This window comes from Lipotes vexillifer, unplaced genomic scaffold (genome assembly GCF_000442215.2).
Source record: "Lipotes vexillifer unplaced genomic scaffold, Lipotes_vexillifer_v1.1 scaffold1083, whole genome shotgun sequence".
Taxonomy (NCBI): domain Eukaryota; kingdom Metazoa; phylum Chordata; class Mammalia; order Artiodactyla; family Lipotidae; genus Lipotes; species Lipotes vexillifer.
The window spans coordinates 100,768-207,547 of NW_006774513.1; the positions used below are offsets into that span (position 1 = coordinate 100,768).

The 106,780-nt window shown below is 38.3% G+C and overlaps 1 protein-coding gene across 1 annotated transcript; it reads right to left on the reverse strand.

The window, feature by feature from the left end:
* Positions 1-18,392: 18,392 nt before the first annotated feature.
* On the reverse strand, positions 18,393-76,999 carry ARL15 (ARF like GTPase 15; the record flags this gene model as incomplete). Its single annotated transcript, XM_007449172.1, has 5 exons — positions 76,893-76,999; positions 75,717-75,879; positions 75,373-75,517; positions 59,408-59,467; positions 18,393-18,601 (listed from the first exon to the last, which is right to left on the reverse strand). Coding segments are annotated over exons 1-5 (684 nt in total), but the record flags the coding sequence as incomplete, so codon positions are not given.
* Between the last annotated feature and the right edge of the window lie 29,781 nt (positions 77,000-106,780).

The following is a 106,780-nucleotide window of genomic DNA, read 5'->3' on the forward strand; positions in this document are numbered from 1 at the left end:
TTCCCTAATAAAGAGCTGGGATTTACTGTAGGGGATGTTCTGATTCTCATAAACCAAAGACCAAAAGTGTGTGTGAAGGTCTCTAGTACAACATGCTTCCTGCACATCCTCTACCCTTTAAAAGACTCATTTGAGGGATTTCCCTGGCGGTCCAGTGGTTAGAACTCTGTGCTTCCCCTGCTGGGGGCCCAGGTTTGATCCCTGGTCGGGGAACTAAGATCCCACAAGCCGTGTGGCACAGCCAAAAAATAAATTAAATTACATTAGATTAAAGACTGATTTGGGTTATCCAACCTCTTCTGAAATAGGAAAGTGATTTCTGGAAATGTGCAAAAATGACTTAGTCTTTTAAGTATCAATATTACACAGCTAAGTGACTTCTCTATTGGAGGGAAGTTGGAAATATACCCTGAGGAACATAAAGAGTCTGCTATAAAGACAGATTATTTTAAATATCAATTTACCATGGACACATATACACATACATTAAAAAAAATCTTCATCCTTAAGTGCAGATGTGTTTTCAGTGTGGTCTTAGAGGGGAGGTTTCTACACAGGGTTTAGTCTGTGAAACAATTAGTGAAACAGATGAAAGGCATTTCAGGTGATTACCCCAGCAACACAATGCTTCTTTAAGACTTGGTGCATATATGCCATACAGGGCGAGCAGATACTTTTTTGACATTTACCACTTGCCTTAGCAAATGTCATATCAGTTAATCTTGATGTTCACCAAATTTCTGAGTTCCACCATGACTGGTCTTGTAAGGTTTCTATTCAAAGCTCCTGAATAATTGCCACGTTTCTCCACTACATTAAACATACTTCCAATTCTTCAAGGGTAGAGAAGAAAAAAACAATTCTACTAAATCAATTTCGTCAGAAATATCTGAGTTATGTTTTAACATGACAATATTAAGCATTTTTAATTCAGGAATAAAACACTGAAATTCCCAGCAAATAAAATAACAGTAACAAACCAAAAAAAAAAAAAAAAAAGTACCTGGGCACATAATTCAGATGAGTATTTTAAATAACAATTCCCATTTTCTCTTAAATATCCTAATAAAAATTGTCAAGCATTTTTAGGAATGCTGCATTATAATCATTTTTTTTTACCATCATCTAAATCTCTCATTTTATCCATCTCTAAAAGTGATTTACTGTCACTACACTATAAAGAAAACAGTTTTGAAAACTGCCCACTTGGAACACTACACAATGTCAGGGATTTGGTCTGTATATTGATCACTATACAGTTTAGCCTATTATAGGCACTGAATAAATTTGTTTATCTGACAATATTTATAGCACCTACTATGTTTGAAGGAGGTGTTCTAGGCACCCACAGATACATCAGTAATCAAAACAGATTCCTTCTCCCAGGGAATATCTGCTGACTCAATAAAAGGTAGCTTAGCAAGTTTCTTAACAAGAACATCAATGATTTCTGTAATAGAGATAGGGTGCAATGATATTATTCAAAGAAGACAACAGTGGTATAAAATTAAAACTCAGAATTCTTTTGAGAGCTAAGAAATATTTTCTAATGTGTTGTATCCTTCAGTGGGCCCAAAGCATTTTACAGGATAGAGAGAATTTAGGAATCTACTGCCACTTTGAGATCAGATGAGTTGATCTAAAATCCCAGCCTGTCTTTCCTCCATCACACGTCACCTGTGCAGTAGAAGTATTTAATAGGAGGTACCAAAAAAGGGAAGTATTACCTAATGCAAACCTTTTTAACTCTTTTAGATGGTTATTTCTCATCTAAGCATATGAAGGGTTTCATTTAGAAAATGTATTGATCTCTCTAGGACAGTTAACGATTCCCAAAACATAACATGTTTTTATATTTCCACTCCTTTTCTTAACTTGTTTCTTCTGCTCCCAAAGACCCTTTTTGATCCTCCCTTCTCCTTCTTGTCTCTCATTTATAAAACTGAGGAATATAAACACATGAATGACTGAAAGCTGCTAGAGGTGGGTTACAGCCAGGAAAGCTTAGGGAGGAGGATGGGTGTTTGCAGAAATTGCTTTCAGTGTCATTTGTTCTCTAATGCAGTCTTGTGTTATTTCTACAAACAAAGATGGACTGGACAGTAAGTTAAGCCCAAATCAGCAGGCTTTCTCCCCCAAGTACTGGAATACAATAGTCACTTTGTTTCACAAATATATAAAAACATACTTGGCTTAGTTTCTTCAATATATTACTCTCATTTCAACTGAGCTCATTTGTAAAAAGGGCCCATCTGCAAATTGGCAGCTGGGGCCTATCCAAATAGCAAGAAACGTTCAAGAGAAAAAGTTGATTCAAGACTTCAAAGTGAAAAAAAGAAAATTAAGCTATATCTTAAAAATCAAATAAAATGTTTCTGTTTTTCATAAATTCAATGACAAGAGATTGTTGTGGTGAAGTGAAAAGAGCAGATAAGTTGAAGTCCAAAGACTTGGGTTCAGGTCCCAAGCTGGATCTTGGGTAATTTATCATTTCATTTCTGGAACCCTCATTTATAAAATGGGTAAGGAAGTAATATAACACCAGGCTTCCCCGGGACAGTTGAGAGAATTACCTGAGATAATGTATGTGAAACATACCTTGTACTACACACATGTTATTTCAAATGATTTCAGTCTCTCTTCTGTGATCCCATAATACTCCTTACATATTTCCATTGGCTCTTACCATGATATTGTAATGATTTGTTATATGTAGGTGACTTGAGGGAGGGGACCATATTTTATTCATTTTTGTATCTCCTTGGACAGTATTTGGCCACACAGCAAGTGTGCAAAAAATACTGGTTGAGAGAATGAATACATTGTTGTTTTGTTAAATGACTAATGACATTTTAAAAAACTAAAATATGCTTCAAATTCTGAACAAAGATAGCTTTCATTTTTGGAAAATTTCCTTTTGCCAATTGTAGTTTCTACACATAGGTCTTCATATGCTGCTCACAATGTTAGGCTTAAATTTGGTCTATCTAATGTACCTTTTAACTGTATTTTGGGGGGTAATATACCAATTCCAAAGTCCTTTTGAATATGAAGGGAAATATTAAAAATTCAGAAAGATCACTTTTGGTTTCCTATAATAACATTTAAGCTGGCAACATGTTCCAGGAACTTGGTTATTTTTTGATAAGTCATCTATTTTCTTTCATAAACAACAGTAAGCTGCAAAATATACCGGTTTAAGCTTGAGGTGGAGGAAAGAGAAACGTTGAAACCTAATTTAGCTTTCTCAATTAACAATGACTGTACTCTACGGGGAGGACACACAAGCACGTGGACGCTTACACGCACAGATGCACATCCGAGTAGACATGCAGGGACAAATTTCAGAGCTTCGTCCTGCTGTCAGGATGGGAATTCACCAAGGCACTCTTGCAGCATCTCCAAATGAAATGGATGGGCACATCAGTAAGGGTCAAACATAGGGCATAAAAAGTGCAACGACTTGCTCTTCATTTGGCTTCTCTTTTACATCCAAGCTCATTGCACAAAGGTCCAACCATGACAGGGTGCTGAAAACTGGCAGCATTAAAAAAGAACCCAGAGTCACAGAATTATTTCATAAATATATGTAAGAATGAAGGAATGTGTGATGCTCCCCTGTTTGGTGCATCTCAAAGGTGGGTTAAAACCAACTTTCGAATGAATAGCTCTCAGAGATCTGAAAGCTTTCTAATACTGGGATTTTCAACTTTGTGATTTAACGACAACCCTGCTGTTGGCCTTTCCTGACCTGTTGTGAAGTCAATCAGGCAAACTAATGTGGGCTAACAAGTCTTTTTCACACTGTTCGATCACCCTGCCTCTCCTTTTCTCCGCAGACATGGCCTTTCTCCCACTCTGTCTGGCCATCCTCCTCAAAGCGCACAAAATGGCCACTGTAACCCTGCATTACTGTCATTAGATCACAGGTTAGTCAAGTGGAACTGGCTGGCCTTCCCAAAGGAGAGCTCTACTTCAAAAATCTGTCCATGTCAAATGAAGAAAAAACCCCCTGAGCATGGGGTCACCCAGATCAATGATCAAAAGAAATGGAGAATGAAGGGGGGTGAAGCACACCCTCCTTTCTGTTAAACACACACACAGGTCTGATTTATTATAAGGAATACAGAGATAACGATGAGGTTTTCTCCTCATACACCCTGTTTTCATTTTTTTTATTAAGTAACTTGTTTCCATCAGGCCCTCCTGGTTGGTAAATTTGGGGCTTTGGGAAAGTCCACAAGGAATCCATAAAATTTCCCCCAAAAGAAAACACACTCCAGGAAATCCCGTTTTTAGGAGGGCTCTTAAACAGGTCCCAAAACACTGAAAAGCCATAAGAGTAATGCAAAGTAATCCACCTTTAAGGCTTAAGAAGATTCTATTTAAATCTGAAAGTAAGAATTGGTGCGACGAACACTCTAAAATAATCCGAGTAACCTCTTGGGCCTTCAAAGAGAGGAAACAACAAGCCTGTCAATCACATCCTGGGAACACACCAAGTGACACACTATAAAAAGCAGATTTCTGGGCTTCTGTGGTGCCTGCCAGAAACCTAGAGATCTGCAGGTAGGTCCACAGCTAGTGCAAGCAACTCCCTTATTTTTATGCTTTGGCAAAGTATAACATTTTACATTTGCTTTTGTATTTTTTTTGTTTTAAAGACAAAGCTACTAACTTAACAGTACTGCCAAACTGACACATTAAAAAATTAAGGCAGAATGATCTATCTGGAACATCATCAAGAACAAGCTTTAGTATCAAATTGTGCAAGGGAAAATCACCGAAAGATCTGATCTTTCTGGTTTCATCCCAACAAAAGAGGAAAGGATGTTTTATTAGCTTAACAATTTAAAAAAAAAGCAGTTTCTGACAAGAACTCTGTATATATGAAAGTAAAATAAATTAACTGCTTATAACTAATCTAACAAAAACTGTAAGGGTTGTATAAGGTCCTCATTGCTTCTTTGTTTTCCTTTCAGGTTTTGTTTTTGTTTTGTTTTGTTTTTTGTATTTGTAATTTATTCTTTGAGTACCCTCAAAAAGCATATAAATATTTGTGCCTAGATGGACTGTTTTTTGTCTCATTTTTGTGTATCTGATGATCATTGACGGGCCACTGTACCAGACACAGTTATAAATGCCATTTAATCCTCATAACATCGCCATCCGGACGAGGGGAAGGAGCATCGATTAATACTGACTGAGCACTCTCTATGGGCTCAGTCTTCATTTAATCCTCACTGCTCGCTATGAGGTAAGTTCTAGGATTATCCCCATTTTACAGATGAGGAAACAGACTTAAAAGTATTGAGTATTTGCCCAATATGACTCAGCTGGTCAACAGTAAGCAGGCCTTAAATCCAGATTCTGACCTCAGAGTCTTACTGTTTGTCATCTCCAAACCCAAAATGCCAAGTTAAATACACCTCAAGTTAAACATGTGTATGTCCTCTGACCCAGTAATTCCAATTTTACATTATATACATGAGAAATGCTTGCAAAAATACAAAAGGAAACACATACAAAGATAATCATCAACAACTTTGTTTTTAATCTCAAAAATCTAGAAACAACCTAAAAGTTTATCAATAAGAGAATGAATGAATAAAAACTACGGCACAGTCATGCCCTGGAACATAGACTCACTTCTGAAGAACTGAGGGCAAAGGCCTTTAAATGCATCTTTAATGATTTGTTTCTTTAAAGAAAAGCTCTGAAACAAATATGTTAAAAATATTAATATTTGCTAAATCTGGGTGTTGGGTGGATGAATTTTTCTGTTATATTATTTTCTGTACTTATCTGTATGTTTGAAATTTTCTTTTTCTTTTTTTTAATTTGTGGCTGCGTTGGGTCTTCATTGCTGTGCGCGGGCTTTCTCTAGTTGCGGTGAGTGGGGGCTACTCTTCATTGTGGTGTGCGGGCTTCTCATTGCAGTGGCTTCTCTTTTTGTGGACACGGGCTCTAGGCATGCGGTCTTCAGTAGTTGTGGCACACGGGCTCAGTAGTTGTGGCGCGTGGGCTTAGATGTTCCGCAGCATGTGGGATCTTCCCAGACCAGGGATCGAACCCATGTCCCCTGCATTGGCAGGTGGATTCTTAACCACTGCGCCACCAGGGAAGTCCCTGTTTGAAATTTTCATAATTTAAATAATTTGAGTATGACTCCTTGGATACATATCCTCATACAATCAAATATATCATTCTCGTGTAATCAGAATTGGAGTTTTGCTAATTTGACTTAATAAACTGCTTAAAACTCATAGTAATAATCTAGAGAATGAACTACTAAAATTAATTTTCTTGAAATAATTGTAACATTTTACTGCTATTATATTAGAAGTACTAGCTTTAATATAATTATGTTCATTAATGTATAGTTCATTATGTTAAGCAAAATGCATTAGGTTGGTGTTTCTAACCTTTTGATATTCAAAGTTTTATAATAATGTAGGCTGGCTGAAGGCCGAGAGTTATAGATTAGAGTGGAACAGGGCTCATGAGGAGTAAAGAGAATACTTTTCACTGTATACTTTTTTGTACCCTCTTAAAAGTATACTATGTGGTTTTATTAATTATTCAGATTATTGATTAAAATGGATTTTTAAAGATTATGTAATATTCCATGGAGATCCAAGTGAAAATGATAGACATACATTTTCTATAGGACGTTAGTCATATAATCTTTTTTTTATATATATAATCTTAATTGACAGAGAATGGGTCAAGTAATCTTAACTACAATTCCTTATAAACTTGTCCATATTCGTGTTCAGACTGAGCCAGAGAAGAGCTGTTGTTCTAAAAATAATTTCAGTGAAAGTAAATCCAGGAATTACAGCCATATCTCTTGCTTAAACATCTTAAAGATATGACATTTTTAATAGCACACATTTTTCAGTTCAGCTTTACTACGGCTAAAGAACCATATGACAAAATCTTGACTAACTAGAATCCAAACAAGAACAAGTAAACAAGTACTAAAGGAATTACAATTTTTATATTCCCTTTTTAACAGATGAAACTACAAAAACACAGATTTGTATCTAGTGTTTTACCAAAAAAAGCAATGTCTAGAGCCTCATATGGAGTTAGTGCAGATTCGACAAAATATTCTATACTTTGTGCATCAACACTGCTAGAACTAATGTTCTAAATAATTAAAGGGCATTGCACATTGAGAATCACTACAGAAAGATGGTATTTCCCTAGGGCAGAAAACTGTGCTGATGAAGTTTAAAAGATAGAAAAAAAAAAAGACAGAGAGAACTTTTTGTAAAGTGTAAAAGAGATAGCTATATTAATAAAAATGTTCTGTTAACTATAACAGGCTCAAGCAATCTAGTGATCTCATGTTAAAAGTCTGTTTTCCCTTTTCACCTAAAAAAAAAAATGAGCTTGTTTGCGCATTAATATAAAAATCATTAAAAGCTATTATTAAGAAAAAACAGAAAGATATCAAGACTTGAGCTTTAAAGAAAAAAACATCGGATCAAGATAAAAATATGGAAATTCAGTATCATTTTTTATTGCTCCAAACCTGCAGAAACATGCATTTTTACACTTATCAATCTCTACCTACACATTTAAATAATTCAAATATTTACACTTCACTTTCCAATAAGTTTGACAAGTACCATTTTAAATGAAACGACATTAGAACTGAGTAAAATGTAAATCTCTATATATAACAAGAAAGAAAGGTGTTCTTTCTTAAGAATTTATGTTTTTATGTTTTGGAAAGTCGCGGCATTTGTCTGGGCATATGATCTGCTTTTGCATAACAGTAATAACAATAACAACAGTATCAATGATACTACTTACTGCATATTGATTATACCTCTATCTCAAGATCTTTTTTGGTTTATTTTTTCAGGATCCCTCTAATGATTACTCAATCTTCTCCTCAACGCAATGTGCTAGATAATGATGACAGAATATCTTTCTTTTATAGCACTGTTAACAATTGCAATCTTCAACCAGCTGTTCTCTAAGGATTCCCCTGCCAAGCTCTTATTTTCATTTCATTATTTCTTTGTTCTCCTGTCTAAGCTACACACAAGTTACCCAGATTTTCCACTCTGGCCCCTTTCAGTAAAGACTTGTTTTGGCTTGACAAATTATCAGTCATAACTACAGTCTAAAAATAAATAATATGTTACAAATTCTCCATGTTAAAATTATATCATTCTATGCAACATCCAAATTATTTCACAGTTCATGCATAGAACCTTCTTCCCATAAGGCTCAACTGATTTTACTTATCATTTATGAAAACAATTCCAGTTATTTTATGGAGCTATTTACTGTCAAAACATTCTTTACAAGCATTCTTTTCAAGCTCCATAATCTTATTTCAGGTGTGGAATGAACTAAACTCAGTCGGTCTATACACACACTAATGAGTTCAGACACTTGAATATGTTTAATTGTAAGCCTAAATAAAACAAAATGAAATTCTACTTGAATCTTTTCCTTTACATATGAGTAGAAAACTTGTAAATGTTCTTTTTAAAAAATTTTTGGTCGAAGATTTATATTCAATTTGGATTTCAGAATTTCTAGTAAAGAAGTTAAAGACCTTAATAGGCCCAGTCTGAAAGGAACTATGCGGTGCCTGCAAACTGAGATGCTATTTTTATTCATTCAACTCTTGTAAGAACACCTTCTTGTTTGTACTGAAAGCCTGCACCGTACCTGCATTCGAACCACTAGATACCCCTCTTCTCAAGAAACGAATACTCAAAGTGGGTATGTGAATATTTAAATAAGAGAGTTGTGGCTGCATATGGAATTCTACATAAAGAGATATTACTAAAGAAAGAAAAAGAATGAGTCTAGACACCAGTGAACAAAAGATAGAAGAGGTTCTATAGACAAATTACTCAGGTGCGTATGAGTTCATTTCTACCAGAGCCCAGGCTCATTGGAAGAGTGGCCACTACTAAGCACCATTCAGTCTATTGTCTGTACCATTGCCCACGTCTAGTTCATTGTTTTCGTCAAAGGCACATGCAATTCATAGGTAAACAAAAAAACTAAAGTGGCAAGGAGAAAATGCCTGTTTCTGAGCAGCAGAGTAGTCTATTCATCTCAACAGATGAAAGCAGGTATCTTTCATTACGTGTTTTTGTTCTTACAGGAGGAAGTCTAAAAATACATGATTTTCATATTTGTGCTACCACAGCCGAGCTTTTCAAAGTCACTGCCAGAAATGGACTGGTTTTCTTACCTGCTTTTTCCATGTTTTAAATTAAGGATGTCTGCCTCATTATAAACCTTGCTGCTTCCCTAGACTTTCTGTAGTCTGGCTTCGCTGTGATTACTGGTCGAAACCTTTAATTACAGTATATAGTTTGTGCAGCTGCCTGGAAATTGGTCTCAGGGTCAGTGGCTCTTCCCGTTCCCCTCTTTCCATTCTTTTGAAGCAATATTGCTGAACTGGAGGCATTGTTCCAGCTTTTGGCTGTGCTCTGTCTGCTGCACACTATGAATAGCTTTGCAATCACTCTAGCAATTGGTTCTTCAAGTGCCTTTAGGTTGTCAACTGTAATTCATTGGCTCCAGGCACCTTTTCTCTTTTCATTCTCTTGAGGTCTTTTCTTATTTAATTTGCAATAATATTAGGGAATGTCTTCTTCAGACATGTCACTAATGTCTTTCTGATTATGAGGCTTGCTATACATGTGACTCTCATACATCTGCCTGTTAAAATGTTTCACTACTTCCCTTATGTCTGATATGGGATGAGAATCTTTGCAGTATCTTGCAACGAATTTAGCTTAATCTTGAAGTCTTCTTTATAAAGAATAACCTAAAGAATCCGCTGTAAAATACTCTCACTGGAGTTAATTTATGTAATTAGTTGTTATTTTTGTAACTTCCCAAAGGCGTAATTTTTCATTTTTGTAATAAGAATTAAGCTCTCATATTTTCTTCCTAGAATCGTGCTCTATTTTTTCAGTACATAAAAATTATAAATTTGAGCTCTTATACAACTGAGAAATAGTTAAGAAATAAAGGGTTCTGACTATTTAGAAATCAATGCCTATGGTTTTAGACCCTTTTCAGAAAACCTGTCCTCAGACACCTCTTGAGAGATTATATAAAGAAAATATTCAAACTATTCAAAATGAGTTCTGATGGTTCTGCACTAGGGAAGTTTATTTTTCTTTAGAGAAGAGAATAAACAAACATATCTCTTGATCTATTTAGGAAACAAACAAACAAAAAACCTTTAGGGTATTAAGTCTCAAATCCTTAGTTCTGGATAAGACCCAGTAGATTAACCCCTCTCATTAGTTGTAGCCATCCCAGAGTAACCAAAGGTATTTTAAAGCAGACACTATGTAATAATAATAATGATAATAATTATCATAATGATAATAACTAACATTTATTGTGCTTTTTTATCTTCAAAGCACCTTACTGGCAGTAAGTATGAGTCTATTTTCAAATAAATTTAACTCGACAAATGTTTTATTAACTTTGTAAGCTATGGAATGTGTAGTAACTGAGTTTCTTTGCAAATGAAATAAATAAATAAAACTAAGAACCAAGGAAATGATTCTGGAAACTTTTGCCTCAGAATCATTTGTTGCCTTTGCTGAATGAGAGTTAATCAAATACTTATTTTTACAAACTACAAAATTGAAATACAGATATAAAGGGTGAAGTTCACCAGTACAACCAATCAAATACATATTGCTTCAAATAACGAAGAAGTAAAATAATATTGTTTGGATAAAATCAAACTCTAACTGTATTAGTTATGGTTCATTATTGTAAAATATTTAAATAGTTATAGGAAGAAAAACTGTTAAATGTAAGAATTTTAAAAATCCTTCTAAGTTTCACAAATGTAATAAATACTTTTATTAATTTACACAGCTAAATTTGTTTTTATTAACTTGAATACATTACTTTAAAATCATCTCAATTATGTTCCCATAGAGTTTCACCATGTACCATACCAGTCTCCACATGAGAAATATAAACAGCAAAAGATAGTTTGTGATGCTAGCAAGTGAAATAAGCTCTATATGGTTAAAAGATAGGCAAATAATAAAAACATATTAAAATAATATTATTCAGGCAGGATGCCCTCACTTTTTATGAGGGACTTGGGAAGAAAATAGTAACCTGTTGTAAGCAAAGTCCTCAAGTGAACAAATATAAGTACACAAAAAGACATTAAAACAAACTTTTGTAAATATGGTAGTTAACAGATCGAAGCTTTTAAACACTATTAACATGGTTGGAGTGGTGAGGTTTCATAGGAGATGTGGTTTGTGAGCAATATTCAAAGGTCAGGGTTTGATGCAGAGGAAAAGGAAAATTTTTATATTCAAGGATGGAAATAGATGACTCATACTGAGTAAAAGGAGAGTAGGGAAATCTAGACAAAGCTGATGGCATTAAGCCAACAGGGAAGCACATACTGAAAGACTCAGAGGTAGTACTCATTCAAACAACATATAGTGAGCACAGAGACATAAACCAACAAGAACTCCTGTCCTGCAAGTAGCTTGCAATCTTAAAGGGTAGACAGAAAAGTTAATAGGCAATTAATTCTAATCTTTATGATTAGGATAAGACCAGGATGCCTTGGGAAGTCACAAGGAAGGCATCTATCTCAGTCATTGGTATCCAGGAAAACTTCTTGCGACACATAAGCTTTAGGTGGTTTTCCTACGGCAACAGGAATAGTGAGTAGTAGATGAAATGACAGAGAAAAGAAAAGGGAATTCAATTCTCAAGCACATTAACCTGTTAAATCTGTGGTGTTTCATTTGATTCTAGAAGGAATTAGAAGATAACAGTGATTTTTAATATGGGTATTGTGAAAAACAGAAAGGAAGTCTGTTCTTTCTGGTCTGTGTTGGGGGACAGGAAGGAAGGGAGGAAGGGAGGAGATGTGGGGATGTAAACAACCAGGGAATTCTGAAAAGTACTACAGGTGAGAGAGCTGGGCACTAAACTGTCTGGAGGAGGAAAGTAAGAATTGGAAGAAGTTCCAAAACTTGCCAGCTTTACATAAAACGAAGATATGCATGTGACTGAATAAAGGAAGCAAGTGGAAAGAAATGGGGGTTTTATAAAAGAACATAATGAATTTGTTTTGCGTATACACTTTATATTTTCAAATGTATTACTCTGTTATCCCACCTAAACAATTTTCTTGATAGAAGGGACCTTTCTTATGTAACATATTTGTTAATGGGAATTTCTTTAGTTTTCAGTGGGCAGGGCATATTCTCATCATATTGCCTGGTGGGTGCAAGAAACACAGGTATACAGGGTTCCCTAGAATGGTGAGATCAAGATGGCTAGATTTAGAATCAATGAAATCAAATATACAAATTAAATTTTTTTCAAGGAATGCATATAAAAGGAAAAAACACATCAAAATACAATAAAGGGGGCTTCCCTGGTGGCGCAGTGCTTGAGAGTCCGCCTGCCGATGCAGGAGACGCGGGTTCGTGCCCCGTTTCGGGAGGATCCCACGTGCCGCGGAGCGGCTGGGCCCGTGAGCCATGGCCGCTGAGCCTGCGCGTCCGGAGCCTGTGCTCCGCAAATGGGAGAGGCCACAACAGTGAGAGGCCCGCATAACGCAAGGAAAAAAAAAAAAAAAATACAATAAAGGGACTTCCTGGTGGCACAGTGGTTAAGAATCTGCCTGCCAATGCAGGAGACATGGGTTCGAGCCCTGGTCCAGGAAGATCCCACATGCCGCACAGCAACTAAGCCCATTCGTCACAACTACCGAGCCTGCACTCTAGGGCCCACGAGCCACAACTACTGAGCCCGCGTGCCACAACTACTGAAGCCCACGCACCTAGAGCCCGTGCTCCGCAACGAGATGCCACTGCAATGAGAAGCCCGCGCACCACAATGAAGAGTAGTCCCCGCTCACTGCAACTAGAGAAAGCCAGCGCGTAGCAACAAAGACCCAACGCAGCCATAAATAAATAAACAAACAAATAAGTAAGTAAGTAAATAAATAAATTTATTTTTTTTAAGTACAATAAATAAAATATTCTGGCTGTTTCAAGTAGTCTCTAAAAGTTGCTCTATAATAATGACACTTTTGTAATTAACTATTGAAATGATTGCGATTTCAGCTTCTCTTGCAAGTGAGTAAACAGTTTCAAGAGATCACTGAGTCATTCAATGGAAAACTAACTTCCAAACGCTCTCATTGTTTCCCCAAGATTAAACTGTAACAGAATGGAGTACATCTGTAAGGAATGGAAAAAAATAAGTTGTATCTCTTATATCACTTTAGGATAAGTGTACATCCTATAAGAGAGTTTTCAAACTGCTCACACAATAGTTATGTACACTGTTCATACCTATTTCAATACTGAAATCGAATCAGTATTCTAAAATGCTGCCAAGAAGCAGGTCAAGATGTTTGGAAGACTCTTAAGATTTAAAGTATATGACACTTTACAATGACTATACCACACACGCACACAAACACACACATTTCTCTCCATATACAGAAAGTAATATTAAATTACGCTGAGATTTTACGTGATTTAAACACTGCTTTGCACTTCTAATAAAAGATTTGTCATGTAAAATCAGAGATGATATTCATTACCTCATAGAACTACCAGAAAAGAACAGCTCTCCTGTCAAGCAGTGTAAATACAGAAATTTTAAACTAGTGTATTATTTACAGACAAACAGTGTCCAAAAATTTCAATCTTGCAAAACTCTCTCTGACCCTTTGTAGGAAATCAGAAAAGTACATGATGTAGAAATAATTATCTATAAACAAGAAGGAATTATATTTAGATATACTAGTTAAACAACATAAAATATACATTAGCACTCTCTTCCAGAAAATGTCTAGACTAAAAAGTGAGAACTAGATAAACTATTCATGACATGGTGAATACTGAAAGTACTATTCAAAAAACATGAATATTGATAAAACAAAACGTGGTCTAAAAAAGTAATGTTTATATCATTACAGAAATACAAGTACTCTTCTATTCTTCTCAAATAGAACACCACATTCTATGTACATCACAATAACGAACTAAATTACAATTGAGCAAAAACTGAGAAATGCCTGATTACAAATCTCAACTTTAATGCTGACATCCTAATTTACAAGCTGGATTTTCCTATGCTACAATTAATGAGGCATGGAACCAAACAGTGTCATCTGACCTTATAATTCTACTTCAAAATTCTGTTTCACAGTTTTCATCCTTTTTTACCTTTCTTAAATCGAAGTACAGTTGATTTACAATGTTGTGTTAGCTTTCATATTTCTTAATATTGGCTTTAATATAAAATATTCAAGTTAACTCAGTATTTTTGATGTATTATTTCTGAAAAAGTTAAATACTTTTGGATTAAGGAGATGAATGAATATCAACTCAGATTCGATTGCTGAAAGGATAAACTATTTCTTTCATGTTGACAAAATGTGTTATTTTATAAGACATGGTAATGCCCAATAAAATGTGAATAAGATTTGAAAAAGCTAGGAGGTAAAAGGATCACAATCAGCAACTGTGTCGAGGGAAAACAGGATTACTTTTATTGGCTACTCTATCAACTTAACTTCTCATAAAATCCTCCTGATCTATTAAATAACTTCAGAACTGAAGTATGCTCTCCTATGGGAGCTGTAAAACAAATTAGGTACAATTACAATTCAATACAAATAAAAAACCAACCTATTTACCCTTAAGATGATTCTTGTTTTAGAAAGCTTTATCATTTATATTAGACCAGAATTTTCCCAAATGAATCAAGTGGGTCACTTGACATAATTACAGATTTTTATATTATGTATTCTACAGAGGAAAACAGTTGATATGAGTAAATTCTGGAAAACTGTGGTAACTACACCTCCCTAAAGTGAATACAACAAACATCTGCTGCAAGAACTGCTTGGCTTTCAGACAGTATGTAAAGGGTGTTCTTTTTCCCAGTGTTTTGTTATTACAAAAAAAAAAAAAAAGCTTATTTGTTAAAAAACATGTTTCTACTATTGAGTCTCAAAGCATAAAATCTTAAAATTCTGGTAAGTTAAACATAGGTCATTGCCAGGTAGGTATATCACAGAAAGGGAAACTATGCAATGCACAAGACTCCACTTGCTTTCTAAAAGGGCAACAAAATAATTGGGCATGTTGCCCTCTGTCAGTGGGTTACATAGTAATTTTAACCATTGTTCCTATCTTAACTTACTTCTCAACACAAACCTAGCAAAACTCACATCATAGAGGAGGGAACTAAATACATAACTTCCTGATGATTTTCATCCTCTGTTGGAATCCAAGTGATAATTCAGCTTTCTCCTTTGGATTTCACCGGCTCCTACCAGCTCCTAAGCTCAGTGGTAACCTGATATCCTCATTAAATGATAAATGAATTCTTAAAGTTTTACTCCAGTGACAGGATAAATAATTGCAACATTTTTGCATAATGCATTAAGCACAAAATGTAATAATTTCAATGGGAGGAGGGGAAGAATCAAGGAGCCTCTATGGCTCGTCTTTTCTTAACTGCATCAAAGAATTGTTCTGTGCTTCTTGGTAAACTGAATGCATTTCCCCTGATTCTGAAAGAACAGAATTAACCTACGATTCACAGGTATTCTTCAGAGTAAAACACCATCTTTTTAGTATTTGGAAATTCCACAAAGTGCACACAAATGAGCAGGTACAAATGAATAAAAATGTTTATAAGCAACAGAGCAGCGCACAGCACGTAATAATACCTTTAGGATCAGGTAAGAAAGTAATAAACAGTTGACGACTTCTCAACATATTTCAAGTAACACGTAACTTTGCTCACTTCTCAATCTTCTATCTCCTCTTCTACTCGTGCCTACTCCCAACCATTCTGAGGTTACTATTTATAAAGAAGTTTAAGATTCCATTTTTAGGCTAACAATAAGGTATAAACATTCCTAGGAGTACTGCAGCAAAGCATCATAATAACTACACTGAGAAACCTCTGCTGTTCAAGGAATGGGGAAAATAGGAAGCTTCCATGTCTTTCTCTCCCAAATCCAAAGTAAGTTTAAGCACTTCATTATGTTTCGATAAGTTCAAGATCTACAATGGAATTTGTTCATGGATTCAATTAGGGCAGTCTAAAATGTTAACATGCACCTGGCATAGTACGTGTTTATATAATCATAGGGAAAATGCTTTACATAGAGCAGTCCTCAAAATGGTATTTGCAAATTCCATCACAAGTCAAAATTTTGAGGAAAGTTCATTTAAAATGGATATGAGTAAAAAGGAAAAGTCAAAGTCACATATGTTCCAGTATATACAAGTTTAGAATAATTTTCAAAGTCTATCTATGATTACTCTACATTCACAACTTCTTACTAAAAGATGAATCACAAAAAGATAGCTGCCCTTTTCCTAGGAGAGACAGCCAGCCAACACCCACATGGCATACTCCAAAGCAATCAATTGTTAAAAGCTTCCTTTATTCAACGTAGCAGTCTTTAATTCCTATGGAGGATTACCGTGAGTCATATATTAGGTTTAAAGAACACATTAGTTTCTTTTTTTGATGTCTATGGAAACATATAAACAGTTTCTTAAATTAAAAAGCAAAAAAAAAAAAAATTATATTTTCCACAATGAATCTCAGAATACTAATGCATTTTCAGCAAAGCATCTTATAAACATAAACTAATCTAACATTCATAACTACCCATCAGTATACACTATTATATCCACTTTACAGACAGAAAAACTGGTGCTAAGAAGTTAAAAGATGTACCTGAGGTCTTAAGAACAGATCAGGAAGGCACCCAATTACAATGCTGAAGATCTGCACATTGATGACTGTCTAAATAGATTTATATTACTCTTTTTATCTTAATCACTGAATGTTATCCATAAGGTATTTCACAAAATCTAAAAAGGAAAAAGGTGCTAACTATTTAATTGAGTGAGGCAACTAAATATACACATAAGCTCTAAAGCTCTATTTAATGAGAAATCCTTGCCTTCTTTACTACTTTTCTAAAATAAATGACAATTCTCTAGATACAGTACCTCCTACACTTCAAATTAATCCCACTCACTTCTCATTTTTAAAAAATCACATTATTCCCATTTTACAGGTGAGAAGACAGGCACAGGGACAAAGCTATTTGCCCATGGGTCCCACACAAAGTGGGAGAGAGTCTGGAGTTAGAACATGTTATGTCCTGGGCTCCTCATCCATTTTCAGACTAAAGGGCAATGTGGTTCCTATTATTCCGAAGTCACTAAAAGAAGCACACAAGCTATCTACCTTACGTTTGGTAGTGTATATATGTCCACACCTCTCTTGCTTTGTCACAGCTTTGTCACTACCAAACGTAAGGTAGATAGCTAGTGGGAAGCAGCCGCATAGCACAGGGGATCAGCTCGGTGCTCTGTGACCACCTAGAGGAGTGGGATAGGGAGGGTGGGGGGGGGGGGGATGCAAGGGGGAAGAGATATGGGAACATATGTATATGTATAACTGATTCACTTTGTTATAAAGCAGAAACTAACACACCATTGTAAAGCAATTATACTCCAATAAAGATAAAAAAAAAAAAAGAAGCACACAATTTTTGAAGGGGGGGCGTGGGGGAAGTAATGAAACATATCCTGAAAGTTACAGGTGTAAAGGAATACATCAAAAGTTTTGATTTCACTATTCTTAAGGTTACAATTCACTATAATTTAAGTTTTGAAAGCTATTCACATATCTTATTACTTTAGTACCATGAATCAGAAACTCTGCTGACACTGATTATCTGCCCAGAATTAGTCTCATGCTTTTATAGGAAAGATACAAGCTAAGAAATGAAATTAAGTATGGAAGATAAAGAATGGGTCCATACTAAAAGGTATTTGCTGGCATGGAACTTGCAAGATAAGACATCACTTTTCAGCCTGGCTGATTACAGAATAGGACCCATTGCTTCTCGTCCACAGTGAGCATTTCAGAGGGACAAGAACATGACATTTGAGGGCAAGTGATGCATGGTAATACGCACGATGCAATCCTTGAAAAGAAGAATGAACTAAGTAAGCTGTCGAGGTAAAAAAAAAAAAATGTTAAATGACCAGGCCTTTAGCCCTTTAAAATAGATGAGAAATACATTCCTATAAATCCTTTAACTTTTGCTAAACAGTTAAAAAAAAATCTATGGTCTCCAAGTGGGGTTATGGGTGTGAATAATAATTTTTATCAGATTGATATAGGCTTTCTGTTTTCTAAAAAAACTTAGGTTTCATGTTGCAAAACAGTATAACGAGCATATCTCCAATTACAGGAATCTTTTCAGACTCCAACATGGCAGCAAAAGTCAACAAACAAGAGAGACAAAGAGCTGTTGCCTTAATGAGACATACCTCTTGTACTGATCGAGCAGCTGGCTTGTCTTGATGATTGGCCAATATTAAAAACGGTAAAGTGCATAACTGTGGGTGCTGAAGAGCTGAGTGCAGTTCATTTCTAGCAGTCTCTAAATCATCTTCTGAAGAGGCACTGTCTAATACAAATATTACCCCTTGAGATCCTTGGTAGTAGCGGCTCCAGTATTTCCGGATATTATCAGCCCCTGTCAAAAACAAAACAAATTCTCTTTTTAAAAACAGCTTTCAGCAACTGAAAAAAGTTCCCAACAGTAATTTCCTATTGGAAACCAATGCGGCTTTAAAAATTAAGTGCGGGGCTTCCCTGGTGGCGCAGTGGTTGAGAGTCCGCCTGCCGATGCAGGGGACACAGGTTCGTGCCCCAGTCCGGGAAGATCCCACATGCCGCGGAGCGGCAGGGCCCGTGAGCCATGGCCGCTGAACCTGCGCGTCCGGAGCCTGTGCTCCGCAACGAGAGAGGCCACAACAGTGAGAGGCCCGCGTACCGCAAAAACAAAAACGAAAACAAAACAAAAACAAACAAATTAAGTGCGGAGATCACAGATGATGAGAACAAAGGCATTAGAGCCAATGGGTGGATATGGCCTTGAAGGAGAATACTAAAGTTTAAGAGTCATTCTTCATGCTTTTCTTATCAAAATATGGAAGAAAGAATCAGCATAAGTACTTCTTAGACTTAAACACAAAAGAATGTTTTCAGATTTTGCTTAACAGTCCTGAAAAAACTACCCTCTCTACAGACTGAATTAGAGCCTAACTCAGAGAGCAGAATAACCAAGCTGTTCACCAAGGGTTCTCTCCATACCATTATCCTGTTGACATTTTCTGAGAACTGTTTACACTGATCAGGACAGCCTTGTTTAATTTATCCAGAAAGTTAAAACTATTAGCACAATACCTTTATGTGTCAAAGTGCTAAAGTTTGTAATGATGTGAAATCTTGGCCTTTGGTACATCTGCATAACACCGTCTGGCAATGAGCACACTCATGGCCTCAGTCTGATGGGATGTTCATAGAAAAAGATATTGAGATGCTCTTCAGCCAGGGCCAAGTCTTATTCCTTGTCATATTTCCAATATCTAGCATAATGTACAACTCAAAGTTTGATACAGGAATGAGGAAAATGAGGGAAGGAGGAAATGAAATTATACACTAATTAGGCTTCCAACTCTGAGGAAACTGGGGCCAAGAGAGGTGAAGTGACTTATCTCCATTCATGTGTATAGCAAATCACAAACTTGAGATCTGTGTCTGAGTTAGTAGGCAACTTGCCCAGGGAGGGCATGGGTATTTCCCATTACATCATGATGAATATTTCTTTTTCTCTGATTCATGAATAGCATGGGCAATTTTTGTACATATGTGTGTATTGCAGTGGGGGGGACTTACATAACCAATACAAGTTATTGGTTACATAACAAAAATTAGGTATCAAGGAATTTCACCAATTTAGGGCATATAATCAAGTTCTGACCACTCAGTAACTATATTTTAGGTAACTCTTGAACATCTAGCTCCTGTGGTGGATATACTGTGCTGAGTGTTAGGGATTCAGAGTAGAGACTGGAGTTGGTGTGCCAATTGTGTGTCTCTTCCCAACACTGTTCAGTGACATCATTTTGGTAGCTTGAAAATGGACAGGGTAGGAGTATTTTTCACCAAGAAAAATCAGCAAAAGCTATCTGTCAGGTCTTTTCTTCCCCTGGAGAGCCAATATACCACTAGATGACACTGAGAAGCTCATATTTTTCTGGGAGAAATAGAATAAAAAACAAAGATTATAATAAAGAGTAATAAAGCACTGTGATAAAGGAACTTATTAGGGTTCTCTGGGAACAAGGGATGAGACATCTTATCCAGACTGGGCAAATCTCTTACAAAAGTAACATAAACCAAACAACTACCATTTATTAAGAACTTCTACATTCCAGGCACAGAGCTAAGTATTTAAAAAAAAAAAAAAATAGCTCATACAATTCTTACAACAATCCTAAGAGGAAGGTGTAACTGACTCAGGCTTTGAAACTTATTTTGAGATGCTAAAATCTGGGGTATTCATCAAAATACTATGAGAAATAACCAGGGATATAATAAGAACAAGGGCATTTGATGTTGAGCAACCTAAAATATGTAAAGACAGGGGATATGAGCGGGGTTAATGCCTATCAGGCAGCGTCCAACCAAGAAAGCAAAACAAAGAGAGGAAATTTAAGCCAGAGATTATTTAATATAGGGAATTAGTTGCATAAGTGATGGTGGAACTAAGAAAACAATAGGGGCACTGAAATTAGCAACATCTTAGGTCAGGTACCCTACATGCAGAGCCTGAGACGGCATTTCTTAAACACCTGAGCATAGACAGAGTGCTGTCAGGAGAAACAAGAGTGAAAGAAGCAAGCCAGAATGGGGGAAGGAGCTACACAAAGATATGGTTTCAGAAATCTAGCCTCAGTCTGATCCAATGAGCAGTTCTAGAACGTGGACTGAACCACGGAATTTGCCCCATCCAAAAGGCAAGGGGGCTGGGCTGTTACACCCCTGAACAGTCATTGGCTCTGAGCCACCCCTGGGGAACAGGAGAGGGGGCTGGGGCATGATCTCATAATCTCCCCAACATACTTGGTTGAGGCAATTACTGTCAGCCAAGGGCAGGCCTCTGGAGAAGGGTACAGGTGTGAGTCATTAGCAGCCAATACCCGCAGCAGCTGGGAGATGGATGCACTGGCCCAGTAAAGGAGATCTGGGTAGGGTACCAACAACATCTGCTACAGGCTACATCCAGACATTATCCATATGGGAGAGAAACATCCATAAGCTTGAAGAACAAAAGTAGGGACAGTGTTACCTGGTGGTAAATGTTTAAAATAACAAAAATGCTGTGCGCACACGTATCCATACACAAGCTTTTTATACATTTTACCTACATAAAGGACGTGTAGCACACAATTTTCATATAATAAGAATATATGCAACATGCTTTATCATAAATTCTATAGACCTCATTAGTGCTCACAGAATGCTTTCATTGATTTCGCCAAACTTTTGTATCCATAGCCAACCAGCAGTTGAGGTTGACCAACTCCAGTTCTGAAATAAATGTTGGTTGTGCTAAGTGTTTACATGTAGTAAGTCACTGGCCCATGACAGTCTTATGAAGTAGGTACTTTTATCACTCTCATTTTAACAATAAGGAAATCAAGACACAAAACAATTACATAATGTGTCCAAGGCTAAGCAACTAGGAATATATTTAGGTCTACTGTGATTGAAATACAAGGATCATCGAACAGAAAGGTGACAAAGCTAAATAAAGAACTCTACTACCACATAAGCCAAGAGGGGGAAAAAGGGAACCTGTTAGAATAAAAGGTACCTAAGTGCTTATATATATTAATGCTTAGAGTGGGAACCTGCCCAAGAACATTTCCCAACCAATTAATTCAATGAATAGTATTACTCTCTATTCTATACAAGTCACTGAGCTAGGACCAACAAGAAGTATTTAGAAAGCCATTATTCTTCTTAGCTCAAACCCTCAAAGCCTGTAAAGTAATGCTGATTACAATGAGGTCTGCAAATGTATGAAAGGAAAAAAACATGGCCATAGCATTGGAGGGTATCCAGGGAGTCAAGTATAGGAGAAGAATACTAGATGTATGATTTAATGGAACTTGTTCACTGGAAATATGTGGGAATACTGGAAATCCAACTTGTGAAGTCGTCTTTCAACAAGAAACTATTTTCACCTGTCACATTTAGGAGCCCATAAGGAACCTAGTGAGATGAAATGACAGTCCCAGGACTGTGTTGGTGGATGAAACAAACCCAAATACCATAACTTTTTAAAATGCCCTGTATACGACATAATATATGAATGTTATTAATATTGCAAAGACCCTTTCCTGCTACACAGTCATCTGCCCAATCTTAGCATTTCTGACTTTCATCACAAGCAGTGAGCTTGGAATTGTAAGTTTCAGTTCAGCCTCCCACACAACAGCTTTAGTGAGTAGCAGCCTCAACCCAGATCAGGGCCAAGGACACCAGGAACAGGGTGGTGGTGGGGGGATACAGCTGTTCAGTCCAGCTGAGTGGGCCTTAAGTTCACTCACCAACTTCAAATGAGAAATGGATGTGTCATCCACCCAGCTGCCAGGTGCTTTGAGAAGTGAGCCTAACTGGGGAAATTTGGAACACCTGTTTGATTGCCCACATCCCAGCATTCCTAACCTACAAACCAAATCCACACGGGGTAACACACACAGGACAGCATATCTAGCAGCAGTCTGAGCCTGCTCTTGTTCTAATGACTGGCAATTGTGTGCTCTGTGTCCCTGAAATTACAATTGTTACATAAAAAGGATAAATACCAAACTCAAACCTGATCTATACTTTGTTCATTTAGATTAAAAATCAAAGGGGTTGTCTAAACAGTAGAGAGCTTGGGTGGAAGGTTCTGCCGAATGTCTTCATTACCCAAGATCTGAGATCTCCTTACTGAGGGTTGTAAGGAAGTCTTGGGAATCTAAGAGTTCATTCTGAGAGCCAATCAATTAGGATAGCCTGGTTCAAGGTACCACAACAAGAGCAGTGATAGAAGACAGGGGCATAATGTCCTCATTGGGCAGGTTCATTTCTATGGCACACCATGTACTTGTTAATTCATTAATTCATTCCTTTAATGGATATCTACTGAGCACCAGGCATCGTCTTAGGTGCTGGGATACAGAAGTAAACAAAACAAGACCAAACTTTCAGTCTTCATAAGGCTTACATTCTTTACCAGCAGAGCCAGTCTACCATTATAGAGGTTAAAAATGCCAGGTACTTGTATTCCCAGCCTCTGTCTCCTGCAGCATGGACATCTGATTCAGTTCTGGCGAAACAGGACTCGACAAAAGTCTGCTGGGAGCTTTTGGAAAAGATTTTGCTCCTCATTAAAAAGATAGATGCCCAAAGAGAGCCGCCTCTTTCTTCTACTGTTTAGATTTCATTAGGTGATCAGGTGATGCTTTGAACAGTGTTAGCCTCCTAGCAACCTTAAAGGAGACATACCAACATATTGAGGACATCAGAATAGAAAGACAGAAAGAACCTGGGTCCTTGAGAACAGTGCTGAGCAGCAGAACTTATCCCCAGTTCTGTATTATAAGAACTCATTCTGTGAGCACAGTACATGTCAATTATTCAAGCCAATTTTAGAAGACTATTTTGTTATTTGCAGTCAAAAAGATGCTTAGTTCCCTCATGGTAAATTAATATGCTATGAATAAGTTCATTAAAAGAGTTGCTCTTTGAAAGGTGGACCCAATGAGCTAAAACACAAACAAACAAACAAGGAATATGCAGGAGTCAGCTACAACAATAAAACAGTTGCTCCAAGTTTTCCCTATGGAAAATCTGATCTCTAGACCAGTGATGTCCTACTGACCTTTTATGATGGGGGAAAAAAAAAAAATTCTACATCTATGCTTTCCAACATGGTAGCCACTAGCCACACATGGCAACTGAGTCCTTGAAATGTGGTCAGTGCAACCGAAGAACTGAAGTTTTAATTTTATTTAAATTTACTTGGTTTTGCCCAAGGCACTCAGCAGCCAGAGAACGCTCCCAGACAAAGAATTCCAAGAGGTTTAAGTTGTTGAAGGTCAGTCTGGTGCTCATGGAAATGGGGTTATGGGGGACACCAACAAAGCCTCCCTCAGCTACCCCCCCAAAATAGCATATAAATGTCAATTTAGGCCATGTGACTAGCTGTTGGCTCATGAGCAGAAAACACACACACACAAAAAATATTATGTGTAAATAAATATCCAAGACTTTGTTTACGCAATTATCCATATACTTTCGGGCAGAAGTAGCCATTCTCAAAGAGTGTTCTTCAAGACTCTTTCTGGAAACCCAGGAATCAACACTGTTTTTATAATTAGAATAAGACGTTATTTGCTATTTTCACCACCCTGACATTTTTGCTAATGGTGCAAAACAAAGGTGAATAAATTTGCGGGTAACCTAACATGATCAGAAGTGCTGGCTTCAAACTAGTAGTCACTGTATCCTTGACCACCATGTATTTGCCAGGGCGGGGAGCAAGTTCCACCTAAGAATGAACTTAATAAAGCAGTGAAAAGTCTTAGTTTTATCAAATTAACTCTTAAACATGTTTTTTTAAGAAAACTAAATGAGAAGCAGGCAAAAAGCATTTTTGCTACACACCAAAGCACATGGTTGTTTGGAGGTTAAGCAACTGAGTTGTGAGCTAAACTAGTCGTTTTTATTTTGCTGGAATCCCATTTTTACTTGAAATTTCAACTGACAAACTATGATTATATTCAGTCTTGAGTATTTGATAGACATTTTCTCAAAAATGATTACGTAAGCCTGTAGCTTCAAGGAAAACAACTGAAAGTATTTGTTGTCAGTGGTAAAATTTGTTTTCAAGCCAAAACTAGAATTTTGGGAAAATGTTTGCATCACTGAGATCTTGACAGCTTCTCAATGATGAGACTGGTGATGATATTAATAGATATTATAAAATGTTTCAACATTTGGAAGATCTACCTAACTTAATGAATCAATATTTACCAAATGACCAATGCATTATGGTACAAAACCATGCATAGATTAAAAAAAAAACACACTCGAAGCACAAGACTGATCATTGGATGTTACGTAACTGAATACAAAAAGTGCATGGATGTGGTTTTCAGACTCCACATCGCAAATGACCTTTAAAAACTACCACTTGTTAAAGAATTCCAGTGTTGTATGAAAGAAGATGATCAGCAATCATCCGAACAGGCTATTAAGGTACGTCTTCCTTTTTGAATTTATCTGTGTGAGGCTAGAATTTTTTCACTCCAACCCAAATAACACATAGCAACAGACTAAATGTCGAAGCTGCTGTGAGAATCCGGTCCTCTTCTACTAAGCCAGACATTAAGGAGATTCGCCAGTGTTCTCAAATATTTTTGTTTGTTTTGGAAACTGTTAATTTACATTAAAACATTTTTTTAATATTGATGTGTAATGGGTTTATTGTTACTTTTAAAGGAATTGAAGAATTTTTAAAAAATTTATCAGCTTTAATTCCTAACATGGCAAATATTGATACATATCAATATCGACACATACATATAAGCTACATAAACAAAAACCCTCTGAGGTCTCAATAATTTAAGAGAATAAAGGACCTGAGATCCCACAGAAGTTTTAAGGATTGTAGATACTAATTATCTTTAATATGCAAAAGAAACTTAATGGTCTCTTTAAGATCTACTAAAATTTGGCATAAATTCAGAGCTGTTTTCCAATAGAAATAGAGATGTTACACTGAATTATCTTTACTCTCCCCTGACTGTCTCCTGTCCAAAGATAGGCCAGCCAGAGCTGGGAGCATAATCTCAAAATTAAGAGGCCCATATAGGAGTCATACTAATCCCCTTGGTCTCATTGTGTTGGAATTCTAACCCAGTGGTCACATGCTTCCACGCTTAGAAAGATTCTCATAAAGTGAGCAGCCCAGGAGATTCTGAGGCAGGTTGTCCTCAGCTTATCTTTGGCAAAACAAAGTTTTAAACGCTATACAAGCTGATACACCAACTGCTCTCTTTTCTCCTTATCCTCAACAAGCATCCTGGATGCCTGTCTGTATTACTCTAAACACAGTTTTACATCATTACCTTCAAAGTCAAGTCCTAACAACTGTACTTGAGGACTATTATGCCTGCTATCCGATAGCTGCCCTGCTCCTATGTTCTCACTCTGGTTCACACTCTCATGACTTTCTGTCTGGATCATCAGAATGGCATTCTAACTGGTCTCCTCACTTCTGTCCTGGCAGTGATCCAATGAAATTACTAATACTGGTCCAGAAAACTAGCTCAGATTATATCATCATTCTGCTCAAAAATATTTAATGCCTATAACTTGCAATTCCCAAACTCCTTGATTTAGCATTTACAGTTCTCCATGATGTAGCTCCAACTGGCCATTCCTACCTCATTTCTCCATTACACTCCTGTACACTCCACAAATGCAACTTTTGCTCTCCTGGACCAGATTCAGGCTTTTCACCTTCACCTTGATTGTGTTATCTCCTCTGCCTGGAGTTTCTAACCATGTCAGTTCTCCCCTCAGCTCTTGTTCATTTAAATTGCTAGATGCCCTTCAAGGGCCAGATCAAACATCACCTATTCCACCAAGCCTTATGTAATCTTCCACCTGGAAATAACTTCTCCGAAAGTTTTAGGTTACTTCTCTTGTTTCTGTTCATAACCCTTCCCACCCTGTAGCATTTATTGTTAGCTGAATGCATATTTCATCTTCCTGGTTAGACTGAAAGAGCCATATGGGAGTTTTGCGCATTTATGTGTCTCATTAACTCCATACTTTGAATGAATCCAACATGAAGTCTTCCACATACTGGGCACTCAATCAGTACTATTTAAATGAACTGAGTAACCTTTTATAAAACATTTATTCAGATTTCTCAAATGCAGAATGCAGAATTTACCTAAAAAATCACTCCATGATAAAGAAATAATTTATCTTTTTGGTTGACGGTGGTAGTTTGTTGGTTTACAGTTATTAGCATGTAATTTTTATGTTTATGGCACATACCAAGTTCTGCAAGAAATTTCTCAGCCAACATCTGATACTAAAAACTTTTTAAAAAACACATACACAACAGAACTTCACTCTACTTATTGCTTAGCCATTCTCCGAGTTCTGTTTTAGTGTTTGGAAATGTGCATCCATGATGCAGCATGTGCTAAGCCCCGTACTAGAAAGTAAGAGCATTACCCTATGCTCAGTGTGATCCTTTTTGATCCTATCCTATTTGTGATCCCTTACCCTGTCCTGGTGCCCAACAGAACCAGCAGCCATGAGAAACTGAAAGCATGGAAAGAAAACACTGTGAGAAGAGCTCTGGGAAAATATTCCCTTCTGTGCTCCTGTAAAAGCCAAGGGCTGACTCCCTAGAAGATCCACAAACCCCAGGGTGATCACGATTTGCATGGCTCCAAATAGAAAACAGCAAATTCCTGAGCTATTGGCATAACACAAAAAGTAAAGCACATTTGTAGTATTCTGGTAACTCTGGTGGCTGGAGTAGAAAAGCTAGTATGGGAACAATTTTGTTGAAATTGCCATTGACCAAAGCAACCAACTGGGGAAAGCCAAATAGGAATTTTCTGGCTGAAGTAGAGGATGTTTGTTACATACTCAGGGTGAAATAAGATCTTTTAATACTGTGGAAATGCTATTGCATTCTAGCACAGCTTGCCATTTCTCCCTTAGTAATATTCCTTTTTATTGCAGACTTTAACTTACCAACTATATGACAAAATTGACAGAGGTAACATGAGGTTCCAGATTAACACAAATTCACAGCCCACAGAAAAAAGCTTAAAACTATCTAATGGCTCATCCTATATAACAATAAAGAATAATTAGAGTAACAGATTATAAGCCTTGGCACTCGAAGATAGATGTCAGTTTCTCACTCTAAAGGTAACTTCTCTGTGATTAATTTGACCCCAAACAAGTTATTACTATATAACCTACTCATGTAATAAAACCTTAAGAGAATTCTGCCTGGTCTACAATACTTATTTGAGCCCACCCACATCTACCCTTTCTTGACACTCCCTGTCATTCTTAATGGAAATGCTTACTAAAGGGACAATGAAGTTCTCCTTTGTGGACTATCCCGGTGGTTCTATTAGTTGTCACCCTATTGATTCCAGAAATATAGCCAAGATCCATGTTTAGGCTTAAGCATAAAATACTGAATGGCAAGGGAACAGTCTAGACTTTCTGGGCAGTGTTTAATAATGTACAAAAGCTAACATGCAGATGGTCCTCAACTTACTATGGTTAAGCTTACAATTTTTCAACTTTACAATGTTGCGACAGTGATATACATTCAGTAGAAATCATACCTTAATTTTTTTTTTTTTTTACATCTTTGTTGGAGTATAATTGCTTTACAATGGTGTGTTAGTTTCTGCTTTATAACAAAGTGAATCGTTATACATATACATATGTTCCCGTATCTCTTCCCTCTTGCGTCTCCCTCCCTCTCACCCTCCCTATCCCACCCCTCTGGGTGCTCACAAAGCACCGAGCTGATCTCCCTGTGCTATGTGGCTGCTTCCCACTAGCTATCTACCTTACGTTTGGTAGTGTGTATATGTCCATGCCTCTCTCTCGCTTTGTCCATACCTTAATTTTTAATTTTCATCTGTTCCCGGGCTGGTGACATGCCCTATGATACTTTCTTCTTGATGCTGGGCAGCAGTAATGAGCCTTGGCTAACAGTCAGCCACGTGATCACGAGGGTAAACAACGGATACACTTACAACCATTCTGTACCCAGATAAGCATTCTGCTTTTCACTTTCAGTACAGTATTCAATAAGTTACATGAGATGTTCCGTTCTTTATTATAAAATAGGCTTTCTGTTGGCTGATTTTGCCCAACTGCAGGCTAACGTATGTGTTCTAAGCACATTTAAGATAAGCTAGGCTTAGCCGTGCTGTTTGGTAGGTGTATTAAACACATTTTTGACAAAATTATTTTCAATTTACAATGGGTATATTGGGACATAACCCTATCGTAAATCGAGGAAGATCTGTACATTATAATTTGAATTATGTAATTGGACAAATCAATGTACTTTACAAATCACAAATAAATATGGACAGCTGTCATCTTAGGGATCAGATATGTTCCAAAACTTTCAGAAGGTTCCAATTTTTTCAGATTTTTGGTACACAATTTTCCTTGAAAACAAGGCAATGCACTGGTGTTAGGGTCAGTCCTGACAGGCAGGCCAGCTCTGACAGAGAATACGACAGTAGAATGACAAACAGCACGGACGCTGAAGTCACTGGGTTCGAAATCCAGTTCTGCCACATGTCATCATAGTGACCTTGGATAATCAGCTTAATTGTTCTAAGCCTGGGCTTCCCTTTCAATGAAAGGGAGAAAATAATACTTAGGTACCTCATAGGATTCTAGAGATTAAATGAGATAACTTATTTGACATAGTGCTTGGAATATAACAAATGTTCACTAAGTGTTAACTATTATATTCTTATTATTGTTACTATTATTATTTGGCCACCATTTAAGCCTATAACTTATTGGACTACGGAACTAACCTGAGTTCTAAGATCTGGTAGTAAAAGTGCTGAAAGAAACAGGCAAAGAAGGATAATAGATTCCTCTGCAATTTCCAATATACCCAATTTTATAAAAATAAACCAAGTTTTTATTGGGGGTGGATACTTTCCTCTTTTCTAGTAACTTTATTCTATATCCGACCCCTCCTGCAGCCCCTAGTACTTTATATTCCTCAATTTCTTCCTCCCCTATGGCTGTCCAGATTTCTTCTCCCCAACACCAAAACAAGAGGTTTCTCCTGTTCAGATGAAAGTGCACATTCCTTCAGTTAGATTTTCAGCACAACAGTGTGATTAATCAACTTAACATTAAGGTGACACTTTCATATATTTTATATGAAAAACCCCAAATTAATCACTAATACAAAGTGAGCTCGTGTATGAGAGCTGATGTTGTCTACAAGGCTGATGTATGGAATACACACACACGCACACACACGCACGCACGCGCACACACACACACAGAAAGCTATTACTACCCTGTACATGTCCCTCCCTTTTGCTATAAAGGCGGAGATGATCACATATCACTGCACTTCAGTGATACTTCCAGTGGCTCATGTGGCTACACTCGTGAGAGCTCAGGAAGTACGCAGGAGTTAAGGGAGGGGCTGCCATTTGCAGGCAAGTGCTCTTTCTGTCTTTTACTCTGAACAGGACTCCCTTTAAATAAAATGTAGTTGGATTATGAATAGGAAAAAGGCAAACAAATCTCAGCACAAAATGGGCTCTTTTCCTCAGGCATTCTTACAACTGTTTATCACCCACTTTCTCACAGTTTTTCCGTTGCTTTTACAAAATGACACCATTTTCACAAGGTACTATGTACATAGCTCTACAAATCAACTTTGCTAAAAATCCCCAAGCTCTTCCTCGCTAGGCAGGTTCACCACTGTGCCTCCGGGGGTCTGGGCAGACTCTGGCACCAGGCATGTGCTCAGGATTTGTTGATTAAGTCAATTAATAAGTGGATACAAGAATGAATATGTAGGCTATTTGCCCATAGATGTGAATATAAGCAGTCTCATATTTTAATACAGTTTAAAATATAGTAACAATTACTATATATTAAAACAAGACTAGCCTACCATGTCATATATACTATTAAACAGATTTCTTCACATGTAACTATATTACTAAATCAATAATTGCCAACCTTCTGTCTTTCATGCTATGGGATGTCTCCAATTATCTCGAGAGGCAAGTGGAGCTCTCAAAATGAAATTAATTTTAATTAACTTTTAAAATGTAAGCGTGTATGGGAACAGAGGGTTACACAAAATAGTGTCACAGCATAAAAAGATTAGGAATTAGTGCACTAGCCAAAGAGAAGACAAAAGAGTTTGAAACATTGCCTGAGGTCAAGCATTTCACTTCTAAATAGTTTCCCATGAAGAACACACTCAAAAGAAAAGAGACAGTAGAATTTAAATGATCCTAAGCCTACTACTGTTTTATTTAGATGGGGATAGTTAAAGACTATATTTGCCTGAGGACAGAGAACAGACTACATGAAAAGAAATATTTCTTAGGTATCCAGTACAGTCCCACCATGCTGAATTTTCTTAAAGCTCTGACATTAGCTTGGGACTTATATTCATAGCTGACTAATGAGGACACATCACTCCTTTCATGCCCTTCTTATTCGAGATAAGTGAAAACAATTAAAGGGTAGACATGCATAATAGTATGCCGATCTGACACAGGATCAAGGTCCTTAAAAAAAAAATTATCTTCAACACATTTATCATAGACTTGTTGCTATTCTGAATAATGTCTCCTATAAGAAAATGGCTAGGCCATTTTTCTTTTAAACTTAGGAAAGAAAAACATAGTATCCCTTCCACCTTGATTCTTTGGTTTGTATCCTTCAAGATTTCTCTCTCCCTTAATTAGAAAAATAATGCTCTTGCTATAAACCTCAAGAATCAGGTCATTTCATCAAACAGGCACACATACACATGCACGAACACAGTCTCTTACCGCACAAATCAATCTAAGGTCATACATCCTTGTAAATAATGAATGTCTAAGCAACTGTAGGAAGCATTAAGAGAAATGACCCATATTTTGCATTGCCATAAAGCCAGACACCACATTTTCTCTTTCTTTATACTTGCCATAATGAAGTCAAAGATACTCAATACATGATGTTTGGATTTACATGAAGAGGGTTCCATCAGGAACAGCATACGGTTGTCCCTACATAAACAGCCAAAGCCTCACAGAAACATTAAGGGTAACCCCTTAACGTTTGTGGCAGGCAGGCTCCAAGATGGCCTGCAAGATCCCCACCTTCTGGTATTGTCACCTTTGTGTAATCTCTGCTCTTGGACTATGGGCTGGTCTAGTGCTTCACTTCTAATTTACAGAATGTGGCAAAGATGATAGGATGTCACCTCCATGATTAGGTTACAAAAGATTATAGTTTCTGTCTTAATAGCAGATTAGCCTTCTTGGTTTGGACACTTCAGTGAAACAAACTGCCATGTTGGAGAGGCCCATGTGACAAGGAACTGAGGACATCCTCTGGCCAAAAGCTGGCCAGGAACCAACGCCCTCAGACTAACCACATCCCCCAGGAATTGAAATCTGCAAACAAAAACTCTAGCTTAGAAGAGGATCCTTTTATGGCTAATATTCCATTATATTGATATACCACATTCTGTTTATCCATTCATCTGCTGTTGGATATTTTGGTGGTTCCTAACTTCTAGCTACTGTGAACAGAGCTGCTATGAATACTGATGTACAAGTTTTTGTTTGAACACCTGTTTTCAGTTCCTTTGAGTATATACCTAGGAGTGGAATTGCTGGGTCATATGATAATCTTAAGTTTAACTTATTGAGGAAAAAGTGTGTTTTTTTTAAAAGTCTCTAAGTTATAGTAAACTGCTACACAGTAATAGGTAACTAATGTGAAGTTAAAAATGAATTTGTAGCCAGGCAGAAAATTCCAAAATGTGGACTAATGAACTAAAGGGGAAAAACTTACCTTAGGTCTTACTTGCAAGTCATTATTGCTTTAGTAAACAGCATCTACTACATTCTCAAAATGCTTCTTTCACAGGCAAGATTTAAAAATAACACCAACAACAACAACTGTTCTGAAAGCTTATGGCTTGCCATGTGCTGTGCTGCACCATACTCTGCCCAGACAAGGAAATGAAACTCCCCAGAATTCTTTCTTCTCACTTTCCACATCCTTCTTTGGAACATCTTCAGTCACATAGTTTCAGCTACCTCTAATACCCTGAAAACCATCGGTTCAACTGCTCTCATCTAATTTTCTCCTAAGCACCAATACCCGTATTTCTTACAGTCTATCATATATTCCCTTCTAGATGTTTCCCAGGTATTTTAAACTCAACTGTCTCCCAATGAACTCATTCTTACCATGCATTCTTTTCCAAACCAGTCTCCTGGATTCCCTGTTTGGGGACTGGCGGCCAGCCAAACTAAGAATCTGAAGAGTCATTCTTAACGCCTTACCCCTTATTCCTAATAATCAATCATCAATCACCCACATTTACCCCCCATCCCCATCCCAGTGTAACTGCCAAGCTCTTGGACGCTTTGAAATGCCACCATGCATTTTTCCTCTGGCTGTTTTTCCTCTGCTCCACCTATGGCATATCTAGAAAAACCCAATGTATATTTCAAGTCTAAACCCAAACATCATCTCATTGTGAGGGCTTCTTTCATTTCATTTTAACAAAATTGCTTTCTCCATCCTTTGTGATCCTAGAGCAACCTGTATATCCCTTTGATGTTAGGACACTTGTAACAATGCTTGTGTATTTAACATGTTCAATTTTTTATGACTGCTCTGTGCGGATACCTCTCTGTACTTAACGTTTTGAGACCAATTCTTCCGGATATTTCAGTGAGCTAGCACTGGAACAGGCATATAATCTTCACTCAATTCATGTCCGCTGAATTAAAAATAGTCGTCTGATTTATACTGCTCATTCACTCAATCAACTATCAAATATTTACTGAGTGACTTCCATGCACCAGAATCAACACGGGACAATGGGAATACAGTGGTGAACTAGCTGGACACGGCCCCTGCCTGACTCCTGAGCTCATAATCCAACAGGTCACTGAGTTGATAGTATCTTTATGACACTATGTTATTTAGGCTTTAACCTGCTTCTTAGCAACATGTGTACTTCCCATAAGAGCATATTTACTCTTCTGATTCATAAAGTAGTAATAAAAATTGGAAAGTTAAATTTCTTTTCAGTGAGTTGTAAATAAAATAATTTTATTTCCAGTGTCATTATCACTGCACTAAAAACAAAACAAAGCCCCTCCTTGCAGTCTCAAGACATATGACTGTTTGTACAGTATATTTAAACATTTACAGGATGCCTCAACCATCCAGAACACAACTAAAAACTAGGAGCCGTGGGGCAGCCAACAGAAATGTCCTCAAATTAACATCTTAAAGCTCACATGCTTAACACTCTAAAAGGTCCCTCAGGTCCACACAAAAACCTTGCCTAGAAAAAAAATGTGATCACACTTAGTTTCTTGGCTCCCTGCTCAAAGCATATTAGAAGCAGTAAATCATTATGTGGGAGATGGAGGAGAGATAGAATCCACCAGAGACAGGCACGTGGACAGTAGCAAAGAGAAATAGTTACAAAAGAGACTAAATCAAGAAATTACGAAATTAAAAAAAGAAAAAAGAGAAGACGAGATCAACAACAATTAAAGGGGGAAAAAAAAGGCAAATCAAATTACTACAGTACTGTGTATTTTAAACTTGTTTCTTTAATCAAGGGAAGTCCTTTCTAAAGAAAAATCATCTGTTAAGGCAATTTTGTTTACAGTCTACAGTAGCTCTTTCAGACTGGAAGTATAACAATTTGATTAATTATTATTTCAGAGCCATATACTAGTTTCCTGAAAGAATTGTCAGAGGTGGTATGTTTACTTCTTGGGGGAACCACAGGTAATCTTGAGAGAATTTCAGGTCAAAGTTCAGCTGCATTAGTACTGAGATATAATTATTCTTCAAAAGGATCACAAAATCAAAAGCAAGTCGGATAAAACAAGTATAATGATACACACACCAAGAAATTGAGAATTGATCTTTGGTAAACCACAATCTGGGTAGGAAATTAAGGAACCTGGGACAGAGGAAGATTGTCATCTCTTCTTACAATTAAAAGCCACAGTTCTGACAGAAAAGTAAATAAATGAGACTCTTGATACCTGAACAGGGAACTGGAAACATACGTGGTACATGTGAAAAAGAGTCTATGTGTGTGGTAGGGAGGTGGCTTGCTTGGCATAAAGCTCAAAACATGTTTAAATTGAAATGAGAGAGAAAATATGCCTTGATAAAATCTTACCTCCTTCCTAACATGGGGGTCCCTCAGAGGGACGACAGATGTGCTGAAACATTATAGCCATTGGGGTGTCTAGTGAGGCTTGGGGCATAATCCCCCATTTCTTGTCATCACCTCTATCAGTACACAGTTCCTGTTTATCCCAATATACCATAAAAGTATTATCATTTTCCACGTCTCTGGTGATGTGAAATACCTTGAGAAGCACTGGTGAAAAAGAGTTTATCTTGCCATTCAAGGATCCTGGTGGTTTGACCCCATTAACCTTCCTAACCTTGGATCCTTCCACACCGTTTATGGGAACTGTACAGCAGCCAAAATGCCCTGCTCACATTTTTTGCCTTATACCCATCACACTTCCCAAATGTGACCATCTCTGCTAATGACCTGTCCCTCTTCTGGGAATCTCCTTTCTCCCTATCTTCATATCTCCAAGTATAATCCAGCCACAAGTCCTGTATTATATGCCACCTGTGCCACAATCATTCCTTTTACTGCATTTGTACATAATCTTCTTTTTCTCACTGAAGAGCCAGAGTAGTTTATTATCTGTAGTGTTTGTTTGCTTGTTTGTGGGCCACGCAGTGCGGCTTGTGGGATCTCAGTTCCCCGACCAGGGACTGAACCTGGGCCATAGCAGTGAAAGCCCAGAATCCTAACCACTAGGCCACCAGGGAACTCCCCTATTATCTGTAGTTTTTAATGTCATGTGTCGCTTTCTATTTTGTACTATTGTTATTTATACACACAGGTTTTTAGTTTGCTAACTATAATTAAAGATCTTTGACAGCTAAATTTAAGTAAATGTACTCCAGCAAACATTTTCTGAGTACCTTTATGTGCCAGGTACTATACTAGGTGCAGAGGATATAAAAATTAATGTGGCTCCACTATCACCAGACTTAGGTAGCATTGCTCTTAAAGTTGTAGCCAATAAAATAAACCAAAAACTGATGTAAAAGACATAACAACCACTAGAGAAAAGAGACAAAATAGTCGTTATTCGCAGATGATTACTGCATACCTACAAATCCTAGAGAATTAACTGGAAAGCTTAGAACTAATAATATGGCTCCACAAGATGATTAGAAACAAAATTTAAATGTTTTTAAATATCTTTGGGACTTCCCTGGTGGCACAGTGGTTAAGCACCTGCCTGCCAATGCAGGGGACACAGGCTCGAGCCCTGATCCGGGAAGATCCCACATGCCACGGAGCAACTAAGCCCGTGCGCCACAACTACTGAGCCTGCGCTCCAGAGCCTGTGAGCCACACCTACTGAAGCCAGGGCACGCAGAGCCCACGCTCAGCAATAAGAGAAGCCACTGCAATGAGAAGCCCGCGCACCACAACCAAGAGTAAGTCCCTGCTTGCCACAACTAGAGAAAGCCCGCGCGCATCAACGAAGACCCAATGCAGCCAAAAATAAATAAATAAAATAAATAAAGTTTTAAAAAAATTTAAAAATTAATGCAATAACAATAAAATATGCTTATTTGGGGGAAAAAATCCTGAAATGTGTATGAATCACACACACAAAACACGTTTGTATAAACGAAGCATCATATCGTGTTTCTAGAAGGAAAGACTAAATATAATAAATATTTCAATTTTCCAAATTTACTAATGAGTTTAATGCATTACCAATCAAAATCTCAAGGGACTCTTTCAACCCAAAATTCACCTGGAATATATAAAAATAGCCATATTTTAATGGCAAAATGATAGAGAAAATTTAAAGGCACCTACAAACATAAAAAATATTAATCTGAGTTATCCAAAAAAATGCAAACTAAAATTATAGTTCTTCTCCAAATACTTGCCCAGTCTTGGTAGCAAGTATGTTCCTATTATCAGTCACGCTATCAGAACCAGGCGCCATTAAACACATGGCTGCTATAAAGTCTTCAGATCTGAGAAATTTCTACCTTATTCAGTTGACAATGTCACAGCAAAGAAGTATGAGAAAACAATGAATTCAAGTCTCTACATTTAATTGTGACCATCGAAGAAGAAATGGTTGATGTTATCCTAGGGACCATAATACCCAAAATGGTCAATTATGCTAAACTTCAGCATTTCAATATAACTGGAGGAAGAGGAGAAGGAGAAAAACCGGTCCATGACCAGTCATCTTAAAGAAGAAGGTAGATGAAGGATGAAACTGTAAGAAGGGGAAAGAAGATTAAAGGCTAAAATGAATTTATCCTTGCAAAACTGTTAAGAAGAACAAAGAAGCAAAATAAACAAACAAACAAAAACAGAGGGCATAAAAAGAATGATGTTCGGGCTTCCCTGGTGGCGCAGTGGTTGAGAGTCCGCCTGCCGACGCAGGGGACACGGGTTCGTGCCCCAGTCCGGGAGGATCCCACATGCCGCGGAGCGGCTGGGCCTGTGAGCCATGGCCGCTGAGCCTGCGCGTCCGGAGCCTGTGCTCCGCAACGGGAGCGGCTGTGACAGTGAGAGGCCCGCGTACCGCAAAAAAAAAAAAAAAAAAGAATGATGTTCAATCCGGAAAGAGTTAAGAGAAAGGTAAATTTGAAGGTAGGAAAGCATGCATTAAGCATCTTTAAGTTAATTCAAGTCTCCAGATCCAGAGAGATTACACACCAAGATAGCAGAAAAACTCAGATACCATCGCAGAACTACTCTAAGCATTGCTATGTAACCATGGAGAATGGGAAAGTTACCAGAAGACTGGGGATAGGCAAATATCACTTGAGTTTTTAAAAATGGGATCATCATAAGCCATCATGGGGTCACTAAGAATAAGTCTTTCAAAATAATTCTCAGTTCCTTTTGGACTGGCTGGCCAGGTTGGTACATTTTGGGAATACCTCATTTCAGCAAAATATTTAACAAGTCTCTTGCTGTATCCTTGGGCAATAAAGAGAAAAGTAAACCAGATGACAGTAATTAGGCAGCCTGGTAACTGAATGAACAGCCATACCCTAAAATTCATGGATCTGTGCCAGTATGGAAAGGGTTGGGTCTTCTATGATTTGCAACCAACCTTGGTTCTCACAGCATTTTACACATAACTCTATTATAGCAATTATCACACTGCGTTATAGTTATATAATTACATGTCTATTACTCCCTATAGCCTGTGAACTCCCTGAAGGAATGATTACTAGTCATCTTGTTATCCCTAGCAGGGAGCATGAGACTGGCACAGAGAAGACAATTTGATACATGTCTGTAAGTTTTAACTGAATAAAAACTTTGAAGGTATCATTTCAAGATTTACAGATGGCACAAAGCTGAAAGAAATTGCTAATATTTTTGATGACAGAATAAAAAAAAAAGTCAAAAAGCCCTTGACAAGCTGGAACTATGAGCCAGTGCTTACAAAGTGAAATTTAATAGAGATATAAGTAATGTCTGGAACTTGGAATTATTAAAAAAACAGAAAACAGAAGCGACTTGACTTAAAACAGCTGGGTATCTTGACAGTGAACCCAGTATGAACCAGTGGGGTGCTGCGGCAGGTATTGTTGGCTTTGACAGAAATACAGTGCCTGAAGGAGACAGGTGAGAGTGTCACAGGTCAGACCATATCTAGAGCATCATGCTTCTGGATACATGTTTTACAAGGACTACTCACAATTTAACACTTGTCCAAAAGCAGGCAACTAGGATGGTGATGGACCTGGAGACCACAGAATGTGGGAAATAGTTAAAGACATGAAAGAGATTTAGCTTGGAAAATGATCCTTCAGAGTATATGACAGCAAGTTTCATGCTTCTGACTTACTGTCTAGGGAGGATATATTACTTGTTGAGTATGGTTCCACAAAGCTAACTGGGTCCATTTTCGCAAAGAAGCAGAAAGTTAGATTTTAGTAAATTAATTGTAATAATTAAAACTCTTCAAGTGTGACATATTAACATGCTTCCTGAGACTGACTTTCTCAGCATGGAAGCACACAATTTGAGACAGTACAGCCATACCTCAGGGATGTGAAAAGAGCAAATTCCTATCTGGTGTAACAAGTTTGACTAAGTAACCCCTGATTTAACATGTACGGTTTCATGTTATTTTATAAGATGAAAGCTGGAAGGCAGAATGCCGTAAGAAGCCTCAAATGACTTGTGAGACACATTTCTGAAGGAAACTGCATACACAACTTTTCTGACACTGCCCTTGAGAAGGATGGCTGGGGCTACTGCAGCAAATGCACTCATAACCCAGAGCGATGGCAGATCATCTGTAAGACACTGCCATGCCTCATGTGGGTTGGACTCTCCAACATGCCAGCAGGTAAGGGAGACCAGGAGCATCACTCTATTACGTAGGTACACTGTAAAAGTATATAAAAATACGCAGGCAGTCAAGAGGAATGAATTGCTAAACTCTATAACCATACCCTCCCTCTTTTTTACACTGATTCCCAGACTCACTGACTGATTTAGAACAATTTTCCCAGCCAAAAAAAAAAACCCTTTAGCTCATCAACTAAAGAGCAACATATATTTATTTAATAAGCAATTTTTCAAACCATCCTTCAAATACCTTCAATAGCCAGTTACATCACCAGAGATGCACACCTACACATTTAAGATTAATTCAAATTCCAAGCTGAAGTCAAAAGTGCATTGAAATGTGACTTTACGTCCAGTGCAAGGTAAGCAAGTCAATTTTTCAATGAATCTTGACTAAATGTAAAATATCATCTGTTCCTGCGACAAACAAGTCTGTGCCATTAATCATATGCCTCCAGGTGCAACAACTCACATTCAAATTAAACCATGAAATAGCATCACAGTGTTAAGATTCACACAAACTGATCTTTTAACAGATTGTAGAAAAAAAGCATACATTAAAAGAAGAATCGGGAGAAAAATGTTACACAATAAAAACATCTGAAAGAGCTTAAGCACCCAAGCAGATAGAATTCTGGTTTTTGAGCTGCATAGGAATAAACGTTAAACAAAACTCAGAGCCTGCTCTTAAACAACGAATACATCATAAAAAATATTTCTTTTTATAGTCACAGGACTGAGAGTTTTGCTGTTTATATCTATCCCAGCATACAAATCCATAGTACTGCCAGGACTGTCCCCTCTGACTTAACTGGGAAGCCAGACAGAAGAGTCTGCCTGGGCTTCTTTTAGTTTAGTTCAGTTTGTGTCCAAAACAGGCCCAAGAATCATCTCTTCTTCAGTCGCTACACTCCTGCCTGCCAGTTACACGGCTCCAAACATTTCCCTTCCAGCTACAGATTATTAAACTGTTTTGTTGTTTTAAAACTTGATTTAGAACTGCAGTAGATAACTTTTTTTGCTTCAGGCTCCCCTAGGTCAGCAAGCTGCAACAACGTTCGAACAGCGCAATAGCGTCCATTGCACATTAAAAGCAAGGATGGTGCCAGGAACCAGCAAAGTGATATATTCTAGGTTAGCCATGTCAGGCATTTTCCAGTCCCAAAGCAAGTTTCATATAGTCAGCCCATGGGCCAAGGGATGCACATGGCTGTCCTGTACTTGCCCCCTTGTGTCCTCCTCTTGCCTAGTGTTGCTAGTGTTCTTGTGACCTGCCCCATTGAACTCCCTGGACAAGTTTCCCAGGGAGCGACGGTACACAAGAGGAACGCAATCCTTTGAGAGTCCTTCCTTTCTGCCTTGGGTCTTACGCTGTACTGTTATAGGGCTTTATACTGCATCATCTGGCAAGCCACACATCATTCCCAGTTCTCAGTTGACTTCCCTTTAAAATGGTACCCCAGCCTAGCCTATTTGAGAGAAAAGCCGTAAAAAAAAAAAAAAAAAAGAGAGAGAGAGAGACAAAACTTAAAAACCAACAGTACAAATAAAAATGTTAATAGGCATACTGTCAAATCAAGGTGAAGAATTTAGTTCCTCTGATTAACGAATCAAGATGAGACTAGGATAGTCATCAAGATACTGAGATATAAAGATATGAGAACAAAAGCTTCATCTCAATAGTTTCTATGCTCTTACTTACTAGATTTCCTTCTTTTGTACTCATTATTTCTTTGTTCTCTTGTCCTCTTTCACAGAGATATTTTGTCCCAGATGACGAATGAAGGAGTGTGTAAGGTTTTAATTTCATAACAGTCTTTGGAGAATTTTCCCAAAGTAATTTAACCTGAATTTAAAGTTGTATATGATAGTTGCACGTGGTAGATTTCAAGGATTTTGAATAAAATGGACTAGCATCCTTTTAAGAGAACATTTTTTTTTAGAAAGTAGGATGAGGAAATAAACAGAACATTGCACCGACTAAGACTTAGACGAAAGAGAATTTTAGAATTAATTTATGCCTTAGAAATGGTCTTGACAATATTTAGCTAAATCAAATAACTTAAAGGATATCAGGACTTGAATATTTAAAGAAAATTTGGAGTGCAACCTTTTACAAAACCAGTAATTCTTTCATAATACTACAAATGACTTAATAAAACCTACTAATGTGTAAATCTATATTTTTAAACATAGGGTTTTCTCAAAGCAGAGTACAACCATACATGTCTTAAAACAGCAAGCTCTTAGTAATATTTTAAAGGACAGATATCTAACATCCGACTGATTTTTGCAAAAGCACAGTGTCCAAAGATGATAATGGTGGTAAGATGTCATGGTGGTATCAAAATCATATTAAATACCCAGTACCACTTTTAGTAGAGAACTCTTTTCAATAGTATACTGCATGCAAATAATCTAACTATTTAGGTCCTTTAAATCTGGGTAGTACTCAGTGCTTCCTGCATAAGGCAATGCGAAAAGATTTTCCTTTTATCTATTACTAAGAGGAAAACCATCTTATCTAACGTTGTTTTCAGATAGTCTCATTTTATTAAATCCTGTCTTGAAGACAGGATCGACAGGAGATCGACCATTAGTCTCTGACCATTAGCTCTGGTAGAGAAAAACTTTAAAGACTTGTTAAGTTCACACTCTCATTCTCTAATGCAAGAAGAAAAAAATTTATTTATTTATTTATTTTCTTTTGCGTTGCACGGGCCTCTCACTGTTGTGGCCTCTCCCATTGCGGAGCACAGGCTCCGGACGCACAGGCTCAGCGGCCATGGCTCGCGGGCCCAGCCGCTCCGCGGCATGTGGGATCTTCCTGAACCAGGGCACGAACCCATGTCCCCTGCATCAGCAGGTGGACTCTCAACCACTGCGCCACCAGGGAAGCCCGAAAAAAAATTTCTGCATACCTTTAGACTCAAATTGAGCCGATCAGTTCAGAAAAGGGCAGAATTCGCTGGAACAGAGAGCCCCCAAACAATTATATTATAATCTCTTTTAGACTAGAATGAAAAAAATCAAGGGAAAGTGACATGTATAGTTTCTTGATGTTCTTGTTTCCTTTTTCCTTTTTTCTCCACTGACCTGAAGAGAAACAAAATTCAGAAACCTGAAGGAGAGAGAAGATAAGGGGTGGGAAGGTTCACCCAAGCAGAAAGCTGTATGTTGTTTTAGTACCAGGAAGTAACAGGACTAGGGAACAGTTAGGGTCCTATGTAGAGGTCAAGAAGATGTTTAATACCTGAAACAAAAAGGGCCACTATGAAGGAGAAGTTCCAAAGCTCAAAGCACCAAAACATCAAATCTGCCTAGGACAGGACTAGGAGAAAGCATTTAACCTTAAAAAGAGGAGAGACAAAGTTGCTTGAAACAAACAAAAACACATGGGCCATTGCAAAGACTGATAATAATTAAATATGTAGAACGCAAGAGGCTTCAACCTAGGTATCTGGACCTCATCTGAGATATTTGTTATTCTCATGTATTTCGCCCTGAATTGTTATTCCTTCATTTTAGGTAGAAGCATGGGACTGATGTGGGGTTGTTCCCCTCAGCTCCCTTGCATACATGGGCCCCTTCAAAGATTTGAAGAAATAGAGAAAGCAACTTTGAAGAAATTTTTAAAAGTAGCTTCACCTAATAAAAAGGTTTTTGTGTTCAGTATTGCTCTTTTATCCACGGTATGATTCCTGGCACACGTGTCAAAAATCTCCCAGTGTAATTCATTTGATTTTTTTTTTGGAATCCTCATCCAAATCTGTAGCGTTCAGAGTTTAACTAAACTTCATGACAAGTAACACACATAATAAACTCAGAAAGAGAAAACAAACTTTTGATGGTACCATTAGAAAACCAAACTATATTAACCAGTTTTAGAGGATGGAGAGTAATCGACATTTCATTTCCCAAATTTCAGCTTCTGCTGCCTGTCGTCATTCTCACCCAGAACTAAGAAGACTACACAGTCAAATGTTTTCAGTGTTTCACAGTCTGAGCCTCTTAACGATTTTTTATGGACACACACAGAATCTAAAATGACTAGGAAATTTTGTTTTAAGACTGTCCAGAGATACACCTAAAATCTTTAGGTAATTTTCCAGACTCTAGATTTAAGGTATAATAATTTTGGATCTTAACACATTACCATTTAAACAGATTTTCATCTGCTTAAGAAGAGACAACAGCCCCACATCTTGAAAAATACTTGCAAAAATAGACAGCTATATAAAAACGAGTAACTATCAAAGACAGCCCACATTTAAAAAAAATAAATGCATCTATTATCTACATTTAGAGCCCTGACAACTATGTTCCCAAGAAGTTGCCTCTGCATTTTTCACTTCCCAGCTAATATTAGATCCATCCTCACTTACTGAGATTTAATCTAATTAGTGAGAGGAAAAAGTTATTGACGTTGAAATCTACTTAGTGGACTTTGGAAGAAAAAGAAAACTGAGCCAAAGATTGGCACTCTGCCTCTGAGCCCTGAAATGTGGACTGTTTAACAATATGGTAAGCCCATCATCAGCCCTGGTTGTACCACCACCAATTATGGTTTTAAGATAAAGAGGTTTTATAATTACGCACCCCAAATTTAAAATTTACCATCAACTTATAGAAAAAGAATGTGGCAGTGGTGGCTCCCACTCCAAAGAACTTTTGGGATCATTGATGTTAAAGTCCAGAGAGAGAAAATATATTATGTTCTACCATCTTACCACATCATGTATAGATTACTGTAGATAAACATACCCACATCAATCTCAACCAGGCATTTTGCTGAGACTTGCAGAAGTGAAACAAGGAGAGAAGCAAATGAAAAATACATTCCTTTTTATGCAAAAACAAGGTCTGGTTAAAACATTTTAACCAGAGGTGAGGTCTGGAGAGTATAAAATCAGCTTAAGAAGATGAATTGAAACAGGGAAGATTCCTGAACCAAAAAAAGGTATTTTACACACACAAAAAATGTATTTTTTACATACTAATTATTCTAATGTGGTTTGGAATCAGATGCTTTCTAATATATTTGCTCACCTTAGTGTTATTATTATTGGTTTTTCCCCACAGCCTCCAACTTTCTCTAAGACCTGCATCTTGCCAAATTCAGAATCACCAACATGAATATTTTTCATAACTATAACTGCTCAGATTGGGAAGAGACTATTTTATAACTATGGTTTTGAGTATTCCTATGGAGTCAACCACACTGGTTTATTCTTAGGAATCTCTTTGTATAATGTATGTGTCATAGTACTTGTTTGATTAATTGAGGGTTGCTGTGGACAGACAAATCAATCTGTCTGCTTTTATTAGCACTGTGATTTTAAAAATCTACACATTAAGTTGATGGATTTGATAACATCTTGATCTTAGGGTTTTAAGCACTTATATATTTAATCTTAACAATTCAGCTATATATGATTATCCAGAAATTGATATTTTTTTTCCTAAGTCTTTTCCCAGTCACATTTATCTTTTTTTAAACCATGGATGTTAACTTAGCCTATTTAATATAATTATTTACTGGAAAACAATCCAAGAAAAGGGCCATAAGTCCTTCACAAAACATACTTTCAATGATTTTTAACCTGAGATGATTGAAAGAATATCTTTTAGTTTCTAAAGGTATAAAGTATTTTTAATAGTCTTACTGTGGTATAACTGACATATAATAAAGTACACATATTTAAATATGTATACAATTTGATAAATTTCGACAAATGTATGCATCTATGAATACCATCACCACAATCAAGATAATAAATGTATACATCACCCCGCCCCAAATTTTCTCATGACCTTTTTAATCCTGCCATTCCACCTCTGCTCTCGTCTCCTGTCCCCATCCCTCAGGCAATCACTGAAATACCTTCTGTCACTAAATATTAGTTTGTATTTTCTAGAACCTTATATAAACAGGATATAAATTTATTCCAGTATGGGAATACTACTCTACTCAAAATGTTCCATTTTGTCTGGCTTCTTTCACTCTGTATAATTATTTCAAGATTCATCCATGTTGTGGCATGTGCCAATAGTTCATTCTTTTTTTATTGCTAAATACCACTTCATTGTATGGATATACAACAATTTGTTTATCCATTCACCAACTGATGATTCATCAACTGATTTGGGTTGTTTCCAGTTTTGTCCTATTACAGATAATGTTGCTGTGAACATTATGTACAGGATTTTGAGTAAATACAAGTTTTCATTTCTCCTAAGAGTGGAACGGCTTATTAGATTGGTTTGCATTTACCTTAAGAGACTGCCACACTGTTCTCCAAAGTGGTTGTATCATTTTACATCTCTACTGGCAGTGAATGAGAGTTCCAGTTCTTCTACATCCTTGTCAATATTTGATATAGTCAGGCTTCTTAATTTTAAATATTTTAATACGTGTGTGGTGATTGCAATTTGTATTTCCCTAATGACTCAACACTAAGCATCTTTGAATGTCCTTATTTACATTCTTTATATTTTCTTTGATGAAGTATCTATTCAAATCTGTTGCCCATTTTTTAAGAGTATTGTTTCTTTTATTATTAAATTCTCAGTATTCTCTATATATTCTGGATTGAAGTTCTTTGTCAGATATATGATTTCCAAATAATGTTTACCTAGCCTATGACTTGTCTTTTCACTAACAGTGTCTTTCAAAAAGCAGAAGTCTAAGTATTATGAAATCTAACATACCAATTTTCTTTTTATGGATTACGCTTTTGGTGTCTTATCTAAGAAATCTTTGCAGAACCCAAGGTCACAACCCAAGGTCACAGAGATTTTCTCCTATGTTTTCTTCTGGGAGCTTTATACGTTTAGGTCTCATATTTAGGTCTAGGATCCATTTCGATTTCAATTTTTGTGCATCGTATAAGGTTCAAGTAATTCTAAATCTTGTGTCATATGTCATTATTTTTGTCTATTTGCTATTTCTAATCTTAATGGATTTTGGTCAGAAAACACATTATACATGGTCATGCATGTAAAAATTTTATGTGTATATCAAAAGAATGTGTATTTTCTATTTGAGTATAAAATTATATAATTGTCAATTAGATCAAGTTTGTTAAATGGCTTTTTAAATGCTTTACATGCTTTTATTTACTTGATCTGCTGTCTTCTGAATAAAGTATGGCTAAATTCTTCTACTAGTTATGGATCAGTTGACTTTTTCTTACATTTCTTACATTTTTCTTAGTTTTAGAATTATGCAGTTAAATATGTTAAGGTCAATACTCAGTTATTTTAATATACCAATATAAAATAGCATCATTCTCATTTACATTCTTTGCTTTGAATTTCATTTCATCTGAAACTAATATTGCTTCCAGTACTTTCTTTTCAATGGCCTTTCTTTAGGGTATCTTTTCTATCCCTTTATTTTTACTTCACTGCATCTTTTTATTGTAGAAGTGTCTCTCATCATCAGATATAGCTGAATATTTTATACTCAGTGTTTTTATGCCACCCATATTATAAATGGGGAGTTTAATCTATTTACAGTTATTGCAATTACTAATGTATATATAGACGTTTTCTATTTATCATAACTTTTTGTTCATTATTTTGTTTTGTTATTTTTTTCCCATTCTTGTATTTTGCTGAATTTATCAAATCTTCTTTGCTTTCTCTCCTTGGAGCGAATTTATTTCATAACTTAAAAAAGAAAGTTCTCATGAAAAAAATGCACACAATACTAAAAAGCAACAATTCTACTGGAACCCAGTAATTTCTCACTCCAGTCTCTAACATAACTTATTATATTAGTTGAATATGTAAACTTTCAGACATTTAAAAAAAGTATTTATGTATATATCATCCTTTTATTGTTAGAGTGTTAATTTTTTTTTTCTTTTGTGGTAAGCGGGCCTCTCATAGTGTTAATTTTTAATTAATTTTTAAAGATAAAAATTTTGAAAAAAAAAAATATATATATATATACACACACACAGATTGCCAACAAACACATGAAAGGATGCTCAACATCACTAATCATTAGAGAAATGCAAATCAAAACTACAATGAGGTATCACCTCACACCAGTCAGAATAGCCATCAACAAAAAATCTACAAACAATAAATGCTGGAGAGGGTGTGGAGAAAAGGGAACCCTCTTGCACTGTTGGTGACAATGTAAATTGATAGAGCCACTATGGAGAACAGTATGGAGGTTCCTTAAAAAGCTAAAAATAGAACTACCATACGACCCAGCAATCCCACTACTGGGCATATACCCTGAGAAAACCACAGTTCAGAAAGAGTCATGTACCACAATGCTCAGTGCAGCTCTATTTATAATAGCCAGGACATGGAAGCAACCTAAGTGTCCATCAACAGATGAATGGATAAAGAAGATGTGGTACATATATACAATGGAAAATTACTTTGCCATAAAAAGAAATGAAACTGAGTTATTTGTAGTGAGGTGGATGGACCTAGAGTCTGTCATACAGAGTGAAGTCAGAAAGAGAAAAACAAATACCATATGCTAACACATATATATGGAATCTAAAAAAAAAAAATGGTTCTGAAGAACCTAGGGGCAGAACAGGAATAAAGACACAGACGTAGAGAATGGACTTGAGGACACGGGGAGGGGGAAGGGTAAGCTGGGATGAAGTGACAGAGTGGCACGGACTTTATATATAAAAAAAAAAAGTGTGAGATGGGTGTATATGTATATATATATATATATATATACAGACTCTTCAATAAGTGGTGCTGGGAAAACTGGACAGCTACATGTAAAGGAATGAAATTAGAACACTCCCTAACACCATACACAAAAATAAACTCAAAATGGATTAAAGACCTAAATGTAAGGCCAGACACTATAAAACTCTTAGAGGAAAATAAAGGCAGAACATTCTATGGCATAAATCACAGCAAGACCCTTTTTGACCCACCTCCTAGAGAAATGGAAATAAAAACAAAAATAAACAAATAGGACCTAAGGATATATAATTTTAAATTAATTTTAAAGATATATATTTAAACTTCAATTTTTCTTTTGTTAATTATAATCTTACTCTAAATACATAAAGAATATACTTTAATGGTTTTTTCTCTTTACCTAACTCTGCCATCTCCCATGCTGAAACCAGAAATAATGCTATTTTATTATGTGTGTTTCTATGATGACAATGAATGGTTTCTCCTTCACAGTATGTCTAGGTATGGGTCTTTTCTTGGCACTCAGAGGGCTCACTAAATCTCAGTACTCTTTTTCATATTAGAGGCTATTTTTCTATTGTTTTTTAAATTATTTTATTCTCCAGTTTCTCTTTACTCTCCTTTTAGAGCTCATGCTTCATAGAGAGATGTTGGAACTTCTGTAACTATTCCCTTTGTCTCTTAAATCTTCTTTCATACTTACAAAGTATTCCTTTGAGAAGGCATTCTGAGGACATTCCCTTGCTCAGTCCTTAGTTTCACTAATTTACATAAGAGTTATATCAACTGCCATTTTCATTTAAAATTTTTAAGTCAAATTTTAATTTCCCAAGTTCTGTGTTACATTCTTCATCATAAATACAAAACATTCCTCCATCTCTCTGAATGTCCTCTTCTGATCACTCTATTACCTCTAGATCCTTGGATATCTTTTCTTCTGACTTTTGATTGGGTGTCTTTCTTCCATGGTGTTGGTTTTCCTCATACTGTGGTGTGTCATAATTATATGCTTATCCTTTGTTTGAAAATCTGTTTGCCAGCTCTTTTGTTTACCACTGCCTGTTTCCAGTGATTAACAGGGACAGACAAGTGGCTTGTCTCCCTTGTGTGTGGGCTTTCTAACCCATCTGGCAGTCAGTACATTACTGGAGCACTGCTCTGCCTGAGTCTAGCACCCACACTCAAGGATTTAGTTTGGGGGTAAACACAGCTGCTATCCACTACCTAACACAAGAAGAAAAGAAAAATAAAGGCATAGCTCCAAATGTAGAGCCCCAATTAATAACTTTGATAAGCTCCCTGATTAATAATCCTGATGAATTCCCCTTCTATTTCATGTTTCCACTGTCTGTACCTCAAGCTTTGTCTTGCTTTCCTTTTTCTATTATAGATTTAAATCTATCTTTGTAATAGATTTATTATTGTTTGTTTTCTGATATTATTGTCATTTCATGAGATTTTGGCAAGGGAGAGAGAATAGACACAGTAAAAAAATCAATCTTGAATTCTCAATCATAAGAGCTTCCCGTAACTGTGTTAAAAATAATAATTAGGGATTCCCTGGTGGCGCAGTGGTTGAGAGTCCGCCTGCCGATGCAGGGGACACGGGTTCCTGCCCCGGTCCGGGAAGATCTCACATGCCGCGGAGCGGCTACACCTGTGAGCCATGGCCACTGAGCCTGCGCGTCCGGAGCCTGTGCTCCGCAACGGGAGAGGCCACAACAGTGAGAGGCCCGCGCACCGCAAAAATAATAATAATAATAATAATAATTAACTTTATGTGGTAAGTTCTTCACATTATTACCTCTCACAACAATGCCATAAATATCAGTAAATTTCTAGATTAAAATGATCAAGCATCATCAATAGTCTTTAGACAATACTTTGGATCTTTAAAAATTAAAAACCACAAATTTGTGACACCTCAAAAACAAATCTAACCAGTTCTATTTCATCTGGCTCCAGCATACGTCAGAGAATCAATCCAGTCTGGTAAGTGATGAATAGCTACAAACATATTACCTCTTCAACAATTGTCAAGTTGCTATTCCAATTATAGGAACATAGTAAAGCTTTTTTCTGAGAACTTCCATAATTGTTATGGCCAACATCACTCTCCCACGAAAATACCCAAAGAATTGGGCTCAGAGGAGTGAGTGAGTGAGTGAGTGTGTGTGCAGGGCGGGGTTGTATGGCAGAGCAGAAATTGTATCCTCAGGGCCCAGCATGTAGTTAGTATTCATTAACTATTCACTGAAATGAATTCAGCAACAACAACAAAACATTTTGCCTCTGAAGCATCTAACATTACTCTAGCATCTTGGGGCACAATTTAGCAAATTTACGTCCAGCTTAGAACTATGGATATATTTTATACAACATACAACAAACCTTTAAGACTACGTTGTGCTTTTCAGTCCTTCATAACTTTACAGTCTAGTATGGTAAATACCAGTATTGAGTACACGATTCAACTAGGATCACATAGAAAGGACAAAGAAGACATGACAGTGGGAAAGACAGCCTAGGAACAGATGGGACAAAAGTCAAAGAGGTGACAGTAGGCTTGGTTTATGCTAGGACGAGACTGAACCAAGTCCACTGTCACCTCCATGACTTTCATCTCTTCTGCTCCTTTCCCTAGCCTTTGTGTGATGTCTTGTCCTTTCTGTATGATCCTAATCGCATGTGGTACTGTTAATAGTACTTCCCATACCAGACTATAGTGCTTCTCAAAGTAAAGACCACAGTCATAACAACTTTGTTAAGTCAGTATTAGTTACTTGTTATTTTATGGATGTTTGGTCTGCCTCACGCTACCCACGCCAAAAGAAAACTTTGAGATTAAAGTGCCTACTGTACAAAATAAAACTAAAGAATTGACAAAGTCAGGGATAAAGGAAAATAGAGGAAATAATCCTTTATAGTCCTGCACAGTTGTTAGAGACTGCCTCTATGGTTCCCAGAGGCTGATGCAAAGTAGATACCGTATGTTTTTATATAAAAAATAAACTAGTTATGCTATACCAAAGAGGAGAACAGTTATCAGAATCTTCAGCTGCTAGAAAAGAAAGCAGCAATGGAGAAGTTAAATGCCTTGCCCAATGTCCCCTGGCTTGTTTTTTAGAGGAAAATACTAGTCTCTTGACTTCCAGTGCTGTTGCTGCAATATCACACTGAAACCAAATACACAGTGAAAATTAGTTGCTATTATGGCAACCCCTGGGAGAAACAGAAATACCTATTCCCCTGTGAGGAATAAGAAGTTAAGCTAAGAACCCAACACAAATGTTCTGTGAGGAAGCTGGGCAGAGTGAGAAGACATGAAATGACCTGATTGCCCCTAAAGAGGAAACAGCGGTGAGGCAGCAACCTCAGAGGCACATGAGAACCCTACTGCCAGGGGCTGGGAGGTTTAAAAGTCTGGGACACTAGTTTCTAGAACGTTTTATATACACACAGAGTCTTATAAAGCAAATTGTAAGCGCTATACTAAACTATGACTGGGAAGACAGATTTTTAAAAATTTCCTAGGGCACTTCTCCAGAAGAAAACAAAAATTAAGGTCAGGTCTACATCAGCCAGTAACAGATTTCTGGGCCCCTAGATTCACTTATTTGGCTCTGCTGACTGTTTGGCTCAGTTTTCCCTTAGCAAGTGTAAAAAATGCTTGAACACCACCACCCTGGGATCCTGTTCAACCAATTCAGATAGCTGTGGCCTTTTAACTCACATCCAAGTGACTTGGCTTTATACCAATATCATTTCCCCTAGTAAAGCCTAAGCCTAAGTGAGAAAGTACACAGCTCAGAGAGCCAGGAGTTAACTGGCTGTTCCCATTCCAGAAAGGTCTGGTTCTTTTCCTAGATAAGGAAACAATACTATATCAAGATATTTCGATCATTCAATATTACATATTACCCTGGATCCACAACTATAAAAAGAGAATTAGTGGGAATACCACTGTCTATTCTTAAAGCATCTCTTCTGAGGTGCTTTAGGCAATTGAACTTTTCTTTTCCAGCCCAATCCCTTGGGAAATAAATAGTGATGATTTATTAAAACTTACATTTTACAGATAAGAAAACAACAACAAGAAGTTCAAATGCAGAGGGGGACAGTGTGTCTTGAGGCTACACTCTACTTGCTGAACCACATTTTTCCCTTAAAATTATACAACAGATACAGAACATGCACATTTACTTGTATGTAGCTGACTGTCACTCAGCTCAAAGCACGGTCCTAAGGTATTCTGTGGACCTGGCCGCACTTGGGGCCCCCCTCTGTGCTGCCATGTTCCTTTGCCAGGGTCATGGTTTCTTGCCTCTTTTCCCATAGAAACCCACGTGGAGATGTCTAAAACAGTTTTCGAATGGCAAGTTGCTTTCTCCTATAGCAGCAAAGAATGTAGGCAATTCTACTTGTCTCTTACAGCAATGTGGCCACAGTAACCTCTTCAGGTCTGTCGGCTTATACTCATTCTTTTTCTAATATACAACCAAGTTATTGGTTTATATTGTCGTGTTTCCTCCTCTGTCTTTGTTGTATAGCATGACCTTCAGAGCCAGTGAGTATATTAAATTCATAGGTATTTAGTTGCATTATTTTTTTTAATAGGAGGCAGTAGTGGCCATATAGAGGGAATAATCATAATATACAAAGGACAGTGAGAACGCATCAGATAAAAATTAAAGAGCTATTATTCCCTCCAAAGTAAGTTTTAATAAAAGATTCTGAAGGAAGAAAGCTTTATTTTGGAGAAAGACATCAAATGGCCTGGGTACAAAAAGCAGGAATTACAAGAAGCAGGCAGCAGTGCCCCCTGGGCTGCCTGTTAAGAAGTCTGCCCTGTGCAGTTTCTGGAGAAATTAAGAAATGCAAATAACCTGGACAGATTAACAGCACCCGGAGATAACTAGTAGCATACAAAGAAACAGCACCTTTCACTATGAGGAGGCGTATTCCTCCAGGCAAACAAAGAAACAGGACAGAGTCAACATCTGTTTCATATAACAGCTTGGCTGCTGAAAGAAGCAACCTTTAAAAAATGGCTTAGCTGACAATCCTTAAAAATCATTCAGTCACTATTGCATGGGCTGAAGTAAATGGGTAAATGAACACAACTTGCACTTTCCATACGACCCTCACCTCCTTCCTCTAAAGAAAAGAAAATAAAGTGCAAACAAAAATCCTCATGAACTTCCCTTTTGATTGACAACTAGCAGCAATGAATACTGAAGTGTAAAAGACAGCTAACTGCTTTTTAACATTTCTTTGCTTTCCCAAAGTCAACTGGGAAGACAAGACTGCCAAAGAGTATATTGGGTGGGGATGGTGGCCAGGATAGAGGGTGAGGAAACAATTCAGACATAACTCCTTAGGATATTAAGGGAAGAAAACAAGAAATTTGGCCAAACCAACCATGATTCCAGAATTCAGTTCAAGAAAGAAAAAGGATGATGTCTGGATGCCTATCAATAAGTGGTAACAAACGAAACATGTTAAGAAACGAAATTTTCCTCTCTGGATTCTATCAATTTGTAAATGAAATTTCAAAATCAAGAGAGAGACACCTATGAATGCATAAAAATCTGTTCGTAGATTTAAGAACTGGACATTTCTAAGATGAAAAATTATCAGAGCTGTGATGTCACTGCAGTGTGACCACTGCTTCCAACTCAGTTAAATGCCAAATGCTTCACTTACCTTAGTAATGTGGTTAAAATACATAAGCCAAACAGAATGAAAGCAATTAAGAGGTACTATGACAGACAAGAGATTTTTCAGGTGGAATCTGAAAACAGAAAGAAAGGTGATTAGGTGGAAAGGGACAAAAACATTTACTACTAACACACATGTAGTGCCAAAAAATATGCTGGGCAGCTACCTAAGACCCCAACGAGGTGAGGTCCCTTCCCGGTGACTTTTCAGTTTAAATAGGTATAATGCAATGAAGGAAAAGATCACCTTGTCTACGAGGGAGGGAGGCATGACCACAAAAAGAAAAAGCAATCAATATGTGATCTGTGTTTTTTTCAGAGACCTTGGGGTAAAAAGGCTTTACTGAAAGGTGTTTTTGCGGGGTATGAGGGAGTGAGGATATAATTATAATAAAAGCAAATCTTCCAAAAATGTTAGCTATGGGCCAGGTGGTCTCTAAGTACTTGACCTACGTTGACTAATTTAGTCCTCACAAGGATTATATGATGTAGGGACTATTATTACTACATTTTACAGATAAGGAAACAGAGATACAGGAAAGTAGACTTGCCTGGAAGCACGCAGAATGACTGGGCTTTGAAACAAGTCACCAGGAGGAAGGAAAATCCTTTGAAAGATTAATCTGCCTATCCAGCATCCTGCACGGTGTCTTGCACAGCATCCATAAAAATAAAAATAATAGAGCAAGACAAGCAGAGTAATCAATTAAAGCTAAAAGAGAAAGGATTTAGATTAGTTTCAAACAAACAAACAAAAAAAACCTTTCCAAATTAAAGAATATGCAGGGGAAAAAAAAAGTTCATTGAGCGATACCACAGAATGTCCTTCGTCAGGATGGAAACTAACACTCAGCCTTGCTGGATGCTATTAAAAATAAATCCCTTCAAGTATGGAAGGGATTAACCTAGAAATTCATTTTAGGCCTATAAGAAGTCATATTTGGCTTTAATCAAGGAGAGAAGTTAAGTAGACGTCAAGAGTCTCCCCTTGTGTCCATTAGCCAGTCTATTCAGGGACTATGCTTGTCTTAACACTATAACCACCACCATTTTCTAGAACTCAGCCTGAGCATATAATATGTACTCAGTAAATATTTGTTGACTGACTGAATTAGAAAAAATAAAAGAATATCAAAATGATATGTTTATGGAAGATTCTATAAGTTTTGGAAACTATCTTGAATAAGGTAAGACTTTGCTTCAGAAGGCAGTCTTGAAGAAATCAGAAGAGGGAAGCGCTGGAGCACTGAGGGCACTGGAGTCAGACCAGAACTGAAGAAGAGTTTGACTTGAAAGACTTCTAAATAAGAACCTACTGAATAGGGGCTTCCCTGGTGGCTCAGTGGTTAAGAATCCGCCTGCCAATTCAGGGGACACAGGTTCGAGCCCTGGTCTGGGAAGATCCCACATGCCACGGAGCAACTAAGCCTGTGTGCCACACCTACTGAGCCTGCGCGCTAGAGCCGGCGAGCCACAACTACTGAAGCCTGCGCTCCACAACTACTGAAGCCCATGCACCTAGAGCCCATGCTCCGTAACAAGAGAAGCCACGGCAATGAGAAGCCCGCCCACTGCAACAAAGAGTAGCCCCTGCTCACCGCAGCTAGAGAAAGCCCGCGCGCAGCAACGAAGACCCAACGCAGCCAAAAATAATAAAAAAAAAAAAAAAAAAAAAAAAAAAAAAAAAAACCTACTGTATAGCACAGGGAACTCTCCTTAATACTCTGTAATGATCTATATGGGAATAGAATCTAAGAAAGAATGGACCTATGCATATGTATAACTGATTCACTTTGCTGTACAGCAGAAACTAACATAACATTATAAATCAACTGTATTCCCATAAAAATTTAAAAATAAAAATAATAAAAAAAGAAAAACCTCTAAATAAAGGAGTAAGACAGAAAACGAATGATAAAAGCAGCTGCAATAATAAGGGATGACGTCCTAGAACTTTTCAGCAAAGAGCAAGATGTTCATGTTTAATCAGTACAGTGTTAATGAAAATAATCCAAACATGTGAAGACTTCAAATTGTTCATATAATAATGATAAAAGCATCAGCAGACAACACATGGGAGCACTTCTCTTGTGCTGGGCACTGGGTAAAATGCTTTATGTATAGAGTATGCTGATTAAGCGCAAGCGCTCAGATCAACTCCCATACCTCCTCCAAATAACTTTGATCCAGCCATTTGATCTGTGTCTAGGTGTCCTGTGTCTCATTATCTGTGAGATAATAATAGCATCTATTCTCTAGGCATGAAGTTGCAAAGATTAAATGAGAATGTGTGGGGAGAGAAACTATAGGAAATTTTGGAGTTCTAATTTCACATAAAGACAGGAGTAATCGGTACAGCCTGATGAGTACGACAGGTAAGCTGAGGAGAGCAAGTCATTCTCAAAATAGTGAAAACAGGACTCACCCATCATATCACTAGGCTGGACTAACTATATCTCTCTTTGATATAGTAAGTCATCCCTTACTTTATTCTTACTTTCCCCTTAATTTCATCATTTTAAAAAATTAATTTCAGATATTTCTTTTCACGCATGTCTCCATCCCTGAACCACGAGTGCCTTGAAGACAGGGGATATGTTTTAAATATCATTTATTCCCAGCCCCTAGAATCATGCTTGACACACAAATACTTGTGCTAGAATGACTGCATTAACAACAGGAAAAGACCATATGAGAAAATTGATGTGAACAAGATTTACAGCAATTTTTTTTTTTTTTTTTTTTTTGGCGGTACGCGGGCTTCTCACTGTTGTGGCCTCGCCCGTTGCGGAGCACAGGCTCCGGACGCGCAGGCTCAGCGGTCATGGCTCGGGGGCCCAGGTGCTCCGCGGCATGTGGGATCTTCCCGCACCGGGGCACGAACCCGTGTCCCCTGCATCGGCAGGCGGACTCTCAACCACTGCGCCACTAGGGAAGCCCAAGATTTATAGCAAATTTTAAGAGGAAGATACAAGAAATACCCTCATAGAAGAGAAATTTGATAAGAACATAGAACTATTTCTATATATACATAACACAAATTATGTAGTACATATATACAAACACACAACCATCTATCAGTGTGTGTGCAAACACAGTTTGTTATTAAGATCTACCCAAAGTGACTTTCTTTTAATTTAACTCCATTAGTCATTGTTATTTCATTCTAAACCATTTCTTCTTACTAGATAAGGAACAGAAGTTCATGCCTCTTCCTATTTTTAAAAAGTGAGAAATGTAACTTAAGGTTGATAAGGGGGTGATGGAAAGTCTTGGAACCATCTGAAAAGGGTAGAAGAAGGAATTTGAAGGGAGGAACAGGGGCCGTGCCGATCTTGGGAATTAACCCTAGGATAAGCAGAACTTTCTGAGCATTCTGCACTTCAGCACAGTTCGGGCTCTTAGTATCTGCCTACCTTTATACCTATCTTCTTGAGTTTCTCCCTCGATTTCATAGTTTTCCCCTGGATTGACAACCTGATTGAACTCTGATTAACCTGTCTTCTGAGTTAACTCTCTACTGGTAAATAGCTGTTTCACATCTTCACACCCTGATCTTAAAATTCTCAGCTCTTTCCTCTTGAACTTAGAAATTCTTGGGTCAAGCAACCTCCTCTCAAACAATCTGATTTTAGGAGGTCATAATTCTCCCTAAATGCCACATATCTTATATTGACAAGCCTCTTGGTATGTAAGATTTACTCTAAATCCCAGGAAAGCTATACTCTCTGTGTGTTAGTCTACTTTTCATGCATTCTTGGGTGAGACATGACCTAGGGCTCAGTCCTACCCCATGCAGAGTAGGTCCTCAAAAAATATTTGTTGGATAAAGGAATTAGCGAGTAAAAAGTCAAGGGTTGAACTCCCTCCACTGCTTGCCTCTGAGCACACAATGCAGGATACACAATGCAGGATACACAATTCTGATTTTCTACTCAGAAAATCACCTTCTCCTTGAGATAGTCTCTCAACTGAAAACAGCTAGTAAAGTTCAGGGGAAAAAGAATCTTGCTTAAGCTAGGAATTTGCTCTTCATTACCACCCGCCAAACACCACACATCACTAGCCTGAAACTAATGTATAGGTCCCAATCCCTGAAGCTCTATCTTATACCTACATCTTTCAACTATTACATCACAGAAGAGGCACAAACTAAAGCATTTCCACCAAACTCTATGGTATCCGCTCCATTGTAATTTCCATTTCAACAATTGCCAGGGTACACACAGTTCTTTCAGCAAAATTAAACCTTGGGAACAGACAGATTTCCACCTTATACACCCCGTCCTCTAATTTGATCTTTTGAATTGTACTGATTTTCAATGGCACAGAGTCAAGATTATAATAAATTCCTTGATGTGTTTGCTTTTTAAAAATTGTCCAGATACATCCATTATTTATATCATCCAACTAAACATCAATAATAAACACTTTATTAATTAATCAACAGTTTTGTATACCTGGAGGGTATTCAATAAAAACTTTGCATCTAGCCTAGTAATAATACATTTACTAAGTATCAACCATATTAAAAAATAATAGAATTCTCAAACCATTCATTTTGATTCCATGGATGTTTACACTATGTCCTCTGAAGCCTCAAAGTAATATTAAAATATTCAATCTAAAAGAAGAGTCTTAAAATTTTTGCATAGAAAAATTATTCTATTACAAGAGCATTCATGTTTTATAATTTTTGCAGTCAAAATGACAAAACCGACATCAAAGAAAAACCAGAATTTATCAACCATGGTTCATTTTAAATATTAATGTTGTAAAAGTCAAAGGTAGCTATAAAACAGACTGACAGAAGTATACTTGTTCTGGATATAGCTCTTTAAAACACACACCTGAAAAGATCAGCCAATATATCATTAGATAAAAATAAGAAGGCATCAAACACTATTATGATGGCATAAGGTTTGTGTCAATTTCATCAATCTAAAAATAAGTCACAGAATGAGCTTAAAAAAAAAAAAACAGGGTAAGGTCAATATCACAAAGTGATTAAAGAGATGGAAGAGAACTTTCTTCTAAGTCATTAAACTCACCAATATTAAACTGAACTCCAGAGCACTTACCATTTTCCTGTGGCATTAGAGAATTTAGTAGGTTCACTGAATTGACTGATTTCTTGGTTAACCTATTTACATGGGTTAAGACCCTGACTGACATAAAACACAACCAAAAAAAAAAAAAAAAAAAAACCCCAGACAGAGAGTGTAATGAAAGAGTGAGTGATGTATAGTTTGGGGTGCAGCCTAGCCAATCAATGTGCTTGACCAGCAAAGAACCTATGGGTGAATATTTATTATTGGAACAAATACATTCTAAAAAGATCTAATACGATAAAACCTGCAGTATGAACACAAACTACTCTAAAATACAGTTCTTTGCCCTGCATAACATATAGCTTATTTTTTATGATTATGTTAAAGCTCTCTTCATTTTGTTCATTGAAGAATAAATTTCCTTAGCTAAGTAAAACCAAAGAGTACAGCGTATGAAATGGCATTAGTAGTGTAGTTCTTTAATCCACACAAAACAAAGTTTATGTTACTTAGAACTCTTCAACTACCTTTAAAATATATATAAGGAAAAGGAAATATTTCTAGGAAATGTATTATCAAGAGAAAAGGTAAAAATGAATCACCTCTGGGAATAATACATCATCATTATGTTTTAATTATATGTAACACATTAATATGAACTCAGTAAAAGCTAGAGCCAGACATATAAGTGAGCTTAAATGATATACCTCCAAGTTCTTTTACATTCAAGATGGCATTCTGGAATGGCACTGCTTTTATACTAAAACCTACAATTAGAAAACAGAAAAGAAAGAATTAGCAACTTAAGTTTTAAAAATGTATAAAATGCTCAAATGCTCTTTTTTAGGCAGATTAAGAGTTATTTTTTCATAGTTCATATTTACACCAGAAACACATAACTTCCAAGACAAACGGTTAACCCAGTACTATCTTCTACCATTTTGCAAAACAGTTGTATGTTACAGCAAAATATAACCCTTTTCTTCAAAATATTGCCTCATTCTTTAATACATAATGCCACTTTGTAAATTTTATCAGTTGCGAGAAAGACACTTGGAAGTATAGAGAAACTTCAAAGAAAATATTAAATCTATCAGGACCTTTGCATCTAATTCCTAAGGTTAATCTTCCCTCACATATAACTTAGCAACCCTAGAGACTAAGGTATCAAAATTATAACCATCTAATATTGAATTACATAGTATCTATGTTAGCGTTTTCTTTCAAGGACATGGTTAAAGTCATACATAAATCTTTCTTAAAAGTACAATCATAATTACCCATTTATGCATTTTATAATGCATGTAATAAATGACTTCTATTATAAAAGTATATTCAGAGTATAGTACTATGATTAATTCTGTATTTAGGACTTAATTATCATCATCTAAGTCAATCAATTCAGGTGCGACATATGTGAGTGTGCATTTACCTATACACAGACACACACACAAATATATACACTAAATGTTTCTGAAATGATCCACAAGAAACTGAAACATGTAATGACTCTTGGGAGAACTAGGTGTCTGGAGGTCTTAAATAGAAGGGAGATTCTTTTGTTTCATTTGAATACTTTGCATATACAGGTACTTCTTTTTCAATGAAAAGCTCTACTAATTTTTAATAGTTAATTTATTCAGTAATTTCCAAGCACCCAATCAATTTAAGGTTTTCAGCATTATTTGATATGTACAATTACAAGATAAATAAGACACGGTCCCCTTTTCAAGAAATTATCAACAGGGTGAAAGGGAAAACAAACAAATACTTTCACTGAAGCAAGTTATGATGGGTGCCTAGAAAGGTAAAAAGATATAAAGTACAATGTATATAAGAACAATTCTTTCACATGGTTTTGCTTTACTTTACTAAAAAACACGTTAAAATGTGCCTTATTATACTCCAGCCTATTATCACCACTCTGTTGTATACTGTCCCAGAGCTTTAAGATTTTATATATTACCTTCTACTTAAGGCAGTGAATATCATGTAATGGTTAAAAAGTGACTTTGGAGCCAGACAGAACTAGGTTTTAATAAGCTCTATTACTGTGGGCAACTTACCAGCCTTGGCTTTCATCGTTTGTAAACTGGGAATGATAGTATCTATGTCACAAAGTTGTAATGAGGATGCGATAATGCATGTTATCTTTATCACAGTGCCTGGTACAAATAAGTACAAAATATAAGACTGCCGACGTTATATTTCAGTGGATGCCATGTTGTTGATGATTTAATCATTAGGTACACTTATCTTCTGCCTGCCTGAATATATTACAGACTCAAGACAGAAATGCTGGTGCTCATTTACGAAGTATTTAGTTGGAGCCATAATGTTATCACTGAATGAAAAGTACATTTGTTGGAGTGATGGAAGTGTAAACTGTTGAAATTTGTTGTACAGAACGTAAATGTTCATTGGGATCTCTGAGAACCTTCCAAAACATACCCTTCCTGTGTGGGTTTAATACAGACTGACACAGTGGGCGTAGCACTATGATTAACGGTGCGTGCAGTCACTGAATCTTAGTAAAATAGCAGGAGTAGGGGGCAGCTTCATGTGGCTGACATACCGGCATATACCTGGGTCTGCAGGAAAGCCTCTCCAGGTGTCTGGCCTCTGGGAAATTACGGAAACTCAGTACCAATCACAATACTCCTGCTGGCACTGAAATTCGCCCACAGGAGACTTGGATGCTTGACTGTATCTACCTACCACACAGGGGTGTTACATGGATTAAAAGGCAATGATTGTGAAATCCTGAAAACGAAAACACTATGTAAGTGCTAACAGTCTATTAGTGGTTAGGTTCAGGACAACCCAAGTATGGATTTTCCAGAGAAATGGGATAAACCCCAACTTTGAAAAAGAAATATTTATGGAGCACATCAGCAATATTTCATCTGCTTTGATTCTTAAAAGCTGACAATATGCAGGCACCCAGAGGGAAGAAATATCCTTCTGGAAATTACCACACCCATATGCAAAATACAACTTTTGAAATTTATTGATCCAACAGGCAGATTATATGACGGTTCCCATTTTGAATTCTTACACAGACTTCATAATAAAATGACTACAAAAATGTCGTCCAATGTTCACTCTAAGCAAAGTAACCTAGCAATGTTATTTATAGGCATATAAATGTTCCTGCAGAATACTCATAAATGTTTTCTCTTCACACAGAACATATGTGGCTAGATTTATACTGCAAAGGTATATGCAGTCTTCCACTTTGCTGTCTTTGTATTATTTTTACAATATAGCTGTGGTAATTAATGTTCAGAGGATGAAGCCTAGATAATCAGTCCAGAAAATAAGAGAATGTACTATTTATGGAAGAGAAACAATATTTTTCTATTTTAGTCATTCTAACTGTTTGCAAGGATTAAAAAGACTTAAAATGTAAAGACACATTTTCAGTTCACCAGAAGGGCAATCAAGAAGGGCAACCATCAGATCAATTGTATTTTATTCCTTTACACTGAGTTGGATGAGGTCAAGAAGGGAAATTAATATTTAGTAGGGTTACAAAGGTCAATCCATCAAAATACCTTTCTCAAAGGGTTGCTTTGAGGAACGAAAATCACTGGATTGCATGGGCACTACAGTAAGAATGTCTGGGTTCAAAGTCTGGCTCTACCATTATTAACTGTCTGACTCTGAGCAAGTTACTTAATTCCACTGTGCCTCAGTTTCCTCAGCTGTAAATGAAAACAGACGGTAGTCAGTGCTATAAAGTGTTTTGTTTTTAAATAAATAAAACTAAAAATTCAGAATACTAATGGTCATCAAATAATCACTGAATGCTTTCTCCCAATCAAAATCATGTGCGGCCTCAAGTTTAGATATATTATGAAAACAGTGGTAAAAATAAGAGCTGCTGAGGAAGCAATCAAAACATTTATAGAGGACTTCTATAGACTAAATATTTGTGGTCCTCCTTAACACTTCTTTCCCTCTCAATCAGTCAATCAACCAATCCCCAAAGCCTTTAAATTTCACCTGCAAAATAGTTCTCAAAAATGCCTACTTCTGAGGGTGTCCCTGGTGGTGCAGTGGTTGAAAGTCTGCCTGCCGATGCAGGGGACACGGGTTCGTGCCCCAGTCCGGGAAGATCCCACATGCCGCGGAGCGGCCGGGCCCGTGAGCCATGGCCGCTGCGCCTGCGCGTCCGGAGCCTGTGCTCCGTAACGGGAGAAGCCACAACAGCGAGAGGCCCGCGTACCGCAAAAGAAAAAAAAAAGCCTACTTCTCTTCATCCTCACGGCACAACTCTCGTCAAGCCACCACCATCACCACGTGGTGAGCCTCCTAACTAAACTCTGCATATATTATTGGCCTCCTCAATCATCCCCACACATTAGCAGAAGTGATTTCCTGAAATGCACTTCTGTTTACATCATTCCCCTACTTAAAAGGGTCTAATACCTTCTCACTGCTCAAGGTATAGTTTGAAACACCTAACAAGGCCCTACCTGATCTGGTTCGTCTTTCCTTCCCTAGGCTTATTTTGTACCATCTCCCCCTCATTTATATTCTTCAGTTCCTAAAACAAGCCATGTTCCTTCCATCTCAGGGCCTTTGCACCTACTGCTCCAAAAGTGTGTGTTCTTTGCCCTTCTGGCAAACTCTTTATCCTTCAGGTGGTATTAGAACTTCACTTTGTCAGGCAGGCCTTCTCTGGTGTTCCTGAAATAGGTTGATTTTTTTGGATCTGTGTGCTTGGGGCACTCAGCATTTCTCCTACATGACTTTCACAGTTCTAATTACATATCAGTTTCTTTACTTGTTTTATGTTTGTTCCCCAGCTAGACTGCAAGGATTCGTAATAGAGATACAGTGTACAGTGTATCTTGTATGCCAGTGCTTGGTCATAATAAGATCTCAATATTTGTTTAAAGATCTGTGCTAAGGGTTTATATTTAGTCAGCCCTCCATATCCAAGGGTTCTGCATCCACATATTCAACCAAGCAGACTGAAAATATTTGGGAAAAAAATGTCCAGAAAATTCCAAGAAGCAAAACTTGAATTTGCTGTGTCCAGGCCATTTACATTGTATTTACATTGTATTAGGTATTATTGGTAATCTAGAGATGATTTGAAGCATATGGCAGGATGTGTGTAGGTTACATGCAAATACTGTATTTTTATATAAAGGACTTGAGCATCCTCAAATTTTGGTATCCGTTGCGGGGGAAGGTGGTCACCAGTCCCCCTCATATACCAAGCGACGACTGTATTTTAGCTGTTAGGACCATCCTTAACTTAATGAATAACTACTGTTCCAGGAAGCAAGTGAAGTCTAGAAGGGTTAAGTATCTGGCCAAAAGTACTAAATGCTGTATTTAAAACCTGAACTCAGGTCTCATCACCTGAGTCCACCAGAGCTCCACACTATAGCACCTCTTCCACATACCAACAAGATGGTGGATTCAAAATTTCTAATTTTGAACCTAAATAACGGTGGAGCTGACTGCAAAAAATACACACATACCCAATAATCCCACTAAATATTTTCCCTCCTACTTATAAATAATCCAACACAAGGAATCTATTTTGATTCTTGTGTTCTCAGGTCTATACTACATTTCCTTATTAATGGAGTAAAAATAATAGTATGAGTTTAGAGAGTACTTTTTTAAAGACGTTATTAATAAAACCAGGAACTCAGGAGGGGAGGGAAAATGTCCAACTGACTCAGTCATGACAGTGTGCTCGCTCTGTTGCTTCTTCGAAAAAATAAGCATCCTCTGATGCTCTTCTCAGGAAGTCAGTGAGCTGATGGAACAACAGCATTGTCCCAAAACCCTGCCACAGCTCTTAGACTTACCAGCCACTTTTTTCTTTTTTTATTTATTATTTATTTTTTTACATCTTTATTGGAGTATAATTGCTTTACAATGGTGTGCTAGTTTCTGCTTTATAACAAAGTGAATCAGTTATACATATACATATGTTCCCGTCTCTCTTCCCTCTTGCGTCTCCCTCCCTCCCACCCTCCCTATCCCACCCCTCTAGATGGACACAAAGCACCGAGCTGATCTCCCTGTGCTATGCGGCTGCTTCCCACTAGCCACCTACCTTACGTTTGGTAGTGTATATATGTCCATGCCTCTCTCTCGCTTTGTCACAGCTTACCCTTCCCCCTCCCCATATCCTCAAGTCCTTTCTCTAGTAGGTCTGTGCCTTTGTTCCTGTCTTACCCCTAGGTTCTTCATGAGTTTTTTTTTTCTTAAATTCCATATATATGTGTTAGCATACGGTATTTGTCTTTCTCTTTCTGACTTACTTCACTCTGTATGACAGACTCTAGGTCTATCCAGCTCATTACAAATAGCTCAATTTCGTTTCTTTTTATCCAGCCACTTTTTTCTTGACTTTGAATCCCCTCATCTGCAAAATGAGTGGACTAGATTAGCTTTTTAAAGTTTCCTCTAATGTTAGGATTCCATTATTTATATTAAACAAGGAGAAGGAAATAACAGTAACAACTGAGTCAACCATCAATGGCCTCCAGTATTTGGCTGAAGGCCTCAGGGGTAGGTCTCCCGACTCCATTCAAACAATTTGATGGCTGAAGCCTAAGTTACGTAGTCATTTTTTCCTGGCCTATTTAAGCTACATTAGTAAGACTGAAACCTCCCCTAAGATTTAACCCCACAAATTTTAATAAATATATGACTTAGCAACTCTTTGGGGAAATAATTGTTTGCATAGACTTTCAGCTTTTGTCTTTTAGTCCTTAAATCCAAAAAAGCCTGTGATACAAGGGAGATGGATTTGAAATTTTTTATGCGGGGAAAGCATTTCTGGAATCGTAACAAAATTAGGTTTCAGAGGGAGGTTAGTCTATTTTTATTCATTGTGTGGAACACATGACTATTTCGCTTGGACCTATAGACCAACCTCCCCCCTTCCCCTGCAACACATACACAAGTCTGCACACATGTACACAGGTACTCGGTGTGTGCTTCTGGCATCCCTGGGTCACTCTAAGAACTGCTAAAGGGAAAGACATTCCACAGATCTGGTGGCCTTGACTTGGACCAAGGACATGATTTATGCATTAGTTTTGTGATGTTTGGACAATGGTCTAGCGAAATTCTTCTAAATATCATTTCAACATCATAAAAGGAAATTTAATCTACCAGCATTTATAAAACACAATTCTTTAGCAGATACCAAATCCGACTTTCTAACTTATTTCTTCTTAACGTGTATGCAGCTAATACTAAAGTTATTAAAATGCCTGATTCAAATTTTCATAAACTTTCCTGTATTTCTTTCAAATTACCATAATTGTTTTCTATTTTAACTGACCGACATATCGCTTGACAAATTTTCAAACATAGTAATATATATCCCTAGAAGAGGTTTTTCAACCTTTTTCAATTCCAAGTGTTCAATTTTCTCTAGATTGTTCTCTATGTTACAACAATATATTACCCTAAACCTTTAGACTCCATTCCTCTGTTTTAAAAAGAAAAAAAAGCGAATATTGTGTAATCTACAGGTTAACAATCCCTTTTATCAACAAATTCTTTGGGCATATACAGTCAAGGAATTCACTCTGGACAAAGTTCACTTTTGTTTCTAGACCAAGGTGTAAGCTACTCAATTTTTTTCCTCTGTCAGCAAGACCTGCTCTTTTCAGGACTTCTTGGCCCTTTGAGTTTTGACAATTTAAGTATCTTTTAAAAATTATGTCAAAGTAAAAGACTGCTGAAGTTAACAATCCAATAAAGTTTGGATTCTCTTTACTTCTGAAGAAAAGGCTAACATTCTTGCCTTGCTGAAATGGATAGACATACCCTTGTGTGTCATGTTTTCATTTTAAGAAACTAATTCTCAGTGTATCTTTTCAACTGTTCCAAACTCTTCCAACAAATATTTCATTTTTAATTGGCTTTATATTATCAAACATTATAAAATAGAGAAATAATTTAAGAGAACAAAATTTCACACATAATTCGACCATACCAACAAAGCCCATAGTTATTTTTTACGTTTTTTCCCCATTTTTGATTCAAAAGCATAGTTTTGCAAGGTTTAATTTTCAAAATGAATGTAAATTTAATTCTCCTTGACAGAAGATTGTGTTTTCCAATATATGATCATTTCAACTGATGTACCACGAGTTAATTAACAAACTCTTTTGATATAGGACATTTAAATTACTTTAAAGTTTTAGTTATACAAAATGTTGCAAGGAATCAGTTTGTTCATAGTTTCTTTGAAATTACACACTTAATGGAAATTCTTAGTGACATGCTTATTAGGCCAAGGGATGTAAATATTTTGGTAACCTTTAATTTATATGAATAACTTCTTTCAAAAAAAAAACGGACAACACACGTTTTGGTAAATTTAGGTATAAAATTAACATTTTCTTATTTATTTTCTAGTAAAGTTGAACTTCTTGTAAAGCCAAACCTTTCCATTTATTTGTTTGCCATTAATTCTTTTCTTGAATACCTTTGTGGACTTAGCTTAATTAATCAATTAGATTCTAGACACTACTTGTGAACGTGACTGAATTCTCTAAATGGGACTGTCATAAACTCTTATCTGTAATATCTGATAGAAATACTTCTCAACAGCATTGCTTTTACTTACATTTGTCATCTTAATCTTAGCTTTCCAGTCTTTCTAAACTTTTATATAGTTAGCTCCCTTGCTCGTTCACTTTGTACATTATTCTCCGTAGGACCTCCTTCAGCTATTCTCCCGTCCTCACATGGAATGTTCACATGCACATGTGGCTGTCTGACCTCCTCATTTCTTCTGGTTACCTTTTCTTGCCATTGGGTTTTATCATTTATTTTAGGACCTTCCTTCTACCTCCTTTGTTCTTCTTCAGCTGCATACATACACAACAAAAAGGAGCCGGCAGTTGAGTTTGAACAGGCTGGCAATGTCCGTCTGGAACTCTGGTGAGGACTGGGTTTTGTGGGTCCACTGATAACTAAAATCAGCCTGCTTGGTTCTCCTCTGCCTCCACCCCTCCTCTGTCACCACTAATTAGTTTCTCCAACCTCTTGCCCACCTTCATTAGCTACAATAAACATACAGACTCAACCAACAAGCATCTACCCCTTCTCTTCTCTTTGCACCTCATGCCCAACTCTGCCCTGCCTTTATCCTTGCAGAGCCCTCTCAATGAATCACAGGGAACCTCACCTTTGTTAAGAAAAGTCTTCTCTAACCTCCAACATTTTCTTACACACTTTTCCTTCCTTCTTATACTAGCAAACAGAGCTTTTCCTTCCCTCATCAGGGCCAGCCAGGACAAGCTTTGCTTCCGTATAATGATTTTACCGCTTTACCATACTCACCTCTTAATAACTTCCCAGCTAAAGTTGTGACATCTGTTTCTGTGTCGACCTTTGCATTTCCATCTACCAACTTTCAGGGCATTTGCTTATCTATCTGAATGAATTCAACACATTTGTCCACCACTCTATCTGCTTCTACTCTTAGAGACAACATTCTCCAAACTAATGATCAAAGCTATCCTCCAAATTTTCAGATCTCCAAAACTATCAGATCTAAATTCACATTAGCCATCACTAATTTGTTAGTATAAAGTTGTAGATCCCATCAAATTTTCTACATAGATGATCCTGTCATCAGCAAACCAAGAAAGTTTTACTTATTCCTTTCTAATCTGGAAGCCTTTTATTTCTTTTCTTGCCTGATGCACTGGCCAGAATCTTTACTACAATGTTGAACAGAAGTGGTGAGAACAGACATCCATGTCTTATTCCTGATCAGACCAGGAATAAATTCTGTATTTCATCATTAAGTATGACAACAGCTATAGGGTTTTCATACATGACCTTTAACAGTTGAGGAAATTCCCTCTGTTCCCATTTTGGTGAGAGTTTTTATCAGAAATCAATGTTTTTTGCTTGTTTGTTTGCATCTCTTGAGATGATCACATGGTTTTCTTTTCTTAGCTTATTAATATTGTAAGTTAAATTTACTGATTTTTGAACATGAAACCAACCCTGTATTCCTGGGATAAATGTTACTTGGTCATGACACATTATCCTATTAAAAATATACTACTTTAAGATTTGATTTGCAAGATTTTTGTTTATATTTTTGGTCTCTATGTTCATGAGGGATATGGTATGTAGTTTTTTTGCAATGTCTTTATCTGGTTTTGACATTAAACTTGCTGGTCTTATAGAAGGAGTTAGAAAGTCTTCCCTCCTCCTTCAATTTTCTGAAAGATATTGTGTAGCAGTGGCATTATTACTTCAGATGTTTGACAGAATTCACCAGTGAAGCCAACTAAACTTCAATTCTTTTTTTTTTAAACTATAATTTCAATTTCTTTAATAACTATAGATCTGGGCTTTCTATTTCTTCTTGAACGAGCTTTGATAACTTGTCTTTCAAGTAATTCATCCATTTAAGTTGTCAAATTTACTGGTATGAAATTGTTCATAATATTCTATTATCCTTTTAATATCTATAGATTCTATATTGATGTAATCTCTCTCATTCCTGATACTATAAATTAGTGTCATCTTTGATTTTTTTTTCCCTGATCAGTTTGGCTAGAGTTTCTTAAGCTTTATTGATCTTCTCAAAGAAGCAGCTTTTGATCTAATGAGTTTTCTCTACTGTTTTTCTATTCCACTGATTTCCACTTTGATCGTTATTATTTCCTTTCTTTTGCTTACTTTGGGTTTGACCTGTCCGTCTCTTTTAGTTCCTTAAGGTGGAGGTTGAGGTCACTGATTTGAGGGCCTTCTTTCCTAATCCAGGGGTTCAGAGCTATGAATTTCCCCCACAGTCCTGCTTTAGAGACATCCCACAAATTCTGATGTGTTGTATTTTCATTCAGTATAAAATACTTTACAATTTCTCTTTTGATTTCTTATTTGATCCATGGGTTATTTAGAAGTACTTTAGTTTTCAAATATTTGGGGACTTTTCCAGAGATGGTCTTGATTTCTAATTCAATTCCATGCGGTCTGTGGTTTGAATACTTTTAAATTTATTGAAACTTGTTTTATGTCCTCAAATATGGTCTTATTTGGTAAATGTTACAAATGCACTTGAGAAGGTTCTCTGCTGCTGTTGTGTAGAGGGTTGTATACATGTTAATCAGGTCCAGGTGGCTGATAGTGTTGTTCAAGTCTACTACCTCTATTTTCTTCCTACGTGTTCTATAAATAATTGAGAGTACTGAAATCTCTGACTACAATTGTGGGTTTTGTCAGTTTTTGCTATGTGTATTTTTGAAGTTATTACGTACGTAAATGTTTAGCATTGTTATGTCCTCTGATTCAAAGACTCTTTCATCATTATGAAATGAACTTCTTTATCCTCAGTATTATTCTTTGCTCCAAAGTCTACCTTGTCTGATATTAATATAGCCGCTCCAACTTTCTTTTGACTCTTTCTTATGCCTATTGGCATAACATATCTTTTTCCATCTTCTTACTTTTAATCTATTTGTGTCTTTATATTTAAAGTCAGAATATAGTTGAGTCTTGTTTTTTTAATCTAATCATATTCTCAGTCTCTTAATTGAGGAGTCTAGACTGTTTGCATTTAATTTGATGACTGATGGTCAGGTTTGAGTTGCTAACACCTTGCTACTTGTTTTCTATTTGTCCCATATATTCTTGTTCCCTTTTTTCCTGCCTTCTTTCTGATTATTTTTTATAGTTCCATCTTACCTTATTTGTTGCCTTATTGGCTCTCACACTTCCTCTTGTTATTTTAGTGGTTGCTTTAGGGTTTATAGTGTATCTTTAACTTATCATAGTCTACCTTCAAGTGTCTACCTCACATATAAGAACCTAACAATGGTATACCTTCCCTTTTTCCCCTATGACTTTTATTCTATTGTTCTCATGCATTTTACTTTTACATGTTATAAACTCCACAATATACTGTTTTTATTTAAACAATTATAAAGAGATTTAAATAAGAACTAAATCTTATATAATTATCCATGTAGTCACCATTCTGTTACTTTGCTTTGTATAGATTCAGATTTCCATCTGTAATCATTTTTCTCCTGCCTGAAAAACTTCCTTTAGCATTTTCTTATAACTTTGGTCTGCTAGCAATAAACGCTTTTACTTTTTTAATGTCTGAAAAAGGCTTTATTTTGAGTTTCTTTTTGAAAGATACTTCTGTTGGATATAGGCTGATAATTATTTTTCCCTTCAGTACCTTAAAGGTGTGCTCCACTGCCTTCTCCTTTGCATCGTTTGCAGTGAGAAATCTGATGTCACTCTTATCTTTGTTTCTGTGTAACATCTTTTCTCTGTTTTTAAGATTTCCTTTTTGTATTACTCAGCATTCTCCAGAGAAACAGAACCAATAGGATGTGTGTGTATACATAGAAAAATGTTTCAAGGAATTGATTCATAATACTATGGAGGCTGGCAAGTCCAAAATCTGCAGGGTAGGTCAGTAGACTGGAGACCCAGGAAAGAGCCAATGCTCCAGTTCAAGTCCCAAGGCCACCCAGTGCAGATTTCCTTCTTGCTCTGGGGAAGTCAGTCTTTTGTTCTATTCAATCCTTCAGCTGGTTAGATGAGGCCCCACCACATTATATAAAGAAATTTACTCAAAGGCTGCTGATTTATATCTTAATCTCATAGAAAAACGCACTCACAGAAATATTCAGAACAATGTTTGACGACATTTCTGAGAACTGTGGCCCAGCCAAGTTGACACCTCTCATGGTTCATGTTAGTTTCTACCCCAATGCTCTACTGAAACTGGTCTACCATTGGTCATTAATGGTCACCACATCCATTGCCTCCTCTCAGATTTTAGACTTCGGTTTATATTATTTAATTCTGGTTCCTTTGATCTATTGTTCACATTTGACATATATGATACTATACAGAACTGCCTGGTTTAGATTCCCTGTTTAATGCAGATGCTAGAATGTAAGCTCCAAAGGGCAAGGATATTTGTCTAGTTTGTTCAGTGACGCACCCTTAGGGCCTAAATCAGTGGCAATCATGTAACAGGCATTCAATAAATGCAGAAAGAATGAATGAAATATAGTTGGTGCTTAGCACATTTCTCCTCCCTCTCTGCTCATCATCCCTCAACAATCTCATGCAAATCAACAGTTCAGTTGTATCTCAAATCTAGATCTCTTGCTATAAGCTCTCTTTAGTCAGCCTGTCTTTTGGCATTTGGATCACTGTTGAAAGTCCTGCCAACACCTCAAATTAGCATGTCCAAAGCTAAGCTCATTATCTTGTATCTTAAAACTGTCTGTCACCTTCTTCCCACTTTTTATATTTCACTCAGTCACCAGCTAGAAGTCATACTTGATTCTTTTCCTTTCCTCTCTATTTCCCAATGTCTTTGCCAATTTTATAGGATGAATGACATCTGCCTCTAACTCTCCATTCCTCACAGCCCCTGATGGATCACCTCTCCATGCTACAGGTCTCTCTCAGTAGCTTCTCTAGTCTCTAGCTTTGGGTCACAACTCATGCTATACCGCCACATCTTGGGCCTCAACCCAGTAAGATCACGAACTGTTCTCCAAATGCACCCTATGCTTTCTATCCTTACTCTCCTCACCCCGTTCCTTAGATTCTCCCCATCATATGAGGCCCTATTTGAATGAGGCCTTCTTTGATCCCACAGATTAGAAACGATCACTCTTTTAACTTTCATATTTATACCATCAAGTATAGCACTTATTCTGTCTTAGCTCCTGGCATATATTAAACATTCAATAAATTTAAACTGTTTATCATTGTAATCCTACCCCAGGTATAAACTTCTTGATAGCCGAGACCTCCAAACAGGTCTCCAAAAAGGCACTGCGCCTGGTTCAGGACAATGACAACTCACAGAAGCTTGATATCCAAAATGTCAGCCAACTTACTAATTCATCAGAAAATCAATTAGCACACAACGTTACAACGGGTTCCAGTAAGAGGAAAACATATTATTTAAAAATTGAATAAAAGCAAATATAGAACATAATGCATTGCAATTTACAAATAATAAACTATAAAATTATTTACAGATCATTTTGTACATTGTAATTCAAAACTGTGCTTCTAGCAATAGTGCTTCTCATTTATACCTCTGATAAGTGAAGAACGGTATACTTGTATTACTCATACGTATTTTGAAGGAAGTTATTTTGCTTTAAAAGAATTGTTAAGTTAATAAAGTCTGCATATTACGTAACACATTCCTCAGAAGACGTCCACAGCTTTACAGACAACTAGCAAATAATACTCTCATCAGAAATTCTAAGGCTTGGGTACCACTAACCTTCATTTGAAGACCTGCACCGGCATCCTACCTCTGTCATTAGCTGTGTGAAAACAGCCATATCACCATACCTTTGAGCCTCAGATGATTTAAAGACAGAATATGGAAAAAGAATCTTACCTGTCATAAAAAGCAGTTATGAGGTTCAGAGAGGTACGATATTTTATGTAAAAACATATGGATTCAATTTACTGTTGCAGGCTTATTCACTCAACAAGCATCTTAGCTATGTCCAAACTGTGTGCCAGGATCTGGATGCACAAGCTAAATAAGATGCTCTATCTGCCCCTTAGCCTGGGGAGACAAATGTGTCAACAGCAGTGTTTCAGGCACTACATGGTAGAGAGATAAACACTTCACAGTGGGAGAGCAGGGAGTTCTCAGTTCCATGTGGGGGAAAGGAAGGTAGTTAGAAATGGCTTCCTGCAACAGGCCACACTTGAGCTCTGTTCATCCTCCCTGTGGCCTCACCAGTCATCATGAACCCCTCAAGCTTTTCCTCATCCTTTAATCAAGCTATGTCTCTGTTTCTTCACAGGTCCACAGTTTCTTATCTACAATTCTAAACTCTGAAAAGCTTTCAAAGCCTGCACTCTTCCCCTAGCTTATTTGGTGGCAAAACCTGGCCTGAAATGAGGTAAGGCTCTTGGTCATCAATATTTTTCCTACTTAGAGGAAATCCTAGTCAACGGTTCCATCATATACCCTTCACCTAAGCCAGGACCTGAGTCACCCTTGGCTTCTCTCTCCCCCTCATCCTCCAAACCCAACTGACCAGCAAGCTCTGTCAATACTAGACCTGCAATAAGTATCCTATCTATTCCCTCCCTCCTCCCTCCCCCTCTATTCTCCCTCCCTCCCCCTACCCCCTCCTCCCCCATCCTCCCGCCCCTCCCCCTCCCCCCCTCCCTCCCATCACTGTCTTAGTTAATGGCTAATGGAGCTTTCCACAGTTCAGCCTCAGCATCATGGCTAGCGTGATCTTTCTCAAATGGATATTTTATCACACAGTTTCTCTTTGCTTAAAATATGTGCAGACGTCTCTGTGCTATCTACAAAGTTCAAATTCCTGAGTGTGGTATAAAAGGTTTGCCAAGATTTGGCCACTGCCTATCTCCTGTGACTCAACTCGTGGCATTCTACTAACCATGTGTCGCAGCCACTCGGAAATGTGGTTCCCAGGAGGTAGCAACCTGTTTCAGGCCCCTCTGCCTTCACACAGCTTCCCCTCTGTCCCCAAATCTTCGTTCTTCTCCCACCTCACTCTCTTATTCCTGCTTGTCTGCCAGGCTTGCTTGTCCTCAAGATCCAATGTAGAAAACTCCATCATGTATCATCCTCCCCTTCCCCCAGTCCGAGCAAAACTGATTGCTTCTCCACCTTTGTGTATTTCTGGACACAAGCTTAATGTCTGTGTGGCCCATGGCCTGAGTCTCCTGGAGTGCTGGGATCACTGCTTATCCCCAGTTTCTAACACTGGACCTAGCACATGGTAGGTGTTCAAAAAAGAAAGCTGTCTGAATGAACAATCGTTCTAAGTTTCCCCGACAATGTGCCAGCCCACTCCTTCCCTGTCAGTTCTCCCACAGCAGCTCTGGTTTTCACCTCCCATAATTTTCTCTAGTTAACACTTGTCTTTCCCGCTTCATTTTCAGAGGAAGAAGAGGACACTTTTGGCGAGTGAGAAAAGTTCTTGGTAGCACTTTGATACTTTGGGGCAGATAATTCCTTATGGAGGGTGCCCGTCCTGTGCACTGTAGGATGTTTAGCAGCATCCCTGGCCTCTACTCAAAAGAAGTCAGTAGCACCCTCCCCAAGCTGTAAGAACCAAAATGTCTCCAGACATTGCCAGATGTCCCCTGGAGAGCAAAATCTGCCCTGATTGAGAACCACTGCCTAGACTGACTTTTCATGGCCACCTCAGGGAACAACATGGCAAACCTGAGCAACGGTCCCTGTGCCCACCATCTTCCAGGCAAGAAGATTCAGACTATCACTTGTACCGTGTAGGGCGTGTGTGACCAACACGAGTAGGCTAGAGTGACACTTCAAGGGAGGAGGACGCTCAGTGGGCCTGAGCTGAACCCATCTGTCACAGTACTAGAATTCCAGGTTGCAAGGTTAGTTTCTATCAACATTCTCCTGGCTTGATTTATTCAGTGGCACTGAAATGACCAACTAGAGGGATGAAGGGTGCAGCAATTTGATGCTATTAAAGCCCCCCTTAAATATAGTTTGAAAAATAGAGCATCTAAAAATAAATAATAAACTGACTGAAGCATTTCAGTGAAATGAGGGGACCCCACCAACAGCATAGGAAACGAGAGCATCCCAGGGGTGAGGAAGAAAAGGGCGAGAAGCCGGCACTGTACCCACCTGTGGTCGACACCACGCTGTTGGGGCTTTCACTGCAGAGCTTGGACAGCAGGCTGGTCTTGCCAGAGCCCGTGAGGCCTATGCAGACCAGGTCATACTCTGGGCGTGCAGGTGGTGGTCCCTTGCAGCAGAGTGCTCTAAAACACTGCCGAGAGAGGGGAAATGCAGCTCTTTTAAGCATGACTGTAGGCACAAAGCTTAGTCACATTTCAAATGACTATGTACTGAGAGGTAATTAAATAACCTATTGACCCTAAGGAGGAAAGGGACCTTTAGAGTGAGAGACCAGGAGGTCACCGCCTTGACTAAGCAATCCAAGTTAACTTCCTAGGAATGAGACCCACTCGGACTTGCCGGCTCCCCTCCTGCTGAGACGGGGGCACCGCGAGGGGTGCCACGTCATTATGCAGCTTTTCTGCCAAAAATGCACCACCTGCATCCAAGCACAAGGAAATCAGACGACACTGCCGCGAGGAGCATTCTGCAGGACAAGCAGCCTGCTCTTCTCTAAAACGTCAAAGAAAGACTGAGGAACTGTTCCAGGTTCCAGAAGACTAAAGAGACATAACAAATGCCACGCCTCCTGGATTGGGTGGGGGAAGAGACACCATAAACGACAGTGTTGGGACAACAGGTGACAGCTGACTAGAGACTGAATGTTAGAGCCTGCAATGACAGTATTACTTAAGGTTAAATTTTCTGAATTTAATCAGCGGACTGTGGTCACATAAGGAATATCATTGTCCTGAGAAAACACATACTATAGTACTTAGAGATGAAGAGTCTTGACATCTGCAATTAACTGGCTACGAACATTTCTAAATCTCTATCTCCATCACCATCTCCACGCCTAGATGGTGAGGAATGTGATAAAGCAATCATGGTAAAATGTTAATGACTGGGGAACCTGAGTAGAGTCTACAGGAAAGTTCCGTGTACTAGTCTTACAGTGCTTTGATGTTATTTCAAAATAAAATGCTTTTAAAAATCATTAAACAGAATTCCTGTGTATATCACCGCCATCTTGACCCTTGCTAAATCTTGCTTCAGGTCAACTGACCTCAGGGTACTATGAACTGCTGTTTGCTCTGCAAGGGTTAAAGACAAGGGGATTTGGGAGGCTGGAAGCCATTCATGCAGTTTTTGGTCTTTCTACTTATTTGACCTCCACTTATTAGGGGCCATATTGTAGGTGCCAGCTTGTAGAGTCTGAAGCATTTAGCACCTGAAAGATTCAACAGAGGAAGAGGGAGACAGAGAGGTAAGAGGGAGGCAGACCTACTGACTTCTGGGTCCTTTGGAGATCATGAGAGAAGAGACCTATAAAATGTCTGTGCTAATTCTTCTTACTCAGATGAAATGTGAGGCCTAACTGGCTGTCATACTCTCAGAAATCAAGCTTGATTATTTCTCACCCTCACTTCTCATATCCACGTTAGTCAATTGACAAGTCCAGTCCACACGACCTCTGAAACAGGCCTAGAATCTGTCTGCCTCTCTCCAGCCCAGGCCACCGCTACCTGGACAACATCAACATCCTCCAATGGGTCCCAGTACATTCACCGTTGCCCCCTCTATTCTCCACACGGCCTCCATAATGATCATCATGGTCTACAAGACCTTCCATGATCTCTCTTCCACCCACCCCTCCAGCCTCACCTCCATGATTCTCCTCTTACTCTCCCTCTCACCTCCAGTCACGCTGACCCTCTGGCACCTCAAGGCATTCAACATCTGCCTCTCCCTCTTCCCCCCAACTCTGAGCATAGCGAATGCTTTATTGGCTTTCGGGTCCCAGTTAGAGCACCCCTTCCTCAGGGCCGCCTGCTCTGATGCTAAGAGTACATTAGCAATTCATGTCAAGCTCTCACAGCACTTTTGTGAATTCAGCACACAGACTATTACAGTTTCTCATTCATCACCAGACTGTGGGAACCATATCTGTCCACCTTCATCCTAGTATCCACAGTGCTTAGCAGAGAACATGGCATAGAAGCCACCCTCAGTGAATAACTGTTGAATGACGAATGAATGACAAATGAATGACATTTAAATTTCGCCTAAGAAAAGAGAAAAGAAAATGTAAAGGCTAGTAGGAAGCTTGATCTAGGCTCTCTCTGGGTCCCCCATGCTTCAAGAAAATAGTGTTAAAATAAGAGAAACGCTTGACTTTTTCACTTCTCTTCAATGCCAGAAGTTTTAGCCCAGTTACCAAAAGAGTGGTTTTGATGTGCACGACCTACTTTCTTGGTGTGAAAGACCTTCTTTTTGTCCTAAATTCACTTTTCCTCGGCTTTTAAGGGGCTCTGCCTACTTCTGGTAAATTCTATGATTATCTAATCCATATTCTTCATGGATTTATTAAACTCTAATCATATTTCTTCTCCGCTGTTTAGAGCCTGAGGAGTCCTAATTATTTCAGTCTGCCTTCATAGAGCAACCCCTGCCACTCCTCCATCATATTCGTGACTCTTCTCTGACCTTACTTGAGCTCCATTTTGCCTCTCCTACAAGATTAATGACTATGACAATAAAAAGCATTCTAGATGCCAATACATCTCATCCCAGATTCATATGAAGGCTGGCTGATAATGTCTGACTTTTTGCAAACTTTTTCTTACCCATAAAAGAAACAAGTCTCCTGGACTCATGATTAGAGTTTTCCTGAGAGACCGATGTATGTATGTATGTATTCCCTCAAAGACTGGCTAGCAGCTATTCACTAAGAAGTGGTCTGCCGGGTTCAACTATGACAGACAACAGCACCAGTCACACAGTGGTTTCTCTTACTGGGCTGCTGGGATCTTTGTTGGGGGGAGAGGGGAGAGACCCTATTCCTGCTCTGGACACCACCACTCATGCTCAGCTCCTCTGCCAGAACTCCCCTGGGCTAGCTCCTGGCAAGAGACCCGTTCAATTACCCTGGCCCAAACTATCATCAATCTTAAATACAAGATGAAATTGCAGGTGTCTGATTGCTATATATTGCCCAGTTTCAAACATTCATATGGCAATATTACTCAACATATTTTGGCCAAAAGTTCCAGAATTTCATTTTCATGTTTTTTTTAAACTCCAGAGTGTAAAAACTTTGCAGCCAAGCCCAATAATATCTACATCATCTGCTCATTTATTCTAGGCCACCTACGACATGTCTGACATAAAAGGCAATTTAACAGTGACCTTCTACTCCACTCTCGCCTTTATCTCCTCTCTCTCTGTTCCCCCAAGTGACGCCATCTCTACCCCAGAGTTCCAATCATGCAGATGGTAAAGGCACGTAACATGACATCTCTCCTCTCCCCCAATCGCCTTCCGGAATTTCAGGCTCCATATTTCAACTGTTCTGAAAAAACCCAAACTAAACCAAAATCCAAATAAAACAAAAGCGCCTCCCCCGCCCCCGCCCCCCGCAAACCACAGTCTATAAGAATGAGACATTTTGGAACATAAAAAGCATAAAGGTTAGACTGACAATTATTCTAAGGCAGCATCTTTAAAATAAGTCACAGACTCTTGGAGTATTTATTTGAAATAAATAAATCCTACGGTTAACAGGGGTAGTGTCAGATTCAAGCCATAAAATAAGACTCTTAAAACTATGCTGCTTCAAATGGGGGAAGAATGTTCATGTTTTTGGAGTCAGTTCCCAAAAACTGTACAGAGTTTCCACTTGGTTTTCATTTTAAAACTTAATGAAGCTTTGGATCTCATAGTCAATTTACTTAAAATTACTCATTTTGGCCTCTAGACTATACTGTACCAAAGTTTATTGTGTCTGTCTCCTACAGCAGCTCGTGCATTGTTAAGGGTAAGCCCCTTTCACTGGTGTACAATGCTAAACACAATGCCGTCGGCCGTCCTGACAGCAAGCGGCAAACTCAGGCTTCATTCCCAGGCCAGACACTGAGGCATTGTATGACTCCGTGCAGGCCCATAAACCTCGGCGGCTCCGGTCTCCCCATGATTAACCAGTAACGTTTTAACACTATCAGCCACTTCCTTTCTTTAGGAGGACATTATGAGGCATCAGTTCAGTGCATTATGCTATGAGAATACAGGTAAATAAGTGCCCATCTTCCTAAGCATCTTAGGTGATTGGGCGAGGGCCTGACAGCCCACCATACAGCCCAGACTGTGGTACTTCCCTTCCATCGGCCCACAGCAGTCACCACATGCTCCAACCCATCCCAGTCCAACCCAAGACACTAAAGACACACAACCCTTACCCTTCACTTGCAGCAGGCAATAGAGAACAGGGTAACTATGGCGGGTGGGGGGCAGGGGAAGATGGCATCAGACAACCAAGGTCACAGCCTCTGTTGCCTAGATTGCTTTAGTTCACAGGTCTTTTCACATAGGGTCCGTTATGACTTGTTCCTTTCCAAAAGAACCCAGTGTCTCTCTCTTATCATGTCAGGATGCAGGATGTTACCCCCCAGCATGCATCCACAAGCTTCTACCAACACTGTATGTGAGGAAACAGTGTGTCAATATCTTGAGAGAGGGCCAAGACCGGAATCACCAGTAGTAACTCTGTGTCGTAGACTTTGGACAAATTGTATAACCTTTAGCTAAAAGGTGGATTAGCCAAAAAGCCTAAGCAAAACCTTAGGAATATTTGCTTGAAGGAGGATGATCACATGTATCAGGAAAAAAAAAAATAAGCAAAAGATTAAGTTGCCAAGTATTTCAGTCTGGTGTTCTAGCACCAAGGCAGCAAGATTATCTTAAAATGTCCCCATTTCTGTTGGGGACAGCACCAGACATCGGTAGGTCTGTCGAGCACTGTATACACAGCAGGACTCAGTGAATAACTACTCAACAAATTGACGCTGTAAAGCACTAATGAAGCACTTGACTGTATATTGCACTTCCCTCTACATCTCCACCTTAATGATGCCAGCCACCCTCCAGATCACTCTCTAGTCCCTCAAACAGTCTGAGCACTTCGTGTTTCTGTCCCACCCGGGTCCTGTGCACTCAAAAGGAAATCTCCCCTCTTTTCTACTTGGCAAATTCCCATTCAAAGTTCTGCTCAGATGGCACCTCCTCCGGAAAGTCTCCCATTCCCCTGGCGAGAACTATTCCTTTCTTCCACTCTTTGGTCCTTTAACACACTTCTAGCACTGCAGTATTATGCCACGTGTATTTTTTACTGACTGTAAGAATTATTAGATGACAGAATTATGCACACTGACCCAAAAACATATTCATCCTTGGTCTGATTGTTGGTTCAAAAAGTTTAATTTTACAGCTACCAAGGGTGGCCAGGCACCAAAGAAGAGGAGCAAAGCTGTCATACAATTCACCATTCTAGACAGAGTCCTGCTCGAAATCTTCCCCCTCTGGCACTGTCCCCTGCATTGCCCGCATCTCCTACCATTCCGTCTCGCTAAATCTCTAGCCTTTGGGGACATGGCATTTGTTTCAATTGATGCTCTGTTTTTCATCATGAATACATGATTTTATTCTGTGCATGATTTCAATTTGATTGAGGCTCTGTAGAGTTGCTGGAAAATTTTCTTCAGTCAGTTTCGGGGCTTCCCACAGCTATACAGTCACTGCCGGAGCCCCACACTACCTCCTCCTTATTTAAATACGGGTCTTGCCAAACAAAAACTGGAGTTTTCCTATGGCGGATGACCAGGTCTTTCCTTGGAGTCCTCAGGTGAGGCCTGGCACTGTGCTCAATAAATACTTGTCAGATTAACAAAAAAAGTTAGCTGGTACCTAAAAGCAAGAGAAGTCACCCATGACTTGAAGTGGATATATTTCTTAGGTGGTTTGGTTTCCAAACCAAAAACAGGCACCTATATATTCTGAACCTCACCAACTCTCACAATGACAAAAGGAAGTCAATTTCTAGAATGTTTTCTAACACTAAACATGTTCACTGAATAAAACATTAAGAAACATATTAATATCCAAAACTACAAGATTTAAAATATTTTCCGGGCTTCCCTGGTGGTGCAGTGGTTCAGAGTCCGCCTGCCGATGCAGGGGACACGGGTTCGTGCCCCGGTCCGCGAGGATCCCACATGCCGCGGAGCAGCTGGGCCCGTGAGCAATGGCCGCTGAGCCTGCGCGTCCGGAGCCTGTGCTCCGCAACGGGAGAGGCCACAACGGTGAGAGGCCGGCGTAAAGCAAAAATATATATATATATATATATATTTTCTAAGTCTATAATAGTCAAATATGGGTCTGTCTTTTGAAAATACAACCAAACATGTTTATAGGGCTTGTAAGAGCTGCTTAAGCTCTGGAAAAGACACAAGAATCGTGTCCTAATAACACAAAAACAAAACCTAAGACAGTCAGTACTATTAAGCACAAGATATAAATGATTTGTGTGTGTTAATTCACTTATAAGAACAACCCAATGAGAAAAGCATCGATACTTTGCACTTCCCATTTTAAGACTGGGAAATTGAGGCCCAAAGAAGTTAAACTTGTTAAGTGGAACCAGGATTTGAACCCTGGCAGTCTGGCTCCAGAGCAATTTTCTGAGTGATGGGAATGAAATGCCTCTAACATCTGAGAGTGTGTCATGTAAAGGCGACGTTCGGGGCATTCTTTGTAGAGGGCAATGTACAGATACGAAAATATGCCAGAGTTTGTAAGGTACACAGTAAGGGCCAGAGCTGGGGCTCCAACCCGGGCTATTTGGCTCCAGAGCTCTTACTCATGTCCTCTTGGCCTTGGTACAGCCACGTCTGGAGTCAGGGCTCAGAGCCTTGGAAGCGGGGTGTTGTCTCGAGGGAGTGAAGGGGGGCTTTAACAAGGCTGCCTGTGTAACTGGACAGATGCCTGGCAGAGGAAGGGGAAGATGCAAGTCTCGGTACTGTTTCCTTCCTTGCACTGTCCGGCTCATGGCCTTTCATTCCAGGCAGACAACCTGCATCTTTCTCCCTGGACAGTTAGAGGAACTGGCTTCCTTTGGGGCAGACTGAGGGAGCAGGGAAGGAGGAACGGGGCTGGCTGGGCTGGAAGACAAGGGGATACTGAAGGGCTGCTGGCTTCTCTTTCCCGCTGTTTGCTTCTTCCATTTAACCCTTTTTTGTCCTCTGGAAAGGACAAAGCTTGTCTATGAAGAGAATCTAGCTGCACAGATTTCTGATTCTAAACATGGTAAATAAGGGGAGGAAAAAACCTCTAAGGGAACAGTTCTCAAGTTTTCCCCTTTAAAATGTGTGCATGTAAACTGTACCTCAATAAAGTAAATAAAGAAACAAGCAAATACTAAACAAAATAATATGTGTTGGGGAAGAGTATGGGAGAAAATACATAAATAAACTGGGCTGTGTGGAAATCCATGTCAAAGAGATGGTCTATATGAACAGGCAAGCTTTTAGCTAATCCTTTCTTTCCATCTGCAAGAAGAAAAATGAATTTCAAAAATGCTCTGATGTCTTGGATTATTTAGTAGGTCTTGCAAAGAGGTGAAGAGAATATAAATTCCAAATGGCACCTCAGCTACAGAAATAATCAGCAGTGCAACAGTGTACTGTGAAGAGGCCCTTGATCACCAGACGGATCCCAGCAGACGACCCCTCCCCAGGTTACAAGAGCAATCCACTTTTTGAGGTGAAAAATCCTGTGGCCCTTTAAGACCCTAGTGGGAAAAACAATAAATTGTTTTTACAGAAGATGGGTCAAACCCTTCGGCCATGTGGGCTGCTCTGAGCTCACAGATTGTCCCAGGGCTGAGGCTTCTGGCCAATACATCACACTGCCTCAGGACACTAACTCTGTCTTTGCCTTACCCTTTGTATTTCTCAATCCACATTCCTTTTGGGGGTGAAATACTCCATTATTTCTGCTTTGTTCTGGGCTGTCTCCTGTCTCTGTCCCTATTAACTCGTGGCAACAAAAGAAACAAACAGAAGCAGGGGATTTCATGCTTAGCAGCTACAGACATTGGCCTCACGGCTTTGCAGAGGGGCAGACATTTGAGACTTTGAATGGAAGAGAGTGCCGCCGCGCTGAACCAGACCAGGGGCCCACGTGGCTCCCAGTCTGTGCATCAGTCATCCTGATCAGTGGCATTCATGAGTCCTGGTACGTGTATTTCCAGATGAGCCACAAGTGGGGTTTTAAAAGTTAAGGCACGTATCTGATAATTAGATTTAAAGAGACTCTAATTCGAGATTCTCCTATATTCTAGCAATCCCAAATTTCAGGTCTTCTCATATTGGAAATAGATCAGGGGGATAAGATTTTTTTTTTTTTTAATAAAAATGAAGAAACTCAAAGAGGAAGCTAAGTAGAAAATAAACGTCTTTCTTATTTTTAAGATGTAATTTTTCTTTTATAATGACTAGATGGAATATTTAATTTTTATAATGACAGAATTATCCAGTAAAACTAGCAGTAAATTCCCCAGGCATGACTATCTGTAATGAGAACCAAGCTAAATGAATATTCATAAATGTATACAAATCAGGGCTTCACCTGTGTCAGTTTCAGGCCATTTATTATTTTTTTCCCTAAAGAGCAAAGAAATACAGATTTAGTTGAACGTGAAAGAGATTAATACATTTTGTATTGAACCTCTTTTTTGGTCACTTTCTGAATAGAATGTTTCTAAACGGAAAGTCGGGCATAAAAATACTTAAACACTTTTACTGTTCCTTAACAATGGCATTTTTCTATACTTTGTACACTTAGGAAAAATCAGGGAATGGAAACATTTAAAAAGAGCTAGACTCCCTAGGTAGATCTTCCAGCGGATGGATCATCTAAAATCTCCCAGGAAAGATCCCAGCGAAGCAGATTCTCTCTGCTCTTGGTGCTTTTTGGAACTGGAGATGGGGAGCTTTGGAACGGTCGAAAGAAAAACAAATCAAACTAAAGTTGTTTTCCTTGTAGACCCTAACAGTGAAAATCCTAATTCCATATTTTTGGACCACAGAGCATTCATTCCTTCACTTAACAATCTTCAGGTTCCATGAAGATGGAGCTCAGCCCCACAGAGCCTCTCTGTCACCAATTCCCCTAAATCCACCCATTTGGTCTCTACCATCTCCCCATTCCTAAAGTCTCTGACAGCACGTCACCACTGTCTCCTGGAAAACACACTGTCCTAACTGGTGTCCTTGCTTCGGGTCTTACCCGACTCCAATTCAGTCTCCAAAATGCTAATAGTGATCTTCCTAAAACACATCAAGTCATTCCCATGATTTAAAATCTTTCCACGGCTACCCATAGCTGTCAGGAAAATGACCAAACTTCTTATCTAAGCAGATAGGCTCTTTATGATCTGGCCTTTGCCTTCATTTCTGGCCTCTGATGGTTGTTAGAGGGATTACATAAGATAATGTTCGTAATGTTTATAAAGCACCCAAACCGGGGTTCAACATGTGAAACTTAAAATATAATTATTTTAAGTTTATAGTTATAATATATATATTCATAATTATAATATCTGCATAATAATTTGTTTTTATTTTCCCACCATATACATGGCCCTCATGCCAATCATACAGACCTATGTGCAGTTCCTGATCCAGTCTCCTTCATGATCCATGTCATCAAAGGGGCTGACCCTCTCCCTATACAACATTCTCCACTAACTCTCTCTGGCTGGCACCTAGTCATCCTTCAAAATTCAGCTCAGTGATCATTTCTTCCAGGAAGAATTCTGTGGCCCTCGGTCTGATTGAGATGACCTTCCTCAAACTCCCTTAGCACCTTTTCGGTTCCACTGTCCTAACACTATTCATTCTGTCAGTCCTCCTTCCCCCACTTGGACTTGGAGCACTTCAATGCAGGCTCCACTTGTGATTTAATTTTGGAACCTGAGTGTCTGACACAGCATCCACCCCGTGGTAGAATGAGTGACTCAGTACACGGCTTTGATTAAGTGCACGGTCAGACAAGCCTGAGATCCAACCTCACTGTGATCTGGAGAAGTTACTTCACCAACACCTGTTTCCTAATCTAGAAAGCAAGGATCATCGCATCGGATTGCTGGCAGCAGTAAATGAGGTACTATGTATCAAATGCTCAGAACAGTGTTCAGTAATCAATAGGTATTGTTATCACCATGACTGTGGTTATTAGATTTTTCACTTAGAAAAGTGTTTTCCTAAAAACTGACTTTGTGACCACCCATCAGGACTCTTCTCACAGTGCACAATTCAAGATAACTCAGGGTCTGGATTTATTTTATTGTCCATTTGGTCAAAGATCTGACCTGATAAGCCAGATACCAGTGGTGGCTAATCATACAGAGACAGTCCTTTTGGTTTGCTATAATAAGAACTATTAAAAGAGAGCATAATATGATGTAGAGTGGGACCATCACTGTATTTTTTCTTTCCCTGAGAGGAGAAACAGCTTTTAAACATGACTGGTCTATCTTAGCAGTTAAATCAATTCTCTTTGATTATGAATCTCCTGCTACGTCTATGCAGACCTAGACAAAAGCATAATGGTGGCAAGGGGAGGGGGTGGTGGTAGTGTCTGTGATCCCTGTGCATCCTCAAATCACGTTGCTTTAACTGCTGACAAAGACAAATGTTTACTCTGGTCTAATGTGGAAGAGCCAATACAGTGAACTAGACGCTATCTCGCCTCACACATCAACACACGTGTCAGACAGACTCTGATTGCAAAGTCTGTTATTGGTGATGAGAGAGGCAGAGAGGGCACAGCTGGATATTTCAGATCCACAGCTGAGCTGGCAGCAGTGGTAGTTCAAGCCATCTTCTCACTTTATAAGCTGGAATTAATCAGAGTTATTTAAAGGTGTGTTTTATTAAAGAGGCACTTTCGAACCAGGGAAATATGATATTTGAACATCATAGGTGTTTTTTAAAATGGGTGTCCTCCTTTTTCTTTTGTACCAGAGAAGGTTCTGCTGGCAAATACCAGAAAAGTGATTTATTGGAAGCATACTGATAATTCACAGAACAGATGAGAAGACTAAAAAAATGCAAGAACCAAGGCAGCCCACAGTAACACCGCAGCAGCCATTAGTACAGGAGTCACCACTTGTACTAACTGCTTGGCATCCTGTACTGAACTCCATTGCAGCATGAGAATGACCTCTGACTACTCCAACCCCGTACCACTGACCATCAAGCTGGAGCATCCAATTGGCCAAGCCTTGGTTTCATGCTGGGGCCCTGGCTGCCAGACAGTTAAGAAAGAAATAGCTGACCCCTACCTTCAGCAATGAAAGAAGGGAGCCCTGACCCCAAGCTCTTGTGGGATTTGTCCCTAAATAGACTATTCACTTACAGGGCAGCCATAAACAATATCAACTATACATTTTGTCGTTTGGCCCCAAAGACAATAGACTTTCTCTATTATTACAATTTAAAAACATAAAATAGAACAATATTTGTTGATCTTCCAATTCCATGGACTTATTCTGATGGAATATGCCAGAGTTCTGGGCAGAGGGAAAGATGAAAGCTAGCAGAAAAATCTAAGCCGGGATTTTCCTGAGCAAAATGTTTTACCCTCTCAGTGTCCCACTTGTCTACTATTATTTAATACTCAGCTCTCCTATTCCACATGCATTCTCTTCTTTCTTTTCATACTTCGACCAATAAATTATTACATGTAAGAAGATGGGAACTGGCTGTGTCTGGGTAGGAAGCTGATGCCTGACAGCTCTTATGTCTAAACTTGCATATTCTTCCTTTCCTTTCAACTTTAATATCTTGTAGGAGGAAAATGGGGCAGGACATACTTGGAGGTGTGTGTAGCACCTAGCTTTTGTTAATTAAGAACAGAAACTCAATCAGGTAGACTGTGCTATTGCTTGTCACTAGAAACATAGATATAAACTCTCTAAGGGTATATGACTGGGCTTTTTCTTTTTCTTTTTTTTTTAAATCAGACTACTCTGGTTTTCTACATATTTATCTAGGTAATGTATAATCCTTCAAGTCTCTCTTTTCTAATTTGCACATCACACTGTAATTGTGAAGCAACTGCTACAACAAAAAACTACTCATCAGGAACACGTAAAAAATACCAAAACCCAAAACAGAAAAACCAGAGCAATCATATTTATGGTCAACAAATAATTAAAAAACTCATAGTCTTTGGCCGACAAATTCAGCTTTTTCAAAAAAACAAAATCTGAAGGGTTATAGTAAACAAGCATGTTAAAATATAAATCAAAAACAAATAAACAAAAACAGGGGGAATGTGGTTGGAAGGGAAAGGCTTAAAGGCATGTGTTTAAAATTAGGACATTATGTCTCATTTATTTGGTGACTCTGTGGAAATTTTATGACATTCATCCAAGGAATTATGACTACACCTGAACAGACTATCCCTGCCATGGCTCTCCAAAAGGAAGAAAGGGCATATACTCATGACTATTTGAACTGCGTGTTAGAATCAACTTTATAATTACAAAAACAGTGGATATGAAGGTCCTCAAGGGAATTGTTCATGGACATATTAGAGACAGTGTTGGCAGAGATAAAATATTCATCACCAAAAGAATACATAAAAAGTATTTGAGATGATCAGGGCTCATTTGGGAACCACACAAGGGGAATAAGATATCATCAGAAAAACGCGAGTATTCTCTGTTACGTAAAAACCTGAAACAAAGAATTTCAGTCATAACAAGTTCTGCATCTATTAAAATAAGACCTCATTGTCATGTAATCTGGGGGCAGTGGGGTAAAGAACAAAAATTGCCTTGAGATTTTCTTAACATGCAAGACTTTCAGAGCAACTATACAATAGAAACCATAGCTCTCTCTTCGATCCTATTAATGTTTTCATATTTTACAGTTTCTTACAATTTGCAAATCTCTCTCTGCCCACAAAGAAGGATAAAAGATACGGAACCTTAAAACATGAGATTTTTGAAATGATGTATTCTACAATTTTAAATCCCATATAACTTCTTACGTTTTATTACATGTTTGTATTATAAGCCACATCTAGTCCTTCACTGAAAGAAATGAGAAGAGAATGAAGGAGATAATAAAAAGATAGACATCAAATAAAATTTGATCCAATAGTGGCAAGAGATATTCTCTAAATCACACCCAATTTAGGTTAATGTAGGTACTTCAAACTTTCAAAGACTGATGGAAAGGCAAGGAGAGTTAAAAGGGGACATCCTAAAGACAGCACTAGATAGTGTGATAATCTTTGACTTGACACAGGATATGGCTTCAGCAGCAGTTTGAACCGCAACCTCGAATATCTGACTGAATCTCAGCCTGAGAACTTTCTACAACACTTTCATTAAAAGTCCCAATATTCAGTGTATACAAAGGTCAAATCATTATGTTGTACACCTGAAACTAATAATGTTGTATGTCAATTATACTTCAATTTTAAAAGCCTCAATATCTATTTTACTTCAATTGACAATGAGATTTCAAAAAGAAAAATTAAAGATTTAGAAAACAAAGTACACAATACTGAAAATCAACTACTACTAGCAATTAATTATACTTTAAATATGTTCACTCCTCAATTTTAGCACAACTTCTAACAACTTAATACTCAAATTATATGGCTATAAAAAGCACATCAATTAACAGGTCGGGCTAACCTCGCCCCACTTCTTCCTCCCTTTCTCTGCTTTCAAAGCTCCTTGAAAACAACATCTCTATTTCTCCTCTTCCCTTTCTCTCCTGAACCCACTCCTAACAGGCTCTCTCCTTGTCAAAGTCATCGTGATGTCCACACTACTAGACCCAATGGTCAAATCTCAGCCCTTGTCTTACAGGTCCTTTCCGTTAACACGATTACCACTGCCTCCTTTAAAAAGCTTTCTCACTGGGCTTCCCTGGTGGCGCAGTGGTTGGGAGTCCGCCTGCCAATGCAGGGGACGCGGGTTCGTGCCCTGGTCCGGGAGGATCTCACATGCCGCGGAGCGGCTGGGCCCGTGAGCCATGGCCGCTGAACCTGCGTGTCCGGAGCCTGTGCTCCGCAACGGGAGAGGCCACAGCAGTGAGAGGCCCGCGTACCGCAAAAAAAAAAAAAAAAGCTTTCTCACTGAACTTCTAGATACCACTCATTTCTGGATTCTCTCTTATTTCACTGGGAAGGGGGTTCCTTGTCAGTTTCTTAATCTCATCCTCCTCTAACCATCGGAATACCTGGGATGACCTAAAGCCTCTTCTACCTACACTCACTTCCGTGCTGACTACCTCCAGTCTCATGCTTTCAAATCTCTCTAGATGCTTTTAACTCCCAAATTTATATCTGTACCACGGACCTCTAAACGCCCATATGCAAATGCCTTCTCCACATTCCTCCTCCGGGATACTGAGTCGGCATCTTGAACCTAACATACCCAAAACACAACTCATAACTCATCCCCAAACTTTTTCCTCGGCTCAGTTAACAGCAACTCCATTTTTTTTTTTTTTTTTTTTTTTTTTAGTTGCTCAGGCCAAAAACCCAGAATGATCCTTGGCAACTCCTTTTCTCTTAAACCACACATTCAATCCACCAGGAAACCCTGTCAGCAATAACTTCAAAATATTTCCAGAATCCAACTACTTTTTACCACCTCTGCCCTTCCCGCTCTGTCTAAGCTACTGTCATCTTGCCTGGATTACGGCAAGAGCCTCACAACTGGCTCCCTGCTTCCTCTCTAACCTCCCTATAGTCTATTTACAACACAGTAGTCAGAGTGATCCTGTTAAAATGTGTCAGGTCACATCTATTTTCCATGCAAAATCCTCCAAAGGCCAGCCCATCTCACTCAGGATAGAAAAACCACAGCCCTTATAACAGATTACAAGGTCCCATAAAACCTGCCACAACCTCCCTCTCACCCCACCCCCCAACTGTTTCTACGGCAACACCTACTATGATTTCCTCCCTCAGTCAGTTGCTCCTTGTTGTTCCTGGACCATGCTAGGGACAGTCCTACTCCAGAGCTTTTGCACTTGCCATTTCCTCTATCTAGAAATTGCTTGCCCTAGATACACACAGACTCACTCCTTTATCTTGTTTGGGTCTTTGCTCACACATCACCTTTTCAGTGAGACTTACCCTGATCACTCTATTCTAAAAGTGCATCCTCCCTGCCTCACGACATTCCCTACCCCCTTATATGTTTTATGTCTTTCCACAGCACTTACCGGCTTCTTAACTATTCAATAACTTACTCGTGCATTTGGTTTGCTGCCTGTGTCCCCTCATAAGAATGTAAGTCTCATGAGGGCAGGAATTTTTGCAGGATTTTGACAGATGCATCCCCAGCAACTAGAACATGGCCTGGCATAAAATATACACCCCAAAACTATTTTCAAACTAATTGGTTGAATGGTTTCCATAGATCCTTCACAACCATACTGGATTATTTTCTAACCTCTTTTTGGATTGAGGTTGATGCAATTCTATATTCTATCCATATTTTTCTTGAGTGGAAGGAACACATGCTTTTACATCACCTATTGGTTTTGGCATATCTTATAGCTTTTATCTGACTCTCACCGAGCTTAGTCTTCCTCTAGAACTACAACACAAAGTTCATGGCAGTGACAGACAGGGAGAGGCTGAGGCAGAGTCCCAGAGTTGTCCAACCTTTATAGGTTGGGCACCAGAGAAGAAACCAACCATCCTGATAGGGAAAAAGCCAGGAAACATAGTGTAACAGAAATCAAGAAAAGTCGAGAGCTTCTAGAGGGAGGAGATCATCAACTGCGATGAGTGCTTCTAAGCAGTTACATGAGGGTCAGAGCACACAGACAACCCCTGTATTTTGGGAACACGGAGGATGCTGGTAATCCTGACAAGCACAATTATAATGAAGTGGTGGAGGTGGAAATCCAGGGTACGTCCTTCTGTCCAACGACCTCCTCACTTGGCATGCTTCACCTGAGCCAACCTTCCGTTCTCACTGCTTTGACTACATTGCTGATTTCTCAATCCCATGTCCAGCTTCAGACTCTTTCGGGAGAACCCAAGCAGTGTGTCTAAACTTCCTGTTAGACATCTATACCTAGATATTCCTTAGGTACTCAGACTAACAAAAACCCAAATTCACTACCAATCCTCCCACCCATTTGTCCCTCCTTCCTGCATTCCCTACTTTAGGAAATGTCATCATCATCCAACCCAGCATTTAAAGCTTAAATCCTCTTAACATCCTAGATCCTTTCTCTCTCACACTGCTCACAATTCACAAAGCCCCATACTCATGCTCATTCTACCTCTTAAATATTTCAGATTCTCTATACCTATTGTTTTGCAATAAAGCCATTATTTCTTGACAGAACTGTCATTACTTCAACATAAATACTGTACCAAGCACATCACAGGTGCTCAATCAGATATTTGTTGATTCAGTCAAGGAGCTCATATGGCCCTATTATAAATTGCTCAGATATATGGTTATAAAATCCATTTTTAACCTTAATAACCATTATTGAATTTTTAAAAAGACAAACTGAATACTCTGGGGCTGAGATACTATGAATAATAATACCATAAATAAAAAGATCCCAAAATACCAACGGGGTTTGAGTGTCCCCTGGGAGACTACAGTCATGAACACTGTAGAGTTCCGACTGCCACTCACTGGAATTACTCTCACTGACCATTGCTTTCCATGGTCCCTTCTTGACAACCTTCTTCAACAACATATTTTCCCTTCAGCACTTACTCTACGTGGTCTAAAAGCCATAACTCCAACGAAGGAACCTGAGCATTGCTAACAAGCAGACAAAATACGTAACATAAATTATTAGTTTCTCTTTGTCAGAGGCAAGGACCCAATGAGACATTCATCTTGAACAAGAAGTGGTAAGTCATGCCTGGGAGAACACCGGCAAGGGCAAGTGATGATGCAAGCCTCAGCCTCAGAGTTCCTCATCTCTTCTGCAATTTTCTGAGACCCAGCAATATAATCTTGACCTTGATAACCTCCAAAGGGTCTTGCCAGGAGAGGACAGAAAAGACCTCAAGAAGTATTTTGGCCCCAAAACGTTTTTGAATCAAGTTAGAGAAAGTTATGAAACTCACAGTTGTCATACTTGACTTGCATCCAGAAACACAACTCAAATGAAGCATGTAGCCTAAATGGTTGATGGTTTTCAGCTGGATGTACTTTCCAGCCACCTAAAATGAAAAATCTTTCTCTAATCTCATCCTAATAAAAATCTTTGACCTGGCCAAAAAAAAAAAAAAAAAAAAAAAAAACCCCTATAACCTTTATGGCAAAGTAAGAAGAGGGGGTAGATAACAGAAAATAGAATGACTTTACACAGTTTTGTACTTTTAATCCCTGATATTTATAGATTAAACACCGTTTGGAAGGCCAAAACCTGGAAAGAATCTGCTTCAGCATACCTGACCCATCATGCACACAAAATGAATCATCTTTTATCTAGCTCATACCACAAGAGAGTTTTACTTTTAGCTGAACAAACTTCCCAAAGGGACATCTAGTCATGCTATTTAGAATCCCAAAGGGCTGGCCTCGAGAGTAGGGTATCCCGATCTCTCTCTACTAGTGGATTGAATGATATGGAGACCCCTCTTAAAAAAAAAAAAAAAAAAAAAAAAAGCCCTATATACCTTTATGGCAAAGTAAGAAGAGGGGGTAGATAACAGAAAATAGAATGACTTTACACAGTTTTGTACTTTTAATCCCTGATATTTATAGATTAAACACCGTTTGGAAGGCCAAAACCTGGAAAGAATCTGCTTCAGCATACCTGACCCATCATGCACACAAAATGAATCATCTTTTATCTAGCTCATACCACAAGAGAGTTTTACTTTTAGCTGAACAAACTTCCCAAAGGGACATCTAGTCATGCTATTTAGAATCCCAAAGGGCTGGCCTCGAGAGTAGGGTATCCCGATCTCTCTCTACTAGTGGATTGAATGATATGGAGACCCCTCTTGAGACACTAAGGATGTTTATTTACTCAGGAAATAAATCCATATTCCTTTTGTCCAAGAGGCAATAATCGTTCTCAATTCTCAAGGCCCAGGTTTCCCTAACTCCTCCTCCCTCCCTCTAGGCTCACACTGTACTCTGTATTCTCATAGTATTTGGTTTATGTTGCTAATGTTCTACTTACTACATTGCACTAGAGCCAAAGTGCATATTGAATGTCTGTCTTCCCCACTACATATTAACTCTAAATCATTCTTTATTCAACTTTGTATCATCATGCCTGATACATAGTATATTTGTGAAATGTGTAAATCAATGGATAAAATTAATCATGGCTGGTCTCAAGCAAATTGAATACATCCATTAAAATAGTCCAGAATCATTAGGTTAGATTAATGGAAAATATGAAGGTTTTAGTCTCATTTTTTTTGAGGTAGATTCTCTATTCATCTACCCATATTCTAATCAATAATTCTCTAATGTGTTCAGAAAGATTTGAAGAAGATATTCCTTGTCTTAGACTTTGAAAAGCATCCTGGAAAAATAACAGATGCAGAGATATTGTTTAAAAATAAAATTTTAAATGAGATATACACGCTTACATGCTCACTGCTCTCTGGGAGTAAGAACGAAAACCACACATTGTCTGAATTATTCTATTTAAATAAGAAAAAAGAAAGATAACACTGCTTGAAAGCTTCTGGAACCAGGAGTCTTGACTCAGCTACACTCCCTTATAACAACCCTCTCCCCAGTCCACAACATTGGAGTGTTCCTCTCAAAATCAAGCAACCTGTGCAGTTATATCTGGGTAGCAAGACACAGGAGAGGGTCATTTTCAACAGAAAGAGTAATTAAAATCCTGCATTCAGACAATCATCAATGAAAATGTGCAATAAAATGAACCCAACTTTTGTCTTCTTTTTACTCATAAGGAATCATGCAAAGAGCTAACATAAGAAAGAAGGATACAAAATATCATAATGATTTAAATAGCTAAAAAAACAACAACTCCTCACAGGCTAGAGAAGGAAATAATTTTCTATCCTCATTAATCAAAAAGTTGGCCCAATCCTCATATTTCCGGAAAACTTCTGTTATCTGTAGTGCAGTTATAGACACATACAGATGTATACTTAATTTTCTTCTCTATTTTTTCTGATCTTTAAAGTAATCCTTGCAAATAATTCAATCAATCAAATGTATAAGGGAGAATGTGTAATTTCCGCATTATTCTAACCTCCTAGAGATTATTGGTGGTCAGTTCTTCAACTTTTTTTTTGCACATACTACTTTATATGCATCTTTTTTCCTCTCTTTTTTAAAACAGAGGAAATGAATTGCATACAAGAGGGATCACTGTATGCCTAATTATACAACTAGCTCATCGTTTTTCTGATTTATCACAGACAATGCTCTGTGTCATAATAGAGTTCTGATTCTTTTTATTTTTTGAATTTTACTTATTTTTTTATACAGCAGGTCCTTATTAGTTATCCATTTTATACATATTAGTGTATATATGTCAATCCCAATCTCCTAATTCATCACACCACCACCCTCTCCCCCTGCCACTTTCCCCCCTTGGTGCCCATACATTTGTTCTCTACATCTGTATCTCAATTTCTGCCCTGCAAACCAATTCATCTGTACCATTTTTCTAGGTTCCACATATATGCATTAACATACGATATTTATTTTTCTCTTTCTGACTTACTTCACTCTCTATGACAGTCTCTAGATCCATCCACATCTTTACAAATGACCTAATTCCTTCCATTTTACAGCTGAGTAATATTCCACTGTATATATGTACCACAACTTCTTTATCCATTCGTCTGTCGATGAGCATTTAGGTTGCTTCCATGACATGGCTATTGTAAATAGTGCAGCAATGAGCATTGTGGTCCATGTGTCTTTTTGAATTATGGTTTTCTCTAGGCATATGCCCAGCACTGGGATTTGCTGGGTCATATGGTAATTCTATTTTTAGTTTTTTAAGGAACATCCATACTGCTCTCCATAGTGGCTGTATCAGTTTACATTCCCACCAACAGTGCAAGAGGGCTCCCTTTTCTCCACACCCTCTCCAGCATTTGTTGTTTGTAGATTTTCTGATGATGCCCATTCTAACTGATGTGAGGTGATACCTCATTGTAGTTTTGATTTGCATTTCTCTAATAATTAGTGATGTTGAGCAGATTTTCATGTGCTTCTTAGTCATTGGTATGTCTTCTTTGTAGAAATGTCTATTTAGGTCTTTTGCCCATTTTTGGATTGGGTTGTTTGGTTTTTTAATATTGAGCTGCATGAGCAGTTTATATATTTTGGAGATAAATCCTTTGTCCATTGATTCATTTGCAAATATTTTCTCCCATTCTGAGGGTTGTCTTTTTGTTGTGTTTGTAGTTTCCTTTGCTTTGCAAAAGCTTTTCAGTTTCATTAGGTCCCATTCGCTCATTTTGCTTTTATTTTCATTACTCTAAGAGATGGATCAAAAAATATCTTGCTGTGATTTATGTCAGAGTGTTCTGCCTATGTTTTCCTCTAAGAGTTTTATAGTGCCCAGTCTTACATTTAGGTCTCTAACCCATTTTGAGTTTATTTTTATGTATGGTGTTAGGGAGTGTTCTAATTTCATTCTTTTACATGTAGCTGTCCAGTTTTCCCGGCACCACTTATTGAAGAGACTGTCTTCTCCATTGTATATCCTTGCCTCCTTTGTCATAGATTAGTTGACCATAGGTGCATGGGTTTATCTCTGGGCTTTCTATCCTGTTTTATTGACTTATATTTCTGTTTTTGTGCTAGTACCATACTCTCTTCATTACTGTAGTATAATGTTTGTAGTATAGTCTGAAGTCAGGGAGTCTGATTCCTCCAGCTCCATGTTTTTCCCTCGACTGCTTTAGCTATTCAGGGTCTTTTGTGTCTCCATAGAAATTAAAAAATTTTTTGTTCTAGTTCTGTAAAAAAATGCCATTGGTAATTTGATAGGGATTGCACTGAATCTGTAGATTGCTTTGGGTAGTATAGTCATTTTCACAATATTGATTCTTCCAATCCAAGAACATGGTATATATCTCCATCTATTTGTATCATCTTTGATTTCTTTCATCAGTGTCTTATAGTTTTCTACATACATGTCTTTTGTCTCCCTAGGCAGGTTTATTCCTAGATATTTTATTCTTTTTGTTGCAGTGGTAAATGGGAGTGCTTCCTTAATTTCTCTTTCAGATTTTTCATCATTAGTGTATAGGAATGCAAGAGATTTCTGTGCATTAATTTTGTATCCTGCAACTTTACCAAATCCATTGATTAGTTCTAGTAGTTTTCTGGTGGCATCTTTAGGATTCTCTGTGTATAGTGTCATGTCACCTGCAAACAGTGACAGTTTTACTTCTTCTTTTCCAATTTATATTCCCTTTATTTCTTTTTCTTCTCTGATTGCTGTGGCTAGGACTTCCAAAACTATGCTGAATAATAGCGGTGAGAGTGGACATCCTTGTCTTGTTCCTCATCTTAGAGGAAATGCTTTCAGTTTTTCACCATTGAGAATGATATTTGCTGTGGGTTTGTCGTATATGGCCTTTATTATGTTGAGGTAGGTTCCCTCTATGCCCACTTTCTGGAGAGTGTTTATCATAACTGGATGTTGAATTTTGTCAAAAGCTTTTCCTGCATCTACTGATATGATCATATGGTTTTTATTCTTCAATTTGTTAATTTGGTGTATCACATTGATTGATTTTTGTATACTGAAGAATCCTTGCATCCCTGGGATAAATCCTACTTGATCATGGTGTATGATCCTTTTAATGTGTTGTTGGATTCTGTTTGCTAGTATTCTGTTGAGGATTTTTGCATCTACATTCATCACTGATATTGGTCTGTAATTTTCATTTTTTGTAGTATCTTTTTTTGGTTTTGGTATCAGCGTGCTGGTGGCCTCATAGAATGAGTTTGGGAGTGTCCCTTCCTCTGCAATTTTTGGAAGAGTTTGAGAAGGATGGGTGTTAGCTCTTCCCTAATTGTTTGATAGAATTCACCTGTGAAGCCATCTGGTCCTGGACTTTTGTTTGTTGGAAGATTTTTAATCACAGTGTCAATTTCATTACTTGTGATTGGTCTGTTCATATTTTCTGTTTCTTCCTGGTTCTGTCTTGGAAGGTTAAACCTTTCTAAGAATTTGTCCGTTTCTCCCCGGTTGTCCATTTTATTGGCATAGAGTTGCTTGTAGTAGTCTCTTAGGATGCTTTGTATTTCTGTGGTGTCTGTTGTAACTTTTCCTTTTCCATTTCTAATTTTATTGATTTGAGTCCTCTCCCTCTTTTTCGTGATGAGTCTGGCTAATGGTTTAACAATTTTGTTTAATTTCTCAAAGAACCAGCTTTTAGTTTTATTCATCTTTGCTACTGTTTTTTGTTTCTATTTCATTTATTTCTGTTCTGATCTTTATGATTTCTTTCCTTCTACTAACTTTGGGTTTTGTTTGTTCTTCTTTCTCTAGTTCCTTTAGGTGTAAGGTTAGATTGTTTATTTGAGATTTTTGTTTCTTGAGGTAGGCTTGTATTGCTATCAACTTCCCTCTTAGAACTGCTTTTACTGCATCCCATAGGTTTTGTATAGTTGTGTTTTCATTGTCATTTGTCTCTAGGTATTTTTGGATTTCCTCTTTGATTTCTTCAGTGCTCTTGGTTATTTAGTAATGTATTATTTACCCTCCATGTGGTTATGCTTTTTATATATTTTTTTCCCCTCTAATTGACTTCTAATCTCATAGCATTGTGGTCAGAAAAGATGCTTGATATGATTTCAATATTCTTAAATTTACTGAGGCTTGATTTGTGACCCAAGATGTGATCAATCCTGGAGAATGTCCCATGCACACTCAAGAAGAAAATGTAATCTGCTGTTTTTGGATGGAATGTCCTGTAAATATCAATTAAATCTACCTGGTCTATTGTGTCATTTAAAGCTTGTGTTTCCTTATTAATTTTCTGTTTGGATGATCTGTCCATTGGTGTAAGTGACGTGTTAAAGTCTCCCACTATTATTCTGTTACTGTCGATTTCCTCTTTTATAGCTGTTAGCAGTTGCCTCATGTACTGAGGTGTTCCTATGTTGGGTGCATATATATTTATAACTGTTATATCTTCTTCTATAATTGATCCCTTGATCATTATGTAGTGTCCTTCCTTGTCTCTTGTAACATTCTTTATTTTAAGGTCTATTTTACCTGATATGAGTATTGCTACTCCAGCTTTCTTTTGATTTCCATTTGCATGGAATATCTTTTTCCATCCCCTCACTTTCAGTCTGTATGTATCCCTAGGTCTGAAGTGGGTCTCTTGTAGACAGCATATATATGGGTCTTGTTTTGGTGCCCATTCAGCGAGCCTGTGTCTTTTGGTTGGAGCATTTAATCCATTCACGTTTAAGGTAATTATTGATATGTATGTTCCTATTACCATTTTCTTAATTGTTATGGATTTGTTTTAGTAGGTCCTTTTCTTCTCTTGTGTTTCCCACTTAGAGGAGTTCCTTTAGCATTTGTTGTAGAGCTGGTTTGGTGGTGCTGAATTCTCTTAGCTTTTGCTTGTCTGTGAAGCTTTTGATTTCTCCATCAAATCTGAATGGGATCCTTGCAGGGTAGAGTAATCTTGGTTGTAGGTTCTTCCCTTTCATCGCTTTAAATATGTCATGCCGGGCTTCCCTGGTGGCGCAGTGCTTGAGAGTCCGCCTGCCGATGCAGGAGACGCGGGTTCGTGCCCCGTTTCGGGAAGATCCCACATGCCGCGGAGCGGCTGGGCCCGTGAGCCATGGCCACTGAGCCTGCGCGTCCGGAGCCTGTGCTCCGCAAATGGGAGAGGCCACAACAGTGAGAGGCCCGCATAACGCAAGAAAAAAAAAAAAAAAAAATATGTCATGCCACTTCCTTCTGGCTTCTAGAGTTTCTGCTGAGAAATGAGCTGTTAACCTTATGGGAGTTCCTTTGTATGTTATTTGTCATTTTTCCCTTGTTGTTTTCAATAATTTTTGTCTTTAATTTTTGTCAATTTGATTACTATGTGTCTCGGCATGTTTCTCCTTGGGTTTATCCTGCCTCGGACTCTCTGAGCTTCCTGGACTTGGGTGGCTATTTCCTTTCCCATGTTAGGGAAGTTTTCAACTACAATCTCTCCAAATGTTTTCTCGGGTCATTTCTCTCTCTCTTCTCCTTCTGGGACCCCTATAATGTGAATGTTCTTGCGTTTAATGTTGTCCCAGAGGTCTCTTAGGCTGTCTAATTTCTTTTCATTCTTTTTTCTTTATTCTGTTCCACGGCAGTGGATTCCACCGTTCTGTCTTCCAGGTCACTTATCCGTTCTTCTGCCTCAGTTATTCTGCTACTGATTTCTTCTAGTGTAGTTTTCATTTAGTTATTGTATTTTTCATCCCTGTTTGTTTGTTCTTTAATTCTTCTAGGTGTTTGTTAAACATTTCTTGCATCTTCTCAATCTTTGCCTCCATTCTTTTTCCAAGATCCTGGATTATCCTCACTATCATTATTCTGAATTCTTTTTCTGGAAGGTTGCCTATCTCCACTTCGTTTAGTTGTTTTTCTGCGGTTTTATCTTGTTCCTTCATCTGGTACATAGCCCTCTGCCTTTTCATCTTGTCTATCTTTCTGTGAATGTGGTTTTTGTTCCACAGGCTTCAGGATTGTAGTTCTTCTTGCTCCTGCTGTCTGCCCTCTGCAAGTTCTGATTCTTTTAAATATCAGTATAGAATTTCACTGTATAACCCTCCCATAATTTAAGTAGTCTCTAACTGGTGGCTGATACATGGTGAATGTTAAACTATATAGAATTTAGACTTTTAGAGCTATAAAGACCTTATGGAGTATCTTACAGATTCCAAAAGTGTCACTCTATAGATAAAAGTACAGAAGCCCCAAGATACTGAAGTATGTTAATAAAAAAGATTGCAACTTTGCTTGGTAGCAGACAGGGGAAAGTAAACTATAATTTTTCCCACTATTTAAAAGTTGAGAGCTCAAACTCTAGAGCCAGACTTCTGGGTTTGACTCCCAGCTCCATTACTTACTAGCTGAGCCACCTTTGTCAAATCACATAACCTCTCTGGGACTCAGTTTCCTTATCTCAATAATGTGACAATAATATAGTTGTTGTCAAGAAGAAATTGGTTATAATATAAAATGCTTAAAATACTACCTTGGCAATAAAGCAATAAGTGCTAATTATTACTGTTACTGGCTGAATGTTTATGCCCACCCCCTCCAAATTCAGATGTTAAAATGCTAAGCCCTCATATGATAGTATTAGGAGGTGGGACCTGGGGGAGGTGATTAGGTCAAGGGTGGAACCCTCAAGAATGGGATTAGGGCCCTTATAAAAGAGATGGCACAGAACTCTCGTCATGTCCACCATGTGTCTATGAACTAGGAACCAGGCCCTCACCAGACACTGAATCTCCCAGAACCTTCATCATCTTGAACTTCCCAGCCTCCAGAACTATGAAAAATAAATGTGTTTTATTTAAGCCACCCAGTCTGTGGTACTTCATTATAGCAGCCGGAACTAGGACAATTATAACTGTAGCTATTAATATTATATCATGCTACTTCAAGCTTACTTTATTAAACAATTAAGATTTCTGTTCTTGGCATAAGCAAAATAGAAAACACAAACTTTTGGTTGTTATTTAAGATTTTGGTATTTATACAGTCACACTATTTCTTTATTATTCTTTATTAAAATATAAAATTATGTAATGGCTGCAGGGAGATATATTGAATTATGACTTATGAAGGATTTAAGTATATCCAACTGAAACAGAACTCTCAACAGAAATGTGAACAGTTACTTATGTTAGAGTTATTGGTTACCTATCTAAACCTCCTTGGAATGAGGAACGGAGGAAGAAAAGGAAATCAAAATCATCAGTCCTAATATATTTTCACTCATGTGAATTTTACAATAAAGGGTGAAAACTTTAAACTCCACAGAACATACCAGTGGATATGTACTGATTCTCAAGCAGAAAAAACACCTGCTCCAGGTGGTGGGCTAATATTTGAGGGAAACAGATGTGTTGGTTTCAGTTCTCTGTGACTTGTAAGATTTGCACTTCCTTTAATATTGGTGGTGTTATTGGTTTTCTGATGTTTTATTCTTTCTTTCTTTACTTTTTACTTAAAACACATCAGACTGAAGTGTATTAGCAGAGCCCAGATTGTTTGAACACCTTTCAACAGCAAGAACAAAATGTTACATACCTTTGAGGTAGAGCCTAATAATCCACCCAGAGAAACAGCTCTGAGAGTACTACAAACCATGGTATCACAGCCCTCATTTTGATGCAGCTCCTTTTCAATATCTCAACTGGTTAGTGGTGACATTTTTCTTTATTGTTCAAAATCATGAATTCTTAGGTCATAGGATACTCTGCACTTTCATATGATCCAAGAGCTTTTTTATTTTTTTAAGCAGAATTCATTAAAAAAGTTAGAGTATGTAGCTCACCAGAACAGCCCAAGAGAAGTTAGCAGGCGGTACACAACTTACTTGTTGAAGTTAAAATGGGCAGAGTATTTTGGCTGGCCCAAGACTAAAACTGAGGAGGACAAGTATATCTGAGTACATATTTAAAAGAATTCAGTTCCTTTTCTTAGACTTGAACTCACTCCTGTTCAATTTAAAATCATTTTATCTTTTTAAAATTTAAATTTGAATCTTTAAGAATAGGGGGACATTTTCATAACTCCTTTTCCAAAGAAATCTTTGGCAATAAAAAGTCAAGCAGTACTCAGGTCAAAGGTTAAAATGTCACAGACAACATTTCGTTCTCAGGTCTATATACCTTAATCAGGTAAACAAGCTTCAACTGTTAGAATTATATAGTTTGAATTGCAAAGACAAAGAAGTTAAACATTCTTTTGAAATCATAGGAATTTCCACTTTGAATACAGATGAACAAAGAAATAAAAACAAAGTAGTTGATTACCATACTGCTGGCCTCGCGTTGCAGTGTGTAAGCTCTCTAAAAGATTTTTAAAATTTATTTTTATTAAGTTTTCTTTAATGATAGAAAATGGAAAGAAAACAAGCACAAAATTGGAGAGGATCATGCCTGGGTCTCACCCCATCCCACTCTCCAATAACTGAATTCAGTTTGTGCTCCAGAGAGTAGCAAACAGAAGAAATAACTAGGGCAGATCATTCCTAGGTCCTCAGCCGATTCCCTTCAGATGACTAATTCCTTCTTATCTCTCTATATGTTAATGTACATGGAGCAATTTAACTGAATCCCATCTTTGCCTCACTCTGTAATACCACTCTGAAAATTTGCTGATGGAAGAATCAGGAATTGGAAGTGTAAGACAGGAGGAAAAGTAGAGGAAACACTAATCTGGCGATTCATGGTAGAAAGGCAGTACAAACTTGCCTGGGTGTTCTCCAGGTAATGGGAAACATCTCATGAATGCCAAGGAAAGAACTTTAAATGACTGCTCTTTTAACACGCTTTTCAGGTAAATGTCTTCAGGCCGGTGTCACGGAAAAGCCCCTGAATGGGAGGGGTTCCCCCTGCTTCATGATCACACTAGCTCTGAGCATAATTAAAACTAATCCTTTTACCTGCCTACATTTCTTACAAGCAATCCGTCTAGAGCAGTACATAAAAAAAGGTCTGGATGTTTTGCACCAACAAGATTCAATCAGGACTTCAACGATGGGGGTCAGGGGATGCAAGTCTAAACAACAGCAGCTCATTCACTTATTTAAAACATTCAGCTATTTTCAAAGGCTTAGAACACACAGAGCATAATGGCGTATGAAAATGACAGGCCCTCATCAGAGGCACTGCCTCCAAATTTGCTCACGTCGAGCTTTGAGAGACAGCCAAGACATGAAAACCCTAGAGAAGAAAAAACTTATGTCATGACTTACATTAAGAAACAGGCTGTAGAAACAACAAGTGTTTACAAACCAATTTAGGGTGCTCAAAATTACACAAGAAAGGCTACAGAAAGATCCTCTCTCTCAAAACGTACTTGATACAATTATACACCAACTCCCTAAAAGGGTTTCCTGTACCAGAGTTGGGGAGAGGTCAGTGTTGCTCTGTCCTCACGTCATTAGGTGCCACAGAAAATACGTTTCGCTTTTGCAATAAGCACATCAACTATTCATGACAAACTTTTTATGCAGTTTTATTCCTCTCGTCACACTCTCACACACAAGCCAAAGTAACAACTATAAAAACTGAACCACAATTATACTTCTATGGTGATTCTTCTCACCGGGTTATTTTATTTAAACATCACATGTAACAACAATAATCCTACCCTTCCCGACTCATCGGATTTACTTTCAACACTTTTTTTGCAGCTCAGTTGGAAGATCGTGGGATGTACAACACCTATGTTCTTTGTCTCCACTCAAATGCCTCAGATTCAACAGGCGCCAAATAAATGTTGAGCAATTCTCTTCTCCTCAACAGCTTTACTTGGTTTCATCTTCAATTCATATCTGTGGCTTACCAAAGAGAACACCAGAGTATGGCCTTAGTCTTAACTTTAGAAAGAAGAAACTCAAACTGATTCATTCTAACTCAACATCTCTCTACCCACCACCTCTTCATGGAAGAGGCAAGCTTTTGTGGTTTCAGAGTCTGAGGTAACGCCAAGTCACAACAGGCCATCTGCCCGATCTTCTCATCTTAGTAACTGGGACTCCTTAGAAAACTTCAAGCCAGAAATTTAACATCACCCACACACATACGGATTAAAACCAGATGAGTAAGATATACAATGAGCGAGAAATTCAAAGCAAATAGAAATTCCCTCACGACCCAAAACATGGTACCAGCTAGGATGTATGGTACAAATGAATTATAAAGTTGAGATGTTTAAAGTCACATGAATGAGGACTCTTTAGCCCAAGTTTAACGAGTTCCATCTCCTTAAAAATTTTATCGTTTAACTTATGTTTTAGGCAGGTACAACAAAGTAGCACCCTGCCATATTATATAAGAATCAAGGCAGGCCAGCCTTCCGGGAAGATGGCGGAAGAGTAAGATACGGAGATCACCTTCCTCCCCACAGATACACCAGAAATACATCTACACGTGGAACAACTCCTACGGAACACCTACTGAACGCTGGCAGAAGACCTCAGACCTTCCAAAAGGCTAGAAACCCCCACGTACCTGGGTAGGGCAAAAGAAAAAAGAATAAACAGAGACAAAAGGATAGGGACGGGTCCTGCACTAGTGGGAGGGAGGTGTGAAGGAGGAAAAGTGTCCACACACTAAGAAGCCCTTTCGTGGGCGGAGACTGCGGGTGGCGGAGCGGGGGAGCTTCGGAGCCACAGAGGAGAGCACAGAAACAGGGGTGCGGAGGGCAAAACGGAGAAATTCCAGCACAGAGGATCAGGGCCGACCGGCACTCACCAGCCCGAGAGGCTTGTCTGCTCCCCCGCCGGAGCGGGCGGGGCTCCGGTCGGAGCGCAGGGAGAGGACTGGGGTTGGCGGTGTGAAAACAGCCTGCAGGGGGTTAGTGCGCCACTGCTGGCCGGGAGGAAGTCCGGGGAAAAGTCTGGACCTGCCGAAGAGGCAAGAGACTTTTTCTTCCCTCTTTATTTCCTGGTGCGCGAGGAGAGGGGATAAGAGCGCTGCTTAAAGGAGCTCCAGAGAGGGGCGCAAGCCGCGGCTAAAAGCGCAGACCCCAGAGACAGACATGAGACGCTAATGCTGCTGCTGCCGCCACCAAGAAGCCTGTGTGCGAGCACAGGTCACTATCCACACCCCATTCCGGGGAGCCTGTGCAGCCCGCCACTGCCAGGGTCCCAGGATCCATGGACAATTCCCCCGGGGAGAACGCACGGCGTGCCTCAGGCTGGTGCAACGTCACGCCGGCCTCTGCCGCCTCAGGCTCGCCCTGCACTCCGTGACCCTCCCTACCCCCGGCCTGAGTGAGCCAGAGCATCCGAATCAGCGGCTCCTTTAACCCCGTCCTGTCTGAGCAAAGAACAGACGCCCTCCTGCGACCTACACGCACAGGCGGGTCCAAATCCAAAGCTGAGTCCCTGGGAGCTGTGAGAACAAAGAAGAGAAAGGGGAATCTCTCCCAGCAGCCTCAGAAGCAGCGGATTAAAGCTCCACAATCAACTTGATGTACCCTGCATCTGTGGAATACATGAATAGACAACGAATCATCCCAAATTAAGGAGGTGGACTTTGAGAGCAAGATTTATTATTCTTTCCCCTTTTCCTTTTTTTGTGTGTGTATGTGTATGCTTCTGTGTGAGATTTTGTCTGTATAGCTTTGCTTCCACCATTTGGCCAAGGGTTCTATCTGTCTGTTTTTTTTTTTTAACTTTTTTCTTAATAATTACTCTTTATTTTAATAACCTTATTTTATTTTACTTTATCTTCATTCTTTCTTTCCTTCCTTCCCTCCTTTAGACAACGAATCATCCCAAATTGAGGAGGTGGACTTTGAGAGCAAGATTTATGATTTTTTCCTCTTTTCCTCTTTTTGTGAGTGTGTATGTGTATGCTTCTGTGTGAGATTTTGTCTATATAGCTTTGCTTCCACCATTTGTTCCAGGGTTCTATCCATCCGTTTTTTTGTTTTTTTGCGTTTTTTTCCTCTTAATCATTTTTTTTATTTTAATAACTTTATTATATTTTATTTTACTTTATTTTATTTTACTTTATCTTCTTCCTTTTGTTTTCTTCCTTCCCTCCTTCCTTCCTTGCTCCCTCCCTCACTCCTTTCTTTCTTTCTTTCTACTTCTACTAATTCTTTCTTTCTACTTTTTCTCCCTTTTCTTCTAACCTGTGTGGATGAAAGTCTCTTGGTGCTGCAGCCAGGAGTTAGTGCTGCGTCTCTGAGGTGGGAGAGCCAAATTCAGGACATTGGTCCACAAGAGACCTCCCAACTGCCCATAATATCAAATGGCGAAAATCTCCCAGAGATCTCCATCTCAACACCAGCACCCAGCTTCACTCAACGACCAGCAAGCTACAGTGCTGGACATCCTGTGCCAAACAACTAGTAAGACAGGAACACAACCCCAACCATTAGCAGAGAGGCTGCCAAAAATCACAATAAGTCGACAGACACCCCAAAACACACCACCAGACATGGACCTGCCCACCAGAAAGACAAGATCCAGCCTCATCCACCAGAACACAGGCACTAGGCCCCTCCACCAGGAAGCCTACATAACCCACTGAACCAACCTTAGCCACTGGGGACAGACACCAAAAACAACAGGAACTACAAATCGGCAGCCTGCAAAAAGGAGACCCCAAACACAGTAAGATAAGCAAAATGAAAAGACAGCAAAACACACAGCAGATGAAGGAGCAAGAGAAAAACCCACCAGACCTAACAAATGAAGAGGAAATAGGCAGTCTACATGAAAAAGAATTCAGAATAGTGATAGTAAAGATGATCCAAAATCTTGAAAATAGAACAGACAAAATGCAAGAAACAGTTAACAAGGACCTAGAAGAAATAAAGATGAAACAAACAATGAT